This window comes from Pseudoliparis swirei, chromosome 7, assembly GCF_029220125.1.
Source record: "Pseudoliparis swirei isolate HS2019 ecotype Mariana Trench chromosome 7, NWPU_hadal_v1, whole genome shotgun sequence".
NCBI classification, from domain to species: Eukaryota; Metazoa; Chordata; class Actinopteri; order Perciformes; family Liparidae; genus Pseudoliparis; species Pseudoliparis swirei.
Genome location: NC_079394.1, coordinates 30,129,800 through 30,231,927, shown reverse-complemented (window position 1 = coordinate 30,231,927; position 102,128 = coordinate 30,129,800). Strand labels below are relative to the sequence as shown.

Genomic DNA, 102,128 nt, shown 5'->3' with positions numbered 1-102,128 from the left:
TTTTAATCGATTGACAGCCCTAATTATGATGTTATTATATTATTACATTATTACGTTATTATATTATTATGTTATTATATTATTACATTATTACGTTATTATATTATTACATTATTAATTTATATTATTACATTATTATGTTATTATATTATTACATTATTATATTATTACGTTATTATATTATTACATTATTATGTTATAATATTATTACGTTATTATATTATTACATTATTATGTTATTACGTTATTATGTTATTACGTTATTATATTATTACATTATTATGTTATATTATTATTAACGTTCGTACAGAGGACATGAACACTTGATGTATTATTGGTTATTCTGCTCTTGCTGGTTTTATTGAGAACACCAAGGGGAACCACAAGTACCTGGTGGTCTCGGGGTGTAGAGAGCTGATCATAAACTCCTAAACACTGGGGACCACAAAGACCCCCTGAACCAGGAGGGGGTTCAGTGGTCCCCCTTTGGCTACAGAGACCAGTCTGCTACTGGAAGAGGGTTCTGCCCTATGTGGGCCCCTCCAGGCCACGGAACCCTTTGGTTTGAGTCCACATGGTCTCCTCCAGTCCTCCAGTCACATGCTGACTGGAGCTAATGACAGGAAAGGGAGGACCTCCAGAGGGGGGCCTCAGAACCACGGACCAACATCAGTTGTACCCCATACGGTCTACAGACGCCATACGGTCTACATGCCCCTCTACAGACCCCCCGTACTGTCTACAGGCCCCATACGGTCTACAGGCCTCATAGGGTCTACAGGCCTCATAGGGTCTACAGGCCTCATGGGGTCTACAGGCCTCATGGGGTCTACAGGCCTCATGGGGTCTACAGGCCTCATAGGGTCTACAGGCCTCATGGGGTCTACAGGCCTCATGGGGTCTACAGGCCTCATAGGGTCTACGGGCCTCATAGGGTCTACGGGCCTCATAGGGTCTCCAGGCCTCATACGGTCTACAGGCCTCATAGGGTCTACAGGCCTCATGGGGTCTACAGGCCTCATAGGGTCTACGGGCCTCATAGGGTCTACGGGCCTCATAGGGTCTACAGGCCTCATAGGGTCTACAGGCCTCATAGGGTCTACAGGCCTCATAGGGTCTACGGGCCTCATAGGGTCTACAGGCCTCATAGGGTCTACAGGCCTCATAGGGTCTACAGACGCCATACAGTCTACATGCCCCTCTACAGACCCCCCGTACTGTCTACAGGCCCCATACGGTCTACAGGCCTCATAGGGTCTACAGGCCTCATAGGGTCTACGGGCCTCATAGGGTCTACGGGCCCCATAGGGTCTACAGGCCCCATAGGGTCTACAGGCCTCATAGGGTCTACGGGCCTCATAGGGTCTACAGGCCTCATACGGTCTACAGACGCCATATGGTCTACATGCCCCTCTACAGACCCCCCGTACTGTCTACAGGCCCCATACGGTCTACAGGCCTCATAGGGTCTACAGGCCTCATAGGGTCTACGGGCCTCATAGGGTCTACGGGCCCCATAGGGTCTACAGGCCCCATAGGGTCTACAGGCCCTGTACTGTCTACAGGCCCCATACGGTCTACGGGCCTCATAGGGTCTACGGGCCTCATAGGGTCTCCAGGCCTCATAGGGTCTACAGGCCTCATACGGTCTACAGGCCTCATAGGGTCTACAGGCCTCATGGGGTCTACAGGCCTCATAGGGTCTACAGGCCTCATTGGGTCTACAGGCCTCATAGGGTCTACAGGCCTCATGGGGTCTACGGGCCTCATAGGGTCTACGGGCCTCATAGGGTCTACGGGCCCCATAGGGTCTACGGGCCTCATAGGGTCTACAGGCCTCATAGGGTCTACAGGCCTCATGGGGTCTACAGGCCTCATAGGGTCTACAGGCCTCATAGGGTCTACAGGCCTCATGGGGTCTCCGGGCCTCATGGGGTCTACGGGCCTCATGTGGTCTACAGGTCTCATGTGGTCTATAGGTCTCATGGGGTCTACGGGCCTAATGGGGTCTACAGGTCTCATGTGGTCTCCGGGCTCTGAGGGATCCGGTCTGAACCGCCTGTTGTCCAAAGCCCTTTTTCTGTTGTACTACTGTGAAATCAGAGGAGCAGTGCAATATTAAAAGGGCATTGGCTGACAACACCACCCCCCTCCCTTCAGCCACCCCCCCACCCCCTAGACCCCCAGACCCCCAGACCCCCTCACACTTCCTCTTTTTACAAATCTTATTGAAACATGACGAGTACATAGACGTCCTCCCCGATCGGCCTAACGCGACCGGACGGCGAGCCCCAGGATGTAAAGGCCGTGTCGGAGCTTCATTCATGTGTGTGTGTGTGTGTGTGTGTGGGTGGCATGGCTGCTGTGTGTGTGTGTGGCAGAGGTCAGCTGCTTTGACGATGTTGCACTACTGTACCGTCCGCTGAAGCAGTGCAATAGTATTGTCATAGCATTGGGCCTTTGCCTCCACCGCGGGTCCCCAAGGGGGAGGAGCCTCTGGGGGGGGGGGGGCACCCCCCCACACACACACACACACACACACACCAGAGCATATGGACCCATTAACACAACTGTGTTCAAATAGTCCGTTTGAGTGATTTCACATGCGTTGCCAGAAGACGTGACATTTTATTTTGAAAATCAGGAAGAATTTCTCTATATTATAATGAGGAAAGTGTACTTAAAAAGCGCCGTACACATTCGGGGGGTTACATTGTTCATTGTAACAGCTTCTTGAACCTTTTTTAATTTCATATATTCCACAGACGCAATTAAATGCACCCTTAACTTGGAAGACAGTCCAGTTTTTATGATTGTAAAGGAGCCTTTTATTTTGTAAACTCCCTGAAGGACCGCTGGAGGTCCCCAGTCCGTCGGTTGGGAACCGGAGCCTCGGCCCAGGGGCCCTCGTGACGGGCAGATAGTGTCTCTTCAAACAAGCTGCATTATTAGGCCGCGTTGTACCCTGCGAGATATGGGCCTCGTAGGCCACGCCCCCTTTGGGTCACGCCCCCTACAGAAAGCACATTTTGTTCAAGGACCACGTAGGATGGAGTCGCTCTTTGAGTCGCCGTGAGCAGGTCTCAGTCACCACGTTGAGATCCTCATGATCAGCGGGACCACGAGTAATAAAATCATTTATTTGTTTATAAAAGCAATATACTTTTATTTAACATAGATTTTAATTTAATTTAAATTTGTGTTAAATGTTCGGCTCTTGAGGGATAAAAGAAGTGATATATTTTATTTACATATATTTTATGTAAAAAAAAAATCCACTTATTAATGTTTTACTGGAGCCTAGAGGTTACAGACGTGTGTGTGTGCGTGCGTGTGTGTGTGTGCGTGTGTGTGCGTGCGTGCGTGCGTGCGTGTGTGTGTGTGTGCGCGTGCATGTGTGTGTGTGTGTGTGTGCGTGTGTGCGTGTGTGCGTGTGTGTGTGTGTGTGTGTGTGTGTGTGTGTGTGTGGAGCCCAGGGCGCTTTTCTCTGTGGGCTTTTGAAAGCATGATTTCCTGAAGAAGTCGCGCTGTGGGTGGGAAACTTTGGGTAAGTTTCCTATTTGGGGGCCGGCCGTCGGGGGAGGGGCTCCTCGTGAGGAATGTGGAGGGCAGGGCCGCTCTGGGGGTTACTGCTGTGGTGTGTGTGTGCACGCCCTGTAGCGTTGCAGCCTGTAGCCTTGCAGCCTGTAGCCTTGCAGCCTGTAGCCTTGCAGCCTGTAGCCTTGCAGCCTGTAGCCTTGCAGCCTGCAGCGTTGCAGCCTGTAGCGTTGCAGCCTGTAGCCTTGCAGCCTGCAGCGTTGCAGCCTGTAGCCTTGCAGCCTGCAGCGTTGCAGCCTGTAGCGTTGCAGCCTGTGGCCTTGCAGCCTGTAGCGTTGCAGCCTGTAGCCTTGCAGCCTGCAGCGTTGCAGCCTGTAGCCTTGCAGCCTGTAGCGTTGCAGCCTGTGGCCTTGCAGCCTGTAGCGTTGCAGCCTGTAGCCTTGCAGCCTGTAGCGTTGCAGCCTGTAGCGTTGCAGCCTGTAGCCTTGCAGCCTGTAGCGTTGCAGCCTGTAGCCTTGCAGCCTGTAGCGTTGCAGCCTGTAGCCTTGCAGCCTGTAGCGTTGCAGCCTGTAGCCTTGCAGCCTGTAGCCTTGCAGCCTGTAGCGTTGCAGCCTGTAGCCTTGCAGCCTGTAGCGTTGCAGCCTGTAGCGTTGCAGCCTGTGGCCTTGCAGCCTGTAGCGTTGCAGCCTGTAGCCTTGCAGCCTGTAGCGTTGCAGCCTGTAGCGTTGCAGCCTGTAGCGTTGCAGCCTGTAGCCTTGCAGCCTGTAGCGTTGCAGCCTGTAGCCTTGCAGCCTGTAGCGTTGCAGCCTGTAGCCTTGCAGCCTGTAGCCTTGCAGCCTGTAGCGTTGCAGCCTGTAGCCTTGCAGCCTGTAGCCTTGCAGCCTGTAGCGTTGCAGCCTGTAGCCTTGCAGCCTGTAGCGTTGCAGCCTGTAGCCTTGCAGTCTGTAGCGTTGCAGCCTGTAGCCTTGCAGCCTGTAGCCTTGCAGCCTGTAGCGTTGCAGCCTGTAGCCTTGCAGCCTGCAGCGTTGCAGCCTGTAGCCTTGCAGCCTGTAGCCTTGCAGCCTGCAGCCTTGCAGCCTGTAGCCTTGCAGCCTGCAGCGTTGCAGCCTGTAGCGTTGTTAAAACTCTATTAAATTCTCATAATTATTAGAGGACATTGTGGGGCCTTTGTTGCCCCTCTAGTGACGTCAGGGGCCACGCTATGTTTCCTGGGGCCCGTTCGGCCCTGGTGCCGACGGCTGAGCCTCATCCGTGAAGAACACGCCCTTTTATTTATTCTTTGATTTCGTTAAACTCCCTCTGTAAAGGGGTTTGTATGCGGTCGCTGACTCCTCCCTCTTCTGCCCCCCCAGGTGACCTTTGACCCGGGCGGAGCCGAGCTCGGCCTCGCGTCTACCTTGCAGACGAGACCCTATCAATGTTCCTCTGCTTTCAGAGAGTTACCGGAGTAGTGCAATATTGCTTATAGGGTCTTGACTGTGAGGGCTGCGTTAGCTCAGATGGCCGTAGTTCACGTGGACTCCACTAGGGGAGCTGTGGTGGACACGTGGGGTCCAGTGTGTGGTCACCGTGGCGACGGGAAGCTCTCTGCCCGCCACTCTTTCCCTGTTGCACTACTGTGGGCTCGGCTAGCAGTGCAATAATGAAAGGGCATCGGTCAGCTAGGCCACGCCCCCTTTTCATCAGGAGGACCACTGCAGGGAAGTGGGACTGGTGTGTTATTATGGGATGTTATATAACATGGGATATTATGGGATGTTATGAGACATTATGGGATGTTATGAGACATTATGGGATGTAATGGGATGTAGTGCCAGTTAGAATGAGAGCTCTGAGAAGATGAAGGACAAGGGCCAGCAGAAAGGGATCTAGACCTGGTCCTCGTGTTCTATACTCAGTGCATCTACACCTGGTCTACGTAGTCCTCATGTTCTAATAAGACCTAGAGAACCCATTGAGCAGGTTGAGCCCCCCCCCCCCCCCCCGTCAGAGGTGGGTGGTCACATTTACATTTCCTCTGCTCTGCCTGCTGGGACTGAACAGGGCCTGAGGGGTCTGGGGGTCTGGGAACCTCCCCCTGCCCCCCCACCCCCACCCTCTGCCACTAAAGGTCAGCACCAGTGCACCTTTCCCAGTGAAAAGGAGGGAAAGCTCGACAGACCCTCTTTTCCTCCGATTCACGATGTACTCGATAACATTGCTTGCAAGAAAAAAAAACAATGAATGTGCAATATGTATGATATAAAATGTATTCTTCAAATTAAAATAATTCATTTCAGACTACGTGTGTTAGTGCTTATTCTGTTAAATGTTATCGGGTTACATTGACGACATTAGAATGAATAACACGTTTGGTGAATGTATTATAATGACATAACAGTTATATAAAGAGATACACGACGTGATGGAAACTGTTTCCGTTTAACATTTTAATTTAACATTTAAATGAAAATAAAAACAGGAACAAGGCGGAGTCATCTGTTAAAATGTGAGTGTCATAACGTCGTTATTAAACATGAAGCAGCTCATGGATCAAACCGTTCATCTATGACTATCTGTCGCCACCTGCTGGATAGAAAGGGGAACGGCAGGCAGCAGAGACGAGTTCCGTGTTATATAATCTAGGACACATTTTTATATATATAATATACAGGACTGTCTCAGAAAATTAGAATATTGTGATGAAGTTCTTTATTTTCTGTAATGCAATTTAAAAAAAAAAAATGTCATGCATTCTGGATTCATTACAAATCAACTGAAATATTGCAAGCCTTTTATTCTGATTTATTGCTGATTATGGTTTACAGCTTAAGAAAACTCAAATATCCTATCTCTAAATATTAGAATATCATGAAAAAGTATACTAGTAGGGTATTAAACAAATCACTTGAATTGTCTAATTAACTCGAAACACCTGCAAGGGTTTCCTGAGCCTTGACAAACACTCAGCTGTTATAAATCTTTTTTTTAACTTGGTCTGAGGAAATATTAAAATTTTATGAGATAGGATTTTAGATTTTTCTTAAGCTGTAAGCCATAATCAGCAATATTAAAAGAATAAAAGGCTTGCAATATTTCAGTTGATTTGTAATGAATCCAGAATGCATGACATTTTTGTTTTTTTAATTGCATTACAGAAAATAAAGAACTTTATCACAATATTCTAATTTTCTGAGACAGTCCTGTATGTATATATACACACATTGTTATGGACCTCATGTGCATGTCTTTAGGCTGCTGGAAGTGGTGCTTAATATTATATATATATATACTGAATTGTATGAATAAGTTGGAAAAAATAAAACTAAGTTTGTTAATTCTTTTGTATTGAATCATTCTGGGATGTTTATTGATATTCCACCAGCCGTTACAGTTTAAGAGCATTATAATTATTATTATTTATATTATGAGTTTATCATCGAGCCAGAACACTGGAAACTGACGTCATGGACCAGCTTTAAAGATAATGAACAACTTTTGGAGCTTTTTAAGCTTCGTGAAGACATTTTATTTCAGGTATTGTACTCTATATATATATAAATATTATATATATATAATGTTATGTATATATATTATATAAATATATTTAAATCATAACCTTGTGTGAAAGTGTACATCATGCCCAGTAGGAAACACATGGTGAGCATGTTAATCGTTCTATCTGCATCAAATAACCAGATAACATGTTAGATTAATAGTTTACTAAACCCAGTCAGACAATACACAACTTCCCATGTCAACAGTGATGTCATCACGTAGTTTAATGACGATTGAATAAACTCATGTGGATCAAAACAGTTCTCAGATTAATGTGTAAGTGAATATTATAAGATATGGTTTCACAGAACTTATAAACACCCAGCTAAATGTGGACTAGTCTTTATACCAGCCCAAAGTAATCAAGAGGAAACTAACCCTCCTGGAGACAGGCTGGGTTCAACTCTCAGCTGTGATGTGACATCACAGAGTCCAGAAGACCTTCAGGGCGCCTCCTGGACGACAGAAGCAGGTTAGCAGACACACGGCTCTGGGGCAGACCCCATTAGACCTGCTGAACTGGTACCACACCGGCTGGACTCTGGTACTAGAGTACAGCCCGGAGACGTCTGGTGAGACGTGGTCCTCATGGAAGAGCTGCAGCCCCCAAACATTCAGCCATGGAAACCATAGAATCTACTATTTACCTTCATTGATCAAATTAATTAATTCATATATATATATTTTTTAAATTAAAATATATATATGAATAATAAATATATGTATAATAAATATGTATACATATTAATAATATATATGAATTATATATATAAATATATAATATATATTTATATATTAATTAGATATATAATTCATATAAATTATATATATAAATTACATAAATATATATACTTATACATATATTAATATATACATCTCAGAGGCCAATTTGACAACAGCTTTTTTTTGTCCAACCAACAATCAAAACTTGAAAGACATTTAAATTGCAATAACATAAAAATAAAGAGATAAAAAAGTTTGGTTTTCGCTTGATGACGTTCACATTTACTAGATATTGTAAAATGTTGTCAATTGAAAAAAAAAAAGACCAAAAAAAACTATCAATCTGTCAACAGAGAAACTACAAATAACAACCGTGACTGTTGTTCTCCAGTTAGTCGTAACGTTGTTCTTCTCCTTTATAAACCCTCTATTGGAAGTCAGTCCAATATTCTGCATCATTCACACACACACAACGTCGTTTGGCCCCAGTGACCATGCGGTCACATGACCAGGCGTTCACAACGTCCCCCGGTGACCAGGTCACAGCTCGTCGTGGCGCAGCGGCACCTGGCTGGGCATGAGGAACACGCCCTCCATGGAGCGCCACCAGTTGTGCTGGTTGGCAGCGCTCATGCCGTGCACCTCGCGCTGCCCGCGGATCGGGTGGCCGTACTGCTCGCCGGTCACGCTCAGGAAGACGTCGGTGCCCACGTGCTTGAAGCGCACCGCCTCGTCGCGCTCCCAGTGGTCGCCGTCGCACTGCACCGTCCACGTGTCCAGGGCGTCGCCCTCGCCATTCTCCCCGAAGGCGCTGACCTCCTGCAGGTCACACAGAGAGCGCCAAACACTCAGTGAACATATTCTACCACCACATTAGTAGCCTGCTGTGAGTGTGTGTGTGTGTATATATATATATAAATATATAAAAATGAAAAATATATAAATATAAATATGCAAGAATAAATAAATCTATGTATATATATATAAAATAAGTAATATAACAAATATATATATGTAAGAATATATATATATATAAATATATGTACAAATAAATATATGAATATATGTACAAATATATATATATGAATATATAAATATATGTATGAATATATACATAAATATATGTATATATATAAAAAATAATATATACATAAATATATATACATAAATATAAACAAATGTATATATATATATATAAATACAGATATGTATATAATGTATTTCTATTTATTTATACAAGTAATTATATATAAATAAATAAACATAACAAATATATATAAATAAATATAAATAAATGCTAACAAGTAGAACCTGGAGGTGTGAATATCTGACCTGGTTGTTGGACAGGGGGGAGATGAAGTTGTGTGTGTGGAGGTTGCGGCTGGTCTTCATATGTGTGATGCGGATGGCCTCGCCACACTTGATGGCGACGCCGCGCTGACACGGCCGGTCGGGCTTCCCACGGATCTGCCAGTAACTGTTGGCATCGTCTGCGTTTTCAACTCCAGTTACAGACTGCTGCCCACTGCCTACACACACACACACACACACACACACACGTCAGACAGAGGAATAGTTCAGTGACGGAAACATGGACAAAGTCTTCTTTAACCAGAAGACCGGTTAAAGCAGAGGACTTTTATTTTGAAGGATGGTCCAAGGAGGCGGTGGAGTGGGATTATATTCCATGTGCAGTTATAGTTCACCTGGAGTATGTTTTACACAACAACAACAACTGTTCTACATCCACCACAGAGTCTGTACCTTTAAAATAAACACAACAACTCTTCTACATTGTATCTTTACTCTTCTACATTGTATCTTTAGACTCTTCTACATGTAGCTAGCTTTATAGTAAACACAATGATTCATATACATTGTATCTTTAGAGTAAACACAATGATTCATATACATTGTATCTTTAGAGTAAACACAATGATTCATATACATTGTATCTTTATAGTAAACACAATGATTCATATACATTGTATCTTTAAAGTAAACACAATGATTCATATACATTGTATCTTTATAGTAAACACAATGATTCATATACATTGTATCTTTATAGTAAACACAATGATTCATATACATTGTATCTTTATAGTATACACAATGATTCATATACATTGTATCTTTATAGTAAACACAATGATTCATATACATTGTATCTTTAGAGTAAACACAATGATTCATATACATTGTATCTTTAGAGTAAACACAATGATTCATATACATTGTATCTTTATAGTAAACACAATGATTCATATACATTGTATCTTTATAGTAAACACAATGATTCATATACATTGTATCTTTATAGTAAACACAATGATTCATATACATTGTATCTTTAGAGTAAACACAATGATTCATATACATTGTATCTTTATAGTAAACACAATGATTCATATACATTGTATCTTTAGAGTAAACACAATGATTCATATACATTGTATCTTTAGAGTAAACACAATGATTCATATACATTGTATCTTTATAGTAAACAATGATTCATATACATTGTATCTTTATAGTAAACACAATGATTCATATACATTGTATCTTTATAGTGAACACAAAGACTCTTCCACCATGGAGCCTGTATTTTTATTGATAACTAGCACGGTGTATCTGTATTGATAACTAGCACGGTGTATCTTTATTGATAACTAGCACGGTGTATCTGTATTGATAACTAGCACGGTGTATCTTTATTGATAACTAGCACGGTGTATCTTTATTGATAACTAGCACGGTGTATCTGTATTGATAACTAGCACGGTGTATCTGTATTGATAACTAGCACGGTGTATCTTTATTGATAACTAGCACGGTGTATCTGTATTGATAACTAGCACGGTGTATCTGTATTGATAACTAGCACGGTGTATCTTTATTGATAACTAGCACGGTGTATCTGTATTGATAACTAGCACGGTGTATCTGTATTGATAACTAGCACGGTGTATCTGTATTGATAACTAGCACGGTGTATCTTTATTGATAACTAGCACGGTGTATCTGTATTGATAACTAGCACGGTGTATTTTTATTGATAACTAGCACGGTGTATTTTTATTGATAACTAGCACGGTGTATCTTTATTGATAGCTAGCACGGTGTATCTGTATTGATAACTAGCACGGTGTATCTGTATTGATAACTAGCACGGTGTATCTTTATTGATAACTAGCACGGTGTCTCTGTGTTGATAACTAGCACGGTGTATCTGTATTGATAGCTAGCACGGTGTCTCTGTGTTGATAGCTAGCACGGTGTATCCTCGTTGGTAGCTCGCCCGCTGCAGCTGGTTACCTGAGCCGTACTTGACGTCGTGGGAATGCAGCCGCACGTTGTGTCTGGTGTTGAGCAGCTTGAGCAGCGAGCCGCAGGTCACGTAGTTGAGCTCCGACTCTCTGCCCTCACATTGGGACCACAGCAGCACGAGCAGCAGCGACTTGCCGAGCGCGCGGACAGCCTGGGTTACCTCCATCTTCGCTCTTCACCGGGACTCAGTGACAGGAACGGCGATACCGGTCACTTCAAACGGTACCGCTCAACCAATCACCGTTTGACAAGTCCCCGAACACGGAAGTACATGGCGGCACGTGATTGGTCGTCGACGTGCACGTCGGTCACGGAGCGCTTTTCATTGGCCGCATGTCGAGTCTCTTCAATGTTTTCAGTTTTTTTGCATTTAAGCCCCGCCCACCTGTGATGGGTCCATGATGGAGAGACATAGAGGAACCCGAGGAGAGAGAGAACCTTTCGAGAGAGGACACGTCACGCCCTCCTGGACAAAAGGCCATCTTCAAGCTGTAGCCGTCATTAGCTCAGATGCTTTTTCAAATGATATAATTACTTTGCAACCACTTTCAATTAAACCAGATTGATCCATCAGACAAAAGACTTTTCAATCTCTTTATTAGAAAACCAATACACTTTTATCTGTGCAAAAAATAACCAATATTTGGCAAAGAAAATAGCTTATTGTGGCTGCAATCAACCTGTTTTGCACTGAATATGCAACAGAGGAAAGACGAGCTCACGGAGTCATGTGGCGAGTCGCCAAGAATCTCGGCCATCGCGCATGCGCAGCCTGTTTAACGCCGTGACGTAAACATTTACATGACAGTGCAGGTATTTTGCTTCTTATTGATGAATTACTTAATTGTATGTCTGTGTACTTAGTAATATGCGAAGTTCTCAATAAGGTCTTGAAATAAAAAAATCAGTATTTCCCCTTGGCGCACCACTAGAGGGGCGCGCCCCACAGTTTGAGAACCACAGTGTTATCGTAAACGATAGTCAGGGAGGTCACTGAGTCCACGCCATACTATTGTCAGTCCAAGGAAAGGGATGCACGTGAACTCGTCCGGACGCCGCGCACATGTGCGCACGCGTTCTTCGTGCGTGTGTATCCGTGTGTGTGTGTGCGATGTTATGATTTTACGCTAGTCGCCATGAAATAAATCATTGTATTGATCTCCAGCCGAGGTGCGTTGTGCAGAGGGAGAGCTCAAAGGTCATTGTGTTCCTGAATATTGTTTCTCAGAGTGCAAGCAAGCAAAGCAAGAAGTATGTTTTTGAGATTATAGAAAATAAATCAGATTCTATCAGTGGGCGTCTTTGTTCTCTCTGCTGACGACACAGAAGCCCAGGCGGCTGGCCCCTGACCCCCCCTGCTGCCTCCTCTCTGCTGCCGCGCCTCATTTACAGGCGACGCACACCACCTGCTGTTGGAGCGGCGCCGGCTTCAGCATCGGATTCATTGCTGCTGGCGATGAATGTCAAACATGTGACATCATATTGCATTTGCATGGAAAGAACTATATACTGTATATATATATATATATATATATATATATATATATATATATATATGTGTGTATATAATATATATGTGTATACATATATGTGTGTGTATATATACATGTGTATATATATGTGTATACATATGTGTATATATAGATATATATGTGTATATATATACTGTATTTAATTCGTTTTTTATTCATTTCATTTGTTTTATATTATGTCTTTTTTTCATTTTAGAATTAAGCCATTCTGTGAATCGGCCAAACCTCCCTTCCCAGGGGGGGTGTGAGGGATTCTTATGGCAGAGACACACGAGGTGAATCAAACCGAACCCCCCCCACACCTGCAGAAGGTGTAGGCGATTCTACACCCGGGAAAGTTTAGGAAATTTGCCTACAAACCCCCCCACGTGTGGCGGTAATGACCCGACACTCAGGGGAGGGCAGGCAAATCCCTAGAACTTTCTCCTACTGCCTTCTACGGGACTCACAGATCCGCCCCACTCCTTCCGAAGAAGGAGCAGTGCCGCCTGCTAGAAATCACAAGTATTACATAGTCTGTTTCGCTGCTCCGTGACGTCACAGGCGACTTCAAAGCACAGAACCAGTTAGAACTGGTGGGTTGAGTGACGTCACAATGCTCGCTTCAAAGACGTCTCTATGGTAGTTCCGATGCGATATATCTTTGGCCACAAGTCTTTGGGGGCGCTGTTTCCCCCCTGGACACGAGGCAAAGAGACCCGTATGTTCCCCTTTGAGTGAGAGACGACCAGTGTTGCCAGGTCCGCGGTTTTCCCGCGGAATTGGGCTAATTTGAAGTGTTGCCGCGGGTTGAATTTTTTGTCCGCTGGTTCGGGTAGACCTATTTTGCATGCAAATTACATGAATATCTTTAAATAAAAATCCATATTTTAAATGAAATAATTTATTTATACCCAAATCCTACCAAACTGACTCCAGATCAGCACGTCCACACATGGACATGGGACACGCCCACATACACACACTTTAAAGGCAGTGTATATGGTTTGGCACAGGCATATTTTGAGTTCTGATATTGGGCTGGTTTTTGGGTTGGTTTTGATTGGCCATTGGGCTGGTATATATATATATATATATATATATAATTATAATTCAGAGATGGATATTGTATTTTTACCTTTGTCTAAAAGTAACTAGTTCTTTGAGGATTTTTAATTTAACATACTACATGTGTGATCATTCTATAAAATTCCGGAACTAATATTGTATACTTATACAATCATATATAATATTACATTAACAATATTAATGATACAATAATATATTGTATTAATGATACAATAATATTACATTAACAATATTAATGATACAATAATATATAATATTAAATTAACAATATCAATGATATAATAATATATTATATTAATGATACAATAATATTACATTAACAATATTAATGATACAATAATATATTATATTAATGATACAATAATATATAATATTACAAAATGGGGAAGGAGACGTTCTGCTGCTGTTAAAGATCAGAAACAAACAAATGTTCCAGCTTTATAAACCAAAGTGTATAAACCTGCACAGACCGGTCCACGAGGGATTCATTGATCACGTCACAGAGAAGATATTCCTTCCATTCCTTTATCCAAACTGCAGCCGATCCGAGGCCTGCAGGGTTTATCACAGTGACGTATATAAATGATGTGTATTTATATTTAGACACAGAGGCGGACTAACAGTCACTCACACATTCCTACCTGAGTCCAATTCACCTGAGCTGCATGTCTGGGCTGAGGGAGCAAACCAGAGAACCGGAGGGAACCACGCCGCCGCACGGGGAGAACGTGCAAACACTGCCTGGTGGATCGTGGAGGTCTCCATCGTGGAATATGCCGACTACCAACTATTCATCCACTCTGTCATATCTATGAATGTGTTTTAACTCTAATGATTCCTTCTGGTCACATGACATCTATTGTTCTGTCCATCCTGGAGAGGGATCCTCCTCTGTTCTCTCATTAAGGGTTCTTACCTTTTTTTGGTTGTTTGGGAGTTTTTCCTGATCCGATGTGAGGTCAAAGGTCAGGGATGTCTATGTGTACAGATTGTAAAGCCCTCTGAGACTAATTTGTAATTTGTGAAATTGGGCTATACAAATAAACTGAATTGAATTGAATTGAACTCCACACAGACGGCCTGGGATGGAAGCCTGGCCCGCCGTGCCGTGACAGTTATAGCCACCGGGAGGCCCGAGAACATATTCCTGGATTTCTTTATTACACTTTCTAGGACATCCACGGCTAGTGACAATTAAAACAAGCATATAGTACATGTACAATAGCTTTATGAATACGTATGTATTCATAGTTTATGTTCCAATGCACATTGCACTGTGTCGTCCCAGATGAAGCTGAAGGGTCCTGCTGGTCCGTGCGGAGGCCACGATGCAGCTGATACACACAACAGATCAGAGGTCGTCAATCAAATCCTTTCACAATAAACTAAACAACCAAGACAACAACCGCTGCAGAGCGAACATGACAACAAGGTGCATCGTGGCCGCCGGAGCTGAGAAGCAGTTGTGTCCAAAAATGAAGTGCAGCACATTAGTCCCTTTAGTGGAAGCTGTTATTACAAGTGAATAAGTAGATGCCTTTTCTTCCTCAGTCATAGGAACGACTCAGCGGAAGTTAACGCTCTTGTCCTACAGTCACGACGGCTAAAAGATGTTATACTGATATTATCACACGGATAATGGACAAGCATTTTAATATGCATCTGTAAGAGGTCGGTAGGAGCAGACGGAGCTCGCCGTGGCCGAAGCCGACTGAGGGGATCGATGCAAATGATGGAAAGTGAATGATTTTTTAAAAGCGTTTCTTTTAATCAGCGAACCGCATCCCACACTTTGTTCTACCGTCCGAAACAATGACAAGAAACCAGCGAGTAGGCAGAATCAACCCATGCTTTTATTTAATCCATTGCATATAAAAACTTTTTGTTTTCATTCTTTTTATTGTTTTTTCTACATAAAGTTGTATGATCTACAGTGCTATCCTATCCAATAGACTGCAAAGAACAAGGAATCCATTAAAATAACATTTGACTTGTCTTGTGAAACTTACAATAAAAAATATAACACGTAATGAGAAAAGAACCCACTGTTTCCGTTGGTCCAGGGCTGTTTAGAATCTACAGTATGTGTCAAAATAAGAGTCCCGAGTCGGGACAGTGACCCGCCCGGAACCCCCGACCCGCCCGGAACCCCCGACCCGCCCTCCACGACAGAAATATACGAAACCTTCTCCCGGCCAGGCAGAAAGATGTCAGTGGTTTTGGATATTGCGAGTAATGCGAGTGGAAGTGTGGGCGGGGCTTAGATCAGCGACACACCGCCAGTGTTCCAGCCGTAATTAATGCAGCAGTGGCTGAACATGCAGATGTGCCTCCACGCCTCGGTGCTCCGTCGGCTGCGGTCCGGCTGCGCGCTCCCGCCGCGCCCCATTTCAGTGTGTGTGTGCGTGTAGCTGTGGCTCGACCCGCGTGCACGTGGACGACCCGGCGGACACGCTGTGCGCGGACACAAAGTCGCCGCCGTGTCGTGGGCGGAGTCACATCAGGGAGGCTCGGACCGGGCCACGCGGAGGCACCTGAGCTAAATTTTGAGTGTCATGGCAAAGGGCTCGTGCCCCTGACCCCCCCTGCTGCCTCCGCTCTGCTGCCGCGCCTCATTTACAGGCGACGCACACCACCTGCTGTTGGAGCGGCGCCGGCTTCAGCATCGGATTCATTGCTGCTGGCGATGAATGTCAAACATGTGACATCATATTTCATTTGCATGGAAAGAACTATATACTGTATATATATATATATATATATATATATATGTGTATATAATATATATGTATACATATGTGTGTATATATATATGTGTGTATACATATGTGTATATATATATATATATATATATATATATATATATACTGTATTTAATTCGTTTTTTATTCATTTCATTTGTTTTATATAATTTCGTTTTTTCATTTCAGAATTAAGCCATTCTGTGAATCGGCCAAACCTCCCTTCCCAGGGGGGGTGTGAGGGATTCTTATGGCAGAGACACACGAGGTGAATCAAACCGAACCCCCCCCACACCTGCAGAAGGTGTAGGCGATTCTACACCCGGGAAAGTTTAGGAAATTTGCCTACAAACCCCCCCCGTGTGGCGGTAATGACCCGACACTCAGGGGAGGGCAGGCAAATCCCTAGAACTTTCTCCTACTGCCTTCTACGGGACTCACAGATCCGCCCCACTCCTTCCGAAGAAGGAGCAGTGCCGCCTGCTAGAAATCACAAGTATTACATAGTCTGTTTCGCTGCTCCGTGACGTCACAGGCGACTTCAAAGCACAGAACCAGTTAGAACTGGTGGGTTGAGTGACGTCACAATGCTCGCTTCAAAGACGTCTCTATGGTAGTTCCGATGCGATATATCTTTGGCCACAAGTCTTTGGGGGCGCTGTTTCCCCCCTGGACACGAGGCAAAGAGACCCCGTATGTTCCCCTTTGAGTGAGAGACGACCAGTGTTGCCAGGTCCGCGGTTTTCCCGCGGAATTGGGCTACTTTTGAAGTGTTGCCGCGGGTTGAATTTTTTGTCTGCTGGTTCGGGTAGACCTATTTAGTTACTGGATCAGCTGGATGTACCTTATGGACCAGCTGGCTCAAACTGGTTAACTGGTGATAACTGGTAACGTGCTTCGTGTCGCTGGTTGAGAGCTGAGTAGGTTGGAGAAAGGACTGAACGACTATTCGTTAATGGAGTTTAATAGCAAATAGAAATGTCACGGATTCATTAAAAATCTCAGAAGTAAACCAAAAAGTATTTGAATAAATACAAATTCATTTTGTGTGGACTAGCATTAGCTTTTGTGCAAGATTTGAGAATAAATGTAGATAGAATTCAGGCTTTAAAAAAATAATGGAATCTACATTGTTTCACATTGTTTACATAACATGTAATGACTAAAGTTAGAAATAAAGTTACTAAATGTATTTATGTTAACAGTAGAGCTACCTAACTTAGTACATTTACTCAATTACTGCAAATAATCTCAATGTACTTTCTATTTTTCCACATCATGATATGATATGACATTTTATGTTGTACTTTCTATGCTGGACGGAACCACGAGAAGTATAAAGGAAGCGACAGAGGGGAGCCGATACAAGAGGGAGGCAGGTAATCAGGAGCTGCTGAAGCCAATTAAGGCCGCAGGTAAACACGTGAGGGCAGGAAGTGAAGCGAGGCAACAGGTAAGTGACACAATAAAACCGGAAATGAGACCAGTACTGAAAGAAATAAGAAATCACAACTTATTAATTCAATTAATTATATTTTCATTTATCAAGCAACATTAAATGGATGGATATCAATGCATCAATATTTATTATCCAATGATATAATATGTATTATTCAGCATAATGTATTCTAAAGTAACGTGTGCTCTGTTTACCTCTCAATCATTTGCTGATGTCAGTTGCTAGATCAATTTCTTGGGAATTTCGTTTTTACAGCTCATAAAATATGATGAGATAAAACTATGTCTTATTTGTGATGTAATTTCTCCATTTCTCCTTCGTGCTTCTAGTCTGAGGAGACTTCAACGTGTCATCTTTATAGTTATTGACTGCCATTCATACAAAAACTATTCATGAAAAAGGTGCTATACTATACTATATTTGTTTTGCGTTGACTCTGTAGAGCACTTTGTAAACTTGAAGGTGCTAGATAAATAAAGTTATTATTATTATTATTATCATTATATACAATATTTAAACAAGCTCATTGCATGTGGAAATCTCTTAAATATCCAATATAGTGGATACTTATAGTATATTAATCATAACATTAAGAATAAGATTGCTTCCATCAGACACACTGATTAATAAAATATCCATATTTTACTTTATATATTACAGAAAGAAGGAAACATGTTGTCGCCAGATCCGGAGCGTGGGAGGAGACCGTGAACGCCTCGTGAGACTGGTCAGACTGGCCAGGTGAGTTTCACTGCGGCGCCGATCCAGGATCGGTTTTCTCTCCTGCTAATTAACCCCCGTGAGCCCGGAGTGCACAGTGAGGTCTGACCTGGGATCAGTGTGAGGGGCCGCGGAACAAGGGGAGGGTTCCCGGGATGCTGCTCCACGTTTCACTGCCAAATCTCGACGGAGAATCATCTGCAGGTGAGTCCGCGTCCACATATCGAAGAGTTTCATTCTGTCTTATGACGACAGGAATACAGAGTTTAACTTGTACACGTCGAACAATGTCATTAGACTTTGTTGTATAAGTCAATATAAACCGCAGCGCCTGTTTTTTAAATTCATAATTTAACTTGTCTACCGGTTGGCGGTGGATGTGGTTGCGTCACGTGCAGGGACACCGTACACTACCACTCACAGGTTACAGGTCCACTTCCGGTCATGTGTCGACCCGTAACGGTAGACCCAGGTGTAGCCCCGGGTTCACGTGAAGGCTAGACGGGGCTTAATGAGCACACGGGCCTCTCTTAGCGGGAGAATGTAGTCTCCGCACCCTTAAAGGTCTCGGCACAGGTCCTTGCACCCTAAATGGTCTCATCACAGGTCCCAGCACCCTAAATGGTCTCATCACAGGTCCCAGCACCCTAAATGGTCTCATCACAGGTCCCAGCACCCTAAAGGCTCTCGGTACAGGTCCCAGCACCCTAAAAGGTCCCAGCACCCTAAAAGGTCTCATTACAGGTGAATGATGACATGTGGTGTTAAAGAGCTTTCAGTGGTCAAGAAAAAGAGTTTATTTAGCATTTAGACCAAAAGCTATAAATAGAGTATTCTCTGCATATATTACGGGTAGACTCAGAACACAGACCAAGCTTTCATCAACTGATGATGGAACTTAATTCTTATGATATTGGAGATTATATGTTAATATCTGTTTTGAAGAGGCTTTGCATTAGTTTGAGACAGAAAATAAACCGTCATGTCCCTCAGTCATCGGGCTTGTTTCCAGCCTGCTGATGTGTGACTGATTCAAGCTCTCAGCGGTGACATTGAGGAGCACAATGTTATCATAACAATATAATTATGTCCAAAAAACGCCGAAAATAAGTTTTGATAACCTGGAATGATCATTTCCACGTGTTGACAGTAGACTGTTTTCATCCCCACAGAGTCCGGGTCCCGATGTCTTCAGGAGGGTTTGGCTCCGCCCCCAGGTCTCACCGAGTGCCAGAGATCCCACACTATGACCAGGTCCCTGCGGGCTCCTTAAGGCGGGACCCCGATCTTCCTCCGCCCTGGGAACCCTTGTATGAAATGGCACCAGCTGAAAGCCTGAACTACTTCCCTCCTCCCCCTTTACCTGAAGAGCCAGCTGTTGGTCCCACCTTGTTCCCCCCGAGCGATGACGAGCCAATGGAGGAAGACTCTGATGTCATGGACATCAAGCCGGTCCACCGCTTCATCCCCGCCTCCGTCAAGAACTTTTTCCGTGGCAATAGCGATAGACGTGCCAGCGATGTCTGGGCCAACCCCTCCCCTCCGCCGCCGCCTTTCCCTGCTCCCTCGTCCACTCAGAGCTGCCGCACCACGGCAGGAGTCCCCTGCTCGCCCCCCAACTCCGCCCCTCCGTCTCCGTCCCTTCCGGGGTCCTACCGCGACCCCTACGGCGGCTCCGGGGGCAGCTACGCCTCTCGGAAGGAGCGAGACGCTCTGCTGCTGGGCAGCGAAGCCTTGGACTCGGCGTCGGCGGTGCCCACCGACCTCTCCTCCGCCCTGACCTACCTGGAGCGGGTGGAGGAGTACCACCAGCGCTACGCCTACATGAAGTCCTGGGCCGGTCTGCTGAGGATCCTGGGCTGCGTGGAGCTGCTGTTGGGGGCCGCGGTGTTCGCCTGCGTCTGTGCCTACGTTCACAAAGACAACGAGTGGTTCAACGTGTACGGGTACTCCCAGCCGCAGCTGTTCGGGGGGCTGGGTGGAATTTCTGGGGGCGGTTCCTACTCGGGACCCAAGACGCCCTTCATCCTCGTGGTGGCTGGTCTCACCTGGATCGTGACTGTTATTTTGGTGGTCCTCGGCATGAGCTTGTACTACCGAGCCATCCTCCTGGACTCTTTGTGGTGGCCCATCACGGAGTGTTCCATCAACCTGGTCCTGGCGCTGCTGTATCTGGCAGCGAGCGTCATGTACGTGAGGGACACCACGCGAGGGGGGCTGTGCAACATACCGGTCTTCAACAACGGGGTGAACGGGGCATTCTGTCGCACGGAGGCCGGCCAGACGGCGGCCATCGTCTTCCTCTTCATCACCATGGTGCTCTACTTCATTGGTGCCGGAGTGTGTCTGAAGCTGTGGCGGCACGAGGCGGCCAGGATGAGGAAGGAGGCGCTGGTGCAAGAGGTCTGAAGCACTCACGGATGAATTTATCAAATGTTCTTGTCTTAAGCGTCCTCTCTAGGAGGAATGGCTGATAACCTTCTAAAGATTCCCTTCTCCTCTTCCCTCAACCTAGATGAGAACCATCGGATCGTCAGTCCCTCTGTCCATCGTAAGTATCCGGGATTGGTTTTGTCCGAGCACACAACGTCCATGCGCTGAACTCCTGCCTGTCTCCTGCCTCCTGTAGCCGGGTCCGGCCTCCAGGCTCTCCGAGCAGACCCCTCTCCCCACCGTCCAGCCGGACCTCATGGACGCTTCTAGCTACTCTGCGGCTGCTCCTCTGGCGGCGCTGCAGCCAGAGATCCTCAGAGGCCACATACCAGCCGGACACATCCCCAAACCTGTGGTGATAGCCGACTATGTGGCGTGAGTACAGCCTTTAGTTACGTTGTTCAAAAGTACATTGCTGTGTTCAGACCCCCTGGATGGGAAGACTCTACCTAGGATGTCTTTGTCATGTACATATTTGACATCCTAATCAGTTTGGGTAGGAAGATTCTCCAATGCAACACCCTCAGTGTTCAAGGCTTCTAACAACCCCTCCGTTTTAAAGGCTTCTAACAACCCCTCAGTTTTAAAGGCTTTTATCAACCTTAGTGGATGTAGAGTGGTTCTCTATCTCCCACTCAAGACTTTGGCAGAAAATGGTGGATTTTGAGTTGATGACGTTTCTCTGCTTGAACATAGTTTTTTTCTTCTCATATTTCGGTCATTATGATACAATAAACCAGACTTCAATTTGATCTCACCCATCTCACACAGTGTGTATTATTACAGTCATGAAATACCATGTGCAGCCATACCAACAATACATCCTACAACTAAGTCTTGTGTTTGTCTCTGGAGCCTGATGCATTCTGGGCCATATCATTTGGGGCCAAGGGACACAGACATGCTAGGAAAGTCAGAACTATGTGTGGTTTGGGTCTCTTCATGGGATTCTATGGATATCGTCTTCCTTAGAATCCTCTGTCAGGAGTCTGAGAAAACATCCTGTCGTTTGAATGTACCGAGCAGCCCAAGAACATATTTGGTTTCCTGTTCCCACAGGAAGTACCCCAGCATCCGCTCAGAGGAGGAGAGGGACCAGTACAGGGCGGTCTTCAATGACCAGCATGCCGAGTACAGGGAGCTGCACGCTGAGGTCCAGGCCATGGCCAAGAGGTTTGAAGGGATGGACGAGATGATGCACAACCTGCCCTCCCAGCCTTCCAGCCAAATGGTACGACCCCGACTCCTGTCTACACACACACACACACACACACACACACACACACACACACACACACAGGAACACACTTGTGTATATAACACTATAATTATGTTTCAGGAAAAGGAGCGCATCAGTGGCCTTTTAATGGAATATCAAAGGAAAAAAGCTGTAAGTATACATCATAAAATGTAATTAAGGAACTCATGTTTACTGAGGGAGAGAGTCATTATATAGACTTCTATACAACCAGACGAGTAGCCCCCTGGTGGTCAGGAGAGAGAATGCAGCTTTAATACATGAAGCATATACTTCTATACAACCAGAGGAATCGCCCCCTGGTGGTCATGAGAGAGAATGCAGCCTAAACATATGAAGCATAGATGTGTATATGCTTCTATGCAACCAGAGAAGTCGCCCCTCGCATCATGTCCCGATGTAAAGGAATCCCATAACTAGGAAAGAAAGCAAAACATTAAATAAAAAATGTATTTCTGTTTTTGTTGCTAGGATCCAACGTATTTGGAGAAAAGGGACAGGTGTGAGTACCTGAAGAACAAGCTCTCTCATATCAAACAGAAGATTCAGGAGTACAACAAGGTGGACCTAAACAATGGCAACTGAACTCTGAGGTTCAAGCCGTCATTAACGCACCCGGAATTCATCTCAAGATCTGTTTGCTGACTATGAAGTAAACCATAAATATTCAAACACAAATTGAAATGATCTTTTCATGACCAACACTTTAACATTTTAAATGTGACTGTTCCTTTAAGACCAGGTGTAAATGGGATCTCACAGCTGGCTCTAGAAAGTGCCTGAATAGATAAATATGCTGTAAATACTGTAATGAGGCTGTGATAAGTTAGTTAGTGTATTCTCGGTCAAATCTACTTTCATATGCTGCGTGTGTTATGGCTGCTTGTTATAATACTGGTATTGATTTTTATTCTGCATTTCTTTTGTTTGTTCTATCAAACTGAGGCACAATGAACTGTTACTGAAATCACAATTTTGAATATAACAGAAGTGTGTTTTTCTTCTTCATTATTTTTGTAAACTCACATGTACATTGTTTGATTGATTTTCGTGCATGTTATTGTTTTGTATCATATGTCATACCGCTTTACAACCAGGAAGCACCTTTTATAAACTTGTATTTACATCTTTAGCTAAAGTCCTGTCTGAGAACCTTCTTTCACATCATTCACTTCCAGCGGTTAGTTCATGACATTACACCTTAAGAAAAACAGTATTTGGAATAAACATTTTTACTTACACAAGTACATGTTTTACCAAGTAAGAATATAGTCTGATAAGTTAATATGTATATAATAGACCTGGTTAACCATTATTATGTTCCGGTTCATCCAAGAATTTATAACAATCTTTCGTGTTTTTATTCTTGCTTTTATTTAAAATTGTGTTCTACCTTTTTTTTCTATATTAATATAGGCAAAATATTGAGAAATGATTCACAATAATGACGAGCGACGCAGTGGATTCAGAATAGAGGTAGTGCAGTAGCACCCAGGGGTGCCTCCCCCCTCTCTAAGGAATATATTCTTTCCACCTGAGCTGCAGGAACTGGACTGGATGCATAACTCCATTTCTGGCAGCATGTCAACCAGCAGCTCTCTAAGATGGCTGCAGCTGGGAGGACTGGTTTAGTCGTGCTGCTCCTCCCAGTATCGGGTTTAGCAACATGTTTTTGTTTGGCCGGACTAGCATGGCAGGCTTTGAGCGCCTCGAGTGAAAGTGTCTGCTAAATGACCTGTAATGTCATGTAAAAGTTCACATTTGAGGCTATTTTTTTTTATTTCAATGAGCAATTAAGACTCAAAATAAGTATTAACGCATCTTTTTTAAATGTTATTATCAACTAACATTTGTTTTCTTTCATTTCTCATAGGATATCTAACAGTAAAACATATAGAAACAAATATAATTGACTGTAAAATGTTGTCTGATTGATAATAATATGGAAAAATGGAGAAGAAAATATTTGGATGATGAAACTAAAACATTGTCGGACATTAATTGTGATGAATGTCAAAGCTGGATACAAAATAAACAATTCAACTCCCAGAGAGGACGACGCTTCTTTCTCCAAGCCGAGAGGAGAGAGGGGACGAACAGGTAAGTCCTGTTCGGGACACGCCCACCTGAAGAACACCTGTGGGCGTGTCCCTTTGTCCTCTGGGCGCGCGCGCTCGAGGCATCCAGGATGCACCCGCGCGCATAGAGTGTTTACGTTCATCACGTCAGCGGCCAGCAGGATCACACGGGAGACACAGGTGCGTCCGTTTAACGGTGATTACCGAGGTCAGAAGAAAACAACTAAACTAGTATAACTCTTATAACTATACATATCATATCTGTAACCTACCTGGTTACCTGCCGCCGTTCTCTCCGGACCATCGTACGTGGTGAGCAGGTCGTCGCGTTTTGTTTTTACTGATGTCTGTTCTCCATTTTTTTCTTCTTGGAATTTTATTTTTATTTTTTATATCCAATGTGAAACGGAGATACTTGACTGGCATGTATTTGGTGACTTTAAATGGTTTTAAATGTAACTCCTATCACTTAATAGTGAAGTTCCCCTGGAAACTGGCTCAGTAGAGGAGGGGTCGTCCTTCAATAAGAGGATCAGTGGTTCGATCTCCGGCTATGCTTGTCCATGTCGATGTGTCCTTGGGCAAGGCACTGAACCCCAACCTGCAGTGTTGGATAGTCCTGATGGTCAGGTGGTACCTCACATGGTAGCTCCTCCCATCAGGTGGGACCTTACGTGGTAGCTCCTCCCATCAGGTGGTACCTCACATGGTAGCTCCTCCCATCAGGTGGTACCTCACATGGTAGCTCCTCCCATCAGGTGGTACCCTACATGGTAGCTCCTCCCATCAGGTGGTACCTCACATGGTAGCTCCTCCCATCAGGTAGTACCGTACATGGTAGTTCCTCCCATCAGATGGTACCTCACATGGTAGCTCCTCCCATCAGGTAGTACCTCACATGGTAGCTCCTCCCATCAGAATGTTAGTTAGTCCTGATGGACGACCCCTCTTCCCACGAGAGTGGTTGTCCGGTAACCATAAGGTACCCGGTTCCAAGCCCGCCCTCCCCGTGAGCTACAGCCGACTCCAAAGCTCCTCCCATCGGTTTGTGAATGTTAATGTGTAGTTGGAAGAACAGAAATGATATATAAACATTTTTTTTGCAGGGTGACCTTCAATTGGATTTCAGGATGCCGACCAAGAAACACAAATCCCACCTGCACAAGTCAAGTGCTAGCAAGCAGTAAGTGACCTACACTTCATCCTCTAGTCTCAGCCACGACATACATACTCCTCAGGCCGATACCTCTGTATCCGCTGAGGGTTCTGGAATGGAAGATGTTCTCGGTCAATCGGGAGAGGAGGAATGAAGACTCCCAATCGAAGTTGCCGTTAACCATTTTATTCTTTAAAAGAAGGAAAGTTCTGACGCTGCTTCTCAGGGAACTCTTTCACACGAGATTCAACGAAGCCAGACTGCTATACGTACACTACGGTTCAGAAGTTTGGGGTCACCCAGAAAATCTGGTGTTTCCCATGAAAACTCACACTTTTATTTATCAAATTAATTGCAAAATTAATATAAAATATAGTCAAGACCGTGACGAGGTTATACATCATGATTTATATATACTTCTTCTGGCTCAAAGGAAGGCCAGTTTTATAGCGTCACCAGCATAACTGTTTTCAGCTGTGCTCACATAAATAGGGTTTAAAGGGATTCTACCCCTCCGTCAGTCTTCTAAGGCGATAACACAATGTACCATTAGAACACTGGAGATGGGCCTCTAGACACCTAAGTAGAGCGTTACGGTTAACCCTAACTTTAACCCTCTATACACCTATGTAGAGACTTCATTAAATAGTCATTCAGAGAATAGTCATTTACCACATTAACCATGTAGAGAGTGTATTTATGATTAATTTAATGTTTTATAAAAAAGTGCATTGAAAAATAATGCAGTAAAGTGTCCACCACGTGGTCCAGTAAGTGTCCACCACGTGGTCCAGTAAGTGTCCACCACATAGTCCAGTAAGTGTCCACCACATGGTCCAGTAAGTGTCCACCACGTGGTCTAGTAAGTGTCCACCACATGGTCCAGTAAGTGTCCACCACATAGTCCAGTAAGTGTCCACCACATGGTCCAGTAAGTGTCCACCACGTGGTCCAGTAAGTGTCCACCACATGGTCCAGTAAGTGTCCACCACATGGTCCAGTAAGTGTCCACCACGTGGTCCAGTAAGTGTCCACCACATAGTCCAGTAAGTGTCCACCACATGGTCCAGTAAGTGTCCACCACATAGTCCAGTAAGTGTCCACCACGTGGTCCAGTAAGTGTCCACCACGTGGTCCAGTAAGTGTCCACCACATAGTCCAGTAAGTGTCCACCACATGGTCCAGTAAGTGTCCACCACATGGTCCAGTAAGTGTCCACCACATAGTCCAGTAAGTGTCCACCACATGGTCCAGTAAGTGTCCACCACGTGGTCCAGTAAGTGTCCACCACATGGTCCAGTAAGTGTCCACCACGTGGTCCAGTAAGTGTCCACCACATGGTCCAGTAAGTGTCCACCACATAGTCCAGTATCTAACGTGTGTCCTCTTCTGTTGCAGCCATAGCAGCAGACACAAACACAGCGAGCACACGTCCAATCCGGCCTTTACCTACTACCAAGGAGAAAATATGCTTCACTTCTACCGCTGGACTTCCCCCCCTGGAGTGATGAAGATCGTGTGCATCATCATCATCATCATGTGCGTGGCTATGTTTGCCTGCGTGGCCTCCACACTGGTCTGGGACTACGACATGAGCCTCATGGGTATGGGAGGCGGCGCCGGCCTGATGCCGGGTTACGGCGGCGGCTCCTACGGCGGCGGCTCCTACGGGGGCGGCTCCTACGGCGGCTCCTACGGGAGCAACTCCTACGGAGGTGGCTCCGGAGGCTCCTACGGCTCCTACGGCTCTGGAGGATCTCAAATGAATCCCGCAGCTGGAAAAGGCTTCATCATCGCCATCGCCGCCATCACCTTCATCGCCGTGCTCATCATATTCATCTTGGTGGTTTCGAGGCAAAACTCTGCCCGCTCGCCGAAGTTCTACCTGGCAACCATCATCATCTGCGCCATCCTGGCGTTCCTCATGGTCATCGCCACGATCGTGTACCTGGTGGCGGTGAACCCGACGGCCCAGTCGACGGGGTCCGTCTACTACAGCCAGGTCCAGCAACTGTGTTCCCAGTACCAGACCCAGAGCCAGGCCCAGGGCATCTTCCTGAACCAGTACCTCTACCATTACTGTGTGGTGGAGCCCCAAGAGGTGCGATACGCTTGCTTTATCATCGTGTGTTCCTCTTTAACAGACCGTCTTTGGGTTTACTCCGGTTCAGTCTGGAATATAAACCAAACGGACTTCCACTGTCCACTACATTTCTATGCAGATGACATAATGTTCTCTGTGATGGACTCCTAACAATATTCGGAGGCTCACGCGTCCCGTCCTGAAGCATGGAAGTCAATAAGCTGACGATAGTCACTCACACCTTTCTGTGAACTAGAAGACAGAACACTGTTTCTGGATAGACAAGTTTAATTTTGGATGTTTTGAGCTTCCTAAACATAAATATGAATTCCTGTTGTTTGGGTGTCGTGGTATAAGAGTATTTTGGTGAACTGACCCTTTACCATGGAGCGAGTGTCTGTCTGTGGACTCTGATCCAGCGCTCATACGTTGGCCGTGTTATTGGCTCTTCCTGTTGCTGATGTCCGTTACCCCTCCAGGCCATAGCCATCGTCCTGGGCTTCCTGGTGTTCGTCGCCCTCATCATCCTGCTGGTGTTTGCCGTCAAGACTCGCAACAGCATCAGGCGCTGGGGCCACCACCGCATCCTCTGGGAGGAAGTGAAGGTCGTCAATAATGGTTTCAGCAACGGTGTCGGGGAGTGGGTGAGTGTGTGTGTGTGTGTGTGTGTGTGTGTTTGGCATCTAAAGGACTACCGTTCAAAAGTTTGGGGTCACCCAGACAATTTGGTGTTTCCATGAAAATTCACATTTATTTATCAAATGATTTGCAACATGAATATAAAATCTAGTCAAGACATTGACGAGGTTATGAATAATGATGTTTATTGTAAATATTAATGTCGTTCTTCTTGTGGCTCAAAGGAAGGCCAGTTTCATAGCTTCTCTCAGCAGCATAACTGTTTTCGGCTGCGCTCACATAAAAAGGGTTTAAAGTGTTTTCTACCCCTCCGTTAGTCTTCTAAAGCGATAACACAATGTACCATTAGAACACTGGAGATGGGCCTCTATACACCTCTGTAGAGCGTTAGGGTTAACCCTAACTTTAACCCTCTATACACTATGTAGAGCGTTTGGGTAAACCCTAACTTTAACCCTCTATACACTACGTAGAGCGTTAGGGTTAACCCTAACTTTAACCCTCTATACACTATGTAGAGCGTTAGGGTTAACCCTCACTTTAACCCTCTATACACCTCTGTAGAGCGTTAGGGTTAACCCTAACTTTAACTCTCTATACACTATGTAGAGCGTTTGGGTAAACCCTAACTTTAACCCTCTATACACTATGTAGAGCGTTAGGGTTAACCCTAACTTTAACCCTCTATACACTATGTAGAGCGTTAGGGTTAACCCTAACTTTAACCCTCTATACACCTCTGTAGAGCGTTAGGGTTAACTTTAACTCTCTATACACCTCTGTAGAGCGTTAGGGTTAACCTTAACTTTAACTCTCTATACACCTATGTAGAGCGTTAGGGTTAACCCTAACTTTAACCCTCTATACACCTATGTGGAGACTTCATTAAACACCAGAGAATAGTCATTTGACACATTAACTGTGTCGAGAGAGTATTTATGATTCATTTAATGTTATCTCAATTGAAAAATAAGGACATTTCTACGGTACCCCTTTTGAACGGTCGTGTTCCTTTAGTCCACAAACATAAAACTAAACTAAGTACATCAGCTCAATTCAACCAATTTTAAACGTATGTACCACACCTGTTGCTAAAGGGCACACCATACACACAATGTGGCATTACATTATGGGCTGTGAACAACTAACTAACAACAAATGTAAGTTTATCTCTGGCTAACCCTATCTTTATCTTTTCATTGTTTGTCGTTTGTCTCTTTTAAAGTTGTTTTTACAAAAATGTTAAAAAAAGATGACTTAAAATGTAGACTATTTTATTTCCAGGAACTGTGCACAGAGTGTCACCTACTTGTTGTGGGACATTCTTGAAGATTGTCTGTGTGTGCGTGTGTGCGTGTGTGTGTGTGTGCGTGTGTGAGTGTGCGTGTGTGCGTGTTCATGAGTGGTTTCTGGGTGTGGTCTGTGAGGCCACTCTAAGTTGTGTTGTTCTAAAAATAAAAACGTATCCAACAACCATTAGAAGGAGCCACATCTGAAGGGGCTGAAATCCCAACGAGTGGATCCACAAAAGAACTTTAGAACATTGTTCCCGCCCCAGCAGTGACATCATCGTGTGTTTTGAAGACAGTGACACTCATGAAACCACTTCCAGAGCAGCATAGTTTTCATTCAGGGTGAGAGGAGCTTGCCAATGTGGTGGGATGGTATCGGTGAGTAGAGGAACTGGTTGGTCCTGGTGAAGACTGCTGAGCATAAGCAGAGCGCAAGGGGCTAGAAAGTTTGAGGGAAATGGAGAAAGAGATTTAAAAAATGGGTTTCATTGAAACAGAACTGCTCAAATCAAGCAATTTAACTGACCTTTCTTTGTGAAAAGTGGTTGGTTGAAGTTTTATAAATTCCCCGTTTGATAAACTTCCTGACAGGCCTTGTGTCTTTCTCTTGCTTCAGGTGAACAATGTGTCCGGAGACCCAGAGGTGCAGCTACATGACCACAACCCCATCACGAGGGGGTCCAGAGACTACGTGGACCAGCTGGACCACCACAAGCCTCTTTACCTTCCAGGGTACGCGAGCATCCTACGATTCCTTAACTTCCCTCTTGAAATGAAGCCCGATGAGTTTACTGGAGGTTTCTGTCACTGCAGCACTGATTCGTTTATTTCTTTTAAATTAAAAAAACATTTTTAAACCTTTATTTTACCAGGTGATTCCCATTCAGATGAAACATCTCTTTTTTCGAGGGTGACCTGAACAAGACAGGCAAAAACATAAGAAACACAAAGTTACAAATAAAAAAACACAATAAACAAAAACTTACAAACAAAAACACAAGAAATACAAACGTACAAACTAATAAACACAAGAAACTCAAATTTAAAAACAAAAAACACAAACACAAAGTTACAAACAAATAAACACAAAGTTACAAAAAAATAAATAAATAGGAAACAAAGTTACAAACAAAAAACCCCAGAACAAGCCAAGTTAAAAGAAAGTCTTTGTTTGTGCAGCGACTCGGACATCAGCAGCTCTGTTGGGGTCCAGAAGCTCAGGATGAGGGACTACGACCCGGGGGTGGAGTCTGGAGAGGACCTGGAGGAGGAGGACTTCAATGTGTGAGTAGCCCGGTGTCTGGACCAGGTCTCACTGGTACGGGTCACATGACCCATGAACTACGTCCACTCTGCTCCGCAGCTCGTTTCCTTCCATTGTGAACGAGCAGGAGCGGCTGAACTACAAGCGGGAGTTTGACCAGGACCACCAGGACTACAAGGGCATGCAGGCTGAGCTGGACAGCATCAACCAGGACCTGGCTGACCTGGGCCGAGAGCTGGACCAGTACCCCGAGGGCAGTCCACAGTTCCTGGTGAGTTTGGAGTCAGTCGAAGCTTCTTCATAGGACTACAAGGTGTGCTTCGGACTACAAAAAGAAATGGCTTCAGATCAAGATGGCCGAGGCCACCAGACGCTCGCCGGCGAGCTCCCCTCCTGGGTCTGGCTCCGGGAGGGTTCCCCGGTTCCCCTGGTCCGGGCGAGGTAGCTAAAGTCCGTGGGCCGCTATCCGTTAGGGTTTTCTGAACCGGTCATCAGGGTCTGGGCTCATTCCTGAGACCTGTTTGACTTAGGAGACCCGACCACGGGCTGATGACCCGGACTACATCACACAGAACCATGAAGGTGCCACCTGGAACCAAAAATGGTTCTTCAGAGTGATGCCATAGAAGAACCATTTTTGGTTCCACAAAGAACCTTTCAAACCAGGGTTCTTTGAAGAACCCTTTAATGAATAGATTCTTTAAAGAACCTATAAAGGTGTCTCAAAGAACCTTCAAAAACATTTATATTTAAGGCACCATTTCTGCTTCCATACAGAACCTTTCAAACCAGGGTTCTTTAAGAACCATTTCCTTAAAATGTTCTTTAAAGAACCTATAAAGGTGTCTCAAACAAAAGAATGGTTCTTCAGTCGGTGATGGTTCTCCGTAGAACCACAAAGCCGTTTAAGGAACCATTTAAGAACCCTTACTGTGAGTGTAGCTCCCAGGATCCCTGAGCCACTCGGTCTCCTCCACCAGGTGGCGGTTCTTTGTCCTCCGTCCTCACCGACGGCCCTGACTGTAACCATGGCAACTAGAGACCAAACACGGGGTCACCTTTCAGAGGCCGTGGCTGTGCATGAATCAGGTTGAGAGTGTGAATCCCCGAGGGCGCTTCATTGACCCCCACCTTTGTGATCTCAGGACGCCATGGACGAGTACGGCAGACTGAAGAACCTGAAGAAGGTAAGGGCCGGGCGGCGAGGCGGCGGCGAGGCGGCGGCGAGGGGGCGGGTCGGTGGTAACTCTGAGTCTCTCTGCAGGCCCCAGACTACCAGGTGAAGAAGAAGAAGTGTAAACATCTCCGGTCCAAGCTGTCGCACATCAAAAGAAAGATCAGCGAATACGACCGCCGGCCTTGAACCTCCATCTCTGACGAAAGACCCCCCCCCCCACACACACACACCTCAATGGGATTACTATAATGAAAGCCCCGTTGCCTCTTTATCACATCTGTATGAAGCCAATCAACTGAATGACCCCCCAGAGCGTAAGAGGTGAAGAACTACGGAACAGACGTTGTCTTTAAATTAATGTTTTTACCTCTGAGTTTCAGGACGAGCTATTTCAGCATGTTAAACGTTTTTACCTTTTTTCTTTTGTTAGAAATTGGAAAGCCCGAGATGGGAAATTAGTACTTTTATGAAGTTATTGTGCTTCTTCGAAAGCCTTTTAAAAACACGTCTGACCGCTTTATGAACAATGAAGGAGGAGCTACGATGAGACGTGAAGTTGCCTTGCATCATCGAATCTCTGACCATCCCTTGTAAATAATTGTTTATTTCTAATCTTTTTTTATGTTTTTCGGTACTTTTTTGTTCTTCATGTAGATTTTTGTGATTGTGGGTATGAGAAGGAGAAGCCCCGGATGGCCTGGTACCTTGAAGATGGGCCCGACACACTCGTCTTTAGTGTCATGAAGTTCTGTTCTGATTGTTATCCAAAAGCAAATTAACAAATCACACAACCCAGTCGATATATTTTTATTACGCATATTTTCCATTAATATAATTCATTCTTGCTTGACAGTTTTCATTCACTGATGTGTGCACCGTGTGGCTTGGAGTGCAATTACAACGTTATAGCTGGTATACGTTTTGGAGAAAGCAGGAATGCAAGATTTTAATAAAGAAAAGTAATTAATGAACTCATCGTATTACTGGGTCTGAAATAGAGATGTTTTAGGATACACTGAGCTCCTCTCTCCTTATGGACGCTTAGGATACACTGAGCTCCTCTCCTCTCTCCTCTCTCCTTATGGACGCTTAGGAGACACTGAGCTCCTCTCTCCTCTCCTCTCTCCTTATGGACGCTTAGGAGACACTGAGCTCCTCTCCTCTCCTCTCTCCTTATGGACGTCTAGGATACACTGAGCTCCTCTCTCCTTATGGACACTTAGGATACACTGAGCACCTCTCTCCTCTATCCTTATGGACGTTTAGGATACACTGAGCTCCTCTCTCCTCTCCTCTCCTTATGGATGCTTAGGATACACTGAGCTCCTCTCTCCTCTCATCTCTCCTTATGGACGTCTAGGATACACTGAGCTCCTCTCCTCTCTCCTTATGGACGTTTAGGATACACTGAGCTCCTCGCTCCTCTTCTTGCTCTCGAATTATGGATGAATTCTCATCTCTCCATCACACTAACTGCTTCCTCCCTGGAGTCTTTGTGGCTCCACGTCTCATAGGCTCCATCGGGCCTGGCTGGGTCTGATGCCTCCTTCCTGCTGGGCTGGCCGCCTGTCATGGCCCTGCTGATGCTTAATTTAATGAAACATATTGTGTTCATTCTCTTTACCGGGGTATGCAGAGATATTGGTGAAAAAAACTCACACTCGTAACCCCAATGGAGTCTAAACCGGTTGCCCTTACACCTGTCAATCATGATCTGATTGACTATAGAGGCAAGCACAGAACCGGGGAACCCTCCCGGAGACAGACCCAGGAGGGGAGCTCGCCGGCGAGCGTCTGGTGGCCTCGGCCATCTTGATCTGACCACATTGTGCTCTTGAAAAGAGGTTGAAGTAAAGGTGGCAGAATTGAAGGGAGGAGGACAGAAAAGAAATAGAAGAATGAGCGAAGACGGCTCATTGGGAAGGAAAAGTATTAATACAGTAAAGTTTAATATAACATATTATGCAAAATAACTCAATAAATCAATTCTATTTCAGTATTTTTGAATGACCATGTATTATTTATTTGCGTTTTAATTCTTTATTTCTTAGATTTTTTAATAATACAAGCGCTGCACATCCTGATCTACACTCCGTACCAGTTGGTGGCGGTAATGCGCCAATTGGTATTTGGCCGATTGTTAGTAAACCTCGTAGAAGAAGAAGAAGCGTGTTTCCTTCCGGAAGAAATATCCAGTTGCACCATCCGGCTTTACAATAAACCGGTGTTGTCAGTACGACTGCTTGTTTCTGATTACCGGGTAGCGGAACGTTATAGTTGTCTCTTTATGTTTATGAGAAATACATGCCCACTAAATGACGCAGTGACTCGGTTGACATCAGCAGCCTGAATTGACGTCAAATAAACAAGCTAACGATATAGTTACGCTCGCGAGTAGCATCGTTAGCTCGCGTTAGCTCGCTGTGGTCAAAGTTGAAGCTCGGTGATTGTGACTTCCGGTCCCGTGAGTTCTCCCGTTTCCTCCCGCTGCGTCTGAAATAACATGTGCACACTGACGGTAATGACTTGGGATGCGAGCTAATACTGTTTATGGTTGTTTTGCTTTACTTGGATAGCTTGGCAGACATCATGGATGAAGAACCAGAGAGAACCAAGCGCTGGGAAGGAGGCTACGAGAGGACATGGTAAGACACTGTTGTTGTTGTTATGTATTTTACATCGGTTCCCTGCAGATACACAACCGGAAGTGAGTGAATCCACATGTGTATATAAACCTTAATATAACAGAAACAGAGAAACATTCAGGACCAAGCAGACACGTTTCCTGAAGCAGGAGCTCCAGCTTTCAGAGTCCTGAGGTTTATTCCACTGAGGGGCAGTTGTTATGAACACGTGTGGTTTTGCATATTAATAATACCATATGAGCCATGATGAATAAAATGGTTGCTAGGAGCAACAGTAGACCGTGTTCTCCAAGTGGTACGGGATGGCTCCGCCTCCCTCCTCAGAGCTGCATTGGTACGTAGAACACGGGACCTTTTCATTCGAGCCCTGGTTATCGTACCCAGACTTTCACATCGAACACCAGAACAATAAATATTTAGGGTGGAAGAAGAAATACTGACACCAGCAGAAGAGCAATAAGAGTGAGCTCCATATAGAAGCAGCACAGCGTCAACTCAGACAACGAGTACATTACAACGTGGTGAAAAACAAGAGAGATATAAGAAGGGATGTAGCACCAGAGATAAATAGAAGAGTTATATTGGTAAAGACCCAGTGTGTTTCCACCATTATCTATCATTCATATATATATATATATATATATATACATACATATATATGGTATATATATATATATATATATTATATATATTATATAATAATATATGAATACATATATATATATATTATATTATATATATGTTATATATATATATATATATAAACAAATAGAATCAGAGCTTACTAACCAATGAGCCAAGTGAGCCTGATGATGGGATGTGTGTGTTCTCCTCCAGGGAGGTGCTGAAGGAGGACGAGTCTGGCTCCCTCAAAGCCTCAGTAGAAGAGATCCTGTTCCAGTCCAAGAGGAAAAGGTGTGTGTGTGTGTGTGTGTGTTTGTCTCTGTGTGTGACACAAAGGAACGGGAACACTATTGATTTGATAATTAGTTAATTTTAAGATTACATTGTATTTTTTTTTATACACTATTTTGATGAAGACATGTTTTCTTCAGTTGTTTTCTCGTGCTCTTCCTCCTCTGATCAACACGTTGTGTGAGGAACGTTTTCCTCTGGCTGCTGTTTGTTCACCTCCTCTTTGTTTACCTCTGCTTTGTTTACCTCACAGGGTGACAGAGAGCCATGGACAAGTGAGGCTCGGCATGGTGAGTGAGCGTCACGTATCCGTATTGTTCTATATATCTAAAAAAAAATAGCCACTTACACTTTTGGTCATCATCGTTGTTGTTATTATCTGTTTAGTGTGTTTTGCTATTAGGAAAATCAAGTCTCATCTTTAGAACGTATCATTACCAAAACACATCACGATGTTAAAGGATGTCTCTCTGTAGATGCGACACCTCCATCTGGTGGTTGACTGTTCGAGAAGTATGGAAGACAAGGACTTGAAACCAAACCGCCTCACCTCTTCTCTGAAGGTACATTGTGGAGCAATCACACCAGCAGCCATACGGTATAATATATATATATAATATATATATATATATATATGTATTGTTGTTGTTGTATATATATATATTATTTAAATATATATTTATATATATTTATATATTTTGTTATTTTTTTATATATATACATATTTAGATTATACATATCTTTTTATATATATATAATGTATATATATATATATATATTTTTAATGTATATATATTTTTAATTTATATTTATATATATTTTACATTTATATTTTATATATATATATTTCTATAATATATATTTGTATACGTATATATATTTTTTAAATATATATTTTTTATATCTATTTATATCTATTCTTTTATAAATATATTTATTATTTAAATTTATATATATATTTTTTATATTTATTATTTAAATATATATTGTTCCATATAAATATATATATTTAAAAAAGTATATAAATATATATTTTTTAAATATATATATACAAATATATATATATATATATAGATATAATAATAAATAAATATATATATACACATTTATTTTCTCCTTTCCTCCTCAGCTGATCGAATCCTTTGTCAAGGAATATTTTGACCAAAACCCCATCAGTCAGGTATGTTTACACACTTGTATATATGTTCATGTTTTATACATTTAAATCCCATCAGCTCTTGTTTGGACACTCCAGTGAGGTTATTAGAGAAAGAGTGTAGGTCTGCACCCTCCTGTTGGTACACAGGTGTGAAGGGTTCCACATCCAAGGAGCCGGCCTCATAACAGCAGAACCAATCTGGCTGGAGACCCATCAGTACCAGATCACGTGTTCTGACACAAACAAGTAAAACAAACACACTTTTGACCTGACGACGTGTGTGTGCAGCTGGGCATAATCACCACCAAGAACAAACGAGCCGAGAAGCTGACTGACCTGGCAGGTGAGGGGCGCACACACACACACACACACACACACACACACACACACTCACACTCACACTCACACTCACACTCACACTCTCTCTCTCTCTCTCTCTAGAAAGACGACTCATAGCCTGGGTGGCCCCGCCCCCTCACTGCAGCGTTAATGTACTGTGATGTATTGTGTTTGCCAGGAAATCCAAAGAAACACATCGTTGCCCTGAAGAAGGCGGTGAACACCGTTTGCGTCGGCGAGCCGTCGCTCTACAACTCCCTGAACCTCGCCATCCAGACCCTCAAGTAGGCCCGGCGGTCCTCTCGTTACCATGACGACGTCGTTGTTGTTGTTGTGCTGTACGATGGCCGACGTTGTTCCTGTCTCCCTGTGAAGGCACATGCCGGGACACACGAGTCGTGAGATCCTGGTGATCCTCAGCAGCCTCACCACATGTGACCCCGCCAACATCTGCGAGCTGATTAAGGTGAAGCCGCCTCCCTCGTTCGGCCGAGCTGACTCCACCTCTGGTTTCATTGGAGCTTAAAGCTGCGTTCACAACAGACACGTTGCCAAATTGTTCCCACGAGTAGATCCCATAAGCAAAGTCAACTACGGACGCGATGGTTGTGTTTGATGCGAATTGTGCATCCCGAAAAAATGTGCCTCTTTCGTCTGAAGTTGAAATATTTCGCCCGACGCCGAATTGCGAAAGCCAATCAGCGTTGAGCTGCTCCGCCGTTGGTGAATCTAACTATATATATATATATATTAGGGCTGTCAGCGTTAACGCGTTAATCTATGCGATTAATTTGGCCGCGTTAACGCACTAAAATATTTTAACGCAATTAACGCAACTTTGTTTACTTCCGGTGTTCGTTGAAGTTTTTACACTCAAACCGAGTGTCAAACCGCGGCAGTACGGTTTAACACTGTTTCCGTTTTTAAAACAATTATTTTTCCGCGAAAATAAGAAGCAGAAATCAGTTTAACTCGTGGATGAATCAGTCGGGTTTCCTCCTGCTCCTCCTTCCTCCCGTCTCCCCCTCTGATACACAGAGGAACGGAGGGGCGACGTGTCGGGGGACGCGGCGCGGAAAGAACTCGTCACACGAAACCTTCAACGTGATTGGTCAATCCGTTTGTCTGTCAACATTTTGGGAAAAAAACAACCAATGAACACTCAGTAAATCACAAAGGACCTCCCACCTGACGGGTGAGGCTCTATAGCAGCCTGTTAGTCAGAGAGCAGAGAACACGGCGCGAGGACAATGAGCCTCATTGAATAGAGATGAGATTGTTCTGGAATGTTTGATGTATAACACGTGGGGGTGTGTCACATGCAAACGCCTTTAAAAGGTGAATTTTGTTGTTGTTGTAAAATGTATAAAATGCCCCCAGCCTCCAGAGGGTAACGTGACATATGTGAATGTCAGTCAGTCACCAAGGCCACTGGTTCTGCTGTTGTTCAATGTTAAAGATGACGGGACCAATGGGGTCTCAATATACTTCTTTTTTTTTACTAATCTGATGTTTCACTGAAGAAACAATTTATCATCCACAATATTAAATACCTCGCTGGCACTTTATAGGTAGGAGCCTCTTTGAAAACACAGCTCTGTGTGAAGTTTGGTCTTTAAAAAGAATGAACGTTTAACTTTTAACTTTTAATCGCGATTAATTAATCGCAATTTCAAAATGTGCGATTAATTAGTTAATTTTTTTAAATCGATTGACAGCCCTAATATATATATATATACATACATATATATATATATATTTATACATATATATAAATATAAATATACACATATATATATATATTTATACATATATATTTATATATGTATTTATATTAATGTTATGAACCAAACACGAGGGCGTTAGATGTTCAGACGTTTGTGGGATGTCCTCAACAAGTATGAAGCAGAGCTCGTGGTTAGTTCTTTCCACGGAGGAAAGCCAGAGATAAGCCCCGCCCCCTATAAGCCCCGAATGACGCGAAAAGCCACAAATAGTCAAGCGAGTGATTCGCCACGCTTCGTGTGAACCTTCCTCCCCCGAGTCTCATGCTCTGAAACAAACACTGATGTGTAACTGCTCCTCCTCCTCCTCCTCCTCCACCATCCCTACTCCTCTTCCTCCTCTTCCATTCTCCTCCTCATCTCTCCTATTCCTCCTCCTACTTCTCCATGCTCCTCCTCCTCCATCATCCATCCCCCCTATCCATCTCCATCATCCCTCTTCCTCCATTCTCCTCCTCCTCCATCCCCCCCTATCCTCCTCCATCTCCTCCTCCATTCTCCTCCTCCTCCATCCCCCCCCCCCCTCAGACCCTGAAGGCCCTGAAGGTGAGGGTCTCAGTGATTGGCCTGTCGGCGGAGGTCCGTGTGTGCACGGTGTTGACCCGGGAGACGGGCGGCTCGTACCACGTGATCCTGGACGAGAGCCACTTCAAGGAGCTCCTGATGCTCCACGTCAAGCCGCCGCCGGCCGGCTCCTCCTCCGAGTGCTCCCTGATCCGCATGGGTCCGTATCCACGGGCTGAGGCCACCTGCATGTGGTCTGGGGCTGAGGCCACCTGCATGTGGTCTGGGGCTGAGGCCACCTGCATGTGGTCTGGGGCTGAGGCCACCTGCATGTGGTCTGGGGCTGAGACAACCTGCATGTGGTCTGGGGCTGAGGTCACCTGCATGTGGTCTGGGGCTGAGACCACCTGCATGTGGTCTGGGGCTGAGACCACCTGCATGTGGTCTGGGGCTGAGGCCACCTGCATGTGGTCTGGGGCTGAGACCACCTGCATGTGGTCTGGGGCTGAGACAACCTGCATGTGGTCTAGGACATGTACTGAGTACTGCCCCCCCCCCCCCCCCTGTGTGTCCAGGCTTCCCTCAGCACATCATCGCCTCCCTGACGGACCAGGACGCCAGGCCTTCGTTCAGCATGTCGTAAGTAGACCGGTTCTGTTGGACCCGGCGGTCCCCCAGCCGGACTGAGGAGACTCCGTTGTGGTCCTCCAGGCACCTGGACAGCAGCAGTGGGGCCCAGCTGTCTCTGGGAGGATACTTCTGCCCACAGTGCCACTCCAAGTACACCGAGCTTCCCGTGGAGTGTAAAGTGTGTGGTACGTGGAGCGTGTGTGTGTGTGTGTGTGTGTGTGTGTGTGTCACCGATGAGAGGAGCCTCACTGTGGTTCTCGAGGTTCTAGCGAGGTACTGCAGCTCTGACCCGTGTCGTCCTGAAGGTCTGACCCTGGTGTCGGCGCCCCATCTGGCCAGATCCTTCCACCACCTGTTCCCCCTCCAGGCCTTCACAGAGAGTCCCACGCAGCAGCTCCAGACAGACAGGTGGCGCGCACACACACACACACACATACACACACACACACACACACACACACACACACACACACACTCTCTACTGTTGTGCTGAACCTGATCTCCTGTGGTTTCAGGTTCTGTCAGGCGTGTCAAGGGGAGCTGAAAGACAAAAGCGTGAGTACAGTAGCGGACTGCGTCTTCCGAGGCCATGAAGACGATACATAATAGAATACATAATACAATAGACTATACATAATAGAATACATAATACAATAGATTATACATAATAGAATACATAATACAATAGACGATACATAATAGAATACATAATACAATAGACGATACATAATAGAATACATAATACAATAGATGATCAGGGTGTCCACGGGTCCTTAAAAAGTCTTAAATTGCTTTTCCTAAAAATAAGGCCTTAAAAAGTCTTAAATTGTCTTAAATTCAGATTGGATTGGTCTTAAATTTTTTGGGTGTCATGTCCAGGGGTTTTCCTGGGTCAAAATGGGTCTTCGGTGATCCCAAAAAATATGTTGGCGCGCTGCGCGCGCACCGTCTATTCGTGCAGGTCGGGCTGTTGAGTGATCATCAGCTGGCCGCTCGGTCCATTCACACCTCACAGCTGCGTATTGATCAGACAAGAAGACACGCTTATCAACGCCAGTGTTTCCCCTATAACAGGGTGAAATCCCCCCCCCCACGCAAACAATTCTCGGCTCGCGCGACAGAGCGATGCGCGCGCCGGCATCGAAGCTCTGCCGTGATGCGCGCACACGGGTGAGCACCGCGTATTCGGTCCCATCCCCTACAACGTGAAGCATCGGCTACTTTAGAAAACATGGCAGGATGCAAGTTCAACAACGGCTTGAAAAGAACGAGTGTTTCTGGTCACGGTGGGTGAAATGCTTCTGAAGCTGCGTTATGTGTCGGGAGACTTTCCAGCGGTGGAATCTCACGTGCAGAGCAAGAAGCACAGAGACTAGCGAAGGCCGCCAGCAGCGCGCGGGGCTAGCTCCTGCTCCGCCGCTAGCTGCTGCTCCGCCGCCAGCAACGACGTCAACTACAACGCTGGAGGTCACCGGAGGAAATCCAGCGCCGTGCAACAAAGAGCTCATCACCGAAGACCAACGCTGCAGTGCGTTCTTCATTCTGTTCCACGAGACTCTGGACCAGACCACCGCGAGCAGACAGCTGGACTTCATGTGCGTTATTGGTGAAATGACCAGGTCCAGTCAGGATCCTGTGGCGCTCATGGGCCATGACACCAGGACCTACTTCAGCATCTCACAGTAAGTAACATAAATATATGTATTAACTATCCTCTTGTATATGAGTGTGTTTCATATAGTTAAGCTTTACTCGTGTGTCAAGTTAATAACAGCTATGCATAGGCGCACTACACATTAATTAGACTAATTAAAAATAGTTTTAGAATGGTAGTAAGTAGAGTGGTGTTTACCTGTCAATATGTCTACATAGTGTTCACTAGGCTCAAGGGATGGCTCACGTTGCTTAATTTGTAAAAATAGTATTCATTCATATTGATCCAGTCTGACATTAATCTGAAGTGGTGGTGTCATGAAGAGATGTGGTGACTGTTGTTTGGCTAATGTCTGCCTTTTTTCTTTCTTTTTTCCAGGAGAATGGACCAAATGTCAACTGGAAGTTTTTATATTAATACAGTTTGAAAAGGATTGTTTTCCTAGTATATTCACAAAAGCTCAGGAGTAGACATGAACCTGTGCACAAACATCCATCACATAGAGACATGAGAACTCACTCACTCACCCACACACACATACATTCTATTATGTAAATGAATTTGCATTTTAAAAGCAGCTGGAAATGTTATTTGTTATTTTATGGAATTTTTTTGTTCAAAGGGAACTATGTTGCATGTATTTTTTAAATATATTTACTTATTTTTAGAGACATTTGTTCATGGGACTTAAATGTTCTGAAAATGTATTAATAAATATAATTTACAACAGCAATGACATTTGTGTTATCCTTTTGCATTACACCATACTGTTCATTTTGAACAGACATCAGTGTGTTTACTTTGAATTAATTAATTTAGATTAATGTATATTTCCATCGTAAATTAGGTCTTACATTTTATTTAGACGTGGTCTTAAAAAGTCTTAAATTTCACTGGTTTATTCCTGTAGACACCCTGATGATACATAATGGAATACATACATGTTTAGAAGTTTGGTTTAGTCACCACAAGGTAGGACTCAGCTACCTGATGTCCAGGTGTCTTTATTAGAGGGTTGGGGAACAGAATAAAGATCTCTGGACCAGTACCAGTTCGTACGGTCATGGACAACCTGCAAACGTCTTGGGATTTTGTAAATGGTTATTTCCAGGCCAGGAAAAGTGCTGAAAATATTAAATCCCAAAGGTTTTGGAAAAGTCCTGGACATTTGTTATCGTGCATTTAAACTGAGTTTTAAATCATGAATATGCTTTTAAAAAGAATGAAGCTCAAAATATAAGGCGGCGTACGCCCTAATACACTTATATTTCGCGCTGCATGTGAACGCACCTTAACTGACAAGACATGAATGTTTATTCTTTTAATCTAAACTATTGTCTCTCGTTCATTTGAGTCATTTAAGGTTATAAACTGTAATTGGTCATGAGGATGAACCTGTTCATTGGTCATGTGGATGAACCTGTTCATTGGTCATGTGGATGAACCTGTTCATTGGTCGTGTGGATGAACCTGTTCATTGCTCATGTGGATGAACCTGTTCATTGGTCATGTGGATGAACCTGGTCATTGGTCATGTGGATGAACCTGTTCATTGGTCGTGTGGATGAACCTGTTCATTGCTCATGTGGATGAACCTGTTCATTGGTCATGTGGATGAACCTGTTCATTGGTCATGTGGATGAACCTGTTCATTGGTCATGTGGATGAACCTGTTCATTGGTCATGTGGATGAACCTGTTCATTGGTCATGTGGATGAACCTGTTCATTGGTCATGAGGATGAACCTGTTCATTGGTCATGTGGATGAACCTGTTCATTGCTCATGTGGATGAACCTGTTCATTGGTCATGTGGATGAACCTGTTCATTGGTCGTGAGGATGAACCTGTTCATTGGTCATGTGGATGAACCTGTTCATTGCTCATGTGGATGAACCTGTTCATTGGTCATGAGGATGAACCTGTTCATTGCTCATGTGGATGAACCTGTTCATTGGTCATGTGGATGAACCTGTTCATTGGTCATGTGGATGAACCTGTTCATTGGTCGTGAGGATGAACCTGTTCATTGGTCGTGAGGATGAACCTGTTCATTGTTCATGAGGATGAACCTGTTCATTGTTCATGAGGATGAACCTGTTCATTGGTCGTGAGGATGAACCTGTTCATTGTTCATGAGGATGAACCTGTTCATTGGTCATGTGGATGAACCTGTTCATTGGTCATGTGGATGAACCTGTTCATTGGTCATGAGGATGAACCTGTTCATTGGTCATGAGGATGAACCCTGTTCATTGGTCATGTGATGAACCTGTTCATTGTTCATGAGGATGAACCTGTTCATTGGTCGTGAGGATGAACCTGTTCATTGTTCATGAGGATGAACCTGTTCATTGGTCGTGAGGATGAACCTGTTCATTGGTCATGTGGATGAACCTGTTCATTGGTCATGTGGATGAACCTGTTCATTGGTCATGAGGATGAACCTGTTCATTGGTCGTGAGGATGAATCTGTTCATTGGTCATGAGGATGAACCTGTTCATTGGTCGTGAGGATGAACCTGTTCATTGGTCGTGAGGATGAACCTGTTCATTGGTCGTGAGGATGAATCTGTTCATTGGTCATGTGGATGAACCTGTTCATTGGTCATGAGAATGAACCTGTTCATTGGTCATGAGGATGAACCTGTTCATTGGTCATGTGGATGAACCCTGTTCATTGGTCATGAGGATGAACCTGTTCATTGGTCATGTGGATGCACCTGTTCATTGGTCATGTGGATGAACCTGTTCATTGGTCATGAGGATGAACCTGTTCATTGGTCATGTGGATGAACCTGTTCATTGGTCATGAGGATGAACCTGTTCATTGGTCATGTGGATGCACCTGTTCATTGGTCATGAGGATGAACCTGTTCATTGGTCATGTGATGAACCTGTTCATTGGTCATGTGGATGAACCCTGTTCATTGGTCATGAGGATGAACCTGTTCATTGGTCATGAGGATGAACCTGTTCATTGGTCATGAGGATGAACCTGTTCATTGGTCATGTGGGTGAACCTGTTCATTGGTCATGAGGATGAACCTTGTTCATTGGTCATGTGGATGAACCCTGTTCATTGGTCATGTGGATGAACCCTGTTCATTGGTCACCATTCATTTTAAGTGTAACGATGATATACCTGAGTGTGGGTATTGGCTGTAACTTGAGTCTGTCCCTCTGTCCAGGTATTCGTCTGTCCGTCATGTTGCAGTGTGTTCTGTGTGGACTGTGACCTCTTCATCCACGACATGCTCCACTGCTGCCCCGGCTGTATGCACAGTCAGAGCGCCCCCTGAGGCCGAGAGGCGAACTGCAGACAGTTGTTGAAGATGTGAATAAACTATTGGACACTTTGTGCCTTCATGTCGTTTGAAGGTCCAGCAGCTCTTCTTCCTAAAGTTAGGCCAAAGTGTGTGGCTGCCCTCCAGCCGTGAAAAAGCATATATTTTATACACTTTATGTGTATATATGTATATATATATATATTTATATATATTATATACGGGTTATATATAGTTTAGTTTTCTTCGTTTTTCGGTCTGATTTAGAGATAGTTCTCATTCTCAAAGCAATTCCGTTGGTGGCGGTAATGCCCTCTGAAGCTCTGCAGTCTACCGCCATTAGAAGAAGAAGAAGAAGAAGAGAAAAAAAAGCCCGCGAATTGCCGTGAGACCTGCTTCCGGTACAGTGAGACCAGCTCCCGGTACAGTGAGACCTGCTCCCGGTACAGTGAGACCTACTCCCGGTACAGTGAGACCTGCTCCCGGTACAGTGAGACCTGCTCCCGGTACAGTGAGACCTACTCCCGGTACAGTGAGACCAGCTCCCGGTACAGTGAGACCTGCTCCCGGTACAGTGAGACCTGCTCCCGGTACAGTGAGACCTGCTCCCGGTACCATGTCCCGCCTCCTGAACGGCATCGTGGCGGTGTGTCCGGACCGGGGCATCGGCAGGAGGGGAGAGCTGCCCTGGCACCCCGTTCGGCTCGCGTAAGTCCTGTTGACGGATTGCGTCACCGTTCAGCGGAGCGCGAGACAGTCACCTGCGTCTTCACCTCCATCATTAAATGACACGTGCTTCTCTTTCAGTAACGAATTCAAACATTTCCGACGGATGACATCGACGCCATCTGTGAAAGGTATCTTCACTTCCGGGTTGTTGGCCATTGGTGCTTTTTTATAGGCTATTTATTTATATAACATTTATAAAAACGTGTCTTTACTTGTATTGGACCAGCTCAGTTGTTATTCTTCACATCCCTTGTGTAGTTTTCACATGAACATTCAGCGTTACCTGCCTTGTTGACATTATATAACATTACATGTTTTAAACATTACATTTAATGAGTTTCTGTTTGTTTTAAAGACATAACCATTGAGTGTGATTCCTCAGGTTGTCAGTGGTCCGTCCCCCTCGTGACCTGCACCATCACTGATCACTACATGAGGTCAATGACCTCTTTTAAACTCGCCTCATGTTTTCAATCTCACTTAATGTCGGGTCTTATTAAGTGCGTTGTTCACCGTGACTACTATCCACAGCTATGTATTACAATAACGGCTCTCTTTCTTATTGTTGCGCAACATTTCATTGACCCGTACTGGAGAAGATAAGATCTACCTTTTCCTTGGGCAATAGTGCTCCACACAGCTGCCTAAAACAACAGATATTTCAGCTATATTCCGACGACCAGGTGTCAAATGTTGAGAGATAACAACGACAAATAAATATAAAAGAATAATGTAACGGGAAACAATGGTCAAAGTTGTAAAGACAGAATACATGAAAACACCACTGATCACGAGCCCTCGCAGAATGTTTAACTAAGACCCCACTTCCCCCACCCAGTAAAATAAATGGGGCGGGGGGGTAGAACCTATTAGACCAGGGGAGAGGGGTCCAACCTGTGAGTACAAACATGAACACAAGTCAACGAGTCCATGAGAACACAAGTACAGAGAAGAATACAAGGACACGAGGACATTTATCAGATGGATCTCAGTTTGTATTTGTAAACGATGACGCCTCGATAACCACCAACGTTAGTCACGGAGTTCCACAAGGTTCTGTGCTTGGACCAATTTTATTTACCGTATACATGCTTCCTTTGGGCAATATTATCAGGAAACACTCCATAAACTTTCATTGTTATGCAGATGATACTCAACAAAATCTATCAATTAAACCAGAGGAGAGCAACCAACTCGGTAAAATTCAAGCATGTCTTAAAGACATAAAACATGGATGACCTGCAACTTCTTGATGTTAAACTCAGACAAGTCTGAGTTTAACATCAGTGTTAACGCCGTAGCGTAACCTGTTAGCGCCGTAACGGAAACATTTCCACAAGTACAGACATTTCGTCATGTATTTATTCATGGCTTAGTTTTGCTTCAGTGTACTTTGTACTTTTGTAATGTGAAGTTCTCAAAGTGTAATACCCCTTGGCCCCACTAGAGGGGCGCGCCCCACAGTTTGAGTCCTAATGAGTCAACGTGTTGTCCTGCAGACAAGCAGAACGTGGTGATCATGGGCAGAAGAACATGGTTTTCCATCCCGGAGAAGAACAGACCTCTGAACAACCGGATCAACATCGTCCTCAGCAGAGTCCTCAGGTCTGAGTCATGTCCTCGTGCTTTATGAGTTAATGTCCACATCCTAATGGTAACTTCTTGTTCTGCCGTTTGTATTTCAGCTTTTAGTACCGAGTTTAGAGATGAATCTGGTGGTATTTCACCTCTAATTCATTTAGCATTTCTATATATTGTTAGAGGACAGGAACTCTGAGAAGTTATTGTAGAAATGGAAAATCGGGTCTCGGTTGTGGTTTTAGTTTTTAAGGACCTGCATATTGTAAATAGCTGTACTTCCCCCCCAAACGAGGCTCCTGTGCCCCAAAGTCACAACAAATGTGGGACAGCAGAGGTCCTGATTGTCTGTATTCTGCTCCAGAGCGCCCCCTGCAGGAGCACACCACCTAGCGCCAGACTTTAACTCGGCTCTCAAGCTGGTGGACGTGGACCTGGCAGACCGGGCGGACCAGGTCTGGGTCATCGGGGGCAGCTCCCTCTACAAGGTGCAGCGCCGGCCACCGCTCACACGTCTTGAACCCGATTGACGGTGAATTGTGTCTCATCCGTTGTTTAAGTGTTCAGTCTGAGACCTGGATGTACCACAGCGCTGCCTCCAGAGGGCGCTCTTCCTTCTGTCATTGTGTTCTGGTTGCGTTGGGCTACCCAGGACCTGATGGAGAGCCCGGGGACCAAGAGGCTGTTCGTCACGCAAATCCTGAACCAGTTCGACTGCGACACGTTCCTCCCCGAGATCAGCGCCGCCCGGTACCGTCTGCTGCCGCAGTGAGTTCCCCCTCATCAGAAGATATTCAGAGGTGGTCTCAGAAAAGGTCCCTGCAGACCCCCCCTAGAGGTGGTCTCAGTAAAGGTCCCACCAGACCCCCCTAGAGGTGGTCTCAGTAAAGGTCCCACCAGACCCCCCTGGAGGTGGTCTCAGTAAAGGTCCCACTAGACCCCCCTAGAGGTGGTCTGAGTAAAGGTCCCACTAGACCCCCCTAGAGGTGGTCTCAGTAAAGGTCCCACTAGACCCCCCTAGAGGTGGTCTGAGTAAAGGTCCCACTAGACCCCCCTAGAGGTGGTCTCAGTAAAGGTCCCACTAGACCCCTCCTAGAGGTGGTCTCAGTAAAGGTCCCACTAGACCCCCCTGGAGGTGGTCTCAGTAAAGGTCCCACTAGACCCCCCTGGAGGTGGTCTCAGTAAAGGTCCCACTAGACCCCCCTAGAGGTGGTCTCAGTAAAGGTCCCACTAGACCCCCCTGGAGGTGGTCTCAGTGAAGGTCCCACTAGACCCCCCTGGAGGTGGTCTCAGTAAAGGTCCCACTAGACCCCCCCTAGAGGTGGTCTGAGTAAAGGTCCCACTAGACCCCCCCTAGAGGTGGTCTCAGTAAAGGTCCCACTAGACCCCCCTAGAGGTGGTCTCAGTAAAGGTCCCTGCAGACCCCCCTAGAGGTGGTCTCAGTAAAGGTCCCACCAGACCCCCCTGGAGGTGGTCTCAGTAAAGGTCCCACTAGACCCCCCCTAGTGGTGGTCTCAGTAAAGGTCCCACTAGACCCTCCCCTAGAGGTGGTCTCAGTAAAGGTCCCACCAGACCCCCCTAGAGGTGGTCTCAGTAAAGGTCCCACCAGACCCTCCCCTAGAGGTGGTCTCAGTAAAGGTCCCACTAGACCCCCCTAGAGGTGGTCTCAGTGAAGGTCCCACTAGACCCCCCTGGAGGTGGTCTCAGTAAAGGTCCCACTAGACCCCTCCTAGAGGTGGTCTCAGTAAAGGTCCCTGCAGACCCCCCTAGAGGTGGTCTTAGTAAAGGTCCCACTAGACCCCCCTAGAGGTGGTCTCAGTAAAGGTCCCACTAGACCCCTCCTAGAGGTGGTCTCAGTAAAGGTCCCACCAGACCCCCCTAGAGGTGGTCTCAGTAAAGGTCCCACTAGACCCCCCTAGAGGTGGTCTCAGTGAAGGTCCCACTAGACCCCCCTGGAGGTGGTCTCAGTAAAGGTCCCACTAGACCCCTCCTAGAGGTGGTCTCAGTAAAGGTCCCACCAGACCCCCCTAGAGGTGGTCTCAGTAAAGGTCCCACCAGACCCCCCTAGAGGTGGTCTCAGTAAAGGTCCCACCAGACCCCCCTAGAGGTGGTCTCAGTAAAGGTCCCTGCAGACCCCCCTAGAGGTGGTCTTAGTAAAGGTCCCACTAGACCCCCCTAGAGGTGGTCTCAGTAAAGGTCCCACTAGACCCCTCCTAGAGGTGGTCTCAGTAAAGGTCCCACCAGACCCCCCTAGAGGTGGTCTCAGTAAAGGTCCCACTAGACCCCCCTAGAGGTGGTCTCAGTAAAGGTCCCACCAGACCCCCCTAGAGGTGGTCTCAGTAAAGGTCCCACCAGACCCCCCTAGAGGTGGTCTCAGTAAAGGTCCCACTAGACCCCCCCTAGAGGTGGTCTGAGTAAAGGTCCCACTAGACCCCCCCTAGAGGTGGTCTGAGTAAAGGTCCCACTAGACCCCCCCTAGAGGTGGTCTGAGTAAAGGTCCCACTAGACCCCCCTAGAGGTGGTCTCAGTAAAGGTCCCTGCAGACCCCCCTACAGGTGGTCTCAGTAAAGGTCCCACTAGACCCCCCCTAGAGGTGGTCTCAGTAAAGGTCCCACTAGACCCCCCTAGAGGTGGTCTCAGTAAAGGTCCCACTAGACCCCCCTAGAGGTGGTCTCAGTAAAGGTCCCTGCAGACCCCCCTAGAGGTGGTCTCAGTAAAGGTCCCACTAGACCCCCCCTAGAGGTGGTCTCAGTAAAGGTCCCACCAGACCCCCCTAGAGGTGGTCTCAGTAAAGGTCCCACTAGACCCCCCTAGAGGTGGTCTCAGTAAAGGTCCCACTAGACCCCCCTAGAGGTGGTCTCAGTAAAGGTCCCACCAGACCCCCCCTAGAGGTGGTCTCAGTAAAGGTCCCACTAGACCCCCCTAGAGGTGGTCTCAGTAAAGGTCCCACTAGACCCCCCTAGAGGTGGTCTCAGTAAAGGTCCCAGCCTTAGACCTCTACCCGGGCTCGATGAGGACTCCAGTAATGCTGGTTTCCCCTGCAGGTTTCCAGGAGTACCCTCAGAGCTCCAGACGGAGAACGGCATCCAGTACAGATTTGAAGTCTATGAAAGCTTTGAGCAATGACGGCAACTATAGCATTTATTATAAAGCTATTCAAATAACACACGGGTTCATATATTCATGTTTAATTTAGAACATGATCCACTGCCAGTTGTGATCACAGCTCGTCTTCAACTTGTTCTGTCAAGTAAATAAACAAATGAACACACAACCGTGGCTCTGTGTCTGGTGTGAACACAATATTAAAATGTTAATTCATCTATAAGAGGAGAGGAGAGAGGAGCTCAGTGTATCCTAAACGTCCATAAGGACAGAGGAGAGGAGAGAGGAGCTCAGTGTATCCTAAATGTCCATAAGGGGAGAGGAGAGGAGAGAGGAGCTCAGTGTATCCTAAACGTCCATAAGGAGAGAGGAGAGGAGAGAGGAGCTCAGTGTATCCTAAATGTCCATAAGGGGAGAGGAGAGGAGAGCTCAGTGTATCCTAGCGTCCATAAGGAGAGAGGAGAGAGGGGCTCAGTGTATCCTAAGCATCCATAAGGAGAGAGGAGAGGAGGGGGCTGAGCAGTGTAGCCTAACAATCCATAAGGAGAGAGAGAGAGAGGGCTCAGTGTATCCTAAGCATACATAAGGAGAGAGGAGAGAGAGGGCTCAGTGTATCCTAAGCATCCATAAGGAGAGAGGAGAGAGAGGAGCTCAGTGTATCCTAAGCGTCCATAAGGAGAGAGGAGAGGAGAGGAGCTCAGTGTATCCTAAGCGTCCATAAGGAGAGAGGAGAGGAGAGGAGCTCAGTGTATCCTAAACATCCATAAGGAGAGAGGAGAGGAGAGAGGAGCTCAGTGTATCCTAAGCATACATGAGGAGAGGAGAGAGGAGCTCAGTGTATCCTAAGCATCCATAAGGAGAGAGGAGAGGAGAGAGGAGCTCAGTGTATCCTAAGCATCCATAAGGAGAGAGGAGAGGAGAGAGGAGCTCAGTGTATCCTAAACGTCCATAAGGAGAGAGGAGCTCAGTGTATCCTAAGCGTCCATATGAACCTGATTCAGTCCTAACTATAAGACTATCAAGAGGACGGTCAGTCACAGTAGTGACCCCCCCCCCCCCCAGCAGGAAGCTCTGGTCTCTGCTTCACGCCGTCGTGGAGCTGCTCTGGGCCTCATGGCGAGTGGAGCTGCTCTGGGCCTCATGGCGAGTGGAGCTGCTCTGGGCCTCATGGCGAGTGGAGCCTCCACCCTCCTGCACCACTCAGTGGGATGCGTCGTCACGGTGACCAGACAGAGGGTTTCTCCAGCTGTGAGAGGTGATGCTTCCCCATCACAACGGAGCGATGACACATGTTGACCAATGGGTGTCCAGGACTTTTCCAGGACGTTAAACCAAATTTCCATGACTACACATTGTGAAATCATGAAAAAGTGAGAACATTTCATATTTAAACTAACATTGATAACGTAGAGGGCGTAAATGAACACATGACATTTGTTATTTTATTTATTTATATATATGTGTGTGTGTATATATATATATACAAATATATGGATACATTTGTATATGTATATATATAGTATATACATATGTATATATATGTGTATGTATATATGTGTATATATATTTATGTATATATATATGTATATATTATGTATATACATATATATGTGTATATATACATTTATATAAATATGTGTATATATATGTGTATGTATATATCTATGTTTATATATGTGTATGTATATATATAGCTGTTTATATGTGTATATATATTTATATATTTGTATATGTATATATATATTGTATATATATAAATGTGTGTATATATATAGTATATCTAAATGGTATATAATATATATTATTATCTAATATATAATATACATTATTATCTAATATATAATATATATTAGATAATAATATATTAATACATATATATGATATATATATATCATATATATTATATAATAATATATTAATACATATATTTTATATATATTATATCCATCCATCCATCATCAATATCACTTCATCCTCATTAGGGTCGCGGGGCGCTGGAGCCGATCCCAGCTGACACAGGGCGAAGGCGGGGGACACCCTGGACAGGCCGCCAGTCCATCTCAGGGCATATATATTATATAATAATATATTTATATATATATATATTTATATATATATATATATATTTATATAAATTTGTGTGTGTGTGTGTAGGCAGTTCACTTTCTCGTTTCATCGATTCATTGTTTGTCGATAAAATGTCAAAAACAAAACAAAACAATAACCAGTCCCAAATATTTTTGATTGACAATTATTTCAAATTGCAAAAAAATAAAAACCACATAAAATCCTCACACTGGAGAACTCTTTGACCTCTTTGACCGGAACAATGCTTTTCTATTGTCCGCACACTGACAGTTTGGGCGCATCCATAGTTCCTGGAACAACAACAGCGCCCTCTGGTGGGTGCACACGTCACTACATCAACACGGCCCACCTGCCACGGCCTCCGCCAGCCGGCCGCTGCTGTTCACGGCGTGCGACCACCGGACCGCGGCGGCGTCCCGCGCCCCGGGGAAGAAGTGCTCCAGCGTCCGGTCCGACATCCTCACCGGTCGGCTCGGAGGACCGAGGCGAGGACCGTTAACGTTAAACCGAGAAGACCGGGCCTGACGCGTTAAACCGGAAGTTCAAAACGACGAGAACGAGCAAACATCCGGTTTAAACTAAGGCAGTACTGGGCCGGTTAGACACACGAATACTCTTTATAGCTCATTTATACGACTAATAACACTATTCTTCTCCTTCTACTTCTTCTTCTTCTTCTTCTTCTATTTCTTCTCCTTCTACTTCTTCTTCTACACCTTCTTCTTCTGCTTCTTCTTCTTCTACTTCCGGTGTTTCACAGCGTTACGGTACATTGCGGCCCTCTTGCGGTAGGAATCCGTGGGTACATCCCAAGTGTCTTAACTGAATCTGCTCCTGTACGTGTGAATTGGAGGAGCAGACGGGAGGAAGGAGGAGCAGACGGGAGGAAGGAGGATCAGACGGGAGGAAGGAGCGGAGGAGGAAACCCGACTGATTCATCCAGGAGTTAAAATTTATTTCTGCTCCGTATTTTCGCGGAGAAATAATTGTTTTAAAAACGGAAACAGTGTTAAACCGTACTGCCGCGGCTTGACACTCAGAGGAGTGCAATAACTTCAACGCACACCGGAAGTAAACAAAGTTGCGTTAATTGCGTTAAAATATTTTAGTGCGTTAATCGCGGCCAAATTAATCGCATAGATTCACACGTTAACGCTGACAGCCCTCATATATATATATATATATATATATATATATATATATAGTATATCTATTTGGTATATATATATTATATATAATATATAATTTATAATATATATTATATAATAATATATGAATACATATATTTGATATATTATATAATAATATATTAATAAATATATATTATATTTATTATATATAGTACATATATAATATATATTATATAAATATATATATTTGGTGCAGGAAGGCGGGATGAACCGTACACACACTATTGTTGTATTGTTATATTATTATTATAATAATCTCTTGTTTCTCATGCAAGGTGTGGATCACCTGATCAAAGGGATTCTCACATGCAAAAGTAGGAACTATTAAGAGTTGATGCTTCTTCATTCAACACTTTTCAGCCTGATGGCATTTTTAATAAGCTGTTGTAGGTGAATTGTAAGTATGGACCCTAAAAGAACAGGCATGTATTCGGGCACCTATAGAGCTCTAAGAGACACATGGAAACAAAAAGAAAGCATAAGTATCTACGCTTGATTTGTGGTTGTTTTTGTTTACCGTTGAAATGTGAGAAGCCAACAACTCATAAAACAAATGATTTCTGTTTCTCGTCCTGTTTTTTAACGTTGTGTTATGTTGTGGTCCCGCTGTGGCCTTCACTTGGGATCATGTTCCATCACATAAACGTGTTGGGAGTGACTGGAGATAAGAAAGTGAATGGAAGACTAATCCAAACAGAAGCAGCTGTGACTCACTACGAGTTCCCACTGGTTTCCTCTGGAGGCGATAACACGACTCCTGACTGCTGGAGAACACACGCAGTCCTAATATGGCATCATCGCTTCAGGGACCACATGGAAGGTGTTGCTATATGTTCATGGACACACATCGGGCGGTTTTTGGTCTTGAGTCCAGCATTAAATCAATTAATTTAGATCTGATGATGATGATGAGTTTACAGCCCTGACATCAGGTGTTGCACCAATGGGCCAAACAGCCCGTTGTGTCATGTTATGTAATGAAGGTTCTGTGTGTGGGCGGGTCCGATGAGCTGATATGAGGCCTTTAAAAACATCAGGACAGCGTCCAGAGAGAGACTCGCCTCCCAGACGACAGGTAAGACACGTGGAGTGTTATTCATGTTCTTCATCCATAAGCCCAGGATGACATCATTTGCATAATTTCATGAATAGAAGTGATGAAAAGAGATTTATGTGTTAATAACTATGTAATAACAGATTGTTTTGCAGAAGACATGCATATTTATATTATCAATATTGAGTTTTTTTGGTCATATTCTTACATGCTTTGTTGTTGTTTTTCATCATCCTTAATTTTATCTAATAGTTATTTAAATAATTAATTTAAATATCACAAAAGAGTCGGGTTCTCTTCAGACCTGGTGATATTTTTAATAAGCTGATCTACCAAGACTAAAGAAAGTAAACCCTTAACAAGGGTATACACATTATTTGCATACTTTCATTAATATAAATGCTTAAAAAATAGAGAATAAAAATCCTGAAAAGATTTTTACGTGTTAAAAATACATATTTAATAACATTTAATTGTTTTGGGTGTTCTTGAGACTCCTCTGCCGTGGCTCAAGTCGTAAATGCATTTTTTCACGATGAGGTCTGAGGGGGTCACAAACAACACGATGAGGTCTGAGGGGGTCATAGACAACACGATGAGGTCTGAGGGGGTCACAGACAACACAATGAGGTCTGAGGGGGTCATAGACAACACGATGAGGTCTGAGGGGGTCACAGACATTTTAACATGTGTCATAACGGTCGATCCATATCTGTTATTAAAATGCTTCCTCCTCCACAGACATGGCCTCCAGTCGGCCCCTTCTGCTGCTGGTCCTGTTGAGTCTGGCTGAAGCCCAGCTGGCGGTGTTTGACCTGCGGGCCAGCGGCCTCCGCTCCGGCCTGCTGGGAACCCCCGATCCCTACGTCACGGTGTTCAGTGGCTCCACCTCTCTGGGCAAAACGTCCGTTCGCCGCAACAACCGTAACCCGTGGTGGGAGGAGGAGTTCTCCAGCTACGCGGCCCAGGTGAACGAGGTGCTGCGGCTGGAGGTCCACGACAGCGACATCGGCTTCGATGACCTGCTGGGAACCTGCCAGCGTCAGATCAGAGAGGGAACACACCAGCACGACTGCTACCTGGAGGAGGGAGGCACCCTCCATTACTCCTACATCTTGTACACATGAGGCATGTGGAGATGCTTTGTGTTCATCATGACACACATCTAGGATTATGAGTTAGAATTAGGATTCCACCAGGAAGATTGTGTCTCATAATCAATAAAGCTTGTTCTGGTCTTTCTGTTTCTTATACTTCTTATACTATATATGTGAAACATACAAATATAAAAATCTCTTTAGCACTGTAGCTGACGAAGTCCCCGCTCTGTGGACCCGTGCATTCCTATAGACCTCAGTAGTAGCAGTAGCAGTAGGCTAGTTATCAGCACTAAGGTCTAACAAGACCAGTACAGACCCTGTAATGACAGATAGACAGGGTCCAAGAGACAGGTAGACGGGGTCCAAGAGACAGGTAGACGGGGTCTAAGAGACAGGTAGACGGGGTCCTAGAGACAGGTAGACGGGGTCCTAGAGACAGGTAGACGGGGTCTAAGAGACAGGTAGACGGGGTCCAAGAGACAGGTAGACGGGGTCCTAGAGACAGATAGACAGGGTCCTAGAGACAGGTAGACGGAGTCCTAGAGACAGGTAGACCTGGTCTAAGAGACAGGTAGACGGGGTCCGAGAGACAGGTAGACGGGGTCTAGAGACAGGTAGACCTGGTCTAAGAGACAGGTAGACGGGGTCTAAGAGACAGGTAGACGGGGTCCAAGAGACAGGTAGACGGGGTCCAAGAGACAGGTAGACCTGGTCTAAGAGACAGGTAGACGGGGTCTAAGAGACAGGTAGACGGGGTCTAAGAGACAGGTAGACGGGGTCCAAGAGACAGGTAGACGGGGTCCAAGAGACAGGTAGACAGGGTCTAAGAGACAGGTAGACGGGGTCCAAGAGACAGGTAGACAGGGTCCAAGAGACAGGTAGACGGGGTCCAAGAGACAGGTAGACAGGGTCCAAGAGACAGGTAGACGGGGTCCAAGGGACAGGTAGACGGGGTCTAAGAGTCAGGTTTAGAAATAGAAACCGTTGAAGTCAATTGGTCAAGGTTGATGGAGAAAAGCTATCCAACTGTACACATGGGCATGCAGCGGTTTCCAAGGCCACTTGAGGGTAGATCAGTACTGGTTGAGGGAAAGAGATTATTAATCTGGCCTCTAATAGATTTCATTGAAGAAGTTCATGAAGTCATAACTACTGAGGTACTACTACTACTACTACTACTACTACTACTACTACTACTGCTACTACTGCTACTGCTGCTGCTACTACTGCTACTACTACTACTACTGCTGCTACTACTGCTGCTACTGCTGCTGCTACAACAACTGCTGCAACAACAACAACAACTGACAACAACTGCTGCTGCTGCTGAACAGCTTGTAACTGCAACAGCAACAACTGCAACAACAGCAACTGTGTTTGGCAACAACAGCTGCAACAGCTGACTGTGTCAACAACTGTTGACAGCCAACACTGTTGTGTGGCCAACAACACAACAACACAGCTGGCTGCTGTAACTTGTGTGTACTGTGTGTGACTGCAACACTGACAGCTGTGCTGCAACAGCTGACATGGTTTGGTTGTAACAACTGACGACAACTGCTGACTGCTGAACAACAACAGCAACAAGCTGACTGGGCAACTGCTGGCAACAACAACAACAACATGACTGTAACAGCTCGTTGCTGTGACAAAACAACAAACAACAACAACAACAGCTTGTAACAACAGCTGGGTTTGGCTGCAGCAACTGTGGCTGACAACAACTGTTTGACATGTGTGACAGCGTGCTGTTGGCTGCTTGGCAACAACTTGTGTGACAACTGACTGTGGCAACACAACAACGTTGTAACTGTGTTGCTGCTGAACAACAACAGCAACAACAACTGTGACAGCTTGTGGCTGTGCTGTGCCAGCAGGGTGCAACAACAGGCTTGGTTGTGGCTGTTTGGTGTTGCTGACAACTGACAACAACAACAGCTGTTGGCAGCTGGGTGTAACAACTGACAACTGACAACAACTGGCTGTAACAACAGCAACAACGGTGTAAACATGGCGACGCTGTTGTAACAACAACTGTTGCTTGTGGCAACTGCTGGTGTAACACAACAACAACATGGCTGGCAGCAGACAACAATGGTGTAACAACTGCTGACTGCTGGCAGGCTGGTGCTGCTGCTGTATGCTGCCAACAACAACAACACAACAAACAACAACAGCTGGTGTAACAACAACAACAACAACAGCTTGTGGCAACAACAGCGACAACTGACAACTGAACAGCTGTGTGGGCTGACAACATGCAACAACAACTGCTGGCTGGTGTAACAACAGACAACTGAACAGCTGACAACAACGCCAGGCTGTTTGTATGTTGGCTGCTGTGCAGCTGACAACAACAACAACAGCAACATGTAACAACAACAACAGCAACTGCTGCTGCTGTGACATGTGACAACAGGCTGTGACAACAACTGTGCTGCTGGCTGCTGTAACATGTGCAGTGCTGTTGGCTGCAACAACTGGTAACCAGCTCGTTGTGGCAGCAACTGTTGCTGTGAGCTGAACAACAGCACAACATATGAACACAACACTGCTGCTGCTGTAACTGCTGTGTGCTGTTCAACAACTGTGTTGTGACAACAACAACAGCAACAGCTGGCTGCAACTGGCAACTGGCTGCTGTTTGTAACAACAACAACAACAGCTGCTGGCAACTGCTGTTGGCAACAACGCTGTTCAGCAACAACAGCAACAACAACAGAACAACAACAACAACTGACAACAGTGTGAACAACAGAACATGCTGTGTGAACAGGCAACTGCTGGCTGCTGACAACAACAACACAACAGACAATGTGACGCTGTGCTGGCTGTTGCTGTGGCAACTGTTGACAACGCTGTGTAACAACAACAGCTGTGACGACTGACTGCAACAGCTGGTGGCAACAGCAACAACTGTGACAGCAAGCAACTGCTGCTGACAACGGCAACAGCTGACAACAACAACAACAGCTGGTTGTAACAACAACAACGACAACAGCAACAAACAGTTGGCTGCTGCTGCTGAACAACAGCAACAACAACTGGTGCTGGTGCTGCTGCTGCTGTGAACAACAACAACAACAACAACTGTGTAACATGCTGTTCAACAACTGCTGTAACAACTGACAACAACTGGCTGGCTGCTGCTGTGACAACAACGCTGGTGTGTAACAACTGTTTGTGGCTGACAGCTGCTGGAACAGCAACTTGGCTGCTTGTGAACAACAGCAACTGCTGCTGTGAACATTGCAACAGCATGGCTGTGGTGGCTGACAACAACAACCAGCTGTGACGACGACAGCTGCTGGCTGACAACTGGGTTGACAACAACAACAGTTGCAACAGGCAACAACAACTGTGCTGTGTGCTGCTGCTGTGCTGACAACATGGCTGTGCTGACAACAACAACTGCTGCTGTAACATGCTGCTGCTGCTGGCTGCTGACTACTGCTGCTACTGCTGCTGCTGCTGACTGCTACTACTGCTAGTGCTGCTGCTGCTGCTGCTGCTGCTAGTGCTGCTGCTGCTACTGCTAGTGCTGCTGCTGCTGCTGCTGCTGCTAGTGCTGCCTGCTGCTGCTACTGCTGCTGCTGCTGCTGCTGCTGCTGCTGCTGCTGCTGCTGCTGCTGCTGCTGCTGCTGCTGCTGCTGGTCCCGTTGCTGCTGCTGCTGCTGCTGCTACTGCTGCTGCTGTTGCTGCTGCTCCTCCTCCTGCTACTGCTACTTCCTCTGGCGGTGGTAGGTAATGGTAATGCTACTATTCAATTTAATTCAGTTTAGTCTAATGCTAATGACACTGATATCCTTGTTATAGCAATATCTGTACTGCCATCCTTGCAGGCCATTGGTCTCTCTTGAGCGTATGTGGATTGTCATCAGCATTGATGATGAGGGACTTGATGACTTGATACCTTCCATTGCTGCATCCCTGGCATGTGCAAATATGCGGTTGTCTGCTTCCTCATAAGAGCATGGGGACATAGCATCCAGGCATTTCCTATTATTGCTCTTGACATCCTCTCCTTTTGTGACAATACTTGTACTTGTCATCTGTGCATCACATATCTTATCTGCTAGGAGGTGAAACAGCTTGATCTTGTTGTTGTCATCTCGAAGAAAACTTCTCCAGTTATTTGCGTCTTGCTAATTCCCCTCCTGCTTCCACAAGGGCACTGGTCCAACCGCTGTCCTGTAGAAGAGTTCCCAAAGAGCTCAGTGGAGCCATCTCAACGTGAAGTCCACCAAACATAACTACCGACGTGTCCTCTCCATAACCAGGCCACTGTCATTGGGTTTGTTTAGCCAGAGCAGACAGCGGTTGTTCAGCAGTAACAACAGGTGTCTGCTCTCGGTTAAGGAGAGCCACTGTGTCACAAACCTTCCCTCGAGGACATGCTTGATGGTTGCAACTGAATGAGCCTGGTCTCGCATTAGTGGCATCAGTGCTGACATGCAAACTTATAAAATCGAAAAAAAGAAAAAAAAGAAAATAATGCCTAAAGAGTAAGAATTGCGGCCGTAGTGACGATATACAAAAATAATTTCCGCTTGATCCTGACGCAGCTGTCCCCTCTAGCGATGACGTCACAGCTCTAGACTTCCCCACACACACCAGTGGCGTCCCTAGGCTAACCGGATGTTTTTTAATTAGCCCCGAATGTAAAAAAAAAAAAAAAAGATTTGGCACACAAGTGGTTAACACCTCCAGGTCGCACGTGACGTCATTCACCCAAAACAGCGGAGTCAGAATGGCAGCAGGCGCACGTAACAGCAAGCTGCTGTCTGAGAGTGTTTCTATGTCTACAAATTTCACTGCTTCACTCTTCTGGGCTAAGCCCAGCGCCGCCGCTCCCACCGACAACGCTCGCCGTGGGTCACTTTCCTATCTCAGGGGGGCATCATGAAGGAGTTATGCTTCGGGCACCAACATGGCGAGCAGCTGCACTGGCTAAGCCCCAGATGTATCAAAATCCTAGAGACGCCCCTGACACACACCCATTGAAAACGGAAAAACACATAAAACTAAAACGGGGACAGTTAAATAACTATAAGAGGTATCAAAAGAAGATGAATTATAAAGTTACAGCTAACAATTTTATCAACATTTTAAACGTGGAATTGTTTCTTTAGCTGAATGTATGCGGATATTGTAAGCTTTTAAAGTTAAACAAGTTTAAGCGGATTTGAGATTTCCACCATTGGATCCCATTCATTATTTCTTACATAAAAAAATTTAATCATTTGAAAATATGAAAAGATAAAGAAATATTTGAAAATATACAGTAATAGGTGAAGGCTATGTGAACATTAAAAAAATTGAAGATACTGTAAGCTTTTGAAAGTTGAAGACTTTCTCCATAGGATCTGATTAATTAAAAATAACATTAAAGTATTTAAAGATACAAAAATGTGAAACATTTGAAATATGAAAAGTCATTCCCCTCTATTCTTGAAGAAGCTGCATTTTTTAAATATTTGAATGGTTTAAATAGCTGAATATATGAAGGAGAAGAAGAGGGACAAAAAAGGTACGGAAGAAATAGAATAAAAAGTTTATTAAAGCTTACACAATAGTTGGACTGCTGAAGCATTCCAAGTAATGATGGAAAACAAAGGTCGATTGTTCCAGCACTCTTCATTTATTATTGACAGTCTAAGAAACAGAAAGACCAGAACAAGCTTTATTGATTATGAGACACAATCTTCCTGGTGGAATCCTAATTCTAACTCATAATCCTAGATGTGTGTCATGATGAACACAAAGCATCTCCACATGCCTCATGTGTACAAGGTGTAGGAGTAATGGAGGGTGCCTCCCTCCTCCAGGTAGCAGTCGTGCTGGTGTGTTCCCTCTCTGATCTGACGCTGGCAGGATCCCAGCAGGTCATCGAAGCCGATGTCGCTGTCGTGGACCTCCAGCCGCAGCACCTCGTTCACCTGGGCCGCGTAGCTGGAGAACTCCTCCTCCCACCACGGGTTACGGTTGTTGTGGCGAACGGACGTTTTGCCCAGAGAGGTGGAGCCACTGAACACCGTGACGGAGGCATCGGGGGTTCCCAGCAGGCCGGAGCGGAGGCCGCTGGCCCGCAGGTCAAACACCGCCAGCTGGGCTTCAGCCAGACTCAACAGGACCAGCAGCAGAAGGGGCCGACTGGAGGCCATGTCTGTGGAGGAGGAAGCATTTTAATAACAGATATGGATCGACCGTTATGACACATGTTTAAATGTCTATGACCTCCTCAGACCTCATCGTGTTGTCTGTGACCCCCTCAGACCTCATCGTGTTGTCTGTGACCCCCTCAGACCTCATTGTGTTGTCTATGACCCCCTCAGACCTCATTGTGTTGTATGTGACCCCCTCAGACCTCATTGTGTTGTCTATGACCCCCTCAGACCTCATTGTGTTGTCTATGACCCCCTCAGACCTCATTGTGTTGTATGTGACCCCCTCAGACCTCATTGTGTTGTCTATGACCCCCTCAGACCTCATTGTGTTGTCTGTGACCCCCTCAGACCTCATCGTGTTGTCTGTGACCCCCTCAGACCTCATTGTGTTGTCTATGACCCCCTCAGACCTCATCGTGTTGTCTGTGACCCCGTCAGACCTCATTGTGTTGTCTGTGACCCCTCAGACCTCATCGTGTTGTCTGTGACCCCCTCAGACCTCATTGTGTTGTCTGTGTCCCCCTCAGACCTCATCGTGTTGTCTGTGACCCCCTCAGACCTCATCGTGTTGTCTGTGACCCCCTCAGACCTCATCGTGTTGTCTGTGACCCCCTCAGACCTCATCGTGTTGTCTGTGACCCCCTCACACCTCATCGTGCTGTCTGTGACCCTCTCAGACCTCATTGTGTTGTCTGTGACCCCCTCAGACCTCATCGTGTTGTCTGTGACCCCCTCAGACCTCATTGTGTTGTCTGTGACCCCCTCAGACCTCATTGTGTTGTCTATGACCCCCTCAGACCTCATTGTGTTGTCTATGACCCCCTCAGACCTCATCGTGTTGTCTGTGACCCCCTCAGACCTCATTGTGTTGTCTGTGACCCCCTCAGACCTCATTGTGTTGTCTGTGACCCCCTCAGACCTCATTGTGTTGTCTGTGACCCCCTCAGACCTCATTGTGTTGTCTATGACCCCCTCAGACCTCATCGTGTTGTCTGTGACCCCCTCAGACCTCATTGTGTTGTCTGTGACCCCCTCAGACCTCATTGTGTTGTCTGTGACCCCCTCAGACCTCATCGTGTTGTCTGTGACCCCCTCAGACCTCATTGTGTTGTCTGTGACCCCCTCAGACCTCATTGTGTTGTCTATGACCCCCTCAGACCTCATCGTGTTGTCTGTGACCCCCTCAGACCTCATTGTGTTGTCTGTGACCCCCTCAGACCTCATCGTGTTGTCTATGACCCCCTCAGACCTCATCGTGTTGTCTGTGACCTCCTCAGACCTCATTGTGTTGTCTGTGACCCCCTCAGACCTCATTGTGTTGTCTATGACCCCCTCAGACCTCATCGTGTTGTCTGTGACCCCCTCAGACCTCATTGTGTTGTCTGTGACCCCCTCAGACCTCATCGTGTTGTCTATGACCCCCTCAGACCTCATTGTGTTGTCTATGACCCCCTCAGACCTCATCGTGTTGTCTGTGACCCCCTCAGACCTCATTGTGTTGTCTATGACCCCCTCAGACCTCATCGTGTTGTCTGTGACCCCCTCAGACCTCATTGTGTTGTCTGTGACCCCCTCAGACCTCATCGTGTTGTCTATGACCCCCTCAGACCTCATCGTGTTGTCTGTGACCCCCTCAGACCTCATTGTGTTGTCTATGACCCCCTCAGACCTCATTGTGTTGTCTGTGACCCCCTCAGACCTCATTGTGTTGTCTGTGACCCCCTCAGACCTCATCGTGTTGTCTGTGACCCCCTCAGACCTCATCGTGTTGTCTGTGACCCCCTCAGACCTCATTGTGTTGTCTGTGACCCCCTCAGACCTCATTGTGAAAAAATGCATTTACGACTTGAGCCACGGCAGAGGAGTCTCAAGAACACCCAAAACAATTAAATGTTATTAAATATGTATTTTTAACACGTACAAATCTTTTCAGGATTTTTATTCTCTATTTTTTAAGCATTTATATTAATGAAAGTATGCAAATAATGTGTATACCCTTTGTTTACTTTCTTTAGTCTTGGTAGATCAGCTTATTAAAAATATCACCAGGTCTGAAGAGAACCCGACTCTTTTGTGATATTTAAATTAATTATTTAAATAACTATTAGATAAAATTAAGGATGATGAAAAACAACAACAAAGCATGTAAGAATATGACCAAAAAAACTCAATATTGATAATATAAATATGCATGTCTTCTGCAAAACAATCTGTTATTACATAGTTATTAACACATAAATCTCTTTTCATCACTTCTATTCATGAAATTATGCAAATGATGTCATCCTGGGCTTATGGATGAAGAACATGAATAACACTCCACGTGTCTTACCTGTCGTCTGGGAGGCGAGTCTCTCTCTCTGGACGCTGTCCTGATGTTTTTAAAGGCCTCATATCAGCTCATCGGACCCGCCCACACACAGAACCTTCATTACATAACATGACACAACGGGCTGTTTGGCCCATTGGTGCAACACCTGATGTCAGGGCTGTAAACTCATCATCATCATCAGATCTAAATTAATTGATTTAATGCTGGACTCAAGACCAACAACCGCCCGATGTGTGTCCATGAACATATAGCAACACCTTCCATGTGGTCCCTGAAGCGATGATGCCATATTAGGACTGCGTGTGTTCTCCAGCAGTCAGGAGTCGTGTTATCGCCTCCAGAGGAAACCAGTGGGAACTCGTAGTGAGTCACAGCTGCTTCTGTTTGGATTAGTCTTCCATTCACTTTCTTATCTCCAGTCACTCCCAACACGTTTATGTGATGGAACATGATCCCAAGTGAAGGCCACAGCGGGACCACAACATAACAAGACGTTAAAAAACAGGACGAGAAACAGAAATCATTTGTTTTATGAGTTGTTGGCTTCTCACATTTCAACGGTAAACAAAAACAACCACAAATCAAGCGTAGATACTTACGCTTTCTTTTTGTTTCCATGTGTCTCTTAGAGCTCTATAGGTGCCCGAATACATGCCTGTTCTTTTAGGGTCCATACTTACAATTCACCTACAACAGCTTATTAAAAATGCCATCAGGCTGAAAAGTGTTGAATTAAGAAGCAACAACTCTCAATAGTTCCTACCTTTGCATGTGAGAATCCCTTTGATCAGGTGATCAACACCTTGCATGAGAAACAAGAGATTATTATAATAATAATATAACAATACAATAGTGTGTGTACGGTTCATCCCGCCTTCCTGCACCAAATATATATATTTATATAATATATATTATATATGTACTATATATATAATAAATATAATATATATTTATTAATATATTATTATATAATATATATAAAATATATGTTTTCATATATTATTAGATAATATATATATATTATATATATAATCTATATGTATTAATATATTATTATATAATATATATTATAAATTATATATAATATATATTATATATAATATATATTATATATAATATATATATAGCAAATAGATATACTATAATATATATATATATATATATATTAGGGCTGTCAGCGTTAACGCGTTAATCTATGGGATTAATTTGGCCGCGATTAACGCACTAAAATATTTTACCGCAATTAACGCAACTTTGTTTACTTCCGGTGTCGTTGAAGTTGTTGCACTCCTCTGAGAACGGTTTAACACTGTTTCCGTTTTTAAAACAATTATTTCTCCGCGAAAATACGGAGCAGAAATAAATTTAAACTCCTGGATGAATCAATCGGGTTTCTTCCTCCGCTCCTTCCTCCCGTCTGCTCCTCCTTCCTCCCGTCTGCTCCTCCTTCCTCCTGTCTGCTCCTCCAATTCACACGTACAGGAGCAGATTCAGTTAAGACACTTGGGATGTACCCACGGATTCCTACCGCAAGGTGGCAGCAATGTACCGTAACGATGTGAAACACCGGAAGTAGAAGAAGAAGAAGTAGAAGAAGAAGGAGAAGAAATAGAAGAAGAAGAAGCATAAGAAGTAGAAGAAGAAGAAGAAGAAGGAGAAGAAGAATAGTGTTATTAGTCGTATAAATTAGCTATAAAGAGTATTCGTGTGTCTAACCGGCCCAGTACTGCCTTAGTTTAAACCGTTTAAACCGTTTAAACCGAAATCGTTCTCGTCGTTTTGAACTTCCGGTTTAACGCGTCAGGCCCGGTCTTCTCGGTTTAACGTTAACGGTCCTCGCCTCGGTCCTCCGAGCCGACCGGTGAGGATGTCGGACCGGACGCTGGAGCACTTCTTCCCCGGGGCGCGGGACGCCGCCGCGGTCCGGTGGTCGCACGCCGTGAACAGCAGCGGCCGGCTGGCGGAGGCCGTGGCAGGTGGGCCGTGTTGATGTAGTGACGTGTGCACCCACCAGAGGGCGCTGTTGTTGTTCCAGGAACTATGGATGCGCCCAAACTGTCAGTGTGCGGACAATAGAAAAGCATTGTTCCGGTCAAAGAGGTCAAAGAGTTCTCCAGTGTGAGGATTTTATGTGTTTTTGTTGTTGTTGCAATTTGAAATAATTGTCAATCAAAAATATTTGGGACTGGTCATTGTTTTTGTTGTTGTTGTTTTGTTTTTGACATTTTATCGACAAACAATGAATCGATGAAACGAGAAAGTGATCTGCCTACACACACACACACACACACACACCACAGAACCCTTAAGAAGATACACTGCCTAGTATCTATACACACACGCCTACACACTGGTACAGACACACCGTGTGGTCCTCGGTTCCTCACTGACGCATCGTGACCTCCTGCTTTCACCCTCAGGTCCCACTCACATGCTCGAGGCCGACGTAATCCTCCGAGGTCGTGGCCCCAGCGAGCCGATCATGGCCCACTCCGCTGACACCGACAGCGACATCACCCTCAAGGAGTGGCTGGAGGGAGTGAAGGAGTCCACCAAGGGGATCAAACTAGACTTCAAGAGGTGAGCGGCGTCTTCTCCCCTGGACACGCAGCGTGTGGTTGTGCGTTGTGCCGACGCTGCGCTGTGCCCCCCCCCCCCCCCCTCAGCCTGGAGGCCGTGTCTCCATCGGTCCTCCTGCTGGAGGAGGTGTGTGGGCCGAGCCGTCCCGTCTGGGTCAATGCAGACGTCCTCTCTGGTCCTGGGGGGCAGGCCACGCCCCTCGAGCCCCGGGCCTTCCTCTCCTCGGTGACGACTCTTCCTCCTCACAGCGTGCTGTCGCTCGGCTGGACGACGGAATGGACCGCGGGGGCCGAGAACCCAGGTACAGAACCTTCAGGACCGCGAGACAGTCCTGATGGTGGTACCTCACATGGTAGCTCCTCCCATCAGGTGGTACCTTACATGGTAGCTCCTCCCACCAGGTGGTACCTTATATGGTAGCTCCTCCCACCAGGTGGTACCCTACATGGTAGCTCCTCCCATCAGGTGGTACCCTACATGGTAGCTCCTCCCATCAGGTGGTACCTTACATGGTAGCTCCTCCCACCAGGTGGTACCCTACATCAGTGGTCCCCAACCTTTTTTGAGCCACGGACCGGTTCCGTGTCAGAAATAATTTTCACGGACCGGCAATATAAATGACGTAATAAATATGACGTCATACAATTATACGAAGGGCATAAAGTGCCAAAACTACAACTCATCATGACGCCGAATGAGTGTGAGCCGTGCTTGTTTACCTGCAACGAGCCGCTGATGGAGACGGAGACACAGACGTGTGTTTGGTCCGCTGCTCCTAACCGAGTTCTGGTCGCTGTCATTAGAACACCGGCAGAGTTGTTGTGTGAAATGTCCCTTTAGGCCACCGTCATTTGCATCTCCAGCACATTTTGTTCTAGCTCGGACGGGCTCGATTCACCGGGTGGGTTTGTTTACAAATGGGTTGCAGGTCTATTCTTTTGCAGTCGGGTCTTTTGTGGTTGGAGTACCGCTCAAACTCTTTGAAAAGCCTCTTCCACCCGGTCAACGTCTGAAACATGTAGAATGTTCCGCTGTTCACTCGCCCTGCAGCAGCGACTTTATCGGCCAACTTGAAAACAGTTGTCATTTCCCTGAAGTGACAGAATTCATTGAGCAGGTTGAATATGTTTGAAGATTATTTGTCACTGAAATGTGCCGCAAGCAGAGGGTTCGGCGCGTGAGACTCGCCTGCTAAACCCGAACTTTAAGACTCCTGAACGCGGCTCAGACGTACACACGGGTGGATCCGGTCCTTTTTCAAAATAAAATATTTTTCCAACTGATTAAAAAAAAAAAATTTAAAACTTTATTTATTCACTTGGGGACCCCTGCCCTACATGGTAGCTCTCACTTGGCTCTGAATATGATGATAGTGTGTGTGATGTTGATGTGTGTGTGATGTTGATGTATGTGTGTGTGTGATGTTGATGTGTGTGTGTCCTCCAGGCTACAGCTGGGTCATGGTGCGTGAGATGCAGCAGGTCTGTGAAGCCCTCACTCATCCGGTCAGCTTCCCAGTGCGAGCAGCTTTCCTGGCCCAGTCCTTCTCTCAGCTCTCATGGCTGCTGCAGCAGTCAGACAGGTGAGCCCTGGTCATTGGTCATGAGGATGAACCTGTTCATTGGTCACCATGTGATGAACCTGTTCATTGGTCATGAGGATGAACCTGTTCATTGGTCACCATGTGATGAACCTGTTCATTGGTCATGAGGATGAACCTGTTCATTGGTCACCATATGATGAACCTGTTCATTGGTCATGAGGATGAACCTGTTCATTGGTCATGTGATGAACCTGTTCATTGGTCATGTGATGAACCTGTTCATTGGTCATGAGGATGAACCTGTTCATTGGCCATGTGGATGAACCTGTTCATTGGCCATGAGGATGAACCTGTTCATTGGTCACCATGTGATGAACCTGTTCATTGGCCATGTGGATGAACCTGTTCATTGGCCATGAGGATGAACCTGTTCATTGGTCACCATGTGATGAACATGTTCATTGGTCATGTGGATGAACCTGTTCATTGGTCATGTGATGAACCTGTTCATTGGTCATGAGGATGAACCTGTTCATTGGTCATGAGGATGAACCTGTTCATTGGTCATGAGGATGAACCTGTTCATTGGTCATGTGGATGAACCTGTTCATTGGTCATGTGATGAACCTGTTCATTGGTCATGAGGATGAACCTGTTCATTGGCCATGAGGATGAACCTGTTCATTGGTCATGTGGATGAACCTGTTCATTGGCCATGTGATGAACCTGTTCATTGGTCATGAGGATGAACCTGTTCATTGGTCATGTGATGAACCTGTTCATTGGTCATGAGGATGAACCTGTTCATTGGTCACCATGTGATGAACCTGTTCATTGGTCGTGTGGATGAACCTGTTCATTGGTCATGAGGATGAACCTGTTCATTGGTCATGTGATGAACCTGTTCATTGGTCATGAGGATGAACCTGTTCATTGGTCACCATGTGATGAACCTGTTCATTGGTCATGAGGATGAACCTGTTCATTGGTCATGAGGATGAACCTGTTCATTGGTCACCATGTGATGAACCTGTTCATTGGTCATGAGGATGAACCTGTTCATTGGTCATGAGGATGAACCTGTTCATTGGTCATGTGATGAACCTGTTCATTGGTCATGGTGATGAACCTGTTCATTGGTCATGAGGATGAACCTGTTGATTGGTCATGTGATGAACCTGTTCATTGGTCACATGAGGATGAACCTGGTCATTGGTCATGAGGATGAACCTGTTCATTGGTCATGTGATGAACCTGTTCATTGGTCATGAGGATGAACCTGTTCATTGGTCATGTGATGAACCTGTTCATTGGTCATGAGGATGAACCTGGTCATTGGTCATGAGGATGAACCTGGTCATTGGTCATGAGGATGAACCTGTTCATTGGTCATGAGGATGAACCTGTTCATTGGTCATGTGGATGAACCTGTTCATTGGTCATGTGGATGAACCTGTTCATTGGTCATGTGGATGAACCTGTTCATTGGTCATGTGATGAACCTGTTCATTGGTCATGTGGATGAACCTGTTCATTGGTCATGAGGATGAACCCTGTTCAGTCAATGCCTCTGCTGGCCCATGTTCTACCCAGCTACACTCTGACCGTGTGGACCGGCCCCAATGACGAGTTCAGGCTCCAGGACTTCCTGCCCTACAAAGAGGAAGTGGACATCAGGAGGATCTACTACGACCTGTAGGCCTCTGGAGGACTCTGGAGCTACGGGGCTCAGCGGCACGCTGCAGGACCATCACTGACGTTGAATAGTTGAAGATTCTTTTATGCATTTTTTTTGACAGAGATGATGATGTTTCTCTAATGTATTTGTTTTACTTTATATTTAATTCAGGTTGCGTGAGCTTTCTTCAGTTCCATCAGCAAGCAATTTAAGTATTTAATCTGTAAAAGACACATTTTCAATGTACTCACAATCCATTCATGTCACATACTTATATATTTATAGATAAATATTTATATACATATATATGTTTATAAATCTGTATTTTTATATATTTATATATATATTTATAAATATATAATTTACATATTAATCTATGTTTCGAAATATTAATAATATTAATATATGTATATATATATAAAGCTATGTTTCGATATATTTATATATATTTATATCAATATATATTTGTATATTTATATACAGGACTGTCTCAGAAAATTAGAATATTGTGATGAAGTTCTTTATTTTCTGTAATGCAATTAAAAAAACAAAAACGTCATGCATTCTGGATTCATTACAAATCAACTGAAATATTGCAAGCCTTTTATTCTGATTTATTGCTGATTATGGTTTACAGATTAAGAAAACTCAAATATCCTATCTCTAAATATTAGAATATCATGAAAAAGTATACTAGTAGGGTATTAAACAAATCACTTGAATTGTCTAATTAACTCGAAACACCTGCAAGGGTTTCCTGAGCCTTGACAAACACTCAGCTGTTATAAATCTTTTTTTTAACTTGGTCTGAGGAAATATTAAAATTTTATGAGATAGGATTTTAGAGTTTTCTTAAGCTGTAAACCATAATCAGCAATATTTCAGTTGATTTGTAATGAATCCAGAATGCATGACATTTTTGTTTTTTTAATTGCATTACAGAAAATAAAGAACTTTATCAAAATATTCTAATTTTCTGAGACAGTCCTGTATATTCATATTTATATATGGGCCTTTGTTACAGATAAATGGGCCTTTTTTTTACACTTGTTTGCACTTCACAACTTCTGCACCAGAGAGCGCTCTGTTCATTTGAACCCTTCATTTGTTGTATATATATATATAAATTAGGGCTGTCAATCGATTTAAAAAAATTAACTAATTAATCGCATTTTGAAATTGCGATTAATTAATCGCGATTAATCGCAATTAAAAGTTAAAAGTTCATTCTTTTTAAAGACCAAACTTCACACAGAGCTGTGTTTCAAAGAGGCTCCTACCTATAAAGTGCCAGCGAGGTATTTAATATTGTGGATGATAAATTGTTTCTTCAGTGAAACATCAGATTAGTAAAAAAAAAAAGTATATTGAGACCCCATTGGTCCTGTCATCTTTACCACTGAACAGCAGAACCAGTGGCCTTGGTAACTGACTGACATTCACATATGTCACGTTAACCCTCTGGAGGCTGGGGGCATTTTATACATTTTACAAAAAAATTTAAATTCACCTTTTAAAGGCGTTTGCATGTGACACATACCCACGTGTTCTACATCAAACATTCCAGAACAATCTCAGCTCTATTCAATGAGGCTCAGTGTCCTGGTGCCGTGTTCTCTGCTCTCTGACTGACAGGCTGCTAATGAGCCTCACCCGTCAGGTGGGAGGTCCTTTGTGATTTACTGAGTGTTCATTGGTTGTTTTTCCCCCAAAATGTTGACAGACAAACGGATTGACCAATCACGGTGAAGGTTTCGTGTGACGAGTTATTTCCGCGCCGCGTCACCCGACACGTCGCCCCTCCGTTCCTCTGTGTCTCAGAGGGGGAGACCCGACTGATTCATCCACGAGTTAAACTGATTTATGATCCTTATTTTCGCGGAAAAATAATTGTTTTAAAAACGGAAACAGTGTTAAACCGTATTGCCGCGGTTTGACACTCGGTTTGAGTGTAAAAACTTCAACGAACACCGGAAGTAAACAAAGTTGCGTTAATTGCGTTAAAATATTTTAGTGCGTTAACGCGGCCAAATTAATCGCATAGATTAACGCGTTAACGCTGACAGCCCTAATATAAATAAATACAAATATTCATATAAAATGTGCATGGTATGAATTCAAAACTCTTTCATAACTCCAGTCGTGGTCTAGTCTACATGAGGAGGGTCTGGTCTACATGTGGGTCTGGTCTACATGAGGAGGGTCACCATGTATAGAGAACCTCATATATAGAACCACATTTAGAGAACCTCATATATAGAACCACGTCCCATCAAAGATGTTTTATTGCGAAGAGCACCACTTCACATTTTCTCTGCGTCTCACTGCAATCTCAACGGCAGCGGGCCAGGTGCCCCCCCCCCCCTACCCAAAAACAAAAATGTATTGTTTTCCAGAAAGCCACATAACCAAATATTAATAACCCTTTCCGGGATCTTACCTAACCTTTTCGCCAATATTCCGTTCTATTTGACGACAGCGGCTAGTCTAGGATTTGCGTGGCCAGACTAAAAAAATAAATAAGAATGCGTCTCTGGTATTGTTCAGGGGGCCGGGCCAAAAGTGGAGGCGGGCCGTATTTTGGGGACCACTGATCTAAATTAACATGTTATTCAACAATTCAAGCCAATATGATCAGAAATAGCTAATTTGGGGAAATACAGTTATTTGCTTACTTGCAAACATTCGGTTGAGAAGATTGATATCACTGTGCTAACAATCGTGTCCTTTTCTTGACAAGAAAGTGAGCATATTTTTCCAAAAAGTCAACCTTTTCCCTGTATATTCAACACCTGTGTCTGGAACATGTTGCAGAAGAAGAATACCTTTGCTGGAACTGCGTTTCACAAAAAAATAATACCAACCCATGGCTTGACATTTCCTTTCAAAGGGTGTATTGTCTCTAAATAAGACTCCTTTTCACAGATGTATTGTTCATCGATTCCTCCCTCCTTGTTCCTCCCTCCTTGTTCCTCTCTGCTATGACCTTGAGAGAACAATGGGCCTCTTCTCGACAGGCTCCGGCACTTTCCTTTACACGGCGTGGTCCAAACCCCATCAATTCATGTGGTCAGACGTATTTGACTCACATCCGTCCGTTTATGTAGTTGTACTGACTGGCTGTGCTGTAAATGTCCCAGTGTCTGTGAACGCACCAACTAAAACAGACAGTGTTTAATTCATGGAAGCATATTGTGCCACATAAACAAATATAACATAACGACACTGTCGCCACTTCCAGGTCACCAGGCTCCGTTGCGGTGGTTGCTGCCTTCAGTATAACAGGATGTGACCTCCCACTGAGTCACTGCTGGCTTGTTGGTGCAGTGTCATGGTGACCAGTCAACCCAGCATATCCTCCCAGTACCTCCACCTCTGTACCCATTAAGTCTCCTGTTGCCCCCACTGTGTTGCCATGGAGACGGTAGATATGCGATCTGCTCGTCACCAGCAGCACATGTAGTGTTACCTCACACATGGGAGGAGAACCCTTCACTGGGCAGGGCCCAGCTCCAGGGAAACAGGGACTGTGACGTGGCACCTGGGCCTGTGGGTTTTATAGCTGATCTCAGGTCAGAACTGATGAGGGTTTTCCTGTTGAGTCAATAGTACTTGATCCGTAACAGACGAGCCTGTGCAAGAGCGTGACCATGTTTGATCAAAACACACTGCAGTTGTATTTCACATGTTGCAGAGAATTAGTTCAGACCAGGAGAACTTAAAGATGTAGAGTGGCTCCTCCCATGTGAATGTTAGTCCTGATGGTCAGGTGGTACCTCACATGGTAGCTCCTCCCATCAGGTGGTACCTCACATGGTAGCTCCTCCCATCAGGTGGTATCTTACATAGTAGCTCCTCCCACCAGGTGGTATCTCACATAGTAGCTCCTCCCATCAGGTGGTATCTTACATAGTAGCTCCTCCCATCAGGTGGTACCTTACGTGGTAGCTCCTCCCACCAGGTAGTTATTTACATGGTAGCTCCTCCCATCAGTGTGTGAATGTTAAGACCCTCCAAAAGTCATTAGTATTCGTGCCTCAAGGGACCTTCTATATTTTAAAAAGATTCTATGGAAGTGTTCGGTCCAGTAGACAGAGGTCCAGTAGACAGAGGTCCAGTAGATATAGGTCCAGTAGATATAGGTCCAGTAAACAGAGGTCCAGTATGTCTATTGGGTCTATATCTAACCCTAACCCTATTAGACCTCTGTGGCCTAAACATAAAAGAGGAATCAAAGCGAGAACTGAGCAGTTGCATCATTCTGTTCAGAAGAGAGTGGCATCACTCTCATCATCTCACTCGTGGCCAAAAAGTGAATAAACACGGTTCCCAAGATGTCCAACTGTTCCTCTCAGCACAGTGAAATGAGACATTCTGCTTTCAGGTGTTTTATTTTTTTAAAGCAGTTCCCGGAGTTAAGAAGTGTCTATGTTTATTGTGAGTAGGTTTATTTTGTTCATGACTGTCTGAGAACACCACGATACCTGCTCGAATCGGATGAGAACACAAACAGTTGAGGGAACTGTTGTGAATAACTTATCAACGAGGTCTAATTATTGATGGAGGATATTGGCTCAATGATTGATTCACGGCTTCATATAAAACAACGCGCTCTTTAAAACTATTCAGCTCATAAAACAATCTCCCTGTTATCAGGCCGAATCGTTTCAAAATACATTCTTTATTCTCTTTATTGTTTTGTTTTGTTCATGGAGAAGGAGGAACAGCTAAATCCTTCGGATGTTTTATTTATTAATCAGTACCATCGCAAACAATGGCGACAAGGAGGCAATCTCAGCCAAATTAGTCACAAAATCCACTATTTAATATTTAACTTATCTCAATGTGCTACCTCCCTTTCTTATATGTGACCTGCGTGGTGATGTCATCAAAGCCAAAGGTCAAACATCTGGCCAAGCAACCGTAACTTTAAGGTGACATGCAAACTGATCATACACTCTATTGTTCATCTAGTCACATGACATCTATTGTTCATCTGGTCACATAACATCTATTGTTCATCTAGTCACATGATGTCTATTGTTCATCTGGTCACATGACATCTATTGTTCATCTAGTCACATGACATCTATTGTTCATCTGGTCACATGACATCTATTGTTCATCTGGTCACATGACATCTATTGTTCACCTGGTCACATGACATCTATTGTTCATCTAGTCACATGACATCTATTGTTCATCTGGTCACATGACATCTATTGTTCATCTAGTCACATGACATCTATTGTTCATCTGGTCACATGACATCTATTGTTCATCCGGTCACATGACATCTATTGTTCATCTGGTCACATGACATCTATTGTTCATCGAGTCACATGACATCTATTGTTCATCTGGTCACATGACATCTATTGTTCATCTGGTCACATGACATCTATTGTTCATCGAGTCACATGACATCTATTGTTCATCTGGTCACATGACATCTATTGATCATCTGGTCACATGACATCTATTGATCATCTGGTCACATGACATCTATTGATCATCTGGTCACATCTATTGTTCATCTGGTCACATGACATCTATTGTTCATCTGGTCACATGACATCTATTGTTCATCTGGTCACATGACATCTATTGTTCACCTGGTCACATGACATCTATTGTTCATCTGGTCACATGACATCTATTGTTCACCTGGTCACATGACATCTATTGTTCATCTAGTCACATGACATCTATTGTTCATCTGGTCACATGACATCTATTGTTCATCTAGTCACATGACATCTATTGTTCATCTGGTCACATGACATCTATTGTTCATCTGGTCACATGACATATATTGTTCATCTGGTCACATGACATCTATTGTTCATCTGGTCACATGACATCTATTGTTCACCTGGTCACATGACATCTATTGTTCATCTAGTCACATTACATCTATTGTTCATCTGGTCACATGACATCTATTGTTCATCTGGTCACATGACATCTATTGTTCATCTGGTCACATGACATCTATTGTTCACCTGGTCACATGACATCTATTGTTCATCTGGTCACATGACATCTATTGTTCATCTGGTCACATGATATCTATTGATCATCCGGTCACATGACATCTATTGATCCTCCTCTCTTGCTCTCCTGAAGGTTTCTTCCCTTTTTTTCCTGTGAAAGTTTTTTATTTTTTGGGAGTTGTTCCTGATCCGATATGAGGTCAAAGGTCAAAGGTCAGGGATGTCTATGTGTACAGATTGTAAAGCCCTCTGAGGGGAGGTTGTGATTTTTGAAATCGGGCGATATTATAAACTGAATAGGATTGCATGCTGTCCGTCCCATGGGGGGAGATGACAGACCTGTGTTCGCCTGCTGCGGACCGGAGACTGGGCTCCAGGTTTCGTCTCTTTAGGGTCATAAATATACTCTTTGTCTTTGTCCCTTCAACAGACACATTGTTCTGAAGGACCTGCAGCAGACCGACGGGGTATTGTTCCACCTCAGACTCAGAGGCTCTTTGCTTTATCGTTGGACTCAGCATAAAGATGCCACATGGCGCGCGGCCTTCATTGTGCAGACTCGTGGAGGGAAGCGATCCACTTCCTGGACCTTTGACTTCCATATAAGGGCGTGGGGCTGCTGCCGTCACGCTGGCCGAAAGGAGAGCATTTTTAGGAGAGCATGAGACTGATACTTGGTGGTGTTTATTACCGGAGTCGAAGGGGGGAACGCCTTCACGGCCTTATCGACGCAGATCAGCTGGACTACGGGGGCGACGGGTCAACTCCGCCTGTAAACACCACCCACGAACCTCCCGTGGCCTCAGAGCCAAGAGAAGGGAGACGCTGCTACAAACAATGATCCAAACCCTCCAGTTGGTGACACAGGGAATGTGACGTCTGAAATAGAAGGTAGTCTGAAGGCAGTAGGTGTTTAAAAAGCAATATATTAACATATTCTAACCAAGAGGCCGAGGGGGAGGAGTCCAGTGGCTGCAGGAGTTCATACTTTACAATGTTTTAAGAGATATTATGTAAAAATGTATCTGCCTGGTTGATGAGATCATCATGTTTTTATTAAATATAAAGTTTACTACAAGTCCCAGCTGTGGAGACTTTATAAGGTATTTATAGTTCTATGTGTTTTATTTGTGATTTTGTATTTTAATCGATTTTAATGTTTTTACTCTCTGGAGCTTGAGTCTGAAATACAAGATTGATTGATGGATTGATTGATTGATATATGACTGGAGGCGACATTTACTCCATGCAGCCAATAGAACCGTACCACTCAGAACTCAGAGGAAGTATTTCTATATTTTTCTGAACTTCGAAAACAAATCAAACGACACAAATGACTGAGATGAGAACTGAGAAAACACGCCCTGATGTCCGATGATGACGATGACGATGATGATGATGATGATGATGATGACGGTGACGATGATGATGATGATGCAATGATGACGTCAGGGCGCGTTAACTCCATGCAGACGTCTATAGGTGTGTTCGAGAGCAAGAGAGCGAAAGGGAAATTATTTAAGAACCGCATTTAAGACCAAGAGAGTATTTTCTGTTTAATAAGTTTAATTTGTTCCTGTTTCTGTTGTGCGAATAAAGAAACTATGAAGTGACACTATACGACTAAAGAATGCGCGTTGACTCGAGTCACCGCTCCTCCACCGCTAATTTGGGTATTTACGACTTTGCAGATGAACAAAATGCTCAATGAGTTATTTAAAATGCTGCGTGAGCCACGCAGGATCTTCACAGTAGAGGTCTTTCTTCAGCATGAAGAGTTTGATCCACAGTACATTTAGTTCTTAATGCATGGGCATCTCCAAGGTATTTAAGTACATTTTAATGCCAGTGATAATGTACTACTTTTAATGTATTTATTTATAGTACATGTTGTTCTTAATGCATGGGTATCTCTATGGTATTTAAGTATATTTTAATGCCAGCGATAATTTACTACTTTTAATGTATTTATTATTTGATTCATAGTATAGAGAGTGAACATAAATTAATGAATTCATGCATTTTGAATGGTGAAATTAAACTACTGTATAAGGAGTTCTATATCAGAGCGGCTCTATAATAAGTGTTTCCCGGTCAGGGACCGGAAACGGGATCTTCAGTCAGCCTGGCGCGCGCAGGGATCCCACTCCCAGACTGCTGACGTCACACGGAGCGGCTGTATAAAGACTCCGCTCGGCTCTCCGCCGCTCACAACGCAGCAGCCCCACGCCGCCTTCACGCCGCTCCGGCCGCGGCGCCACCGTCACCGCTGCGTCCACGAGCCCCAGAACAAAGACAAGATGTCCTCCGAGTGCCGCCGCGTCAGCCCCTCCGTCCGCGGCAGCTCGTTCGACACGGCGCACCGCAAGAAGGCCGTCGCCAACATCTTCGAGAACGTCAACCAGGACGCGCTGATGCGCCTCTTCCAGAAGACCGGCGACATGAAGGCGGAGGAGAGAGTGCGGAGCATCTTCTCCTTCACCCTGGACCCGGAGGAGACGTCGCGCGCGCTGATGGCCCTGAAGCAGAGGAAGAAGGATAAGTTCCTCCAGATCGCAGGCATGGTGCGGCAGCTGCTCAAGATGAGTTGACCGTGGTTCAACAGTTGTTTCACCACCACCGTGTCCGAGAACACTCCCGAGAGGACCGGGTTACCGCCGGGATGCGCTACACTTGACGCCCGGGAAGGAAGCGTTACGCGGGTCTCCGCGCCGTGGACGCGCGGAGACCCGACCGACCGCTCCAGGGAGGACGGTCTCCACTCTATGGAGGACCCTCTCTGTTCCATGGAGGACAGTCTCCGCTCCATGGAGGACGGTCTCCAGGGAGGAGCGCGTTGAGCTGGAATATGGCGCTCTCGAGCTCACAGTACATTCCCCTGGATGGCTCGAGAAGCCCCGCGGTCCATGTGGTCCACCTTGACGTGGTGCTGCTGAACCTTATGAACACATGATGCCTTGTTGTCTCTCAGCATCACTTTGTGATATGAACACTATACTTAGTGCCCACGAATGTGCTAAAGTCACACAATGATTTGCATTTTTGATGTCATTTTTCTTAAAAATAAATAATGTAATTGTTTGCAACATGTGGTGCTTTGTTGTCCTTATTACAGAAGTGCTTTATAGTTGGGCACATGATTAAGCTGAGGCTCAAGGTGCATCTTAGTGACTTTAGAGGTGGCAAATATGAGGAACAAATAATAATATTAAGTGTGTGTAGGTTTACAGCATGAATGTGAAACTACCGTTTAATTGTGGAAATTTAAAATAATCTAAAATTGGAAACGAAGCATCTGCTGTCCAACAGCCGTGACCTTTCTAGTAGAAAATAAGACAAGGTCAACAAATTTCAATAGAAATAGTCTTGACTTCATACCTGTGACGATATATATAGTATACATTTTGTATATATATACATGTATATATACTGATTATATATGTATATATATATATATACAGAAGTGTAACAGCTATTGTGCAGAGCGTCACATAATAAACAAATAAATTCCTAAACTCAAATAAAATAGGCACGATGAATACATGTCTGCATAGGGAACAGAGTTATGAAAAGAGTGTGCAATGTCACCGGGTTTCCCCTCACAGCATTGTGTGTGTGTGTGTGTGTGTGTGTGTGTGTGTGTGTGTGTGTGTGTGTGTGTGTGTGTGTGTGTGTGTGTGTGTGTGTGTGTGTGTGTGTGCCTCATCAGACCAGTGCAAACCAGTTTAGCCCAGTTTGGGCTGGGGAGGTGGGGGCTGGGCTGCTTTCTCTGCACAACATGTTTGTACTGGAGTGTGTTTAATCATCCGTGCTCTGGTGATAAGGAGTGCCTGCAGCATCAGACGAGGGGATGATCGTATATATCACCAAAGTGTCTGAGGTGTGTGTGAGTGTGTGTGTGTTTGTGTGAGTGTGTGTGTTTGGGTGAGGTTTTTAGACGCAGAGCACTTGGGTGGATCTGGATCAAACCAGTTCCCTGCAGGTTGTTGTGCAGGACTCTTCATGTGGGCACTCCTCGTGTTACGATGGGAAGCTCCAGTGTCGGGCGCCCAGAGGCGCCTCACTCTCAGGTGCTAATCTCCTGTGACCGGTGGCAACAATAGTGTTTTTGGGCAGACGCCAGAAAAAAATGTTATTGCCCAGACGCTAACACGCCATCTCAAAATAATATTTACTGTTGCTCATATAGGACCTTTATTTATTTAAATAAGGTAGAAAAGGCTTCTCGGTGGTGAAATCAAATTGATGTAAAGAGGTTTAGAATAATCAAATAATAGTTTGTATTTTCTTCAAATACATGGCAGTGAAATCATTCCTTTTTTTAAATTTCAAATATTTTATTTTTATTTTTACAAATCAACAAGACAGGACTTTAAGGATACAATAAAAAGGGAAAGGAGAAAGAAAATGGTAAAAAAGGAAAAAAACAGACCAAATGAGTTTTTTTAATAATTAGAAAAACACAGTTAAATCATTACCCCTTTTTATATGTATATATTTTTTAAAATCTTTTTAAAATTATTTTACAAATCAACAAGACAGGACTTTAAGGATGCAATAAAAAGGGAAAGGAGAAAGAAAAGAGTAAAAAACAACAAAAAACAGACCAAAGTAGTATTTTTAATAATTATAAAAAACACAGTAAAATTATTACGTTTTTATGACCAGATGAGAAGCAAAAAGTAGTGAATATGCTGAAAATGAAGTGAATCTCTGCTTCCAATCATCGTGTTTGTGTTCATACGGACAGACACAGAGCGGTATCAACCCATCTCACGGCAAGAATGCCAATAAGCGTATTTCGCAATATGTGGAACTATTGCATCATCATTGAGTATATTTTAAATAACACTCTTCCTCCGAGGTCAAAGAGGTCAGAGTTCACCTGCTCTTTGATGTACCACCGTATCACAGTGTGTCTATTTGTGCTCTTGTATCTCTCAGCTGTCAGTTGGTTTGTCTCGTCGGTCTCACACTTTCTTTATTGGCCTCTTGTTTACGTCCTTATCTAATTGTTAGGAGGAAGAAAAAGCTAAATATTCAGGGCAATTGTCTCTGCAGGGAAGGCGGCGGTCCCGCCCTCTTCCTGCCGTTCACCGGCCTTAGAAATAGTGTCTGTTTTGATGTCGGCAGACGCGGTGGCAGACAGCCATCAGGCCTCCAGGACAGGTTACATACTCTTGTGCTCGCAGACCGGTGAGGGGTTGGTGAAGAAAGACAAAGGCAGTTGGAGAGGAGCTGGATCAGCGAGGGAGGGGCTGGCAACCGATCCCAGTGCAAACTGGTTCAAACCGCTTCAAACCGAGGTCTGCGATGAGGAACTGAGCATGAGCTGTACACGGGTTTAGGATTAGTCAGCGCTTGTCTGGAAGGTCAACAGCCCTCTGTACACAGAGAAAAGCAATGGTTCTTAAATGGTTCTTTAAAAGGCTTTATGGTTCTACTAAAGAACCATCACCTACTGGAGAACCATGCTTTCGTTTGAGGCACCTTTATAGGTCATTGGAAGAACTCTTGAAGAAAATGGTTCTTAAAGAACCCTGGTTTGAAAGGTTCTTTGTGGAACCAGAAATGGTGCCTTAACGAACCATTTTTTAAGGTTCTTTGAGACATCTATATAGGTTATTTGATGAACTCTTTAAGGACATGGTTCTTTAAAGAACCCTGGTTTGAAAGGTTCTTTGTTCATTCAAAGTTCATGGAATTGGTAGATATTATGTTTAGAGTTCAATCAGGAGAGAGAGAGAACAGATCATTGTTTATTATTCACAGATATACTTCACAGAAGTCTTGGACATTGTCAGTCAGGGCCGTCGGCCTCCATGAGCAACAACATCAATAAACCACAGCCGAATATGGCCACAGAGGATCGATGATGTCATAAGCTGCTAAAAGATGAGGCATAGCAACATGACGGAAACTTGAGGTTAAGTTATTAGAATCTTCGATTTACCATAAATTAGTTAAACGTGAAGAAAAGTGATGCAATGAGCATCTATGAGTCTACTTTTTAAATCTTAGCCAGCAATGGCTCGATACATTGCTCTGCTTGCAATGTGTAGGGGCTCGAGCCAGAAATAGCGGTCAGCGCAATCTACGTGGCCAGTGTGGAATATTTTATAGATTATTTACTCCTTCTAATGAATCATACCTCACACATGACATTGAAATACATTTTACCCAAAGAGGTCAGCAGTGTGAGCAATTACAGAAGTGATAACAATGCATATGAACCAGTAGAAAAGAATAGAGCGGATAGAGTTACTCACCAGATATGATGGATATGATGATACAATGGATACGATGGATATGATGGATATGATGATACAATGGATATGATGGATACTATGGATATGATGGATATGATGATACAATGGATACGATAGATATGATGGATATGATGATACGATGGAGACGATGGAGACGATGGATCACAGAAAATCACTTCTACTGTCTTCTGTCTTATCAGGAGCTTAGAGTGAAATAAATGGTGCTTTTATGCAGTTGTTCATGACAATGGAAAATATGCTGTGTTGTCTTTCAGATTATGAAGTTGTGAGTGTTTGTAGAGCAGAAATGTGTTCCGAGACCTTCGAATGGAACACGTTGAAGTCTCATTTCGATGAATCTGCTGAATCGATCCCGTGATTACAGTAAAGGGAAAGATCTTTAATTTTCCTCAAGCACTCTGTCGTCATCCTGCAGTTTGTGTTCGACCTATTGTCACAGCAGCTGGTCGACCGTACAGACAGAGCAGAGGTCAAGGGGTCGTGGTGATGTAAGACATAATACAGGAAGAGGGTCGAAGGGGGAGAACAAGAAGAATGCAGGAAAGAGAGTTTTCCTTTGAAGCGCCGGCCTGTCTGACTCACTCAGTGTGTATAGTGGATCATCCGGATGAGCGCAAATATAACAGAAACACATTCCTCAGTACCAAAGGGTTCCTGGAACTTGGCACATTTGCATTTTCTGATTGTCTTTGTGCAGATGTTTCTCTGGAGTCCGAGGACTCTGCGAATGAGTCAGTGCATTGTGTGTATTGTCCTTGCTCTGGTGTGTGTTGGCGTCTCTGGCTGCCTCACAGGGGGCCGTGACGCTGCAGCCACAGCCCACACATCACGGCTGCTCTGGGCTCAACAGAGATCCTCCTTCACTTCAATTCAGTTGATTTTGTATAGCCTGATATCACAAATTACGAATTTGACTCAGAGGGCTTTACAAAATGTACACATAAGACATCCCTGACCTTTGACCTCACATCGGATCAGGAACAACTCTACAGATGAACACAGTTACAGAGTTACAACACATTCAATGAGTATGACAGAGGGTAGAGTTGGTAGTAGGCATGGACCAAGATCCAGACCTCCATGATCCATGAGACAGATGGAGGTAGAGAGGATGGGGGCATCAGAAACAGCCAGGTCCAATGGAGCCGATGAGACGTGAAGTCACGAAGACTCCGGGGAGGAAGCAGAGTTAATAATGTGTGATGGAGGGATGAACATTCATCCATAAGGAGAGAGGAGGGGAGAGAGGTGCTCAGTGTATCCTAAGCGTCCATAAGGAGAGAGGAGAGGAGAGAGGAGCTCAGTGTATCCTAAACGTCCATAAGGAGAGAGAAGAGGAGAGAGGAGCTCAGTGTATCCTAAGCGTCCTTAAGGAGAGAGGAGAGGAGAGAGGAGCTCAGTGTATCCTAAGCGTCCATAAGGAGAGAGGAGAGGAGAGAGGAGCTCAGTGTATCCTAAGCGTCCATAAGGAGAGAGGAGAGGAGAGAGGAGCTCAGTGTATCCTAAGTGTCCTTAAGGAGAGAGGAGAGAGGAGCTCAGTGTATCCTAACGTCCCCCTCAGCCTCTCAGCCTATATCAGCATCTCTAGGTCTCTCCAGGTGAACCTGGTTCAGGTCTCACTATCAGACCATCAAGAGGAAAGTCTTCAGTCTCCATGAGGGGGCGGAGTCTGCCTCCAGGATTGAAGGAGGAGCTGGTTCCATAAAAGAGGAGGAGCTTGATACCTGAAGGCTCTGGCTCCTCCTAGTGCTCTCTAGTGGGGTAATATGGTACTACAAGCTCTCTAGTGGGGTAACATGGTACTACAAGCTCTCTAGTGGGGTAACATGGTACTACAAGCTCTCTAGTGGGGTAATATGGTACTACAAGCTCTCTAGTGGGGTAACATGGTACTACAAGCTCTCTAGTGGGGTAACATGGTACTACAAGCTCTCTAGTGGGGTAATATGGTACTACAAGCTCTCTAGTGGGGTAACATGGTACTACAAGCTCTCTAGTGGGGTAACATGGTACTACAAGCTCTCTAGTGGGGTAACATGGTACTACAAGCTCTCTAGTGGGTAATATGGTACTACAAGCTCTCTAGTGGGGTAATATGGTACTACAAGCTCTCTAGTGGGGCAATATGGTACTACAAGCTCTCTAGTGGGTAATATGGTACTACAAGCTCTCTAGTGGGTAATATTTTCTAAGCTCTCTAGTGGGTAATATGGTACTACAAGCTCTCTAGTGGGTAACATGGTACTACAAGCTCTCTAGTGGGTAATATGGTACTACAAGCTCTCTAGTGGGGTAATATGGTACTACAAGCTCTCTAGTGGGGTAATATGGTACTACAAGCCCTCTAGTGGGGTAACATGGTACTACAAGTCCTCTAGTGGGGTAACATGGTACTACAAGCCCTCTAGTGGGGTAACATGGTACTACACGCTCTCTAGTGGGGTAACATGGTACTACAAGCACTCTAGTGGGGTAATATGGTACTACAAGCTCTCTAGTGGGGTAACATGGTACTACAAGCTCTCTAGTGGGGTAACATGGTACTACAACCTCTCTCGTGGGGTAATATGGTACTACAAGCCCTCTAGTGGGGTAACATGGTACTACAAGCTCTCTAGTGGGGTAATATGGTACTACAAGCTCTCTAGTGGGGTAATATGGTACTACAAGCCCTCTAGTGGGGTAACATGGTACTACACGCTCTCTAGTGGGGTAATATGGTACTACAAGCTCTCTAGTGGGGTAATATGGTACTATGAGCTCTCTAAGGGGGTAATATGGTACGATGAGGGTACTATGAAGGGCTGTCCACTCCTGTTTTGACAAACATATGATGACTCCAGGTGAGAAGATATTTTTCATGAATGGTATATATGGTGCTGCTGTTTGAGGCAAACAGAAAGATTGTATTGCTCTCTCTGTCTTAGATGTACTTGATGTTGTTAAGCCATCTTTAAAACAGTGGTATGCTCTGAGTGTCCACTCTGTTAGTGTGGAGGGAAGAGGAACAGGAGCCCGGAACGGACAAATCAACGGAAACCAAAACAAGTCGGGCAGAATGTATATCTTCCAACTCGAGTGTGTGTGTGGCTGTCACACAGCTAGTGTGACATAGCGTCTCAGTGTGTTACTGTTGTCATGTTGTGTTCAGGGAACAAAGGCGCTGCTTAAGAACCAGGTATTGATCAGTTTAGCCAATAAAACACGAATCAGCTGATTGGAATGTATTGAGTTGGCTGTGAAGGATCCCCAGAGGCCATTATGATTGTGCTCTGAAATGTGGATGACCTTTAGTGACCTCTACCAGGCAGGACAGGCTGTTCTTTGAGTTGATGTACGATGAGTCCCTGGAGTTACAGTCGTGTCCAGGGCTCGGTCAGGATGGGGGGGGGGGGGGGGTCCTCTATTGTTCACATGTGTCTCTATCAATGTGTGTGTGTGTGCGTGTCGTCTAAGTATTTGTGTGTAGGTGTGTGTGTGTGTTCATTTTAGGCAGCTCTGGAGAAAAGCCCTTTCCTGTGTGGCGCTCGGCGGCCGGGCCCTGCAGACATGCTGTCTCGCTCCAGTTCCACCACAAGGCCTTCCCATTGTTCTACGCTGACTCCCCTTTGTCCTGAACAGTCTGCCCCCCCTAACCCCCCCCACCCCCACCCCCCACCCGGTCCTCCTGCACCTCCTCTCCTGTCTCTGGCCCAGGTGCAGCTGATCCATGACCAAGAGAAGGAATAAAACAATAGCAGAATCCCATAACCCTGTTGGCAATAAAAAGGATAAATATATCTATATGTATAAGATATAAAGAATGTTATATATTTAATTATAATATATACATTTATTATAAAAAATACATATATTATAATTAAATATATACACATATTATAAATGTATATGTATTATAAATATGTATTGATATAATATACGTAAATATAATGTATATATTATATACAGTACATATGTATAATACATATATTATAAATAAATATATACATACAATATAAATGTATATATATTATAAATATATATATATATTATACATAAATATAAAATATATATTATGTACATGTCTATAATACATATATTATAAATATATATATATCTATATATATATTATAAATATGTATATTTATTATATACATATGTATAATACATATATTATGAATAAATATATACATACAATATAAATGTATATTATAAATATATATATTATACATAAATATAACATATATATTATGTACATGTCTATAATACATATATTACAAATATATATGTATATATATATTATAAATATGTATATATATTATATACATATGTAATATATATATATATTTCAATACATATATTATAAATATATATATTATACATATGTAAATATATATTATACATATATATTATACATATATATAATATGTATATTTATATATATATATATATATATTATACATATATAATATATATACAAATATATTCAGCCTTTTTTTATTGCCAACAGGGTTATGGGATTCTCCCTTTGACCTGGCTGTAAAGTCCAGTAGTTATGGTATTTGTATTGACTGATAACCATACATAATAATAACATCGATGAGGAGGAGTTATAGCTGCAGCCTGTGTCAGCACATCGTGGCTGAAGGGAAACACAACGTCTGAGGCTGGAACACAGGAAGTGCAATAACCGATGATGTAATGAATAGAGGCGGTGCGAAGGCTTGCCACTATCTCAGCAATCATGATCACTATCGTATTGATCACCAACGTTACGATACAGGTCAAAGGGCACATTTGACCTGTGATGTCTGATATGTAACGGGGCAGTGATGTAATGTGCTTTCACCATTCTACTAACAATACCCAGTATTAAATGGTGAGGACTTTTTGTTGAATTTAGAATATTTGTCACGTTCACTCAAATTAGTTTGGCAACCACGAGATTGCTAAACAGTGGAGATTTCACTCAACAACAACAACAACAACAACAGGTCCTGTGTTGTTGAAATCAGTTTCTACAGGAAGCAGTTCAAAGATCATATATTTCAGATATATTATTAAAACAATATACATTATGAATAAATATCTACATATAAATATATAAATATATATATTATAAATATATTATACATGAATATAATATATATAATATATATATATGTATTATATATATATTATTTTAAAATTATACATATATTATGAATAAATATAAACATTTAATATAAAATAAAATAAATTATATATTATAAATATATTATACATATATATAATACATATAATATATATATAATATATAAACACATATATTATTTTAAAAATATACATATATTATGAATAAATATAAACATTTATAATAAATAAATAAATATATATATTATAAATATATTATTCATATATATTATACATATATAACAAGATAAAAAAATAGTGTGCAGCAAGAAGACTGATTGTCTGAAACGGGTATACAAACAAAACAAAACAACAATATATATACATAGAAGTAACTCAACATATCGAGTGCAGTTAAAGCATAACAAAGGGGGGAAACAATGGATGCTGTATCTGTAGAGGGGGTCACGTGACTAGAGTAATATAGACGCACCAAAGGCGGGCTGTTGACGGCCAACACAATAGCTGCTACGCACACAGCCCGACACAGGAAGAGGGAAACTGATAAGACGCCATTGCTCCGGTGCAGATCCATATTCGAGAGGTCAAAGATCACCAGTCACACTTTGATCCGGGTCTCCATGAGAGCTGATGTGTGGACCAGATGTTCGTCAGGGAAGCCACATCAGAGCTCCCTGTGGAGAGATTTGCTGCACAAAGAACTTTTCAAGATTAATGTTGGAGCTATTTATTTTGAACAAAAGAGAAACAATTTATCATATATATACTGTATATATATATATATATAAAATGTATCTAATATATATATATAAAATGTATATAATATATATATATATATAAATATATATATATATTAAATTTAAGTAATATATATATACTTATATATATATATATATAAAATGTATCTAATATATATGTTGGAGCTATTATATATAAATAATACATTATATATATAATACAATATATATATATATATTTGTAGACTTATTTAAAATAATAAATTATAATAAATAATATATATGAATTATATATATATATATATATAACTTATTATTTAAAATGAGTCTACAAATACAAGTCAGCGGACCTAATACAAAAGCCTTTCTTGTGAAAGCCAGCCAATCAGAACGTGGGCTGAGGATACAGGAGAGAGCTTTAATGCTGTTTCAGCATAACCACCACAGTGAGTAAGTCCAACGGCCTCAGAACTGGTTTCAAACCGGTTCAGATTAACGCTGTGGATCAAGTCAGAGCGAGCCGGAGAGCTACACACTGCTTAAAGCCGTTAAGCAGATCATCTGTCAGCTGGCCAGAACACACACACCACCATAACCTTTACTCAGCAGGCGGACTGGAGGCTTCATTTTGATTGTTCCTCTCTTTAGTGTTCAGGCCAACGCTCGTATAAAGATGGACACCTCCCTCTTTGGTGTGTGGAGCAACACTCAGAACAAGCCTGCCCAGCTTTGTGCAGCAATATGGAGGCTGAGAGATCATGAGCGGCTCCAGACTGCAGATGATGAAAGAGTTATGTACTTCAGAATCAGAGTCAGACTAACTATTTCACTCATTTGAGTTATGACACATGTTTGGAGAAGGAAGCAGTTCAAAGCTCATATATATCACATATATTATTAAAACAATATACATATATTATGAATAAATATATGCATATATTATAAATAAATATATATAAAATAAATATATAATATTATATATGAATATAATACATATACATTTATAATATATATATTTATAATATATATATAGATATATATACATTATTTAAAAAATAGACATATATTATGAATAAATATAAAATTGGATTCTAAATATATATATATATATGTATATAAAAAATAAATATATTATACATGGATATAATACATATATAATATATATATATATTTATAATATATATACATTATTTTAAAAATATACATATATTATGACTAAATATATGCACATATTATAAATAAATGTATATATTATATATATATTATACAAATATAATATATATTTATATATATATATATTTATAATATAAATACATTTATTATTTAAAAAATATACATATACTATGAATAAATATATGCATATATTATTTAAAAAATATCTTATAAATATATTTATATATTATACATATATATAACATATATATATGTTATATATATATGTATAATATATATATATTTATAATATTTTACAACTTTTTATCCCATAATTGTTTGTCTGTAATCGCGTGGCTAATCCCAGCAGCTGGTGTGAGCTAGACCTGGACCTGGACCTGGACCTGGACCTGCTGGGCCTCATTGGCTCTGGATACAGGTCCAGTGTAGACCACCACCTCGGGTCAAAAGAGTGTAACATGTTCACTGATACTCAGAAAACTATTGATATCTCTGGAGCGTTCTCTTGCTCCACTTCACTTGTGTATTCGTCACACAAAAACACATTTTCAGTTCATAGAAAGGTTTTAACTGTTCATTGTTTAACTGATGCCACACTGCAGAACAGGAGGAACATATTTATTAATATTCATTAATGTTGATACAATGTTCAGGACGCAGTCGTCCAACTCGTATCTGTGTTTAGGACTATACCCCCATCTAGTGGTCAATATGTGTACTTCACCTGTGATCCTAGAATGTGTTTCTACCAAGTTCTCGGTTCAGTCTTAATTCAAATGACATTTATATTTACACAGTATAAATACAACATAACACAGTATAAATACACCAGAACACAGTACAAATACAACATAACACAGTATAAATACAATATAACACAGTATGAATACAACAAAACACAGTATAAATATATATATATAATATTTGTTACACTGATCACGTGTCTCCAGTATATATTAATTAGGGCTGTGAAACGCTTAAAATTTTTAATCGGGTTAATCACAGGTTTTTGTGGATTAATCATGATTAATCACATATTACCGATATTCTCGGTATATTTTGTGAGAACATTGAGATTTATGACAAAAGACGGATATATACATTTATACATTCTTCTATACAATGGTGCTGCAACTCAGCAGTTATTTAGCAGTTTTCTTCCATATGGAACATTAATACATCTTCATCCTAAACAGAATGTTTAACCCTCCTGTTACCTTTCGGGTCAATTTGACCCCATTCAATGTTTAATGTCGGTGTTCTTTGGGGTCAATTTGTCAAACATATAAGAAATATCAACTTTTTTATTTATTTAAAGGGCTATTTAGGTAGTCAACAAACAAACATAAAGTACCTCACACTTAAACTTGGGAAGCAATATTAATTCTAATAATTTTCTGGAGGTTTTAATTACTGGGGTCAAATTGACCCCGAGGGTAAAATATGTTAGTAAATGTAAAGGTAACAGGAGGGTTAACCAGAGCATTTTTCTCTTGTTTGTCAACCATTAACTCCACCATGATACAATCTAAAGGCCTCTAGTCTTCCTCTAGCAGCTGCTGAGGCAAACTGACTGTGTGGGTTTTCTTCATGAACTGGGCCGTGATGAAAGGGACGGCGGGGACACCGCTGCAAAGCTGAAACCTCACCGGCCCGGACAGGTGGACAGATTGACAAGTGACTTTTTTGCTCGGTCCCGATGCGCGCGCACGGAGCTCTGTGGCGCGCGAGACGGAGATCGATAAGTGTTAACGCAACGCGAAGAGACAGAAATGACATGCTGCTGTGGAGATACGATCAACAACAGACGTTTAGTTTAATAAAAGAACAAAGACGTGCTCTAGAGAACATGTCAGGGGGCGGGCCAATCTCTTTAATGTCATGCGATCTACCAACACTACGCGATCGACTGGCAGGTCGCGATCGACGTGTTGAGACCCTGATCTACAGGAAGTAAAAGTCGTAACAAGGTTTCCGGAGGTGAACCTGCGGAAGGATCATTACCGATGAACAGACCGTCTGCATGAGAGCGGACAGAGTTCAGATTGAAGTGGTGGATTGGAAGCTCATTTTGCAAGTGACTTTTTTTTCGTCCCGACGACCAACAACAGACGGATTGGAAGCTCATTCTGCGCATGCGTTAAATGCGTAAAAAAACCAAAACTAGTTAAACCTGTAATTTAATTACACTAGCTGCTCTGCACTGACTCCCAGTAAAATCAAGAATCACTTTTACAATTCTTCTCTTCACGTACAAAGCCTTGATTGGTGATGCACCATCATATCTTAAGGAGCTTGTAGTACCATATTGCCCCACTAGAGAGCTACGCTCACTAAATGCGGGACTACTTGTAGTTCCTAGAGTCTTAAAAAGTAGAATGGGAGCCAGAGCCTTTAGTTATCAAGTTCCTCTTTTATGGAACCAGCTTCCAATTTCAGTCCGGGAGGCAGACACAGTCACCTCGTTTAAGAGTAGACTTAAGACCTTCCTCTTTGACAGAGCTTATAGTTAGGGCTGAATCAGGTTCACCTGGTCCAGCCCCTTGATATGCTGCTATAGGCTTATAGCTGCCGGGGGACGTTTAGGATACACTGAGTACCTATCTCCTCTTTTTTCTCTCCTTAAGGATGAATGTTCATCTCTCAATCACACGTTACTAACTCTGCTTTCTCCCCGGAGTCCTTTTGACTTCACGTCTCATGGGGTCATCGGACCCTATGAGACGGCATAGATCTATCTGCCTGATGGATCATCGAGGTCTGGGTCGTGGAATTCCTGCTCCTGACTGCGCCACTGTCCTGTTGAGACTCCGCCCACTGTTGAGACTCCGCCCACTCCTCCTCCCCACCGCCATCTGCCTGATGGATCGTGGAGGTCTCCATCGTGGAATATGCCTACTATGAACTATTCATCCACTCTGTCATATTCATTGAATGTATTTTAACTCTAAATCTGTCCTTCTGGTCACATGACATCTATTGCATCTGTCCATCCTGGAGAGGGATCCTCCTCTGTTCTCTCCTGCAGGTTTCTTCCCTTTTTTTCCCCCTGAAGGGTTATTTGGGAGTTTTTCCTGGTCCGATGTGAGGTTTTGGGGCAGGGATGTCTATGTGTACAGATTGTAAAGCACTCCGAGACAAATTTGTAATTTGTGAAATTGGGCTATACAAATAAACTGAATTGAATTGAATTGAACTGAGTTAACGGGTTATTTTTCACAGCACTAATATAAATATAATATATATATATGATAAAAATATACATTTATAATATCCAATACACTGTTCATGTCTCTCCAGCTGTTTAAATGACTGACAGCTAATAACATATAATATATAATAATATAATATATATATAAAAATAGATGTATAATATAGAATAACTGTCTTAAATATACAGTGTGTAACATAATATCGAATAATATATATATATAATAATAATATGATATGTATTATTATAGATAGTATATATATACTAATATATAATAACAGTGTATTAAATATACAGTGGGTTAGATATAATTGATAACAATATAAGATATTATTATTTGTATTAGTATATATACTATATATACATCGACATTTTGTAACATATAATATCTAAGAAAATATGTATGATATATAATAACAGTATTAAATAGAGAGTGGGTAACATATAATATATAATAATATAATGTTTATATAATAATAGATGTTTAATATATAATAACCATGTATTAAATATACAGTCGGTAATGTTTAAATAGTGCATTGAACAGACAGTGATTTCATATATATTTATTTATTTTGTATATATATAATAATATATACTAACCGTGTATTAAATATACAGTGAGTGTGTAAGATATACTATATAACAATATAATAGTTAATAATATTATATGTATGAGTATATCTACTATATATACTTATATATAATATCAGTATTAAATAGAGAGTGGGTTACATATAATATATTCTAACATAAATAATATAATATGTATTATTATATATCATAATAAATAATATCACAAATATTTAATAATAAATAGTGCATTGAACAGACAGTGATTTATTATTTATTTATTTGTAAATGTTCAACTCTTTTAAATGATTCTACTAACTTTATTTATTCTTCAAATATTTTAATTGATTATTATTATCTGTGATGTATTACTATATCTTTGTTAATTGTTTTGTTCCAAACCGCTGCTCCTCTCCCAGTCAGAACGGCAGCTTGGTCACATGACGCAATGAATAATATCCCTACCGTACTGCGCATGCTCGAGAGTTCGAGCCCAGTCAATTGTTATGATTCAAACCATCGTCAGGGCTTCCACGTTGGTCACAGATGTATTGCGCAATCGCTTCTTGCCTCGCTGGTGTAGTGGTTAGTGCTATGGACATTTACATTCGGCGCCGCTGTGCGGATGCTTGAGGTTCGAGCCCAGCCTCGGCACCTGAGGTCAAGTGGGTTCGAACGTCTCATGTTACACTCAAAAAAAAAAAAGTTGAGTCAACTTAAAAAAGTGAGGCAACCAGCTGCAAAGCCTTTTTGAGTTCACTCAACTAAGGGCTAATGTGTTGTGTCAATTTATGATAAGAAGTTCACTCAAAGTGATATCTTAAGTTTGTCAAATGTAACATTACTATTCAGACGTACTTATGTATTTAAGTTAACACTACTTAAAATATTGCATTTGATAGTTACATCTACTCATGTACTTAAGTTCAGAACACTTAAAATATTAAATTGGAGAAACTTTAAATTGTGTGTTCTTGTAGATTAAAAACATACATCAACAGCACTTAACATTTTTTGTTGAGAAATGTTTTGTTGAGAGAACTTACTTTTAACTTACAATGTTTTGTTGAGAGAACTTACTTTTAACTTAAAATGTTTTGTTACTAAATTTCACTGCCCATTATTTGAGTACACTCAACATTCTTTGCAACGTTGCCTTTATTTAAATTAATTAAAAATGTACACCGTTTTCTTTGGAAAAGTCAACAGTTAAAGAAAACAAACTTCTTCAAACACAAAATGTTTATTAACAATAACTAAACATTTGTTTTCATAACTATATGAATTCCAGGTGTCAACACTTGAACATAGACAGCAGAGGGTCAACATCCTTAAAAATCAAAAAGACTGCATAAAGAAAAAAAAAGAAAAAATTCTGTTTTGTGAATCCAAAATCAAGGCCTTGAAACAAGCTTTGGAACATGGTTGTGACACGTGTGTAGCCGTCACGAGTAGGTTCCCCCCCCTAAAGCACCAATAAGCAACAAGTAGCCAGAGGGATATTCGGTAATAAGGTTTATTCCGACAGCAGACTGTGTCTCTGCTCTCCACGCTCCTCTCATCTCCTGTCTGTCCAGCTCCTTTATGGAGACAGACTCAGATCACCAACACAGATCATCATCAGCTGGACTGATTACCAATCTGATTACCAATCAGTCCAGCTGATGACAATCAGACACCGTTCCCTGAACCACACCCCCGCTCTACCCACTCTGCAGTATTCCCAGTTCAACTCCTTTCACGTAAGATTCCTCCCGGTCTGTATTCTACACAAAAACAAGCATACAGAGACTATAATAAATATTCACTGCCTCTTTTATATTTTCATTTTTTTTCTTCCCATTCTGTAACAATACAATTTAAAAGTCAAAAGACATTTTTATGCAGATTTTAAAAACTAAAATATACCACTTTCATACAAGAGTCACCTCCTACACATTAGTATTATAGTATTTCAATCTTCATAGTCTGTTAAATTAAATGAATAAATTCAGCAAAATACAGGGAAACATTTGCTCTAACGGTACAGGCTCCCTTTAATTCAATAAGTGACAAAAACCTGAACTGGAGCAAATCTGCCATTAAACAATGGACAATATCCTTCCAAATCTAATCCATATCTAAATATAATAAACAAACAATGGTATCAAAAACCAATGTATTTTAAACAGGGGCTAAAGAAAATATTTTTATATTATTTTATTATTTAATATATAAGATTAAAGTAGTATATATATGTATTTACATATATATATATGTATTTATATATATATTTGTATATATATATATATATATATATATATATATGTGTGTGTGTGTTTACTGACATACATGCGCAGTGGCCTTAGTTACCTCAGTAGATGCCCAAACCACTATATTAAGTTTTCTCAACTTAACATTTTAAGTGGATTCCACTCTTTATTCATGAAATTGACATTTTGAGTTAGTTCAACTTTTTTCAAAGGCATTTGTTGACTCAACTTAAAAAAATGTGTTAGGACAACAAATTTGAAGTTGGGCTTTTTAGAGTGTAGGCGAGTTTCATCCGAGATATTCGGTTTCTTCCCGTGACAAATGTCACCTAAAACACCTTTAAAAAACGATTATGTGACAGGTCTCCAGCGGTAGTTTTGCCAATACCAGCAACTATTTATTTTAATGATGGTTATTACTAGAAGTACGACATGACAGAATATGATCCCCAACGGTCATGTGTACATGACGAGTTAGAAACTTCACGTTTCTAACCGGTTTTCCCTGCTCAGCGACACACCCGCTGAGGAACACACTCTGGAGATCAATAATCTCTTGCCCTCAACCAGTGCCTATCTTTATCGAATAAAGGAATATCAAATCAAATCAAATCTGTCCTTAACTGGAGTGGCCTTGGAAACCACTGTATGCCCTGGTGTATATTTGGATGGCTTTTCTCCCATCAACCGTGACCAATTATCGTCAACGGTTTCTACTTCGAACACGTCTACCTGTCTCTTAGACCCCGTCTACCTGTCTCTTGGACCCTGTCTACCTGTCTCTTGGACCCCGTCTACCTGTCCCTTGGACCCCGTCTACCTGTCCCTTGGACCCCGTCTACCTGTCTCTTGGACCCCATCCTGATGAGGCTGCTTAAAGACGTTTTGCCTTTAATTGGCAGCTCTCTATTAGATATTATCAATGTGTCTTTGATAACAGGCCACGTACCACATTCCTTTAAAGTAGCTGTCATTAAACCGCTCCTGAAGAAGCCGCTCTGGATCCAGCGGTGTTGGCTAACTACAGACCGATCTCTAACCTCCCCTTCCTCTCCAAAATCCTTGAGAAAGTGGTCGCAAATCAGTTGTGTGACTTTCTACATCATAATAGTTTATTTGAGGAGTTTCAGTCAGGATTTAGAAAACACCACAGCACCGAGACGGCACTGGTGAAAACTACAAATGACCTCTTAATGGCAGCAGATAAAGGACTCATCTCTGCACTGGTCTTGTTCGACCTTAGTGCTGATAGAGGACTCATCTCTGTACTGGTCTTGTTAGACCTTAGTGCTGATAGAGGACTCATCTGTACTGGTCTTGTTAGACCTTAGTGCTGATAGAACATAGAACATACACTTTTATTAATCCCCAAGGGGAAATTAGTTCTCTGCATTTAACCCATCCTTAGTTATTAAGGAGCAGTGGGCTGCGGTGAAGCGCCCGGGAAGCAACTGGGGGTTCAGTGCCTTGCTCAAGGACACTTCGACTTGCAACTAATGGGGAGAGCGGGGATCGAACCCACAACCCTGCGGTTGCAGGACGGCCCTCTTACCCCACTTACCCCACTGAGGACTCATCTCTGTACTGGTCTTGTTAGACCTTAGTGCTGCATTCGACACCATTGACCATGACATCCTATTACAGAGACTGGAGCAGTCGATTGGCATTTCAGGCACCGCACTAAATTGGTTTAAATCCTATTTATCAGATCGACCTGTTTGTATTTGTAAACGATGACGCCTCGATAACCACCAACGTTAATCACGGAGTTCCACAAGGTTCTGTGCTTGGACCAATTTTATTAACCTTATACATGCTTCCTTTAGGCAATATTATCAGGAAACACTCCATAAACTTTCATTGTTATGCAGATGATACTCAATTATATCTATCAATCAAACCAGAGGAGTCCAACCAACTCAGTAAAATTCAAGCATGTCTTAAAGACATAAAAACATGGATGACCTGCAACTTCTTGATGTTAAACTCTGACAGAACTGAAGTTATTTTATTTTACTTTAATTGAACACCTCGTCATCAATGATCTAGTGATGTGGTTTCTGTAGATGGCATTGCCCTGGCATCCAACACCACTGTAAAGAATCTCTGTTATCTTTGATCGGGACTTGTCCTTTAACTCCACGTGAAGAACATCTCAAGGACTGCATTGTTTCATCAACGTAATATTTCAAAAATAAGGCACATCTTGTCTCAAACAGATGCAGAAAAATGTGTTCACGTGTTTGTTACTTCGAGATTGGATTACTGCAACTCCTTATTATCAGGCTGCTCTATAAGTCTCTTAGGTCAACTCCTTATTATCAGGCTGCTCTAATAAGTCTCTCAGGTCAACTCCTTATTATCAGGCTACTCTAATAAGTCTCTTAGGTCAACTCCTTATTATCAGGCTACTCTAAAAAGTCTCTCAGGTCTACTCCTTATTATCAGGCTGCTCTAATAAGTCTCTCAGGTCAACTCCTTATTATCAGGCTACTCTAATAAGTCTCTTAAGTCAACTCCTTATTATCAGGCTGCTCTATAAGTCTCTTAGGTCAACTCCTTATTATCAGTTGCTCTAATAAGTCTCTTAGGTCAACTCCTTATTATCAGGCTGCTCTAATAAGTCTCTGAGGTCTCTCCAGTTGATCCAGAATGCTGCAGCTCGTGTTCTCACTAAAACTAAGAAAAGAGATCACATCACTCCTGCACTAGCTGCTCTGCACTGGCTCCCCGTAAAATCAAGAATCACTTTTAAAACTCTTCTCTTAACCTACAAAGCCTTGATTGGTGATGCACCATCATATCTTAAGGAGCTTGTAGTACCATATTGCCCCACTAGAGAGCTGCTTCACTAAATGCGGAGCTACTTGTAGTTCCTAGAGTCTTAAAAAGTAGAATGGGAGCCAGAGCCTTCAGGTATCAAGCTCCTCCTCTTTTTTGGAACCAGCTTCCACCTTCAGTCCGGGAGGCAGACACAGTCACCTCGTTTAAGAGTCGACTTAAGACTTTCCTCTTTGACAGAGCTTATAGTTAGGGCTGAATCAGGTTCACCTGGTCCAGCCCCTGGAGACGCTGCTATAGGCTTATAGCTGCCGGGGGACGTTTAGGATGCACTGAGCACCTCTCTCCTCTTTTCTCCCTCCTTGTAGATGAATTTTCATCTCTCTATTGGACATTACTAACTCTGCTTTCTCCCCGGAGTCCTTTTGACTTCGTAGATCCTACCTGCCTGATGGATCATGGAGGTCTGGATCGTGGAATATGCCGACAACCAACTATTCATACACTCTGTCATACTCATTGATTGTGTTTTAATTTGTGTGTAATGATTCCTTCTGTACACATGACGTCTATTGTTCTGTCCATCCTGGAGAGGGATCCTCCTCTGTTGCTCTCCTGAAGGTTTCTTCCCTTTTTGCAGAGCCAATGTCTGTAGATGGGAGAGGGGTCAGACTTTGGTCTTGAAGGTGTTCTGCTGTGTGTAGACTACATCTAATCCAGGGGGAGGTGGTGGAGCACTGCCAGTCTCCAGATGCTCTCTGGATCATCAGCACTCAGCTGATCACTTCCATCTGGGGAGAGAAGAAGAAGACAACAGAAGAGATGGATCAGTGTCTCCAGAGACTCCCTCCATCAGCTGCCAGTGAAGCAGCACATCAGTAGAAGAGAAACAGGCTGGGTCATCTAGGCTGAGTCTTTGCTGAGGGCCCTGAACGCATCATGACTGCAGAACCAGAGAGGTGTTCACTGCCCGCTGTAAAGATGTATTCTGCTGCAGTAAAGCAGCCACGTGTCCTGCTACATCCAGAGAATACATTCTCCACATGATGTCTTGAAGTTTGGTTTCCAGGATATCTGGAACTTCCTCAACATGAACAAAGCAGCACTAGTGGATGTTTCAGCCGTGACTGATGATCGGCTCCATGGAGGAAACGACTGAGCAGTGAAACACCAGCTACAGTTGTTGTTACTAAATGTAATGCTGGTTCTCTGAAGTGAGAGCCAGTGGTGTGCCGGCTTCAGTCAGACTGATCTCAGAGCTCCAACCAAGACCAGCAGGAGTTTGATTGTTTGATGAATGAGGACCACTGTCTCTAAAGATCTCGTGATGCCGTCAGCTGTGATCCAGCTTCACTTCCTGTAGACGTCAACAACAACAACAACAACACATATACTCAAATCCTCAACTGACCTCAGAGTCTCCAGTCTACAATGTGGACTCTCCAGAAAACCAGTCAGCAGCTTCACTCCTGAATCCTGCAGCTGGTTTCCTGTCAGATCCAGTTCTCTGAGACTGGAGGGGTTTGACTTCAGAGCTGATCCCAGAGAAGAACAGCCTTCCTCTGTGATCCTACAGTGTGACAGTCTGTAAACACACAAAACAACACACAGTTTATTATATCAACACACAATGAATCATTATTGACATCATGAACACGAGTGGCTTTCACTTTGGTTTCATCTTCTTCTGTAAACAGACATTTAGTTAAAATCACGTCAGTGAAAGAAGAAGAAAAGATGACAGAAACAATCTGTTCATCATCCAATCAGATGAGTTCATGTTTTAATGTGAACTCCACTTCACAAGGTTTCCTGCAGCTGGTAGCAGACGTGTAGAAGCAGCTTACGGCCGGAGGATTCATGACTTCAGAGAGAAGATGAACCTGATCACAAGGATCACAACTAGTTTCATTTCAACACTTATTTCATTGAAATGGATAAATGTTTGGTTCTTTATGTGTGAATAAATAACTCTTTTTATGATGAACATTGACTCACTCAAGTATAGTATATATATAATATTAATAAAGTATGGTCCATATAGTATACTCAGTCATCAATACTCTTTGTGTCTCTCTGAGCGACATTCTGTAGGTAAAGGACAGGGGGCCCCTGACTCTTTGGCCCCCTGACCCTTTGACCTCTGACTCTTTGGCCCCTGACCGTTTGGCCCCCTGACCCTTTGGCCCCTGACTCTTTGGCCCCTGACCCTTTGGCCCAATGACCTTTTGCCCCTGACCCTGTGGCCCCTGGCTCTGTCCCATAGGCCTGTTCAGTAATCCATCAGCAGCATGAAGCCAGACAAGTGTCATGATTGTATATCAGGTATAATTAAAATCCTTGAGGTCCAGTTAGAGAGAGTTTCCTCACTAAAGGTCAGAACATCAATGTCAGATATGCGCTCTATGATTTTGTGCCATATGCATTGAAGTAGCCAACAGTTGTATTAACGTGTGTATGTAGTAAACAACTGACTGTCAAGTTAAATGAAGAAAACTAAACTGAATAACATCTACAACATATTTATTATTACAGATTTCCAACTGAACTGGATTAATTATGAATAATAAATACATTATCTTCTCTTATTTAAAGTGAAATAAAGGTCGGATTTAAAACAGAAAGCTTTTGAAAAATGTGACTTTAAATAAAGGACTTCATTTTATATAAAATATTGAACTGAATTGTCCTGCAGCTTTAAATTCAGTTTCTTCAGGCGTCAAGCGATGTCAATCAAAAGAGCCAAGATATTATATTCTTGTTCTCTGAAAGGAGAAATGTGTGTGCAGGGACTCCATCTGGTTATGAAACCATTTGTTTCAGCTCATTTCTCTCTGTTCACATCAGTGATCATCAGTTAATTCATGTTACATTAAGATCATATTGGGCTCTTATCTTTATTTATAATTCAGTGAACCCACCTCAGAGTCTCCAGGCTACAACGTGGACTCTCCAGAAAACCAGTCAGCAGCTTCACTCCTGAATCCTGCAGCTGGTTGTCACTCAGATCCAGTTCTCTGAGACTGGAGGGGTTTGACTTCAGAGCTGATCCCAGAGAAGAACAGCCTTCCTCTCTGATCCAACAGTGTGACAGACTGTAAACACACAAAACAACACACAGAGTTTATTATATCAATACACAATGAATCATTATTGACATCATGAACACGAGTGGCTTTCACTTTGGTTTCATCTTCTTCTGTAAACAGACATTTAGTTAAAATCACGTCACTGTCATATTGGGCTCTTATCTTTATTTATAATTCAGTGAACCCACCTCAGAGTCTCCAGTCTACAATGTGGACTCTCCAGTCCAGCAGAGAGGAGCTTCACTCCTGAGTCCTGCAGCCTGTTGGTACTCAGATCCAGTTCTCTCAGACTGGAGCACCGGGAGCTGAGGACTGAGGACAGAGCTCCACAGCTTCTCTTTGAGAGTTTACAGCCACTCAGCCTAAGGGAGGAACAGAGATTAATACAAACAACATGTTCAATCAAAGTAAAACCTCAATCCATTTATAGTAATGTTAATGTATCCATACAGAGCTTTGTTGGAGGCTTTGACCACCGGCATCAGCCTCAGAAGAGCCTTCTCTGAAGCAGAGTATTTCTTCAGGTCAAACACCTCCAGATCTTCTTCTGATGACAGTAAGATGAAGACCAGAGCTGACCACTGAGCAGGAGACAGTTCATCTGTGGAGAGACGTCCTGATCTCAGGGCCTGTTGGATCTCCTCCACCAGAGAACCATCGTTCAGTTCATTCAGACAGTGGAACAGATTGATGCTTTTCTCTGGAGACACATCCTCACTGATCTTCTTCTTGATGTACTGGACTGTTTCCTGATTGGCCTGTGAGCTACTTCCTGTCTGTGTCAGCAGACCTTGCAGAAGACTCTGATTGGTCTCCAGGGAAAGACCC

The 102,128-nt window shown here is 43.5% G+C and overlaps 9 protein-coding genes across 11 annotated transcripts; 6 read left to right on the top strand and 3 right to left on the bottom strand.

Moving 5' to 3' along the window:
* Positions 1 to 7,265: 7,265 nt before the first annotated feature.
* On the bottom strand, positions 7,266 to 11,322 carry sdf2l1 (stromal cell-derived factor 2-like 1). The gene is made up of 3 exons (XM_056418821.1): positions 11,116 to 11,322; positions 9,130 to 9,326; positions 7,266 to 8,616 (listed from the first exon to the last, which is right to left on the bottom strand). Exons 1-3 carry the CDS (start codon positions 11,291 to 11,293, stop codon positions 8,338 to 8,340), a joined length of 654 nt encoding a protein of 217 aa, XP_056274796.1. The 5' UTR covers positions 11,294 to 11,322; the 3' UTR covers positions 7,266 to 8,337.
* Positions 11,323 to 18,277: 6,955 nt separating this feature from the next.
* LOC130196338 (uncharacterized) lies at positions 18,278 to 32,998 on the top strand. The gene is made up of 17 exons (XM_056418362.1): positions 18,278 to 18,328; positions 18,588 to 18,851; positions 19,820 to 21,050; positions 21,163 to 21,198; positions 21,277 to 21,455; positions 22,140 to 22,311; positions 22,420 to 22,470; positions 22,810 to 22,915; positions 24,526 to 24,596; positions 25,523 to 25,599; positions 26,971 to 27,673; positions 28,135 to 28,299; positions 30,203 to 30,318; positions 30,766 to 30,870; positions 30,950 to 31,121; positions 31,996 to 32,037; positions 32,115 to 32,998. Exons 3-17 carry the CDS (start codon positions 19,833 to 19,835, stop codon positions 32,211 to 32,213), a joined length of 3,312 nt encoding a protein of 1,103 aa, XP_056274337.1. The 5' UTR covers positions 18,278 to 18,328; positions 18,588 to 18,851; positions 19,820 to 19,832; the 3' UTR covers positions 32,214 to 32,998.
* A 1,259-nt stretch (positions 32,999 to 34,257) lies between these two features.
* Positions 34,258 to 45,014, top strand: gtf2h2 (general transcription factor IIH, polypeptide 2). Of its 2 annotated transcripts, none has more exons than XM_056418784.1 (15): positions 34,258 to 34,491; positions 34,612 to 34,672; positions 35,510 to 35,587; positions 35,841 to 35,877; positions 36,064 to 36,150; positions 36,717 to 36,767; positions 37,035 to 37,089; positions 37,264 to 37,369; positions 37,461 to 37,551; positions 39,398 to 39,593; positions 39,949 to 40,012; positions 40,085 to 40,188; positions 40,309 to 40,411; positions 40,519 to 40,558; positions 44,847 to 45,014. In XM_056418784.1, exons 2-15 carry the CDS (start codon positions 34,617 to 34,619, stop codon positions 44,955 to 44,957), a joined length of 1,179 nt encoding a protein of 392 aa, XP_056274759.1. In that variant the 5' UTR covers positions 34,258 to 34,491; positions 34,612 to 34,616; the 3' UTR covers positions 44,958 to 45,014. The 2 variants fall into 2 exon arrangements, with proteins under 2 accessions (XP_056274759.1, XP_056274760.1); XM_056418785.1 differs by having other exon boundaries at positions 34,604 to 34,672.
* Positions 45,015 to 45,101: 87 nt separating this feature from the next.
* On the top strand, positions 45,102 to 50,523 carry dhfr (dihydrofolate reductase). 2 transcript variants are annotated; one of them, XM_056418788.1, is made up of 7 exons: positions 45,612 to 45,650; positions 45,750 to 45,799; positions 46,054 to 46,108; positions 47,171 to 47,276; positions 47,614 to 47,737; positions 47,902 to 48,017; positions 50,294 to 50,523. In XM_056418788.1, exons 4-7 carry the CDS (start codon positions 47,191 to 47,193, stop codon positions 50,373 to 50,375), a joined length of 408 nt encoding a protein of 135 aa, XP_056274763.1. In that variant the 5' UTR covers positions 45,612 to 45,650; positions 45,750 to 45,799; positions 46,054 to 46,108; positions 47,171 to 47,190; the 3' UTR covers positions 50,376 to 50,523. The 2 variants fall into 2 exon arrangements, with proteins under 2 accessions (XP_056274761.1, XP_056274763.1); XM_056418786.1 differs by lacking the exon at positions 46,054 to 46,108 and having other exon boundaries at positions 45,102 to 45,650.
* Positions 50,524 to 55,406: 4,883 nt separating this feature from the next.
* On the top strand, positions 55,407 to 55,924 carry LOC130197170 (perforin-1-like). Its single transcript, XM_056419713.1, has one exon. It carries the CDS (start codon positions 55,430 to 55,432, stop codon positions 55,811 to 55,813), a length of 384 nt encoding a protein of 127 aa, XP_056275688.1. The 5' UTR covers positions 55,407 to 55,429; the 3' UTR covers positions 55,814 to 55,924.
* A 5,531-nt stretch (positions 55,925 to 61,455) lies between these two features.
* LOC130197209 (perforin-1-like) lies at positions 61,456 to 61,950 on the bottom strand. The gene has a single exon (XM_056419767.1). It carries the CDS (start codon positions 61,948 to 61,950, stop codon positions 61,567 to 61,569), a length of 384 nt encoding a protein of 127 aa, XP_056275742.1. The 3' UTR covers positions 61,456 to 61,566.
* Positions 61,951 to 65,944: 3,994 nt separating this feature from the next.
* Positions 65,945 to 72,963, top strand: fam151b (family with sequence similarity 151 member B). The gene is made up of 5 exons (XM_056419418.1): positions 65,945 to 66,261; positions 66,706 to 66,865; positions 66,952 to 67,166; positions 68,312 to 68,447; positions 70,002 to 72,963. The coding sequence occupies exons 1-5, from the start codon at positions 66,153 to 66,155 to the stop codon at positions 70,105 to 70,107; spliced, it is 726 nt and encodes a 241-aa protein (XP_056275393.1). The 5' UTR covers positions 65,945 to 66,152; the 3' UTR covers positions 70,108 to 72,963.
* Positions 72,964 to 78,285: 5,322 nt separating this feature from the next.
* tcima (transcriptional and immune response regulator a) lies at positions 78,286 to 79,168 on the top strand. Its single transcript, XM_056419420.1, has one exon. It carries the CDS (start codon positions 78,383 to 78,385, stop codon positions 78,671 to 78,673), a length of 291 nt encoding a protein of 96 aa, XP_056275395.1. The 5' UTR covers positions 78,286 to 78,382; the 3' UTR covers positions 78,674 to 79,168.
* Positions 79,169 to 98,721: 19,553 nt separating this feature from the next.
* On the bottom strand, positions 98,722 to 102,122 carry LOC130196719 (ribonuclease inhibitor-like). The gene is made up of 5 exons (XM_056419048.1): positions 101,751 to 102,122; positions 101,489 to 101,662; positions 101,133 to 101,306; positions 99,623 to 99,796; positions 98,722 to 99,002 (listed from the first exon to the last, which is right to left on the bottom strand). Exons 1-5 carry the CDS (start codon positions 101,780 to 101,782, stop codon positions 98,993 to 98,995), a joined length of 564 nt encoding a protein of 187 aa, XP_056275023.1. The 5' UTR covers positions 101,783 to 102,122; the 3' UTR covers positions 98,722 to 98,992.
* Between the last annotated feature and the right edge of the window lie 6 nt (positions 102,123 to 102,128).

Bases quoted from the DNA above. Each gene is read 5' to 3' on its own strand.
- sdf2l1 (XM_056418821.1), bottom strand. From the start codon at position 11,293: ATGGAGGTAACCCAGGCTGTCCGCGCGCTCGGCAAGTCGCTGCTGCTC. The intron at 9,327-11,115 runs GTAACCAGCTGC...GTGTGTGTGTAG, and splicing joins CGACGTCAAGTACGGCTCAG to GCAGTGGGCAGCAGTCTGTA. The intron at 8,617-9,129 runs GTCAGATATTCA...TGTGACCTGCAG, and splicing joins CCCCCCTGTCCAACAACCAG to GAGGTCAGCGCCTTCGGGGA.
- LOC130196338 (XM_056418362.1), top strand. From the start codon at position 19,833: ATGTCTTCAGGAGGGTTTGGCTCCGCCCCCAGGTCTCACCGAGTGCCA. The intron at 25,600-26,970 runs GTAAGTGACCTA...CTTCTGTTGCAG, and splicing joins AAGTCAAGTGCTAGCAAGCA to CCATAGCAGCAGACACAAAC. The intron at 31,122-31,995 runs GTGAGTTTGGAG...TTGTGATCTCAG, and splicing joins AGGGCAGTCCACAGTTCCTG to GACGCCATGGACGAGTACGG.
- gtf2h2 (XM_056418784.1), top strand. From the start codon at position 34,617: ATGGATGAAGAACCAGAGAGAACCAAGCGCTGGGAAGGAGGCTACGAG. The intron at 35,588-35,840 runs GTGTGTGTGTGT...TTTACCTCACAG, and splicing joins TTCCAGTCCAAGAGGAAAAG to GGTGACAGAGAGCCATGGAC. The intron at 37,090-37,263 runs GTGAGGGGCGCA...TGTGTTTGCCAG, and splicing joins GAAGCTGACTGACCTGGCAG to GAAATCCAAAGAAACACATC.
- dhfr (XM_056418786.1), top strand. From the start codon at position 45,559: ATGTCCCGCCTCCTGAACGGCATCGTGGCGGTGTGTCCGGACCGGGGC. The intron at 45,800-47,170 runs GTATCTTCACTT...GTTGTCCTGCAG, and splicing joins ATCGACGCCATCTGTGAAAG to ACAAGCAGAACGTGGTGATC. The intron at 48,018-50,293 runs GTGAGTTCCCCC...TTTCCCCTGCAG, and splicing joins CGGTACCGTCTGCTGCCGCA to GTTTCCAGGAGTACCCTCAG.
- LOC130197170 (XM_056419713.1), top strand. From the start codon at position 55,430: ATGGCCTCCAGTCGGCCCCTTCTGCTGCTGGTCCTGTTGAGTCTGGCT.
- LOC130197209 (XM_056419767.1), bottom strand. From the start codon at position 61,950: ATGGCCTCCAGTCGGCCCCTTCTGCTGCTGGTCCTGTTGAGTCTGGCT.
- fam151b (XM_056419418.1), top strand. From the start codon at position 66,153: ATGTCGGACCGGACGCTGGAGCACTTCTTCCCCGGGGCGCGGGACGCC. The intron at 66,262-66,705 runs GTGGGCCGTGTT...TTTCACCCTCAG, and splicing joins GCTGGCGGAGGCCGTGGCAG to GTCCCACTCACATGCTCGAG. The intron at 67,167-68,311 runs GTACAGAACCTT...TGTGTCCTCCAG, and splicing joins CGCGGGGGCCGAGAACCCAG to GCTACAGCTGGGTCATGGTG.
- tcima (XM_056419420.1), top strand. From the start codon at position 78,383: ATGTCCTCCGAGTGCCGCCGCGTCAGCCCCTCCGTCCGCGGCAGCTCG.
- LOC130196719 (XM_056419048.1), bottom strand. From the start codon at position 101,782: ATGCCGGTGGTCAAAGCCTCCAACAAAGCTCT. The intron at 101,663-101,750 runs GTATGGATACAT...TTCCTCCCTTAG, and splicing joins AAAGCCTCCAACAAAGCTCT to GCTGAGTGGCTGTAAACTCT. The intron at 99,797-101,132 runs GTGGGTTCACTG...GTGTGTTTACAG, and splicing joins TGTAGCCTGGAGACTCTGAG to ACTGTCACACTGTAGGATCA.